The sequence below is a fragment of the Mastigoproctus giganteus genome, chromosome 10, assembly GCF_048544385.1.
Source record: "Mastigoproctus giganteus isolate SK-2022 chromosome 10, ASM4854438v1, whole genome shotgun sequence".
Classification (NCBI taxonomy): Eukaryota; Metazoa; Arthropoda; class Arachnida; order Uropygi; family Thelyphonidae; genus Mastigoproctus; species Mastigoproctus giganteus.
Genome location: NC_143584.1, coordinates 163,686,183 through 163,792,081, shown reverse-complemented (window position 1 = coordinate 163,792,081; position 105,899 = coordinate 163,686,183). Strand labels below are relative to the sequence as shown.

Genomic DNA, 105,899 nt, shown 5'->3' with positions numbered 1-105,899 from the left:
CACAACCACCCCCAATTCCCTTTCATTCTCTACCACTGTCAGTGTAGTACCACAGAGTTGATACGTTGCTCTGGGGTTGCTGTTTCCCATGTGTAGTACTTTACATTTTTCAATGTTAAACTTCATTTGCCACCTCTCAGCCCATCTGCTCAACCTTTCCAGATCCTGTTGCAGTAGCATAGTGTCAGTAGTGTCCTTGACAACCCTGCCAACTTTTGTATCGTCTGCAAACTTGGACATTAAGCCCGATATACCATCATCAATATCATTTATAAATACAGAAAGCAATAATGGACCAAACACTAAGCCCTGAGGGACTCCACTAATAACATCAGTCCACGATGAGCAGTGTCCATTGATTACCACTCTCTGTCTTCTCCCCCTCAACCACCCCTTTATCCATAGCAGCAATTTGCCTCCAATGTCACACTGCTCCAATTTGTGTAGCAGTCTTCCATGTGGAACAGTATCAAAAGCCTTTCTAAGATCCAAGTATACAATATCAAAGTTATTCCCTGCACCCAGTTCTGTTGTGACTGCATCATAGTATCCAATCAAGTTGGTCAGGCAAGACTTCCCCTTAACAAAATCATGCTGTGTCTGAGCTATAACTGAAGTCTTGTCTAAATGATCCTGCAGTGCTTCTTTAACCAGTGCCCCCATTAATTTTCCTGGAACAGAAGTTAAGCTCACAGGTCTATAATTACTTGTGTCAGCCTTTGATACTCCTTTGTGAATTGGGGTCACATTTGCACATTTCCAGTCTATGGGTACCTCCCTTGAGTCCAAGGAAGCTCTCATAATTATGGCTAAGGGTTTGCTTACTTCCTTTGTTGCCTCCTTTAATATAACTGGATAGATCCCATCCACCCCGGGTGCCTTTCTTGTGTTTATCTTCAACAGTTTCTCCTCCACTTTACTCCCAGTTATTTCAAGATTCTGTAGCTTACTGCTAGAGTTCAATACACCACTGGCATTTCCCTCGCTGAATAACTCCTCATGTGTGAATGTCGATGCAAAATATTCATTTAGTTTGTTGGCTACATGAGCAGGATCATCAACACTTGACCCATCAATATCAAGTGGACCAATCTGATTCATCCCTTTCCTTCTAGAGTTTACATAAGTAAAGAACTCTTTGCTGTTTTTCTTTGCATCCCTTGCCAAGGATTTCTCGTAATCTGCCTTCGCCTGCCTAACCACCTTTGTAACTTGGTTGCATATCAACTTGTATCTATCATAGGCTTCTGTGTCATGTGTTAATTTGTATGTATCCCATGCATTTTTCTTCTCTGCCATATGCCTCATTAGTTCATCTGACATCCATTTTGACCTAAACCTTGAACAATATTTCTTAGTTGGTATGTAAAGCCTAGTAGCTTCCAAGATAAGTTCTTTGAATGCTTCCCATTTTGAATTTGCTGTTGGTAACATCATCAGTTGGTCCCACTGTATAGAATTTAAATACTGTCTCAGTCAATCGTAGTCGCCTTTACGGAAGCAATAACCCTTCCCTTTACCCCTAATGGTAGTTACCTCTTTGAGTAAATCCCACTTCAGCACACTGTGATCACTGCCACCTAGTGGTTCATTTATCTGCAGATTCTTAATGCATGAAGAATCACTGCTGATAATCAAATCAAGAGTACTGCTCCCTCTAGTTGCCTCCCGAACATGCTGATGTAGAAAACAATCATCCAATAAATCCACAAAAGCCCTGCTAGTGTGTGAGTAACCAGCCCCCAAATTCCAGTCAACATCTGGGAAATTAAAATCTCCCATTATAAGACACTCTGATTTACTGGCCCACTCTATTTCCCTGTACAGTTCCTTATTATACTCAACAGAGTCATTAGGCCTATAGCACACTAATACTCTCAATTTTGATCTCCCAATGTTTATGTCACACCAAACTGACTCCACACTGCACTGTCCAGCGATGTCGACTGGCTTCACTTCCTCGGTTTTTATGTGTTTCTTAACTAATAGCATAACCCCTCCCCCCTTCCTATCCTGTCTATCCTTTCTGTAGACGTTGTACTCCCCAAATTGCAGTTCTGCATCCCTTATATCTGTGTGACACCACGTCTCTGATATCCCAACAATATCTGCCTTCGATGTTTTGAGCAATACCTCAAATTCATCAAATTTATTTACTAAACTCCTAGCATTGGTGTACACGCAAGTATACATGCACATGTTTCTATTATTAGCCTACCCTAACACAACCCATGTGTTTACTTGTACCGCAATGACTCCCAGCAGTCTCTGAAATATCCTGCATCTTGTTTTTCAGGCTGCTGCTCATTCCAATAGAAGCAGTGCAAGAATCACTTTCACCTCTGCCAGTGGCTACTGTTAATCTATTAGTCCTTGTACCCCCCCCCCCCCCCCAATTTAGCAGTTTTCCGACCCACCTAACACTGCCTCGATAGCATCAGCAAATATTCTTGCACCCTTTCTATTTAAGTGTATCCCATCCCTGTAGAAGCAATCTCTCCTGTTAACAAGTACAGTCCAGGCTGAAAAAAATTCTACCCCTTGAGCCTTGCACAATCTTTCCAGGGCCGAATTGATCGACAAGGCTCTCATCATATACTCCCTCCTATCGTGTCTGGGCAGAATTGCAGACATTCTCTCAGATATGCCAGACAAGCTGTTCTTGCTACCTGGGAGTCTAAAACGCTGATGGAACTGATATTCGGTTGACACTTAAGTCAAGTGGACACAATTTCGGCGAGGTCCGGACGGTCTATGACAGCCAAATCCTCTGCTTGCACCTTCACGATGGTGGAACTGTTAGTAATCCTGGGTATAACCTCCATGCACAAGTACATGGTGGGTGACCACCCAGGTGTGAACCGACGTAAGCAGGGGTCGAGGTGTGGCGCCCACACCACATGGAGGAACGCCGCCCCTCTATGTTACCAGGCAGTACTAGGTGGTAGATGACTCTCATCAACCGGTGAAATACCACTACTTTGCTTATTGGAGGCTTGAATTGGTGGAACCCATGTTTAGTCTCTAGAGCTAAGTTCCGGCCAACCCTTCCCTATCTCTTCCACCATGCAGTATGATTGATGATTTTTGAGGTTATGATGAATGTCGTGGCGAGATCCAATATTCCTTACATTTCGAGGGTACAGCTCTAAAAGTGTTCGCAGGCCGGCTGCTAGATAGTACACCGGGCCAAACCTATTGGTAACTTTCTAGGAGGCTTCCGGATCAGCTAGTGTATAATCTTGCTACCTCTACTCTGCCAGATAGTGACTGGAGGGAGTCCGAGTAGTGTGTACGCGGGGAGCATTGTCGAGGCTACGTTATGTCAAGGATCTGGGTATATTCTTACCACATGTACGCCATATCCAAAAATTTCATTACTTCATACAGCATGTCCCACCCACTTTTTCTTACTATTGAATACACCATGAATTGTCAAAATAATAGAGCAAGCTTATCTGCGAAAAGATCTAAACTTCCCAAGGACTTCCTAATTCATTTCACAAATATACGTGGTCTCAATTCCAATCTCAACGATGTCCATTTCCACTTGCAGTGTTCCAAACCCCATGTACCTTTTCTGACTGAATCTCAGTTATCAGTTGATTCAACTACTGCTCATCTCAGATGTCCAAATTATTTGCTGTATGATTCCTTTCGTCTCAAAGGTGGTACTTGTGCATATATCCGTTCTGATATTCCCTGTCAGAGACTTGGCAATTTGGAATCTCGTCTGACTTAAAATCTCTCTACCTCATTGTGTCAAATTCATCTGTTGTCTCTACGGTTCTCCCAACTCTACTAATCACTTGGAGCTCTTTGACTTCCTCTCTTTGCAACTTGACTTTCTCCAGTCCAACTTTCCAAACAGTGAGGTAATTTTCCTTGGTGATTTTAACGTTCACAACTCCAGCTGGCTTCCATTTTCTAGTTACACCGACCCAGCAGGTCGAGATGCTGAGGCTTTTGCAATTACTAATGACCTAGCACAGATTGTTCATTTACATACAAGAATACCGGACAATCCTAATCATACAGCCAATACGCTTGATCTTTTTCTCACAAACAACCCTTCTAAATACAAAGTCAAAGTGAGAGGTCCTTTAGGCACTTCAGATCACAACTTGGTGATTGTCTCTTCTCCAATGGAACCTTTATCTCATGGCTATTCCCAACCTCGTATAGTTTGGCATTACAAGAATGTTACAAAATGGGATGATTTGCGAGACTTCTTTTCTTCTTTTCTTTGGTCAGATTACTGTTTCAAAACTTCTGATCTCAACGTTTGCTCAGATCGTGTCAGTGAAATTATTCTTGCAGGAATGGAATCCTTTATCCCACACTCCACTTTAAAATCTCGTCCTTTATCTAAACCTTGGTTCTCCAACAAATGTGCTAAGGCTGTCCAAGAGAAGAATGTTGCATATCGTAACTGGCTTGTTTCTAATTCTTCAGTTTCATTTTCTGCCTACACCAAAGCTCGCAACAATTGTAAAGCAGTTATTAATCAGTCCAAACTAGAGTCTGAACAGGCTAAGAGTAGAAAACTTGCCTCTTGCCCTAGTGGTAGCCGAGCATTCTGGTCTCTTGCCAAAGCTATTGGCCGAAACCTTTGCCCATCTCTTCTCCCACCTCTGTCCAAACCAGATGGTTCTGTTGTCACTTCAGCCAAGGATAAAGCTGACCTGCTAGCATCCCATTTTTCTTCCAGCTCATGTATTAATGATCTTGGTAAAACACCTCCCACCATTCCTAACATGCTCCATTCAATGCCTTCTGTGGTCTTCCGTCAAAAGGATGTCAGAAGGATTTTGATGAATCTTGATGCTAAGAAAGCTCCAGGTCCTGATGGTATTTCTAGACTTGTTCTCAAAACCTGTGCTCCTGAACTTACTCCTATTCTTTGCCGCCTTTTTTCACTTTCTTATTCCAAAGGTGTTTTTCCTTCTGCTTGGAAATTTGCTCATATCCAGCCAGTTCCTAAAAAGGTTGACAAATGCCTCCCATCCAATTATCGTCCCATTGCAATTACTTCTACTCTTTCTAAAGTAATGGAGAAATCAATTAACCGGCAACTCTTAAACTACCTAGAAACCTTCCGTCTGATCAACGATCGCCAGTATGGATTCCGTCAGTGTCGATCCACTGGTGATATTCTGGCTTATGTTACCCATTTATGGACTAATTCAATGGAAAGGTTCGGTGAAACACAAGTAGTTGCTCTTGACATCTCAAAGGCTTTTGATCGTGTTTGGCATAAAGGCCTTCTAAACAAGCTTCCATCTTAGGGTTTGCCAACTGTTTTTAGTAATTATTTATCCAGTTTTCTCTCTGATCGCTCTCTGAGGGTGATGGTAGATGACTCTCTGTCTTCTAAATTCTCCACTAATGCCGGTGTCCCCCAAGGTTCAGTTCTTTCCCCCACTCTTTTCCTCTTGTATATCGATGACCTTCTTCCATTGACTGGAAATCCTATCCATAGTTTTGCCGATGATAGCACATTGCATTCAACTTTCCATTTTGAGAAACCTTGTCCTGCTCAATAGATTCAAGTTCTCTAAAATCTGCTGCCAATTCCTTAAATGCCGATCTTCAGGTAATTCTCCAGTGGGGCAAAGACAACTTAGTTGATTTCAACCCTTCTAAAACTCAATCTTGTCTTATATCTCGCAAAAAGGATTCTTCTGCTCCTATGCTTATCTTTAGTGACACTCCGATTTCTTGGCAAAATGATATATCTCTTTTGGGGATTACCCTGACTTCTAATCTCTCTTGGCACAAGCACATTACAAATATTGCTTCCTCTGCATCTAAAAAACTTGGTTTTTCTCTTTCGCTCTCGGCGTTACTTTTCTCCCAAACAGCTGCTCACTCTGTATAAATCGCATATCCGCCCTGCCATGGAATATTGTTCCCACATCTGGGGTGGTGCCCCCAAAACCTCTCTCAGGCTTCTTGATTCCATTCAGAAAAGGGCAGTTAGGTTAATTAATGATTCATCTCTAACAGAGTATCTCCACTCGCTTTCTCATAGACGTACTGTTTCTGCTGAATGCCTCTTCTACAGATACTTCCATGGGCACTGTTCTTCTGAATTGGCTTCTATAATTCCCGCTCTCTCTTTCAAAACAGTCCGAACACGTGCCGAGACCAGCCAACATCCATTTACTGTCCAGCTTCAAACCCACAGAACCAACTTTTCATCTTCCTCATTTATTCATTTAACTGCCGTTTTCTGGAACAACCTTCATTCATACGTATTTCCTGAAATTTACAATCTACAGAAGTTCAAGTCCAATGTCAACAAATATCTTCTTTCGTCTTTTCAACCTCCAACCCAAGCACGGTACTAAGTACTATAGGTTCTAATACCTCTCGTGTTTGGGGTTCTCATAAAAAAAAAAAACAAAAAAAAATTTCAAGAAATATATATTTTTTAATAAAACACCTTCCCACTCTATTCCATTTCTTAACTCCCCCCCCCCGCCAGCTTTAGCTGAAGTGATGTTCTTCGGATTCTGTTTTATTTTTGTTTAATTAGATGAAAAATGTCTTTTCACACAAAAAGGTTGACGACCTCTGCTATATAAACCAGTTTTCCTCCTAGTGATATTTATTCGATCCAACGGGAGAAGAGAGCAAGGCAATTACATCACTGCAATTATTTTTTTTTGTCCTTGCCTTTTCCCCATTATATTGTATATATGACGCAGGTCAGCATTTTTACTATTTTGACATGAAATTTTTACGGCTGGATGCCCTTCCTCACGCCAACTCTCACCCTTTATCAGGGCTGGGGATATGCAGTGGTCATTTCCTGACCTTCCGCATCCTCAGTATTTGGTGGTCACGGCTGCTGCTTTTGCCCACCTGGCTACGAAGACGTCAATACAAATGAATTAATTATTAACAATTGCTTCCATAACGTTCACCAACCTCGTGCTTCACTGTATAACATTTGATGTTCCATTGTAACGTTTTCATATATTAATGAATACTGTGTATTTGTAAATACAGTAAACCCCCGCTATTCGCGGTTTCGCGTATTCGCGATCGCCGATTTAATATAAAATGAAACCTAAAAAAATTTGAATTTTAAAGCGCCGTGAATATTTTCTGCCATAAAAAAGCATGGGCGTGGCTAGAATTATCTTTCACGGTCAAAACAGCGCTCAAAACAGAGAGGGGTGACAAAATCGCGAGCGTGGATGTTTCTGGCTAATCCTTATTCAGTATGTGTTATGCGCTTGTCATGGAAGGTTTCGTCGTTTGCTTTTTTTTTTTTTTTTTTTTTTTTTTATGTGAACCCCAAACACGAGAGGTATTAGAACCTATAGTACTCAGTACCGTGCTTGGGTTGGAGGTTGAGAAGACGAAAGAAGATATTTCTGGACATTGGGCTTGAACTTCTGTAGACTGTAATTTTCAGGAAATACGTATGAAGGAAGGTTGTTCCAGAAAAAGCAGTTGAATGAATAAATGAGGAAGATGAAAAGTTGGTTCTGTGGGTTTGAAGTTGGACAGTAAATGGATGTTGGCTGGTGGCGGCACGTGTTCGGACTGTTTTGAAAGAGAGAGAGAGATTTGGCTGTCACAGACCGTCCGGACTTCGCCGAAATTGGGTCCACTTGACTTGAGTGTCACCCGAATATCAGTTCCATCAGCGTTTTAGACTCCCAGGTAGCAAGTACAGCTTGTCTGGCATATCTGAGAGAATGTCTGTGACAAATGTGCTTATAAATTGAATAAATGTATAAATTTATAAATTGATATGCTTACAAAAATGATAAATCTACCGTTTTTCAGTGTAAAACAGACTTTTTTGAGTGTGTTAAAGGAAGAAAGTGACTTTATTGTGGACAAGTTCTTTCTAACTCGTACAAAAATATGGCTACGAATAACAAGGGAAATGTGAAAATATCAAAGAAGGTGATGACATTAGTGAATAAAATTGAGTTATTAGATAAAATTTCTAATGGTGAAAGTGTCTCCTCAGTGGCAAAACATTATAAAATCAATGAGTCAACGGTACGATCAATCAAAAAATCGGAAGAAAAAATCCGCCGTAGTGTCCGTGAAAACGCGCTAATTGCTTCAAAAATTTGCTCTGTAACTCGTGACGTTAAATTAGAAAAAAATGGAAAAAGCTTTAAATCTGTGGATAGAAGACCGAAAACTCAAAATAAAATTCCGTTAAGTTCACTCATCAATCGTGAAAAGGCAAAATTCCTTTATCAACACTTTAGCGAAACTGGTGATAGCACCGGCGGGATAAGTTTTTTTGCTAGCAAAGGTTTGAAAGATTTGTTTGAAATTTCTAATAAATATTACATTTAATATTAAATTGTTTCTTATTTTCATTTCGATGCCATATGCTTGCATTTCACTATGTACATAGTCATATTATGAAGGTACATATAATACATACATAGACAAAATTTTAGACTAGTTTTTCTTATATATTTCATACTTTGGAACGAAACCCCTTTATTACTATGGGAGGGAGCCATAACTCAGTATTCGCGTTTTCGTTATTCGCGACATTTCTCAGGAACGTAACCCCCGCGAATAGCGGGGGTTTACTGTACAGTAGTTTAGTATTTTGTAACTATTTTAAATATTTGTATAGTTTGTAAATATTTCAGTTAAATATTTTAGTCCTGCTCTTTGGGATGCAACAATATTCCTCATGCATTATGGAACCGGAAGCAAAAGGCCTTTTCCTAAGTGACCTATGTAAACGCAGGTAAATTATTACATAGTGATTGAATACCACACACTACAAATGCACAGGTAAATAATTACACAGATTATTTCCTGATTAGATATCGATCATAGTGACATAGTGTTTTTTTTTTTTATCTGGCGGCACCGGGGTTTCCCCCAACTCCGCGTTTTTACTCTGTGTAGAATACAATACTCTGCATAAGGCGAGGGTGTGTGTTTTGTGAAGTATTAGTGTGGGTGTGTTGTTCCTCTGGTCACTTAGCCTAGGGGCCTGTGGAGAGCCACTAACACCCCCAGTTTCCATCACTGTCCCGGGGAGGTGGGATACATTAGGATAGGTGAAAGCTCTGGAGTGAACCCTGATGTAGCCTAGGTATCCACGGAGAGCCCAGAAAAAAAAGAAAAAATTTTTTATTGGCAAAGAGATAATGGGGAGATAGGAAGAGGGTGGGATAAAAGGGGCAGAGAACAGTGGGAGCAGTAGCTGAGGCACTCGCCTGATTTGAAAGGGGGACAGTAAGGGGCTCCCTGGTACAGGACGCCCATCCTGGTCCAGAGGGTGGGAGTTGAAAGGTGGTGGGGTGAGCCACCAAGCAAAAGGGGGTAGGGGCCGCCCAGGGTGGGGGAAGGAGTTGAGGGAAGAACACTCAACCACCCCAGGTGGTAAGAATAAAAGAACATAGGAAAATATATTCCTATGGTGGAGTGTGCTTTTTGCAGCTCTGTCCCACACTGACCTAGGGGTTACCCTAATGGCCAGTGTCAGCATCCCATACCATGCCAACTAGAAAAAGCGAGAGCATGGTGTCAGCTGCGATAACCATGAGGGCCTGGATAGCCATCAGTCTGTCCAGTGAAGAGGCTAAGATAGAACATGCAATTAATAATAACTTTCATTGATTCAACGTTCACACAATTTTAATTTTTATAGTTTTTTCTTAACTTTCTATTTTCTTTTAAATATTAGATTAAATATCGATCAGTGCGTTTCGGCAGGTGTGTCTTTTACGTAGAAAAGATTTGACTTACTCCGTCATACCTGTACATATTACGTAGAAAAGCATGCGGGGGGTTGGCGAGGAAAGCGAACAGGGAGCGAATCCCCCTAGTTATTATTATTATTATTATTATTATTATTATTATTATTATTATCTACAGAGTGCTAGGAGGCCTGAGGCTTATGCTTCGCCAGCCAAGAAAAAAAATTCCCGAGTTACCCTAAGAGAGAGAGAGAGAGAGAGAGAGAGAGAGAGAGAGAGTAAAAAGTGGAAGGGAGGAATCACCAAGAAAGAGAAGAATGATGATATCCAGCTCAATACCCTGGGTGTGCCAAGCCCATACTCACCAGTTGTGAGCCCCTGGTACCTTACTTCTGGATCACGAGAAATAACTTTTACTCGCGCTTCGCTTTTTGATTACACTTGGCTCATCATGCGTAAATCACATACAGTATTCATTTACTGAATTAAATTTGCTTGGCTATTCGTTCATTGGTCTGAAAGCTTTTATTTTATTATCCTGGAAAGTGCGATTGTCGATTACTCTTTGCCGTCCCTTTGGCTGAAGTTAGATAGAGATATGACGCCGTAGGTCTGAAAAGAATTACTCAAGACCAAGAAATAACTGTTTTGTATTTATCTGAATAAAAGATATTATCCACCTCTACACTGCTCGAAAATATTAACAAAAAACGTGGTGTAACTTGTGCAGCTTGCCATTAAGCTGACAAAATTTGGTATGGCGGTGTACCAGAGAGGATAACGATTAAATGAGGAGACAGAGAAAAACTTCGGAAAAGCATAAGCGACATTTATAGGGTTGTACAAGATTTACCAAAAACGTCATATTACAGAAGTCGATACAAGATGCTCAAAAATATGGTCACATGAGATCACTATGGCTCATGATCCTCTCCAATGGCTAAACAAGCCTAATAACTGTGAAACATGCGCGATATAAAAAACTTTCTTGTATATACTCCGACATGACCATCAGCGGAGTTTATAATAAATCATCAATACAAATGTTAATCCTATTTTGTTGTCATGTGCTTGAACCCCAGGCCCCTCAAAAAGCGCGTGCTACTGCATTCTCGTTCCTGACCACTCTGCATAAATTGACCTAGGTGCTGGCTGTTGGTGTGTGATGCGACGCCCAAGAGTTTTTGTCGATCGAATATACGTCTGAGGACCGTGCTAGCCACGGAAATCGTTGGATATCTTCAATTTCAAGATATTCGGAAAGCACTTGACTTCTATGTGCTGTGGCGTTGTCATGAACGAAAAAAAAAAAAGTTTGACCCAACCGCACACCTAAAAGGTCGCAAGAGGGTTCGAGGATCAGTTCTCGGTACCTCTGCTCAGTAACGGTACTCCAATCAAAAGTATTCAAGAGGAGTGCAATTGACAATTATTCCGCCCGACGATGTAGTAGTAGCAGTAGTTGCATGCGATGCAAGAAAGAAAGTGTATGAGCTTATGCAGCAACAGCTAAAAAAAAAAAATCAAAAAAAAAAAAAATATCACATCATTCCCTCCAAATGCCTGTCCAGTTCCTCCTAAAATTTATTTAACCTACCAACTTCCACAACAACAGATGGAAGTTTGTTCCACCAATTAACCACCGCTGGCTAAAGGAAAATTTCCGCACATCTATTCTACATCTGTCTTTTCTTAATTTGAATTTATGCCCCTTAGGTTCGTAATTTGAACAAGTGGAAGGATCCCATCAGAATTCAGCGTGCTCAACCCATTCAAGGCCTTATACACTTCAGTCAGACCACCTCGCAGGTGCCTAGTTTCCAGCTGCTGCAATTTGCAGAATTTAAGACTCTCTTGGTAAGAGGATCCTTTCATTCCCCTCACCAATCTTGTTGCCCTTCTCTGTACACGCTCAAGCAAATCTACATCCTTCCTAAAATGAGGCCTCCAGACCTGTCGCAGTACTCAAGGCGTGGCCTCACCATTGCCGTATACAGAGGGACAATCGCCTCCTTTTCCCTGCTAGCAATATTCCTATATATCATTGATAAAACCCCATGACCTGTCCTGGCAGCCTGTCTGCATTGCTCAGAAAACTTCATATCTGACTGTACAATTACTCCCAGGTATTTTTCATTTTCTATCACCTTAAGTGTAGTACCACACAGTTGGTATGTTTCTCTTGGGTTACTTCTACCCATATGCATTATGTACTTTGCATTTGTCAAGGTTAAACTTCAGTTGCCACTTCTCAGCCCATCTGCCAAAATTTTCTAGATCCTGTGGCAGTAGCACACTGCCATTAACAACCCTGCCAACCTTTGCATCATCTGCAAACTTCGACACTAAGCCTGATATACCTTCATCAATATCATTGATAAATATACAAAACAGCAGAGGACCAAACACCGAACCCTGTGGGACTCCACTAATAATATTAGTCCACAAAGAGCAGCACCCATCGATTTCCACCCTCTGTCTTCTCCCACTCAACCATCGTTTTATCCATTGTAGCAACTTACCCTTAATACCATTCTGCTCCAATTTGTACAATAGTCTTCCATGCGCAACAGTGTCAAAAGCTTTCCTGAAATCCAAATATATGATATCAAAATTATTTTTTGCATCCAGTTCCTTTGTAACCACATCATAATATCCTATCAAATTTGTCAGACAAGACTTTCCCTTAACAAACCCATGCTGTGTCTGAATTATTGCTGCAGTCTTGTCTAGATGATCCTGCAATGCATCTTTAACCAGTGACTCCATTATTTTATGTAGAGTTCTGAACATGTGGTTAGAAAATGATTGTGTAGACTGCCATAAAACTACTTATGCTGATGATTTATATGATTCCCCTGAATTGCATTCATTAGATGTCACGCATGGGGGACTTTCCAGGTATCTAGAATTGGCTCTTTTGAAATTAATCCAAAAGCCAGGTAAACCAATAACAGATCCTAGAGGCTACAGGAATATTTCTTTGTTGGGTAATTTAGATAAAGTATTTGAAAGGTTATAATTGATGAGATTGAAGGCTTTATTTCTAGATAGGAGGTTAGATTTTCCATTTCAGTTTGGATTTAAAAAGAAGTGCTCTACAGAAGACGTCATTCATAATTTGATTGATTTCAGTTTGCAATCCAGCTCTAAGCATGTTTTGGCCCTGTTTATTGATTTTGAGGGCGCCTTTGATACCGTTTGGCACGAGAGTGTACTTCTATCGTTGAGGGCTTTAAATTGCCCAGACCTGCTGTATAAAACCATCAGAAGTTATTAGAGTCAAAGAATGATAACGGTTAGGTCTCAGCACCTAAAATATGAGAGGGAAATTAATAGGGGGTACTCTCAAGGATCAGTGCTAGGACCAATATTTTGGAATCTAGTTCTGAATATGTGGTTAGAAAAGGATTGTGTAGCCTGCCATAAAACAACTTATGCAGATGATTTAATTTTTTGTGTGCAAGGCAGATCCAGACAAGATATACAAAATAAAATTGGGGTGGCTGTTAACAGTCTGGTAAAATGGGCTTCTAATAACAAACTTAGGATTTTTTCAAGTAAAACTGTAACGATGCTGATTAAGGGAAAGTCTGATTATAACAGGCCTCCCAGATTGGTTATTCATGAAAAACAAATACCTCTGGTTCCTCAAGTCAAATACTTAGGGATCATTTGGACGATAAATTGTCTTTTACTGCGCATTTGGTCTATTTATGTATTAAAATTAGGAAAGTTACGGCCTCAGTTGTTAGGATTACAAAGAAAGACTGGGTAGGCGGGTCCTCAGTCTTTACTATAAGGCCATTTTTTTACCGATAGTGGCTTACAGCATCCGTTTGGTTTAGGAGGGTAAGTGTGATTAAAATTAGGAATAAAGTTAATTCAGTACACAGATCCATGCTGCTTTAAGGGTATGCAAAACAGTATCCACAGATGCGTTGCAAGTCTTTGTCAGTGCCTTATGTAGTAGCACATATAGTCTGGCGAGTAGCACAGTGGTATCGTCGCCGTTCTCCTCACACCGTGTGGAAAAGGCCCGGGTTCAAATCCCGTTGATGATACGAGGAACTTTAATGGTTTTCTTTTCACTCCGTGGCTGAGTTAGTCGGTCTCAGGCGTGGTCAACAAGGTTTTTATCCCCACAGAAACTCGGCTTCTATCCAGTGTTTTGATGAGTTTTAGTATTGCTATTTTTCCGCTATTTATATTGTTGCATAAAACTCATCAAAACACTGGATAGAAACAAAATTCCCAAACAATACAGTAGATATCACATAAAAACTGCCATATACGCAAATATTAGAAAGCACCACCCCAATGTAGACCCATATACATTTATCAAAAACCAGCTAAAAATAAAAATAAAATAGTAATTACTCAGAAGAGTATCCCCTTATTTACTAGGTTTATTGCACTCAGGCGAGGCTCGTCGCCTGACTGCACTACGACCTATTGCCAAAATTGACCCCCCCATAGTAAGAGGCTGTATATATGTACAGGGCTTTGCCTCTGGACAAATAAGTGCTGTTACGCCTTGGAAAAGCGGTACCGGCACTGTCCGAGGTAGGGCATAAAACAAATGTAAAAATAATGTAAATACACAAATAAATAAATAAATTCATCGAATCAACAACAAAATCCACAATAGACATTGGCCTGAAAATCGGGGACCTCGGCCAATACACCATCGGCACACAGTAAAACGTTAATGCGACTGCGCCATAAAAATAGCCATCCTTAAAACAAGTTAAAGGCGGGAAACTTTCCCTTTTCGACTCCTCGACTTCCACTGGAACACATCAAGTAAGTAATAGTATTGCAATACACAAAAAACTTACCCGTAGGGCTTTGTATATTCTATCACAGTTGCTGTAGAGATTATAAAGAATTAATTTAATTCATAATAAATAATAATAATTTAACTAACAACAATTAAGAAGAATAAGATAAACATAAGTCCAAAAAAAATTCAAAAAGAACCTTGGAATTTAGAATTAATTTAATGGCAAAGCTGTGATAGATGCATACAGAAACGGGTAAGTAAAAAATGCATTACATCGAATGGGCCGTCAATCCACTCAAAGCCCCCGATGAAGTAGGGGATTGACGTCCATGTGATGTAATACAAAAATGTATAAAAATGTATAAATTATAGATATAGTTATAAAATAATATTGTTAATTTGCCTATTGCTACAGTTTTTCATCAATAAGTGTTATGAAAATTTCTTTAGTAATGCGCAACAAGTTGCAAAATCCTAAATGTATAGGCCACGGGTAAATAAGATAACCGAGAATAGGCTAGCTTAAAGACCAGTAATGTATTAACTATAATATCTATAGGTAAAAAACACCGGCAAGGACAATGTTTAATTAGCCATCAAGGTTAAAAACAATGACATTAATGATGAACAAAGACGAATTAAACCGCAATAGAATGATAATACAAAAGAATAATAATAGGTACTCTGTCGAACTGAACCATCATAATACAAAAGAATAATTATATATATATATATATATCGCTACTGCAAAAGTATCTAGAAAATTTGGGCAGATGGGCTGAGAAGTGGCAACTGAAGTTTAAACTAGACAAATGCAAAGTACTGCATGTGGATAGAAGATCCCAGAGAAACGTACCAACTGTGTGGTACTACACTTAAAGTGGTAGAAAATGAAAAAGACCTGGGAGTAATTGTGCAGTCAGATATGAAGTTTTCTGAGCAATGCAGCCAGGCAGGTCATGGGGTTTTGTCAATGATATATAGGAATTTTTTTTGCTAGCAGGGATAAGGAGGTGATTGTCGCTCTGTATAAGGCAATGGTCAGGCCACGCCTTGAGTACTGCGTACAGGTCTGGAGGCCTCATTTCAGGAAGGATGTAGATTTGCTTGAGCGTGTACAGAGAAGGGCAACAAGATTGGTGAGGGGAATGAAGGGATCCTCTTACCAAGAGAGGTTCAAGTTCAATAAATTGCAGCGGCGGAAGACTAGGCGACTGCGAGGTGATCTGATTGAGGTGTATAAGGCCTTGAATGAGTTGAACACGCTGAATTCTGATGGGATTCTTCCACTTGTTCAGATTACGAACCTAAGGGGGCATAAATTCAAATTGAGGAAAGACAGATGCAGAATAGATGTGCGGAAATTTTCCTTTAGCCAGCGGGTGGTTAATTGCTGGAACAATCTTCCACCTGTCGTTGTGGAAGTTGGTAGGTTAAATAAATTTAAGGAGGAACTGGACAAACATCTAGAGGGATTTGTTTTGTAAATTTTTTTTTTTTTTTTTTGGCTGATGCTGCATACACTTGCTTTCTTGCATCACATGCTACTACTACTACTTACACTGACACATTTACACTGCAGGCCGATATGTGGAAGTTCCGCTCGAATACACGGGATACAAGGTGGAGATGGGAATTAGCCTGGGTGCCACCGAAGACAAGTTCACATACGATACTAGATGTCACACTTCACTTATATCAGATTCACTTCGCTTTGGAACAATTATGGTGATTCCTCCCAATTTATCTTTTGGGACCCCACTCAATCTGTGGCAAATTTCCCCAGGGGCTCACATCTAGTGAGTATGGTCTTCGCACACCCATTGTCCCGAGCTGGATATCATCATTGTTCTCTTTCTTGGTGATTCCTTTCTACTTCTCTCTTTCTCTCTCTCAATTTTTTTTTTTAATTTTTTTTTGTGGTCAGAGCAGCATAAACCTCAGGCTTCCTTGCACCATATGGATAATAGTAATAATAATAATAACATATCCTTAGGTGTATGTGCTGCCCTGTTTTGTGATCAAAAATCTGGACACTCACCAATATCTAAAGAAATTTGTCATATTATTATTATATTGCAAGGTGACCAATGACTTTTGCTGTACTGGCAAAAAATAAGAAATACAAATTATCCACTTCCCTCTTTATGTAGGTAACTATCTAGTCAACCAGTTAGACAGAAGAAGAGTAGCCAGTTGACTCTTCAATATTTTCAAACTGTCAGCCTCAACCACCCGAGGATGAGGCAACCTGTTCCAGAACACAACAACTAGCTGGAGAAAAGAAAATTTCTATAGAATCTAGTCTAAACCTCTTTCCCTCTGATTTAAATTTATGACCCTAGTACTGGAATTGTTAATAACAATGAAACTTCCGCCTTCCTTCATTTTATTAATCCTTCTCAGATACTTATAAATCGCAATCCGGTTTCCTCGAAAGTGTGTGGTTGTCAAGCGCTGTACCCACATTATCGGGGCCTTTCCTTGTAGGGTGGCCCTTTTGCCGATCACACAAAGTGAGTTGCTCGTCTTTGGACCGATTTAAGAAGCTCAGTAATTTTTTCAGATCAGATCTACATACTTCAACACAGTATTCCAAATGAGGTCTTACAATTGCCATATACAGTGGAATTATGACCGTCCTAACTCTTCATGATAATCTTTGATAAATCATCGATAACATGGGCTTTCCTGGTCCCCTTCTTACACTGCTCAGAAAATTTCATCTCTGCTTGGGCCGTAACTCCCAGATCCTTTTCTTTCTCTACTATTTTTAATTCAACCCCATCATAATTTATTTTGGGGTTGCTATTTACCAGTTTTACACCTGGCATTGCGGTGCATTAACACTTAGCTGACACTTTTCTGACTATTCAAGAAGTCTGTTCAAGTAATCCTGAAGGAGCGCTATTTGGCATTGATCATTAACGATTCTCCTAATGTTGACGTAGTCTACAAAATTTTAACATTATGTCCTTTATACCTTGGTCGATGTTATTTCTGAAAATAAGAAATGACAGTGGACCAAAAACCAATCTCTAGCATTAGCATTAGCATTTGTAGAGGGATATCATGCAAGAAAGCAAGCTAATGGAGCATCAGCCGAAAAAAAAACAAAAAAAAAAAAAAAAAAAAAACAACCCAATCCCATTTCACCCCTCCGTCGTTCGAAATACCTGTTCAGCTGAGCCATAAATTTATTTAGGCTATTAACTTCCACAACAAGGGATGGAAGTCTGTTCCACCAACCAACTACCCGCTGGGTAAAGAAAAATTTCCGCACATCTATCCTACATCTGTCTTTCCTCAATTCGAATGTATGCCCTCTCAGGTGATTATTCTGAGCAAGAGAAAGTATCCCATCCGCATTGAGCATGCTGAAACCATCCAAGGCTTTATACACCTCTATCAGATCACCTCGCTGGTGCTTAGTCTCCAGACACTGTAATTTGCAAAACTTAAGCCTTTCTTCGTAAGAGAAACCCTTTTTTTTTATTCACTAATCTTTCTGCCCTTCTGTGTACTCGTTCCAGCAGCGCTACATCTTTCTTGAAATGAAGCCTCCAGACCTGTACACAGTAATGAAGGCGTGGCCTGACCATTGCCTTATACAAGGGAATAATCACCTCCTTATCCCTGCTAGAAAAATTCCTGTATATCATTGACAAGACAGCATGAGCTACTCTTGCAGCCCGTCTGCACAGCTCAGAAAACTTCATATCTGCCTGCACAATAACCCCCAGTTCCTTTTCATTCTATACCACTGTCAGTGTAGTACCATAGAGTTGAAACGTTGCTCTGGGGTTGCTGTTTCCCATATGTAGTACTTTACATTTGTCAATGTTAAACTTCACTTGCCACCTCTCAGCCCATCTGCTCAACCTTTCCAGATCCTGTTGCAGCAGCATAGCGTCAGTAGTGTCCTTAACAACCCTGCCAACATTTGTATCGTCTGCATATTTGGACATTAAGCTCGATATACCATCATCAATATCATTTATAAATACAGAAAACAACAATGGACCCAACACTGAACCCTGAGGGACTCCACTAATAACATTAGTCCATGATGAGCAGTATCCAATGATTACCACTCTCTGTCTTCTCTCCCTTTATCCATAGCAGGAATTTGCCTCCAATGCCACACTGCTCCAATTTGTGCAGCAGTCTTCCATGTACAACAGTATCAAAAGTCTTTCTAAAATCCAAATATTTAATATCAAAATTATTCCCTCCATCCAGTTCTTTTGTGACTGCATCATAGTATCCAATCAAATTGGTCAGGCAAGACTTTCCCTTAACAAAACCATGATGGGTCCGAGCTTTAACTGAAGTCTTGTCTAGATAATTCTGCAGTGCTTGTTTAACCAGTGCCCCTATTAATTATCCTGGAACAGAAGTTAAACTCAGAGGACCATAATTACTTGTGTCAGCCTTTGATTCTCCTTTGTGAATTGCGGTCACATTTGCACATCTCCAGTCTATGGGTACCTCCCCTGAGTGAAAACAAGCTCTCATAATTATGGCTAAGGGTTTGCTTACTTCTTTTCCTGCCTCCCTTAATATAACTCGGTTGTTCCCATCCACCCCGGGTGACTTTTTTATGTTTATCCTCAACAATTTCTCCTCCACTTTCCTCTCAGTTATTACAAAATCAACTAGCTCACTGTCAGAGTTTACTTCGACTCTGGCATTCCCCTTCGTGAATAACTCCTCGTGTATGAATGTAGATGCAAAAATACTCGTTTAATTTATTAGCCACCTGAGCAGGATCATCAACTGTTGAACCATCAATATCCAGTGGACCAATATGATTCATCCCTTTCCTTCTAGAGTTTATATAGGTAAAGAAGTCTTTTCTGTTTTTCTTTGCATCCTTTGCCAAGGATTTCTCATAATCTGTCTTTGCCTGCCTAATCTCCTTTGTGACTTGGTTACAGACCAGCTTATATCTATCACAGGCTTCCATGTCACCCACCAATTTATACGTATCCCCTGCATTTTTCTATCTGACATATGTCTCATTAGTTCATCTGATATCCATTTAGGCCTAAACCTTGAACAATGTTTCTTAGTATGTAAAGCCTAGTAGCTTCCAAGGTAAGTTCTTTGAATGCATTTTCCCATTTTGAATTTGCTGTTGGTAACATTATCAGTTGGTCCCACTGTATAGAATTTAAATACTGTCTCAGTCCATCGTAGTCGCCTTTACGAAAGCAATAACCCTTCCCTTTACCCCTGATGGTAGTTACCGGTTTGAGTAAATCCCACTTCAGCACAATGTGATCACTGCCACCTAGTGGTTCCTTTAAATGCAGATTCTTAATCCATGAAGAATCACAACTGATAATCAGATCAAGAGTATTACTCCATCTAGATGCCTCACTAACATGCTGATGTAGAAAACAATCATCCAATAAATCCAGAAAAGCCTTGTTAGTTTGTGAGTGACCAACCCACAAATTCCAGTCAATATCTGGGAAATTAAATTCCCCCATTACAAGAACTCTATGGTTTACTGGCCCACTCTATTTCCCAGTACAGTTTATTGTTATACTCCTCAGTCATTACGCCTAAAGCACACCCCTACTCTCAATTTGGATCTCCCAATGCTTATGTCACACCAAACTGACTCGACACTGCACTGTCCAGCGATGTCGACCGGTTTCACTTCCTTGGATTTTATGTGTTTCTTAACTAATAGCATAACCCCTCCTCCCTTCCTATCCTTTCTGTACACATTGTACTCCCCAAATTCCAGTTCTTCATTTCTTATATCTGTGTGACACCACGTCTCTGATATCCCAGTAATATCTGTCTTTGATGTTTAGAGCAAGACCTCAAATTCATGAAATTTATTTACCAAACTCCTAACATTGGTGTATGCGCAAGTATACATGCACATGTTTCTATTCTTAGCCTACCCTAACACAACCCATGTGTTTACTGGTACCGCAATGACTCCCAGCAGTCTCTGAAATATCCTGCATCTTGTTTTCCAGGCTGCTGCTCATTCCAATAGAAGCACTGCAAGAATCTTAGGGGACTCTTCTTCTGATATCACACCAATGTGAAAAAATCCATTGATCACAACTCTCTACCTTTTGCCCTGAAGCCACCCTGCAATCCATCTTAGAATCTTTCCAGTAGCGTCAACGTGTTCTAACTTATACAATAGACTCTCATGAGGGACTCACTGAAATGCTTTCCTTAAATCGAAATAAATTATGTCGAAATTGTTCCCTACATTCAGCTCACGCGTATCGAGTGTCAAAATAGCTTACCAGGATTGTTATATATGATTTTCCATTAACAAAAGTATATTGTCTGTTATTCAGAATGTCATTTCTATCTACACACGGGTTAAAAAGAAAAAACTTTATTCAACATCGGATTTGTCCGCATTTGTTTCGAATAACTGCAAGTGTGCAGCACGGCATGGATTCTTTAAGGTGTTTTAGTTTATTTTGATCTAATTGTAACCATTTTTCCAGCAAAACATTGCGTAGTTGCAACAGAATTGAAAGAAGAGGACTTCATTGCCCAATAGCTCTCTCCAGCATATCCGACCTATGCTCAACAGGATTGAGATCAGGTAAAAGTGGGGACCAGGGAAGACGGTGCAAATCTGTGTCATGGTCTTCGAACCATCTTGCACAATTTTCGTAGGATAAAAATGCAACATTGCAGAGTGCAGTAGATCTGATGTAAAATTCAGGTACTCCTATATGATATTCGACTGATCAACGGATCAAGTCGGTGCCAACAAAACATTCCCTATACCATGATATTGCCTTCAGACAATTGGTGTCTTAACAAAGCAAGCAGGGTCCATCGTTTCTTGAGTTTCTCCTCACTGTCTCTGCCCAACATCAGTGCAAAACAAAGTACAGTTATGCACGATGGTTTTTTTTTTACTTGGGGCCATTACTGGCAATCTAAAGAAACATCATGATTTTGCTCCAGCCGGAGACTTCTTTACTCCCTCTACATCCGGCGTACCTCTACGGGGAATGTGGGTACCACCAGGTGATAAATAGCCAGCGAAGCAGAACAAAACAACAACACAATTACGCTCCCGCAGTTTTAGCTTCAAATTACTGTAGTAGAACAGCCTACACAGTCTTTACGTTAATGAGACCAAACAGGGAAGCTATCGAGGCAGCGTTATGTGGGTCGGAAAACTGCTAGCATGCGGGGATTCACAGACTAATAGGTTAAAAGAAGCCCCAGGCAGAGGTGAAGATAATTCTTGCACTACTTCTATTAGAATGAGCAGCGACCTGGAGGGCGGGGAGCTGGGGATTTAAGGGACTGATGGCAATCATTATGAAACAAATAAATACATGGGCTGTGTTAGGGTAACTAAGATTAAAAATAGGTACATGTATACTTGCATGTACACCAATGCTAGAAGCACAGTAAATAAATTTGATGAATTTGAAGTGCTGATCAACACATCAAAGGCAGATATTGTTGGCATATCAGAGACATGATGTCACCCAGATATAAGAGGTGGAGAATTGGAATTTGGAGAATACCATGTGTACAGAAAGGATAGACAAGGTAGGAAGGGAGGTGGGGTTATGCTGTTAGTAAAGAAACACATAAAATCTAAGGAAGTGCATCCAGCTGATTTCGGTGGGCAGTGCAATGCTGAGTCAGTTTGGTATGATATAAGCACTGGGAAAGAAAAAATGAGAGTAGGAGTGTTATAAACATAATGACTCTGATGAGTACAACGAACAATTATACAGAGAAATAGAATGGGTCAGTAAATCAGATTGTGTTATAATGGGGGATTTTAACTTCCCAGATATTGACTAGAACTTGTGGATTGGTCACTCACACATTAACAAGACTTCTGTGGATTTATTGGAGGATTGTTTTCTGCAGTAGCATGTTCGAGAGGCAACCAGAGAGGGTAATCCTTTTTATCTGGTTATCAGCAGTGATTATTCCTGCATTAAGAATTTGCAGATATAGGAACCACTGGGTGGCATTGCTCACAGTATATTGATGAGGGATTTACTTAAAGATATAATTACCATGAGGGATAAAGTGAAGGGTTTTTTGCTTCTCTAAAGGTGACTACAGTGGCCTCAGACAATTTTTATATTCTGTAAAGTGGGAATATTGTTCAAGGTTTACGATTAAATGGATGTCAGATAAACTAATGAGACTCGTGGCAGAGAAGAAAAATGCATGGGATGCACATAAATTATCAGGCGACACAGAGGTCTAGGGCAGAAATGAACTGGTCTGTAATGAAGTCACAAAGGAGAATAGGCAAAGAAGGCAGAAATCTTACGAGAAATCTTTGGCAAAGGATGCTAAGAAAAACAGCAAAGAGTTCTTTACTCATGTAAACTCTAAAAGGAAGGGGATGAATCAGATTAGTCCATCGGATATCGATGGTTCGACTGTTGATGATCATGCTCAGATAGCTGATAATCTGAATGAGTATTCTGCATCTACATTCATACATGAGGAGTTATTAAGGGAGAAAAATGATAGAAGTTGATCAGACTGTAACAGTGTGCTTAATGATTTTGTAATAACTGAGAGCAAAGTGGAGGAGAGATCGTTGAAATTAAACATAAGAAAGGAACCTGAGGTTGATGGGATCTATGCAGTTATATTAAAGGAGGCAAAGGAACTAAGCAAACCCTTACCCATAATTATGAGAGCATCCTTGGACCCAGGGGGAGTATTCACTGACTGGAGACGTGAAAATGTATCCCCAATTCACAAAGGGGGATCGAAGAGTGACACGAGTAATTAAAGACCAGTTAGTTTACCTTCTGTTCCAGTTAAATAACAGAGTTATTGATTAAAGATGCATTGCAGGATCATCTAGACAAGACTGCAGCAATAATTCAGACACAGCATGGGTTAGTTAAGGGAAAGTCTTTTCTGACAAATTTGATTGGATATAGGTTACAAAGGAACTTGATGCCAAAAAATAATTTTGATATCATACATTTGGATTTCAGGAAAGCTTTTGACACTATTGTGCATGGAAGATTACTGTACAAATGGATCAGTATGGTGTTAAGGGTAAGTTCCTACAATGGATAAAAGATGATTGTGTGGGAGAAGACTGAGAGTGGCAACCAATGGACGCTGCTCTTCGTGGAGTAACGATATTAGTGGAGTTCATGGTACCCTCGATTGAGACCGACTAACTCAGCGACGTTTTGAAAAAAACAAAAATTGCTCTTGTCATCGACGGAATTGGAACTCAGGGCTTTTCCACCCGGGGGTGGGGACGGTATTATACAAACTATGCTACCTACGAGGGCAAGTTATTACATAAAAATGTGCTTTAATATATATATATATATATAGGGTATTTTCAAGTTGAGCAGAACAAATGTAGGAGAACCAAACAAATATAACAAACTGAGAAATCAACATGAATCATATTACTTACTCAGGTGTTAGTAACCAGCGTGACAAATTTCATACTAGTTGTGTGAACATGGCTGTTGCTTGAGCTTTGGACGATTGTGTTGTAGTGTTTTAGGTGCATCGGCGATTTAGACCATGGTGCGCCGTATATACTGTCTGTAAATTGCATGTATTATGCGGCAGAATTTCTGTTTGCTGGACGAAAAAGCCAAGTTTTCAAAAGAACAATTCTACCCTTGTCTTAGATTTACTAACACAGCCACTTTGTGAAAATGGACCATATAAATTCCTCATGACGTTGACGGGATTCAAAATCAGGGCTTTTCCACCCGGTGTGAGGACGACGGTGATTATTCCAACTCTGTACCCACGATGACCTGTGACAGTTGCCTCGTCATTTACAGAGCGGCGTTTGCTATTATGGAAGTCAGAAAATTTGTTAACTTTTGTTTTGTTAGACGGTATGATTTTAATTTACGATGAGATTCATAAACATTCCGTTTCTTCTGTTCGAAGATATGTACAAGTTTTCAATCGACGAGTAGCAAATTCTAAAATATATATGCTGTGAACAGAAAACTTAAAGCAACCAGGTACACAGTAATTATAAGTAAAAGCTGGTGGAGGGAAATTTTGGCGAACTGCAAATGTTGAAGAGCAAATGCTTCGTGTTGTGCAAATAATCACCCCAGGGAACAACATTTGGTGAGTATGGGCTTGGAAAATCCAGGATCCTGAGCTGGATATCATCATCCTTCTCTTTCCTGGTGATTCCCTTCTGCTTCTCTCTCTCTCTCACAGGGTAACTCAAAAATTTTTTTTGGCCGGTGCAGCATAAGCCTCAGGCTTCTTTGCACCATATGGCTAATAATAATAATAATAATAATAATAATCTCCCTACCACATGTACCAGGGGGTTGCCAGTACGCATAAACGTTTCATCTACAAGCATAAAGAGGAATTTACACGAACAGTAATTGCATACATTTTACAATACGCCTGTAAAAGAATGTTATCGGAAGAAATTGGCCATAATTATGTTAGCATCTTTGGATTCAGGAGAAGTTCATATAGACTGGAGAGATGCAGATACGTCTCCTATTCACAAAGGTGGATTAAGGGCGATGTGAGCAATTATAGACCTGTCAGCTTGATTTCTGTTCCAAGGAAAATAAGAGAATTAGTGGTTAAAGTACCGTAGGATCATCTTAACAGGAAGGGTACAGAGTTCACAGCATGGCTTTTGTTTAGGGGAGATCCTGTTTGACCAATCTGATTAGCTATTATGATGTAGAAAAAAAAAAAAGAACTGGATGCAAATAATAATATTTGCTGGCCCATCTATTTCCCTGTACAGGAAAATAGAGTGGGCAGTAAATCATTGAGTCTTATAATGGGAGATTTTAATTTCCCGGACTGGAATTTGTGGGTTGGTCACTCACAAACTAGCAAGGCTTTTGTGGATTTATTGGATGATTGTTTTTTACATCAGCATGTTCGGGAGGCAACTAGAAGGAGTAATACTCTTGATCTGATTATCAGTAGTGATTCTTCATGCATTAAGAATCTGCAGATAAAGGAACCACTAGGTGGCAGCGATCACAGTTTGCTGAAGTGGGATTTACTCAAAGAGGGAACTACCATCAGGGGTAAAGGGAAGGGTTTTTGCTTTCGTAAAGGCAACTACGGAGCTCTGAGACAGTATTTAAATTTTATACAGTGGGACCAACTGATGATGTTACCAACAGCAAATGCAAAATGGGAGGCATTCAAAGAACTTATCTTGGAAGCTACTAGGCTTTACATACCAACTAAGAAATATTGTTCAAGGTTTAGGCCTAAATGAATGTCAGATGAACTAATGAGACATGTGGCAGAGAAGAAAAATGTATGGGATACATAAATTAATGGGTGACATGGAAGCCTACGATAGATATAAGCTAGTTTGTAACCAAGTCACAAAGGATGTTAGGCAAGCAAAGGCAGATTATAAGAAATCTTTGGCAGAGGATGCAAAGAAAAACAGCAAGATCTTCACTTATGTAAACTCTAGAAGGAAGGGGATGAATCAGATTGGTCTCCTGGATATCGATTGTTCAACTGTTGATGATCCTGCTCAGGTGGCTAACAAACTAAATGAGTATTTTGCATCTACATTCACACATGAGGAATTATTCAGGGAGGGGAATGCCAGAGGTGAACTAAACTCTGGCAGTGAGCTAGATGATTTTGTAATAACTGAGAGGAAAGTGGAGAAATTGTTGAAGATAAACATAAGAAAGGCACCTACGGTGGATGTAATCTATCCAGTTATATTAAAGGAGGCAGCAAAGGAAGTAATCAAACCCATAGCTATAATTATGAGAGCTTCCTTGGACTCAGGGGGAGGTACCCATGGACTGGAGATGTGCAAATGTGACCCCAATTCACAAAGGACGACACAAGTAATTATAGACCTGTTCCAGGGAAATTAATGGAGACACTGGTTAAAGAAACACTGCAGAATCATCTAGACAAGACTTCAGTTATAGCACGGGCACAGCATCGATTTGTTAAGGGGAAGTCTTGTCTGACCAATTTTATTGGATACTATTATGTCGTCACAAAGCAACTGGATGCAGGGAATATCTTTGATATCATATATTTGGATCTTAGAAAGGCTTTTGATACTGTTGCACATGGAAGATTGCTGCACAAACTGAAGCATATGGCTTCAATTTGGGGCATTGGAGGCAAATTGCTGCTTTGCATAAAGGGATCGTTGAGTGGGAAAAGACAAAGAGTGGTAATCAATGGACACTGCTCTTCGTGGACTAATGTTATTAGTGGGGTCTCTCAAGGTTCAGTGTTGGGTCCATTGTTGTTTTCTGTATTTATAAATGATATTGATGATGGTATATCAGGCTTAATGTCCAAGTTTGCAGACGATACGAAGGTTGGCAGAGTTGTTAATGACACTAATGACAGTATGCTGCCGCAACAGGATCTAGAAAGGTTGAGCAGATGGGCTGAGAGGTGGCAAATGAAGTTTAACATTGGTAAATGTAAAGTACTACCTATGGGAAACAGTAACACCAGAGTAACGTACCAACTCTGTGGTACTACACTGACAGTTGCAGAGAATGAAAAGGACCTGGGAGTAATAGTGCAGACAAATATGAAGTTGTCTGAGCAGTGAGACGGTCTGCAAGAGTAGCTCATGTTGTCTTGTCAATGATATACAGGAATTTTTCTAGCAGGGATAAAGAGGTGATTATCCCTTTGTATAAGGCAATGGTCAGGCCACACCCTGAGTACTGTATACAGGTCTGGAGGCATCATTTTAAGGATGTGGAGCTGTTGGAACGAGTACAGAAAAGGACAAGACTAGTGAATGGAACAAAGGGTTGCTCTTACAAAGAAAGGCTTAAGTTTTGCAGATTACAAAGTTTGGAGACACCTGCGAGGTGATCTGATTGAGGTGTATAAATCCTTGAATGGTTTCAGCATGCTGAATGCTAATGGGATTCTTCCTCCTGCTCAGAATAATCATCTGAGAGGGCATAAATTCAAATTGAGGAAAGGCAGTTGTAGGATAGATGTGCGGACATTTGCCTTTAGTGAGCTGGCAGTTGATTTGGTGGAACAGACTTCCATCTTTTGTTGTGGAAGTTGATAGCATAAATAAATTTTTAGCTGAACTGGACAGGTATTTGGAACGAATGGAGGGGTGAAATCGGAGCTTTTTTTTGTTTTTTGTTTTTCGTGGCTGATTCTGCATAAGCATGCTTTCTTGCCTTGTGTGCCTCTACTAATGCTAATGATATTGTATATTTCGATTTCAGCATAGCATTTGACACCGCTCCACACGAAAAACTACTGTACAAATTATAGCGGTGTGGTATTAGGGATAAGTTACTGCTATGGAGAAATAGATGGTTAATGGGAAGAAGACACAGAGTGAAAACGATGGATGACTTAATGTAAAACTGCGTGACTTACCTTTGGTGAAGGCGAGAAGTAGTAGTGTCAAGAGTGATTGTCAGAAACAAGACACATCCCCTAAGCTGTTTCTACAGCTAGAAGCAAGCTGGAATCAGAGAAAATGATGGGCTAGCCCACCATTGTAACAATTTTTTTTGGTCCCCACATTTGTGTGCAGCAGCTGCCACACCCCCGAAACTATAAACATTTTTAGTTTTTTTTTCTGTATACGTGAATTTTACTCTAAACTTTCTTGTTGTTCCATAAGGTCTATCACGTTTCCTCCTGACCAAGCTGATCTTTCTACGACATTTGACGAACAGTGATACCGTACACTGAAGTAAGCTGTAATTACAGAAAAATGACGGCTAGTACATAATGTGGCCTTTTTCACCAGAAAGGCGATCAACTTTTTTTTTTTTTTTTTTTGTTCTGGGGGCTACCGCCCCCCAAAATCCTCGCTTTTGTGCCCGTACATTACTAAACGATTTCATGAGCATTAACAATGAGAATTGGTTATGCATGTCAACAGAAATTTTTTTTTGTTTTTGTTGTTCTGGGGGTTACCACCCTTATACCCTCGCCTTTGTGGGGTCTGCTTCCACCACACTCCCGCTATTATTATTATTATTCATATGGTGTAAGGAAGCCTGAGGCGTATGCTGCACCAGCCAAAGGAAAAAAAAATTCCAAGTCATCCTGAGAGAGAAGAATGATGATATCTAGCTGAAGACCCTGGGTGTGCCAAGCCCATACTCACAAGATGTGAGCCCCTGGAGTTTAAAGAACATTGAACTACCGCAAAAAACATCGAATCGTCAAGAAACAACTTAAAAAAAAAAACAACAACAAAACACCTCATCAGTCCTCTCATGCTGGCTGGTGCACTTGCCCTCGTCGGTAGCGCTGTTCGGAGGATTGCTGTCTTCCCCCACACTGGGTGGAAAAAACCTGAGTTCGAAACTCACGATGATGGGAGGAACTTTTATGGGCTTCTTTCACAATCTGGCTGTTAGTCGGTCTTAGGCGAAGGTAGCATGGCTTTTTCTCCCAGGAACTAGGGGTTTTCACCAGGCAAACAGAAAATCGACCAAAGAACACAGGAAATTTACCGACTATACATGGAGGAATATGGTCACTAATGCTCCTAAAACCCTACTACAACAACAAAGCTGGTACACTTCATCAAACATTAACACCAAAAACAGCTGTATTCTAAATCTCTCAAATTCACACTGATACAAAACAAAAAAAATCACCTCATCAGTCCTCACATGCCAGCTGGTGCACTTTATCAAACCACCACACTAAAAATACTTGTATTCCGAAGCTATCAAAGCATGCTACTGCAGCAAGAGTTAGATAAATTAGGCAGATGGGCTAAGAAGTGGCAATTGAGGATTAACCTTGATAAATGCAAGGTACTGCATATGGGCAGAAGTAAGTCCCCAATAACATACCAATTAAGTTGTACTACACTCAAGGAGAACAAAAGTGACGTAGGGATAATTGTACAGTATGACATGAAGTTCTCTGAGCAATGCAAATGGACTGCCAGAATAGCTCATGGGGCTATCAATGATGCACAGTGAGTAGCACAGCTGGTAGAATCGCCATCCTCCCCTGGCTGTAAAAGAATTTAGTTCAAGTCCATCAATGACATGAGAAATTTTCGTGGGTTTTTTCAAGAAGTGGCCGAATTAGCCCATCTCAGGTGAGGGTAGCATGGTTTTATATTCCCAGAAATTCGGATTTTTCATCCATCAAACCGAAAATCCAACACAGAACATGCAATTTACAGTATATACAGAACAATATACAATACATAGACACAAAAAAAAAAAAAAAAAAAAACGTAACTTCTTTGCACATATAAAGGAAATCCAAACCAATTACTTAGAAAAAAATGAACGTTCTTATAGCAATATCTGCCAAAAACTGAGGTGTTGATCACACTAGCCTTCTCAATCTGTCACTAATGCTCCTAAAAACCCTACAGCACAAACTGTCTGTCAACAATACTGGAAATTTGACAGGTGGGATAAAGAGATGATTATCCCATTGTGCACTCGTGGGTAGCACAGCTGGTAAAATCACAATGTAGCCAGATCGGACAATAGCCCCCCCCCAGTCCTTCCAAAACCATACTACATGGACGACTTCCTCCAGTTTCTAACTAGAAAAAGTAGCAGTAGCAAATTCATACATTAACTGTCAGATGCTTCTAGAGTTATCAATAGGCTCAGTCGGCAGAATTATCCAGCGGCCAACTTGCAAAGTTTTAGAGTTGTATCCTTGAAATGTAAGAAAAATTAGATCCTACCATTATATCCATTGATATCACTCATATTGGATATGAGCAATTCTAGTATGGGTGGGGTTTGCTGAAATTTTATTCTGGGGACCAAGCATGGGGTTCACCATTTCAAGCCTATAACAAGCAAAGTGGTGGTGTTGCACGGGATGATGAGAGTTGTCTACCACATAGTATTACCTGTTAACACAGAGGGAGCAGCATTCCTGTGATGTGGCAGCTACAACTCAACCCCCTGCTCATGTATGCACCAACCTGAAGGTGTTGGTTCCATTAATTCATACATGTTTTTCTCTATGTTGCAAAGGCTGACCATCGCGAAGTTGTAAGTAAAGAATTTTGTTATAGAATGACTGGACTTCCCCAAAATTAGACAAAATGAGAGCCGAATTTCAGTTTCATCAGCTTAGGTATCATACCTAGAAGAATATTTGTGGCCAGGCTTAGCGACCCTATGCACAGTAACTCGGGAATGATACAATTTTTCTTGTAAAAAGGTTGTTTATCTGTGTTTCTTGGTATGGATGAATTTGAGTATGATAAATCCAAATTTGACCTTAGTTTTTGAACAGCTTCAATGGTCCCCCCCCCAAGTTGAAAGAAAAGTAAATATGAAATAATACCATATAAGATTATTAACAATGTTTAAATTCTTTACAGGATTGAAAACTAATATTCTTCACAAGAAAACAAGCTAAAAAATCACAAATTTAAATGTAGAAGCCACCTTTGAGTCAATATAAAGATTACTTGAAATATATTCATTTGAATATCATTCTTTTGTGATCAGTTCAATCATCACAAGCCAAGAACCATTGTTCTTTAGCACCTGTTCTCCATTAATTCTCCAAATCTCTCCCCATGTTCTTTATTAATGCTGCCCAGACCTGATCTGAAAAAGTCCCAGTAAGGTTGCAAGTAATGGAACTTAATTCACATTTTCATCTCATTTTTGTGCAATTTTTAATCAGCTTTCAACTACTCCTTGTAATTTTTGCTCATAATTTTACTAAGAAAGCCATTCACTACAAGAAATGACTGCCAGAAACTTTGCACTATCAGTGATTTTGTCTTCCAGTTCTTATGGAGCTAATTTCTGCTTTATTTGTGGACCAATAAATATTCTGCCTTTCACCTTTGTATCACATAATTTTGACAAATTAAATCATATATGCTTGAACATGTCATCTGGCAGATCCACACTTTGTTTGACTAGTACAGCTTGATCCTGAGTGGAGGAAGCAAAACAATCACCTATAGATACAGCAAAAGAGGTTTCACATGCACCACAAAATGTAGTGCCACTGATATTATGCTCTAACTACTTAGGTCCTATATAATATCCATAAACATAGCAGAACAAGTGCTCTTGTGGGTAGTCCAATTGGTATAATCATTGTGCATGTGCATGTCTGTCAAAGATGAACCTTGCTCTGGCCACCCTTCAATATTTTAAATCAATAATTGGCTAAGGTAAAGAAAGCCAACATGAGAACCACGGCAAACTTTGGGTTACCAGACAAACTTGTTTCCTGCTACCACAGTTTCCTCCTGCATTCTTGGTAAACAGATGGTGTTTGTTATTGGTAGTAGAAGTCGATAACAATGTATTTATTAGTTTTTTCTCATTATTAAAAGCAGATTATTGGTGTTCACGAATGGGCTGAAATCTGCTTACATGTAACCCTCCAGACTGCCTCAGTCTTAGGGTGTTTATCCCCCTCTTCCTGCTGTTTTACCTTCACCCAATAATTCAGTCACTTATGTTCATGATCTAATCAGGAGTGATTAATGTTTAACTATCCATGAAGTTGATATTTATGTGGCATATCAATCAATTTTAACACAAGATTTGGGAATGACATGCATCTCAGCCAAGTTTTTGCCTCAAATTCTCACTGATGATCACAGAGAGTGGAGTTCTCCAATATCAGGATCTTCATCAATGTGCTAATGTTGATCCACTGTTTCTTCCATTATTACTGATGCCGAATTGTGGTTTAATGTACATGATTTGGAAACAAAGGTACAGTTCTCTCAATGGAAGACTCTTCCTTCTCCAAGGCCCAAAAAAAAGCAAGGCAATCTCAGTCAAATTTAAAAATCATGATTGTCATTATTTTTTTGACTCACAGGACACTGTTCACTGTGAATTTGTCCCACATGGTCAAACTGTGAACCAGGAATATTACAAATAACTCTATGGTGATTGTGTGATGCTGTTTAGAGAAAATGACTGGGGATGTGAGCTTTAGGGAATTGGCACGTATATCATAACAACCCCCGCACACTCTGTGCTTTCCATTCAAAATTTCTTGTGAATACACATGGAGAACCACACAATGGTTCTCCATCTGCCATACTCACCAGCTTTCGCTGCCTATGGTTTGTTTTCCAAGCTTAAAGCCCACTTGGGAGATTAAGATTTGCAACAACTGAGAAAATTATTCATAATGTGACACTGGAAGCAATAATAATTCCAAAACAGAGTGATCAGGAGTCATCATTTCCTAAATGTGTTGTTTTCAAACTTTTTGATCACACCTTGTAAATGGCATTACAAGCAAAAATTTGCATATTGCATAGTCACAACATCCTGCAATTCTATGGCTTTTGGTAGGGCACTGTATGATTCAGAGGTTAAATTGCTACATTACTAGTCCATGCTATTTTTTTTTTTCTGGTTTAAAAAAAAAAAAACTGGCCAGTTCCAGTTCCTTGTTAATTAAAACTTGGCATCCTTCTCATGATGGTTTACAAGTTATTTCACAACTCACCTGTATTTGTTCTCCCTGTCATGCTCCTCTTCCCTGAAGTTGAAATCATGCATTCCTTAAAACATTTGCTGCAGAGACTTAGCTTATCGTCATCCACCTTAGCATTTCACGATCACTCACTGCTGAAAGTTCCTGTAATAGTAATAAACTCTATAATATCATTTGTATTGTGGATAGGTTCAGAATATTCTTGCTCCTAGTACTTTCCCTCACATACTGATGCAGATATTAACCTAAAAATTTTTCTCCATCATGGCAGACTTCTGTCATGTTTTCTGAAGTTAAAGTTGTTACATGTCTGAGCAATGCAAAGCGATTTTAAAGTGGTGGTACTGGAAATCCAAGAATGAGTGCAAAATTCAAAGCCAGCAGAGATGCAAATTTTGCTACAAAACCACCATCCTGAAGAACAATTTCAAGATTTTATGATTAATTAAGCACATTAATTAAACACAATCAATGAGAGGAAAATTCTGATATGTTGCAGCAATCTGCACAATCACCACAAAAATCTGTAAGGTGAGCTGCTTATGGGACTAGAATGAGCAGAGAAAGTGTTCTCCACATTCTTAGAATAGCCTAAGTGGAAATCTTGTGGGCCAATATTGCTGCACAATACAAATCAACAGGGGAAGATTTAGGTTCTTGGGGCCCAAGGCTAGCATTCTTAGTGGTCCCTTTTAGGTATTAGTATAATGAGCATGCAACAATCAGTTAAATCAATGTGGTAACTTTCTGAATAATATAATCAGTCAATTAAGAGGAGCTATTAGCTCCTCTCTCACTAATATTCCATTTGTTATAGTTAGTAAAGATAACAATCACAGTGTCGATACGTAATATTTTAGGAACATATTTGAGAAAGTTCAAAAGTTGTGAGACTATCAAAAGGGGGAACTTGGTTCTATTAGGGTCATGCCAGAGCAAGTGTGCAGCATCCACTACCATTTGCAGAGGGTTTTGGTTGAAAAACTGCTTCAAGGTTGTAATAACTATTAATCATTTAATGGTTATTACAACCGTTAAATGATTAACGGTTATAACATACACTACCGTTTGCAGAGGGTTTTGGTTGAAAAACTGCTTCAAGGTTGTAATAACCGTTAATCATTTAAAAATTGGAATGTCTAGAGTGTCTGTATGCACTGTAAATAATAAAAAAACGTTTTACAAATTAATAATAATACCCTAACACAAAAAAAAATATATATATAAGGTAAGTATTTGGGGCTCCAGGACTCAAGGGGCCCAAGCCCTTTTAGCCATGCCTGGATCTACCCCATAAAGGAATATGATTACCAAGCTGAGTTTTGTGAATGGTTAAAAGTGAAGATGGATGAGGATGCAGGATTTTTGGATGAGATTGTTTGGTCAGACGGGACAACATTCACGCTAAATGATTCAATGTACAATACACATAACATAATTATGTGTACGGAAATATTCAGTGAACAGTGAAGTTACCAGGAGCTACAGTCTGGTGTTAAATCTCATCCAGGGGAATTATTGGACTATATTTTTTTTGAAGAGACAGTTACCGGTGATATGTATTTCTACATACTTAATGTATCCATTGGGTAAACTATTTATGAGCTGTATAGGGGATGAACCAAACAGGACTGAGCACTCCCACATTATCATTGTGTTAGGGCCTATCTTGATAATCACTTCACAGACCAGTGGATAGGCCAATGAGGAAGTCGTTCCTCCCCACATTGACCTGATTTAACCTAGCTCAACATCTACTTGTTTGACTACCCAAAGGATGTCGTGTATGATAGAAAACCAGCCCCACTTCAACAATTAAAGGATGAATTAAAGAAGCATTAGAGAATACATTAGAGAATTTTTGTCATTCATTTGCTTCCCACTGTGAACAGTGATTTGGTTGGTGGCCAATTTGAACATTGCTACAAACTATTGTTTCTGTACACACCAAATAATAATAGGTTCTGAGATTTGTAATTAATTTTATTTATTTTCTAAAATGTGCACATATTTTTTTTTGAGAGATGCTGTAGAAGCAAGATACTGGGCTTTGGATTTACCATCGTAACATGTTTTAAACACCAAAGGAGTGTGCCCATATGAGGGTGCAAAGTCAAGGGGCACATTTATAAATTTGGAGGACCTAGACAAAAAAAAAATATCCATATACAAACATGTAGAGAGGGCCTGGAGAAATTTTTCAAATAATAATGCTCGAAATGCTAATGTGATACATTATTTGAAAAATTGTGAGAATGAACATAAACACATCCACTTCAATCTAAAGATAATGAAATTAATGAAACAGAACCTGTACTGGGAGTAGTCACAGGCCCTAGATAATTGTCTAACTTGCACTATGCAAGGTGATAAATTCACTCCCCCACCCCCTGCTTTCATAAATTTTGAACTCCTCTTAAATTTTTGACTTTTTGGCCCACTGAAATATACATTGTTATCAGAAGTATTAGTATTGGTCATATAGTGCAAAGAAGTCAGAGGCTTTTGTTGAGCTGGTCAATAAACAAAATGCACTGTATGTTTGCATCTTCCCATGAGGTCACTGAATCAACAGACCTTGGAACTTTTCCAACCTGGCTGCCTCAAATACTCATGAGAGCAACTTAAAAAAAATGCAATACTACTATATCAGATTTATTAACAATGTTTAAATGCTCTACAGAATAGTGTATTAATCTTTGCTAAAGCTAAATGACAAGCTAAAAAAATTACAAATTAAAATGCAGAAACCTTCCTCAGGTTAATAATTTTTTTTTTTAAATGTCTATTTCAAAGTCTTTGCCATTGTATGGTCAGTGATTAAGCTAAAATAATTCAGATTAATTAATTTCCCTTACGTTAATTAATTTGAAAGGAAAAAACAACATTCAACAAACACTTATTAACACTTCAGAACATGGGTTATTAAGATTTCTACATCATTTCTGCATATTTTTATTATTAACATTATGAAGGACCAATAACTGAAACACCACACACTGGGTTAAACCAGTTAGTAATTTTACAATTTGTTATGAGTCATTTTTTTAAAAAAGAAAAGGTGGCTGAAGTAAATCAGTACGTAATATTAGAAAAGCAACTTTCATTTGATTATTCAAGATTAATTTACTGAATTCAAATCATTTTTTAAATAAAAACAACACACAACCAACATGGCAGCTACTTATTAAAAATAAAACCTTACGTAGCATATGCCAGGGCAGCAATCTGCTGCAATGAACTAAAATGATGTGAGGTCATTAATATCTGCAATGACTTGTTCTTTAGTTTTCAGAATAGGAAGAAAATTACCCATTTTGTGTAAGTCTATAGCAAAAGACAATGAATCACTGATATATGAGACAGTATTGGCCGCAGGATCGCAAATAACATAAACAGTGACATTTATTACAAGAAATTAATGATACTTGTTACAAAAAAGGCAATTTTGCATTTATAATTAGCATTAGCAGAGGCATATGATGCAAGAAAACAAGCTTATACAGCATCAGCAAAAAAAAAAAAAAAAAACCCTTCTCATTTCACCCATCTGGTCACTCCAAATGTTTGTCAAAATTCAGCCTTAAATTTACTTAAGCTATCAACTTCCACAACAACAGATGGAAGTCTGTTCCAGCAATCAACTACTTGCTGGCTAAAGATGAACTTCTGCACATTTATTCTACAACTGTCTTTCCTCAATTTCAATCTATGCCCCTTCAGTTTCTTAATCTGAGCAAGCCGAATTATCCCGTCAGCATTGAGCCTGCTCAAATCATTCAAGGCCTTATACACCTCGATCAGGTTACCTCGCAGGTGCCTAGTCTCCAGATACTGCAACTTGCAGAAATTAAACTTTTCTTCATAAGCACACCCATTTGTTCGTCTCACCAATCTTGTTGCCCTTATCTGTAATCGTTATAGCAACTCAACATCCTTCCTAAAATGAGGCCTCCAGCCCTGTATACAGTACTCAAGGTGTAGCCTGACCACTGCCTTATACAAAGGGATCATCACCTCCTTGTCTCTGAGAGTAATATAAATTATGCTAGTAATATATAAATTAGTAATATAATACAAATAATGTAAAACATATAGATACATCTTTATCTCTTTTTCATATAAAATGTATTGATGAATATAATAAGAAACTGTAGAGGGAAATAGAGTGGGCCAGTAAATCAGAGAGTCTTATAAGGGGAGATTTTAATTTCCCAGATATTGCCTGCAATTTGTGGGTTGGCAACTCACACACTAGCAAGGCTTTTGTGGATTTATTGGATGATTGTTTTCTACATCAGCATGTTAGGGAGGCAAATAGAGGGAGTAATACTCTTGATCTGTCTATCAGTAGTGATTTTTCATGCATTAAGATTCTGCAGATAAAGGAACCACTAGGTGGCAGCGATCACAGTGTGCTGAAGTGGGATTTACTCAAAGAGGTTACTACCATCAGGGGTAAAGGGAAGGATTTTTGCTTTCGTAAAGGTGACTACGATGGTCTGAGACAGTATTTAAATTCTATACAGTGGGACAAACTGATGATCTTACCAACAGCAAATTCAAAATGGGAAGCATTCAAAGAACTTACCTTGGAAGCCACTAGGCTTTACATACCAACTAAGAAATATTGTTCAAGGTTTAGGAATAAATGGATGTCATATGAACTAATGAGACATATGGCAGAGAAGAAAAATGCATGGGATACATATAAATTAATGGGTGGCATGGAAACCTATGATAGATATAAGCTGGTCTGTAACCAAGTCACAAAGGAGATTAGGCAGGCAAAGGCAGATTATGAGAAATCCTTGGCAAAGGATGCAAAGAAAAACAGAAAAGAGTTCTTTACCTATGTAAACTCTAGAAGGAAAGGGATGAATCAGATTAGTCCACTGGATATCGATTGTTCAACAGTTGATGATCCTGCTCAGGTGGCTAACAAACTAAATGAGTATTTTGCATCTACATTCACACATGAGGAGTTATTCAGTGAGGGGAATGCCAGAGGTGAAGTAAACTCTGGCAGTGAGCTAGATGATTTTGTAATAACTGAGAGAAAAGTGGAGGAGAAATTGTTAAGGATAAACATAAAAAAGGCACTCAGTGTGGATGGAATCTATCCAGTTATATTAAGGGAGGCAGCAAAGGAAGTAAGCGAACCCTTAGCCATAATTATGAGAGCTTCTTTGGACTCGGGGGAGAAGTGCAAATGAGACCCCAATTCACAAAGGAGGATCAAAGGCTGACACAAGTAATTATTGACCTGTGAGTATAACTTCTGTTCCATGAAAATTAATAGAGGCACTTGTTAAAGAAGCACTGTAGGATCATCTAGACAAGACTTTAGTTATAGCTTGGACACAGCATGGCTTTGTTAATGGAAAGTCTTGCCTGACCAATTTGATTGGATACTATGATGCAGTCACAAAAGAACTGGATGCAGGGAATAACTTTGATATTATATATTTGGATCTTAGAAAGGCTTTTGATACTGTTGCACATAGAAGACTGCTGCACAAATAGGAGCAGTGTGGCATTGGAGGCAAATTGCTGCTATGGATAAATTGATGGTTGAGGGGGAGAAGACAGAGAGTGGTAATCAATGGACACTGCTCATCGTGGGACTAATGTTATTAGTGGAGTTCCTCAGGTGTCAGTGTTGGATCCATTATTGTTTTCGGTATTTATAAATGATATTGACGATGGTATATCAAGCTTAATGTCCAAGTTTGCAGATGATACAAAGGTTGGCAGGGTTGTTAAGGACACTACTTACGCTATGCTGCTGCAACAGGATCTGGAAAGGTTGAGCAGATGGGCTGAGAGGTGGCAAATGAAGTTCAACATTGACAAATGTAAAATACTACATAAGGGAAATAGTAACCCCAGAGCAACGTATCAACTCTGTAGTACTACACTGACAGTGGTAGAGAATGAAAAGGACCTGGGGGTAATTGTGCAGGCAGATATGAAGTTTTCTGAGCAGTGCAGACGGGCTGCAAGAGTAGCTCATGGTGCCTTGTCAATGATATACAGGAATTTTTCTAGCAGGGATAAGGAGGTGATTATTCCCTTGTATAAGGCAATGGTCAGGCCACACCTTGAGTACTGTATACAGGTCTGGAGGCCTCATTTGAAGAAGGATGTAGAGGTGCTGGAACAAGTACAGAGAAGGGAAACAAGATTAGTGAATGGAACGAAGGATTGCTCTTACGAAGAAAGGCTTTAAGTTTTGTAAATTAGTGTCTGGAGACTAGGCACCGGCGAGGTGATCTGATAGAAGTGTATAAAGCATTGAATGGTTTGAGTATGGTCAATGCCGATGGGATTTTTCCTCTTGCTCAGAATAATCACCAGAGAGGGTATAAATTCAAATTGAGGAAAGACAGATGTGCGGAAATTTGCCTTTAGTCAACGGGTAGTTGGCTAGTGGAAGAGACTTCCATCCCTTGTTGTTTAAGTTGATAGCCTAAATAAATTTAAAGCTCAGCTGGACAAGCAATGGGAGTGGTTTTTTTTTTTTTTTTTTGGCTGATGCTGCATAAGCTTACTTTCTTGCATCATATGCCTCTACTGATGCTAATGCATTAACTGCATTATAGATGAAAAATGCATTAATTAGTACCAACTAAGCAATATTCAGATCAACTAAGCAATAATGCATTAATTCATATGAAATAAGAAATACCCTTCAAGATATAGGCCTAAATGGTGTCAGATGAACTGATGAGACTTGTAGCAGAAAAGAAAAACATATAGGATGCATATAAATTATCAGGCAACAGAGAAGACTATGGTAGATATAAACTAGATTATAATCAAGTCACAAAGGAGGTTAGACAAGCAAACGCAGATTATGAGAAATCTTTGGCAAAGGATATAAAGAAAACAGCAAATATTTCTTAAATTATGTAAACACTTGAAGGTAGGGGATGAATCAACTTGGTTCACTTCATATCGATGGTTCGACTGATGATGATCCTGCTCAGGTTGCTGACAAACTGAATGAGTATTTTGCATCTATTTTAACACAAGAGGAATTCTTTAGGGAAGGGGATGCCAGATGTTTATCACACACTAATGGGGAGCTGAATAATTTTGTAATAACTGAGAGGAAAGTGGAAGAGAAATCGTTGAATTTAAACATAAGAAAGGCAGCTGGGGTGGATGGCATCTGCAAGAGCAGGTTATCAATGGCCACTGCTCTTCATGGACTAATGTTATTAGTGGAGTCCCTCAAGGTTTGGTGTTGGGTCCATTGTTCTTTTTAGTATTTATCAATGATATTGATGGATGTATATCAGGGTTAATATCTAAGTTCGCAGATGATACAAAGGTTGGCAGGGTTGTTAACGACAGTAATGATAGTAGGCTACTGCAACAGGATCTGGAAAAGTTAAACAGATGGGCTGAGAGGTGGCAACTGAAGTTTAACATTGACAAATGTAAAGTACTGCATTTGGGTAGTACCCAGTTGATACGTTATTCTGAGCCTACCAAGAGTAACATATCATCTGGGTTGTACTACACTCATGGTAGTGGAGAATGAAAAGGACCTCGGGGTAATCGTGCAGTTAGATATGAAGTTTTCTGAGCAGTGCAAAAAGGCTGCAAGGGTAGCTCATGGTGTCTTGTCAATGATATACAGGAATTTTTCTAGCAGGGATGAAGGAGTGATTGTCCCCTTGTATAAGGCAATAGTCAAGCCACACCTTGAATATTGTATACAGATCTGGAGGCCTCATTTTAGGAAAGATGTAGAACTGCTGGAATGAGTACAGAGAAGGGCAACGAGATTGGTGAGTGGAACAAAGGGTTGGTGTTACCAAGAAAGGCTTCAGTTCTGTAAATTGCAGTTTCTGGAGACTAGGTGCCTGCGAGATGATCTAATTGAGCTGTATAAGGCATTGAATGGATTGAGCAAGCCCAATGCTAATGGGATTCTTCCTCTTGCTCAGATTACTCCCTTGAGGGGGCATAAATTCAAATTGAGGAAAGACAATTGTAGAATAGATGTGTGGAAATTCGCCTTTAGCCAGCAGATGGTTGATAGCTGGAACAACCTTCCATCTGTTAAAGTGGAGGTCATCAACTTAAATAAGTTCAGGGCAAAGTAGACAAACATTTGGAGTGAATGGATGGATATATGGGAAGGGTCTGTTTTTTTTTTTTGGCTGATGCTATATAAGCTTGCTTTCTTGCATCATATGCCATGCTAATGCTAATCTATCGGATTATATTAAGGGAGGCAGCAGAGGAAGTAAGCAAATCCTTAGTCATAATTATGAGAGCACCCTTGGATTTGGGCAAGGTCCATGCAGACTGGAGATGTGTGAATGTATCCACAATTCACAAAGGAGGATCAAAGGGTGACACGAGTAGTTACAGACGTGTCAGTTTAACTTCTGCTCCAAGGAAAATAATGGAGTCAATGGTAAAAGAAGTAATGCAACATTATCTAGACCAGTGGTCTCCAAAGTGGGGTGCGGGAGATGATCCATGGGATGATTTGGTAAGCAGAGCGAGCGATATAATCCTTCTATTTGCATAAACGTACCTATGTGAGGTGACTTTCTCTGCAATAACTATTATTAAACCCACGTTTAGAAATAAACTTAACTTGGAACCAGATCTTTGGGTAGCTGTGTCCCAAAATATGAAACCAAGATATAATGAAAAATATTCAAGTACATTGTTCCTAGTAGAAAATGCTGTTGATTTGATTTATACCAATTTGTACTTTAATTTCAATTTCGTTTTGTATTTTTGTATCAAATCAGATTGTGATTTTATATATGTGATTCTATTTTTAATTACTTATAAATAAAACAAATAGCATTACATTATATTTACTACACTTGTTACATTAATGATTTCAAATAATTTTGTTATTGAACTTCAATTTAATTTTGTTTTTTTTATTTTTTATTCGTGATCTTTTAAAATTATATATGACTTTATAAATGTGATTTTATATATAATGCCTTCCATGTAATTATATGACTTATAAATTTAAAAAAATATATTAAACATGTATTTAATTTTTTATTCCAAGGTGCACGCTAGTCCTTTTAAGTAAAACAAGGGTGCGCCCCAAAAAAGTTTGGAGACCACTGATCTAGACATGGCTGCAATTATAATTTAGACACAGCAAGGGTTTGTTAAGGGGAAATCTTGTCTTACCAATTTGATTGGATATTATGATGTTGTCACAAAGGAACTGGATGCAAAAAATTATTTTGATATCATACATGGATTTCAGGAAAGCTTTTGATACTACTGCACATAAAAGACTGCTGTACAAATTAGAGCTGTGTGACATTTAGGGCAAGTTGTTGCTATAGTTAAAGGTATGGTTGAGTGGGAGAAGATGGAGAGTGGTAATCAGTGGACACGAACCCTGGGGAATTCCACTAATAACTAATGTTATTAGCGGAGTCCCCCATGATTTGGTGTTGGTTATGTTATGTTATGTTATTTGGTTTTTAGGAGCATTAGCAACTAAGGCCATATTGCTCCGGGATATGCGGTGGTCATTCCTTGAACCCCGGCTCGAACCCCGGTCTAATCGAGAAGCGTGTGCTATACACTGCTGCTCCTTCCCACCTGGCTACGGAGGCGCCATTTGGTGTTGGACCCACTGTTGTTTTCTATATTTATCAATGACACTGATGAAGGCATATCAGGCTTAATGTCCAAGTTTGCAGATGATACAAAGGCTGAAAGGGTTATTAATGACAGTATGCTACTGCAAGAGGATCTAGAAAAGTTAGGCGGATGGGCTCTGAGAAATGGCAACTGAAGTTTAACATTGACACATGCAAAGTACTGCATATGGGTAGCAGTAACTCCAGAGTAATGTACAAACTGTGTGGTGTAACAATCAGGGTAGTGGAAAATGAAAAAGACCTGGGGGTATTTGTGCGGTCAGATATGAAGTTCTCTGAGCAATGAAGACAGGGTAGCAGGACAGCTCATGGGGTTTTGTCAATGACATACAGGAATTTTGCTAGCAGGGATAAGGAAGTGATTATCCTATTGTATAAGGCAATAGTCATGCCACATCTTGAGTACTGCATACAGGTCTGGGAGGTCTCATTTTAGGAAGGATGTAGAGCTGCTGGAACTCTACATCCTTCCTAAAATGATACTGCAATTACTAATATAAATTTTATTAAGTCTGAAAATGTATTTAAACTATACTGGACTCCATTAAGGATGCCTCTTTCATGAACATCTACTAATTCTTGAAGAAACTGGTTTACTGTCAAGTCAATTATCCAAAGCCCTGAAAAATAAAACCCATAGAAACTTTATTTGCCATTAAAAATAAGCAACCCATGTTTATAATTGGGGGGGGGGTACCATTTTACTTATTCACAACAAGTTTAATGTTGGTATATTCCAGCAGCTCTACATCCTTAGAGAAGGGCAAGGAGATTGGCAAAGGGAAAAATGGGGTGCTCTTACCAAGAAAGGCTTCAGTTCTGCAAATTGCAGTGTCAGGAGAGTATGCAGCTAGGAGGTGATCTGATTGAGGTGTTTAAGGCTTTGAATTGATTAAGCAAGCTCAATGCTGATGGAATTCTTCCTATTGCTCAGATTGCACGTGAGAGGGCACAAATTCAAACTGAAAAAGGACGGTTGCAGAATAGATGTGCGGGAGTTTGCCTTTAGCCAGCAGGTGGTTGATTGCTGGAACAAACTTCCATCTGATGCTGTGGAAGTTGATAGCTTAAATAAATTCAAGGAAGAACTAGACAAACTATTGGAAGGAATAAATTGGTGAAATGGGAAGTGTCATTATTATTATTATTTTTTTTTGGCTGATGCTGTATAAGCTTGCTTTCTTGCATCATTTGCCACTACTAATGCCAAAACATATTTTCAAAAATCAGCATGAAAATATATTTTGGGACATGCTAGTTTTAAGTTTGGCTGGAGTATACTTACAGTTTCCTGCATGGCAGTAGGCCAATAATATGAAAGATCACAATGCAGGTTTGACATGACAGGTTTACAATATATTCTTTCTAAACAATATCACATTTATGGCAATTCAAATCAGCTCTTGATTAATAAGAATACTGAAATATAAAAATATATTCAAGGATGACTTTCTGTGATTAAAAATGACAAATTCAACAAGAGTAAGTAATTTTTTACTTTACTTACAAATGAGAAATGTTAGGTATTCATACTTAAGGTTTCATAGTTTTTTTGGTAATTTGAAAGTACATTCTCATAAGCTATAAACCAAGATGGTGGAACAGGTTTTTTAGGAATGCTGGAGTCAGTTATACACTGAATAACCCATTCTGGGTGAAACAAATGACCTCTTCTTCTACGTGTAAAGACTGCATAACAAATCCATCCTCCACACACACAAAGAAAGGAAATAATAATTAGGATGCCAAATGTTTCAGTCCATGGAACTGCAATTACTAATATAAATTTTATTAAGTCTGAAAATGTATTTAAACTATACTGGACTCCATTAAGGATGCCTCTTTCATGAACATCTACTAATTCTTGAAGAAACTGGTTTACTGTCAAGTCAATTATCCAAAGCCCTGAAAAATAAAACCCATAGAAACTTTATTTGCCATTAAAAATAAGCAACCCATGTTTATAATTGGGGGGGGGGGGTACCATTTTACTTATTCACAACAAGTTTAATGTTGGACATAAAGAAATAAGCTGCCAATTCCTGGTTTTTAGACAAAGAAGAAAGAAAAGTAATAAGAGTTGATAATACACTTGATTCTCTGTCAGATAAAAATAATATTATTATAATATTATTAATGTAGGCATTTCATGTCCAATTTTTCACCAAGAAATAGCAATTATAAAGTTTAATATAATGTATCGATATATCTTCATTTTCATAATTTTCTGCATTTTCCTTTGTCACTATAGCATTTTAGCAAATTATATGTATGTTATAAATCTAGTAACCTATGGCACTCCTGCACTGGAGTGACGTTATTTAAACTTTTAACAAAAAGAATTGTTTGGAAGTTGCCTAATTATGTAGCTCACAACTGTTTTCACTCAATGTACATTCAGTTGCTAAATAAGACATGATCCTGAGAGAATAAATGCAAAGTTTTACAGCTAAAATTAAATTACTGGAAACAATAGAAAAGTCTTGTTTATCCTTGTGCTAAGTAAAATGAAAGTGAGGAGAAGGTGCATGCTGTTGCCTATCTTATATATATAATTTGTATTAATATAAAATTAAATTGAGTAAGTATAAATGGAAGTGAAAGTTATACAAGATGCCAGTAACTATAAGGGTGAGGAAAGTAGAAAAATAAGAGTAGTAGATTAGTGAAAGATGAAAGAATGTTAATATCCTAAAGGTTATGACGAATTAAGTAAATTATGGGCTGAATTGCCAAGCCAATATAAAGTGGGGGAACTGTAAAGTAAAATTAGTACAACAAAATATTAATAAAATGCAAATAAAAATGAAAAAAAAAATGGTAATAAAAATGAAAATAAAATGAAAATGGTATAGCTGTCATCAGATATGGGGGGACAATTTTAGTAAAAGGTCTAATATAGGTAATGCAAAAATGCTTGATCTGATGTCAGCAGAAATAAATATTGATACACGATCAGGTATTTCATCAGAGGACTACACCTGGCCATGTATCAGGAACTACATTTCTATACTTGTCCATAGTAGCGGAAGAAAAGTGAAAGGCCAAAAAGGAATGGAATGAAATGAAATTAGCACTTTTTACTACAGTATGGATAAGGTAGTCTCAATGCAGTGTAATATATTTAGGTAAAAATTAATTTAGGTAAAAATAAGTATTGAGTTGGGATAAAAAAAGGTTAATATCAATATTTTTAAAATAGTTAATATCATGTTTAACTTATGTTTTTTATATGTTTAAATATATTTTATTAAACATATTGATATTAACTATTTTAAACATATTGATATTAACCTTTTTTTATCCCAACTCAATACTTATTTTTACCTAAATATCATACCTAATTATCATCCAACTATTGTATATTTTCTAGTTCAACTACACAAAATTTCAGCAGAGGTTATGGCCCATCGGCCTATACAATCCAATAGGTTTCCCAATTTTATCAAATTTATGGGTAGGCCAACCCTCTTTCCACCTTAAATCACTGCATTCATATGCTTATCAAGAGCATGTAGAATAAGAACTATATTTATATGTTACTAATTATTTTTTTCAGCATCTCAGTTATTTATTTTTCAGGTTAATAATTTGTGTATTAAAATAATACTGAGAACCCCAACCTGCTGTAAGCATATACCCAAATAGCCTTGTGTGTGTGTGTGGAGGGGGATGAATTGACAACATGAAATGTGTTCCATGAATGAAATTACACATCAAATTTTCTAATGGTAAATATATTTTACAATATCTGCTCAGTGAAAAACCCAACCTGCTACCTGCATAATAAGTTCCATTTTCTAATATAATATTAATTTAATATAAGCTTCCTAATATAATATAAAACTCCTTTTTCATCAACACAGTACCTGAAAAAAATCCTTGGGGGGAATAACTAGGGATGGGAAATATATGCCCTTGTTTAAAAAATCATAAAAGGAATGAATTGTTAATGTGGGTGATCATTTTTGAAAATACCATTAATTCCATTTTTGGGTTATTATCTAACCCAAAATGTTAGAAAAATGTTAGATTTGATCGTGAATGATCAAAAATAGATTTCTGTCCTAATTTAATGGAATATATCATTGAAATACAGGACATTTTCTGACTTTTCTTCTACAATTTCAATTCTATTCTCAGTGTCCACCTCTGACTGTTATGCTCAATATAACAGTTAAAATGACAAATCACATTATTTTTTTATTTATTTATTAATTTTTTTTTTGTTAGTTGTTGATGCATCGGCTTCTGTGGCCATAATGCACCTCCCAAAGTTTTTGCATTTTACTCCGATCCAAGCCCGAGGCGGGATTTGAACCCACAACCTTTGGGTTGCCAGTCAGGCACTTTACCCAACTGGCTAGCCCGGTCGGCAAATCACATTATGGAAAGCATATGTGTGTGTTATGAAATTTTGTAGAATTCCAGAATGTGTTCAACTTTTGTGATGATGACTTCACATAGACCATTACTTTTACTTTGACAGATGCAAGAAAGTTAGTAAAGGGTGGAACACAAAGCCCCAGCTTTGCATTCCAGCCCCACACTTTACATATTGACAAAATTTTGGTGGACTGATAAGTGGCTTGTTATATAGGGTGTTAGCATTAGTAGAGGCATATGATGCAAGAAATCAAGCTTATGCAGCATCAGCCAAAAAAAAAAAAAAAAAACACCCTCCCATTTCACCCCTCCATTTGTTCCAAATGCTTGTCCAGCTCAGCCTTAAATTTATTTAAGCTATCAACTTCCACAACAAAAGATGGAAGTCTGTTCTACCCATCAACTACCTGCTGGCTAAAGGCAAATTTCTGCACATCTATTCTACAACTGTCTTTCTTCAATTTGAATCTGAGCCCCCTGAGATTCTTAATCTGAGCAAGAGGAAGAATCCCATCAGCATTCAGCTTGCTCAACCCATTCAAGGCTTTATACACCTCAATCAGATCACATCGCAGGTGCCTACTCTCCAAGCACTGCAATTTGCAGAACTTATGCCTTTCTTGGCAAGAGAACTCCTTTGTTCCCCTCACCAATCTTGTTGCCCTTCTTTGTACTTGTTCTAGCAACTCTACATTCTTCCTAAAATGAGGCCTCGAGACCTGTATACAGTACTCTAGGTGTGGCCTGACCATTGCCTTGTATAATGGGATAATCACCTCCCTGACCCTGCTAGCAAAATTCCTACATATCATTGACAAGAGTCCATGACCTGCCCTGGTAGCCCCTATGCACTGCTCACTGAACTTCATATTTGACTGCACAATTACACCCAGGTCTTTTTCACTTTCCACTTCCCTGAGTGTAGTACCACACAGTTAGTACGTTTCTCTTTGGTTATTGCTACCCATATGCAGTACTTTGCATTTGTCAATGTTAAACTTCAGTTGCCACTTTCAGCCCATTGGCCCAACTTATCTAGATCCAGTTGGAGTAGCATACTGTCTTTACTGTCATTAACAACCCTGTCAACTTTTGTATCATCTGCAAACTTGGACATTAAACCTGATATACCTTCATCAATATCATTGATAAATATACAAAACAACAATGGGCTCAACACCAACTCTGGGGAACTCCATTAATAACATCAGTCCATGAAGACCAGTGTCCATTGATTACCACTCTCTGTCATCTCCCACTCAACCATCCCTTTATCCATTGTAACAACTTACCCTTAATGCCATACCTCTCCAATTTATACAGCAGTCTTCCATGTACAACAGTATCAAAAGCTTTCCTGAAATCCAAATATATGATATCAAAACTATTTTTGGCATTCAATTCCTTGTTGACCACATCATAGTATCCAATCAAATTGGTCAGACAAGACCTTCCTTTAACAAACACATGCTGTGTCTTAACTATTACTGCAGACTTGTCTAGATGATCCTGCAATGCTTCTTTAACCAGTGATTCCATTATTTTTCCCAGAACACAAGTTAAACTAACAGGTCTATAGTTACCTGTGTCACCTTTAGAACCCCCTTTGTGAATTGGTCATACATTTGCACAACTCCAGTCCATGGGGACTCAGGGGATCTCAGTCCTCTGAGTGTTTCACAAGTACGTGCAAATAATTTAGGATGTATTCTAGGTTTCAAGGTTAGAAAAAAAAAACAAAAAACAGTGGTATAAACATGTATTGGATTTAAAATGATTGGAGAACAATTGATGAATGCTAAAAAAATAATTAATAAAATAAAAATAAATAAATAAGCACACATACCTGGGATGAATAATCATTTTAATAGATGTGTCTGTTTATTAATTTTTTCTTAGCATTTAAAACTCCATATCCATTTTGTAAAATTCAAACAGCCATAATTCCATAACATTCATAATCAGACATGTTTACACGACTCTTGCTTAATTTATGTTCAAGAATACATCTAGCACATCTTTTGTATGTACTTTGAAACACGTATTTACTTCAATAGTAGTAGTAGTGGTATGTGATGCAAGAAAGCAAGTGTATGAGCTTATGCAGCATCAGCCAAAAAAAAAAAAATCACACCATTCCCTCCAAATGCCTGTCCAGTTCCTCCTTAAATTTATTCAACCTATCAACTTCCACAACGACAGATGGAAGTTTGTTCTAGCAATTAACCACCCGTTGGTTAAAAGCAAATTTCCGCACATCTATTCTACATCTGTCTTTTCTTAATTTGAATTTATGCCCCCTTACGTTCGTAATCTGAACAAGTGACACTTGTTCAGATTACGAACTATCAGAATTCAGCGTGCTCAACCCATTCAAGGCCTTATACACCTCAATCAGATCACCGTGCAGGTGCCTAGTCTCCAGCCACTGCAATTTGCAGAACTTAAGCCTCTCTTGGTAAGAGGATCCCTTCATTCCCCTCACCAATCTTGTTGCCCTTCTCTGTACACATTCAAGCAAATCTACATCCTTCCTAAAATAAGACCTTCAGACCTGTACGAAGTACTCAAGGCGTGGCCTGACCATTGCCTTATACAGAGGGACAATCACCTCCTTTTCCCTACTAGCAAAATTCCTATATATCATTGACAAAACCCCATGACCTGCCCTGGCAGTCTGTCTGCATTGCTTAGAAAACTTCATATCTGACTGCACAATTACTCCCAGGTCTTTTTCATTTTCTACCACCTTAAGTGTAGTACCACACAGTTGGTACTTTTCTCTCGGGTTATTTCTGCCCATATGCAGTACTTTGCATTTGTCAAGGTTAAATTTCAGTTGCCACTTCTTAGCCCATCTGCCCAAATTATCTAGATCCTGTTGTTGTTTTGGTTTTTAGGAGCATTAGCAGCTTAGGCCATATTGCTCCGGGATATGCGGTGGTCATTCCCTGACCTTTCCGCATCATCCGTATTTGGTGGTGACGGGCTCAAACTCCGGTCTAATCAAGAAGCATGTGCTACGCACTGCTGCTCCTTCCCACCTGGAGGCGCCTATCTAGATCCTGTTGCAGTAGCACACTGCCATTACTGTCATTAACAACCCTGCCAACCTTTGTATCATTTGCAAACTTCGACATTAAGCCTGATATACCTTCATCAATATCATTGATAAATATAGAAAACAACAGTGGACCCAACACCGAACCCTGTGGGACTCCACTAATAACATTAGTCCACGAAGAGCAGCACCCATTGATTACCACCCTCTGTCTTCTCCCACTTAATCATCCTTTTATCCATTGTAGCAACATACCCTTAATACCATTCTGCTCCAATTTGTACAATAATCTTCCATGCGCAACAGTGTCAAAAGCTTTCCTGAAATCCAAACATATGTTATCAAAATTATTTTTTGCATCCAGTTCCTTTGTAACCACATCATAATAACCAATCAAATTTGTCAGACAAGACTTTCCCTTAACAAACCAATGCTGTGTCTGAATTATTGCTGCATTCTTGTCTAGATGATACTGCAATGCATCTTTAACCAGTGACTCCATTATTTTACCCAGAACAGAAGTTAAACTAACTGGTTTGTAATTACTCTTACTATTATATACTTGGATCTTAGAAAGGCTTTTGATACTGTTGCACATGGAAGACTGCTACACAAATTGGAGCAGTGTGACATTGGAGGCAAATTGCTGCTATGGATAAAGGGGTGGTTGAGGGGGAGAAGACAGAGAGTGGTAATCAATGGACACTGCTCATCGTGGACTGATGTTATTAGTGGAGTCCCTCAGGGCTCAGTGTTGGGTCCATTATTGTTTTCTGTATTTATAAATGATATTAATGATGGTATATCGGGCTTAATGTCCAAGTTTGCAGACGATACAAAGGTTGGCAGGGTTGTCAAGGACACTACTGACACTATGCTGCTGCAACAGGATCTGGAAAGGTTGAGCAGATGGGCTGAGAGGTGGCAAATGAAGTTTAACATTGACAAATGTAAAGTACTACACATGGGAAACAGCAACCCCAGAGCAACGTATCAACTCTGTGGCACAACACTGACAGTGGTAGAGAATGAAAGGGACTTGGGGGTGGTTGTGCAGGCAGATATGAAGTTCTCTGAGCAGTGCAGACGAGCTGCAAGAGTAGCTCATGGTGTCTTGTCAATGATATACAGGAATTTTTCTAGCAGGGACAGGGATGTGATTATTCCCTTGTATAAGGCATTGGTCAGGCCACACCTTGAGTACTGTATACAGGTCTGGAGGCCTCATATCAAGAAGGATGTAGAGCTGCTGGAACGAGTACAGAGAAGGGCAACAAGATTAGTGAATGGAACAAAGGGTTGCTCTTACGAAGAAAGGCTTAAGTTTTGCAAATTACAGAGCCTGGAGACTAGGCATCGCCGAGGTGATCTGATAGAGGTGTACAAGGCTTTGAATGGCTTGAGCATGCTCAATGCCGATGGGATTCTTCCTCTAGCTCAGAATAATCACCTGAGAGGGCATAAATTCAAATTGAGGAAGGACGGATGTCGGATAGATGTGCGGAAATTCGCCTTTAGCCAGCGGGCAGTTGGTTTGTGGAATAGACTTCCATCGCTTGTTGTGGAAGTTGATAGCCTAAACAAATTTAAGGCTCAGCTGGACAGGTATTTCGAACGAATTGAGGGGTGAAATGGGAGTAGTGGTTGTTTTTTTTTTTTTTTTTTGGCTGATGTTGAATAAGCTTGCTTTCTTGCATCATATGCCTCTACTAATGCTAATTACCCTGACTTCTTTCCCTTGGCACAAGCACATTACAAATATTGCTTCCACTGCATCTAAAAAACTTGGTTTTTTCTTTTGCTCTTGGTTATTTTTCTTCCAAACAGCTGTTCACTCTGTACAAATCGCAAATCCGCCCTACCACGGAATATTGTTCCCACAACTGGGGGTGGTGCGCCCAAAACTTCTCTCAGGCTTCTGGATTCCATTCAGAAGAGGGCAGTTAGGTTAATTAATGATTTCTCTTTAACAGAGTCTCTCCACTCTCTGTCTCATAGACGTACTGTTTCTGCTGCATGCCTTTTCTACAGATACTTCCATGGGCACTGTTCTTCTGAATTGGCTTCTATAATTCCCACTCTCTCTCTCTTTCAAAACAGTCCGAACATGTGCCGCCACCTGCCAACATCCATTTACTGTCCAACTTCAAACTCACAGAACCAACTTTTCAATTTCCTCATTTATTCATTCAACTGCCGTTTTCTGGAACAACTTTCCTTCATACGTATTTCCTGAAAATTACAGGCTACAGAAGTTCAAGTCTAATGTCAATAAATATCTTCTTTCATCTTCTCAACCTACAACCCAAGCACAGTACTAAGTACTATAGGTTCTAATACCTCTCATGTTTGGGGTTTTCATAAAAAAAAAAAAAATCTTTTATATAAAATGTTTTAAAAATTTTTGATTTTAATTTCATTTACTTACACATTTATAGGATGCATTCCTGGAAACAATATGACTTTATAACTAGATACATTTAAATTATTAATATGTATACATTACAAGTGAGATTTGATAGCATAATTTTTATTTTTTAGCACATTATTTTCGGTAATGGGGTTCTAGTGCATGAGTCAGCTCATTTATTTATTGTGCATTATGTCTGTACAAGTGTATTCATGGGGTGAGCTGAATATATTGCAGGCTGGAAAAAATCTGGAATATCTAACAAAACCCTAATCCCTCTGCTAACTACACCTTGATCAAAGAAGCCTTTCAGAATTTTTCCAGTCTCCAAAAGGATTCAAACCCAGACAACTGCTATGAGTGACAAAGGGAAAATTCGCTAAACTATTAGAGAAGACTAATAATGTGTTGTTTAAATGTTTGTTTATTATGTCGTGATCTATGGTTTGATTCCAACAATTATTTTATGCTGTTGTGAACTTCTGGCCTTTTGGTCAAGATAGGTTCTCTACTGTTCCTTAATATATAATACCTTTTACTCAGACACAGTGGTAATTACTTCCCAATATCAGTAGCTATTTAGAGTCTTTTGTTTTATCCATCTCATAAGATAGACAGAGACGCACTTGTACAGCCATAACAAACTGAATAAACTAGAACACTATGACCAAAAAACCTTCAAAGAAGCAACCATCAATAAGATGGTTGCTTGTTTGGCAATATCATTTTGGAGAAAACCAGATATGGTATCTGGATTTCTTCAAAATGATATTGCTGGTTTATATATAATACTTTCAAAAATTCTCTTAAATTGTAGTATAACTTAAAAAAAACTCTTACCAAATCGAGAGGCTGTAATTCCAGTCATGAGGAGTATTACAGATGTATAACATGTAATACTAGTTTCTGATGTCTCAGGGACTAAATAATCACTTGAACTTTTCAAAGTGTATAAATCTGAACCTATCACTTCTAAAGTTACATTATGAAAAGGGACAGGTGAAAAAATTTCTTTTAAGGAATCATTCAGTGGAGGAGACTGGACAGTATAGTTATGATGTTCTTTGAAGAAAGGGTTAAAAGGACTTCCTGGTGTCCAGACTGAAGTTACACAAAGAAAAAGACAGCTGGTTTGAAAAAAATATCCAAATAAACCAGTTCGTTCAAGTCCAATTTTAGAGTGCATACATGGGTAAACTAATGTTCCTAAGACTCCCATTAATCCACCAAGTGCATTAATACCACCAACAACATCTTCAGAAATGCCTTGCATATATATGTAACCTACAGAACATAAAAATATAGTAACATTACTAATCTAGAATATTCTATTTATTCTGAGCATTATTTTTCATTTTAATACTACACTGCTTAAATTAGTTGATTTATTTCATTTAGAGAACTATCAAAAGCAAGTAAAACTAACTAACACTCTTAGACTGTTGCACCAACAAGGGCTTTTACTAATGAATACTATACATGTATCACATTGCAATCATGATGGTTGCTATGGTAATAGGCCGGAGTGAATCATGTGTAGAAACTGTGACAAAGCACAATGATAGCTACAGCCTATACTTCACAGAGATTAGTATTAGCTGTGGCAAATGATTCATCAGTCAAAAAACAAACAAACAATTCCCATATCTCCTATCATTCCCTTTAATAGTTTGCCAAGTTCTTCCTTGAATTTTATTCAAACTACCCACATCTACAAAACCAGATATAAGTTTATTCCAACATTAAATTTTATATTTCTTCATCAATATCATTAATAGATGTTGAAAATAACAGCGAGCCCAGCTTTACACTAATAAGATTAGTCCAAGAAGGTTTTCTTTCACTCAACCATCCCTTTATCTGTAGAAATTACTTGCCCATTATGCCACAATGCAGTGTTTTATTTTGAATAGTATCAAAAACCACATGCATGCACGCTACCCAAAATTTTTCCAACTACCAAGGACAAGGCAACATGGATGATGGGCTGGTGTTCTGTTGCTATATGTCAATAATGTATATTTTTAGCAAACTGCACCTGTGCAGCTTACTTTAGCATTATTTTAGTTACTTCCAAGTGAGATAATGTTGAGTATCCTTCATGATTTTTGTGTTTTACTAGGACAATGGATTTGAAAGAATGAGTTTGTGTAAACTGTTATAAACTTAGAAAAGCAGCTTCTAAAACATAAAATAATAAGGATAGTGTCTGTAGAGGGCAAACACTGGGACAAATGCAAACTTTTGAGTAGTTTGTGATATTCAAAATGGGAATAACCTCTATTGAAGCCACAAAAAGTGATCAGAGCATCTTTCCATAACTAATTGAAATAAATACATTGTACAAACTAATGAGTTCATTTACCAAAAACAGGCATGCATCTCAATTCATCATTCATGACTTTGTAGAGCAGCTGGGACTCTCCTAAAGGGGCCTGACAACACATTTCCGCAGAAACTATGAACATACAATTGTAGTAAATCATTATGTGGATACTACTGTACCCTCCCACAAGGATACAGTGGTACAGAAATAAGGCCACTGCTCAGCTATAGTGGCCTTATTTCTGGCTAAGATATGGTCCTGGTTTCCCCCAAATGGCTTCTGCACTCTCCAGACATAGCTCAATGCGATTCATTTTCATTTCCAAAACTAAAATTTAAACTGAATTGGAGGAGATTAATGACATTCTGGAGATCCAACAAAAACTAATCAAGGACTGAACAAGTGGCTTCCGAACAGGCAGGCGACTGCAAATACCCAATTTCTTCAAATCCCTAAGCATGGTACAGGTTGAAATAGGTCAGTTCTACACTTGGGTGAATTCAGATGTTATTTTCTGCACACTGAATATCCTATTTTTTCATACAGTCCTCCTTGGAATATGACAGCTTTGCTCTTGAAGTATTGTTTTATTTCCACATTTATGTCTTTGAGATGTGGAAGAACCATTTGCTTTCCAGTCAGTAAAAAGCTTTGAGATGGATGCTTTTGAGAAACCAGTTATGTCTTTCATCATTTCTTGAATCCTAGCTCCTGCTAAATGTGCACTCATGGTAAGACCTTTTTCAAAGTCTGATAGATCATGCGCTTTCCCCATTCTGGTTTCAGATTACTGCAGTTAAACAGCCTGTGTAGTCTCAATGGGGAAAGCACATTTATTTGTATTTTTTCTGTCTGTGACTGTTTTAATACAAAAGTTCTTATTTTTTTTTTGGTCAGTCTGTGCACTGAGCTGGGTAAGCAAAATTTGCAGAAATTTATACCCAAATGTGAAATGCCTGGCAAGCCCTCATTGAAACTATGGACAATAATGACCCATGGGGATTAGTCCATGAACCCATAAGCAACAAATACAGATTAAGTGAAGTCTTTAACTCCATTGCTGAACCTGGTGGACAAGATTCCCTTTCCTGGATGGAGACCACAGAGAACCTCCTTTCTATTATTATTATTCAGGACACACCAAACACCAATTTGGAAAAAACAGGAGCCTCAGATGGGAAAATCAAGACTGCAATGAGTCTGCTACTGAAGAGCCACTCACTCAAGCTGAAACTGACGCTACTATAAAACTAAATGAACATAGCAAATGCCCTAGAACCAGTGGTGAGCAATAGTGGGCCCACGAGAGTCCATTGTTCTTTTTTTTGAAAATTTGCGAGCCCATTGTTGAGATGATTATTTTTTTTACAAATGAAATTCTGAATGCAATTATTGAGTATCCAGAGCCGAAATTACGGCGGGGCCCCATTCCCAGCATTTTAAAGGCGTAATTGATCGGTTATGTATTTTAAAATTGCTTCATTTTTGATTTAATTACAGTCGGACCTCTGTTTAACGAGCTTCTTTATAGCGAATTTTTTGGATTCCCCTTGGTGATTACATTTAAAATAGTTTCCGCTGAACGAAGAAAATTTCCATGTAACAAACGGACTAGGAGAGACAACTGTGTATGCATTGTTCTCACCTCTGGCCTTTAGGAAATTTAGATAATTAGAAAGTGCAAATTAAGAGATTACAGTTTCACAATGTAAGTGGTGTCTGTAAAACCTATGCAGTCACATACCGAGAAGTCACACTAGTCAATATACTTTCCATAGCCAGTTTGAGAATTAAGAAGATTCTTGACATGGATTATAGCTTCTGGTCAACCTGTGTTGTGGTTCCCCTTTACTCCGACAAATGGGCATATGTTTTTCGGAGAAGTGAGTGATCCATGCCTTCCAGTAAATTTCTCCTGTCTATGTTTACATGGTCACAGTAGCTGAATATCTGTGTGATTCCAACATTTTGCACTGTATTCAAAGAACTAATAACAGTTCAGTTCTATCTATTTCCTTTGCTATCACAGTTATATCTTTGAATATTTTCAACATCAGTACACTATAATCACTGCAACCTAGTGACAATCTTAATGTATCTGATAATCAGATAAAGGATATTGTTCTCTTTTGTTGCCTATCTAATATGATGGTGTAGAAAACAGACATTCAATAAATCCAAAAATGTTCTTAGCTACTGTATCAGTGACTGAACCACAAGTTCCAGTCAATACTGATAAAGTTAAAATCTCCATGAAAAGGAATTCTGATTTACTGGTCCACTCTATTTGTCTGTATAGATTTCATCACTCTCATCACAGTCATTTGGCCTATAACATACTCCTATCATTTTTGTTTTTCTAATGCTTTCACACCAAACTGACTCAACACTGCACTGATCATCCAGTTTGACTGGATGCACCGTCTTAGATTTAATATGCTTCTTAACTAAGATCATAACCCCATCCCCCCCTCCTGCCCTATCTGTTCTTTCAGGACTGAGCAACGTGAGTACGGGGTTAATGCATCCACTGGTTTTGCACTACCTCCAGTGGATGCAATAAAATACAGGAAACAGGTCTGGCTCCATATGCCGAGAATGGGCACTGGACAGCAGTTGTCCAAGTGATGGCTGATTCCTGGGCAAAGAGGCCTGACACTCAACACATACTACAGAACATTCACTAACACTACATATAAATTCATTAACCATAGAGAGTAGCAACGTAAAGGGGGGGGATTGTGCAACTAAGATATTATATAAACTTTACGAAGATGAAATGGTGGCAGATTTTGAAACTTTGTCGAGCCTTTCACTGTGTAGAAAATGTTCTAAAATATAATGGCATACAGGCAATAATTAAAAAAAAAAAAAAAACTGTATCACCAACCTTCAAAAAACTAGCATGAATTAAGGATGATTGCTAAAGAACTTGATGTGGAAACTATAAAGATCGGTTGTGTGTTCAGGCCACGATGAGCAGCTTGTAGCTTGCGGACGGCAATTGTGAGTTGAAGGAATTATCCCACTACGTGCAAACATTTTTAATCAGAAGTTAAATATTCTGGATTATTAAATCGACTTTTAAATTTGGAATTTCTTAACCATTTGGCACTAATGATCGACATCCTGCAGGAGCTTGATGCAATAAAATACAGGAAACAGTGGTAAAAGCATATAAATTAATTATTCGAACTATCAATGCTACTGCTAATTTGAAAAATTCTGAAGGAAATTATGAAGCTAAAATTGAGAGCATGTTGAAGTGGAAAGAATTTGAAGGAATCAAAATCAAAAGTAAAAAAATTACCTCGTGACAAGTTATCAAATGCACTGTTTTATCCTTAAAGGTTAAGTTATTAATACAACAGGGTGATATTAAATTAAATAAAGAAAATAACAATACCATTGAAAGAAATTTTAAACATATGCTACCTGAAATCATGGAATCTGAAAGAACTTTTGTCTCGGTGGCAAAATGGTGAAAACCGAATAAGAAATTTAAGTTTTCTGATAAAATATGAAATGAAAATTAATGATTTTAGAGATTTTGTCGAAGACAGTTTATCTTTAAAATCAAGTGAAATTACCTTTTCAATTAAGAAATCCAGAAAATATCTTTGAAACCATTGCGATTAGCAGTGCTGAAGGTGAGCAAGCTTTCAGCGTAATGAATAATATTGTGACAATTAAACACGTTGCAGATTATGATGACCATACATCTAAATGGAAAACCATTGCTTCAATTTGATCCGGATCGTTACGTCAAATCATTTCTCTGTATTCATTACTCAGCTATTGAACAAAGCAGAAGATCGACAACAAATAATAATAAAGAAGTAAATTCTATATGGCAATTTTTAGAATAAATTTTTCTTGAATATTTGAGAAATAATTTTTTTTCATGTAATCTGTGATTACATGAAAAAATGTGAATGATATTTTATTGATCATTCAGATTTTCATAAAATCTGGAAGACAAGATACAATGGATTTATGATAACTAAAGTAAGAGATGTATAATCGCAAGTGCAACGTATCTAAATATCTCTGTAAAATAGCACCGATTGATGTACCGATCTTGTAGTTGAAGCAGCATATGCAGCTGTTAGGGGAACCTAACAATGGAATGTAACGAAAATGCGAGACGAAAAAAGAAATTGTTGACAAATATTTGTATTGTTGCAATCATATTTACTGCAGTAGTAACTTCGGGAAGCATGATTGTGACGTCATACTATTCAAAAATACTAAAAAGTTAGAACTCCAGACATTGTTGTATCTAGTTATCATCATAAGGCGAGGAATGACGATCAGGTTTTTAAGTTTTTTTTTTTTAGATAGACCTAGGAACGTTTTACACATTCGCTTATATGCACGGTATAAGTGAACGTGCAAAAAATGGCAAAAAATAAGCTGCATCTGTCCACTTCCCTAAATCGGCCCGACTCGAGATATCATACCGGTCATGAAAAATGCATAACGCGCTCTAATCACACTACTAGTAGTGCGAGCATGGGAAGCGACTCTAGTGGGAGCCACAGATGATGTCACTTCCGTGACCGATCAAATTTACTCGTTAGAAAGTTGGAAAAATTGCGAGCCCATTGTTAAAATATTCACAGCTCACCACTGCTTAGAACAAACCTAATAGAAGATGAAGAATCAAGAGAATCTGGTAGATTATACCAAGCAATTTTCTACAACCTGTTTGATACATCCTAAAATTTTCTTAAAGGGTGCAGATAAAAGCTCCAACCAAACTGACATCTTACTGGCCTATCACCCTATTGCCAATCACAGGTAAAGTTCTGGAATGGTTTACTACCAGCAGATTCCCATTCATTTAACATATGTAGAACTTCCGATCTTTAAAGCAATATGGCTCTATTAAGGGCAGAGGTATGGAGGACACTATGGTCATCACGATGGAGGTCGGAAATAACACACAACACATACAAAAAAAAACCTTCTTTGGGATATTTACCAACTTCAATGGAGCCTTTGATTTTCTCTGGTTATAATCTTCAAGGATAAAATCAAAAACTAAGTTGGAAAGATCTCTAGAATCATCTGTAAGAACTGGGGGCTTAAGAGTCGAACACTCAAAATTGTGTTTTTCTGCTTATCATTTGCTATGACATGGGAGTGTGATACCACAGGTCAACAAGAGTTATGAAAACACACACACACACACACACACACACACACACACACACACACACACACACACACACACACACACACACACACACACACACACTGTGTGCGCACGTGCACATAATGTATGTATGCATATTGGCAAGCCAATTTTATAGGGAGCTACAAGCCTCCTTTACAAAATTAAAACATTATCATGTCAATAGGATACAAAATACAAACCTGAAACCAATTCCAGGCGATATAAGATATCTTTAAGTTTTTATTCACAAACTAGAAATTTTGCATGCTACAGTTAGTTAGTTTGTTATTTGGTTTTTAGGAGCATTAGCAACTAAGGCCATATTGCTCCGGGATATGCAGTGGTCATTCCCTGAATGACCTTTCCACATCCTCCGTATTTGGTGGTGATGGGCTCGAATCCCGGTCTAATCAAGAAGCGTGTGCTACACACTGCTGCTCCTTCCCACCTGGCACGCATGCTACAGTAAATGGCAACATATTTGTAAAACTCTAATCATGGTGGAATTCACCAACAAATTTCCATCCTCTTGGTTTTGTGGTTGATGAACAGCTTCTGTATGAGCTGTAACTTGTATGGTTTCACACACCCATAGACAGCAACATAAAAGTTACACACTGCTGATCCTGACATATTAAGTTCACAACTAGCACACTGTACAGGTTATTATTATTATTAGCCATATGGTGTAAGGAAGCCTGAGGCTTATACTGCACCAGCCAAAAAAAAGAGAGAGAGAGAGAGAGAGAGAGAGAGTCAGAAGTAAAAGGGAATCACCAAGAAAGAGAAGAATGATGATATCCAGCTCAGGACCCTGGGTGGGCCAAGCCCATACTCACCAGATGTGAAGCCCTGGATATGTTTATCTTGGGCTTTGTGTAAAACTTCCTCAAAGCAATTCCACTGAATTCTCATCTGGGATGAATGCACTATTGCAGAGCTGTAGGTCTACTTGGTGGCTTCTTTTTAAACTATGTTCAAAATTTAAATGGAACAGCAACTGCAGACTGCAGCTTGTTGAACCAACAAATTCTGCCTGGGTCCACAACATGCATGCATGTTGTGGACCCAGGCAGAATTTGTCGGTGGTTTAAGTAGACACTGGGAAGACCTGAACAATGAAGTGGCAAGATATATCCACAATATGTTATCACTTACTTGAACAAAAAAATTATACAACGTTTCAGCACAACTTTTAACACTAATGTAAGTAACAACTTACCAATACTTATGTTATCATAGCTTAATACTGTCACATAAAGTAATGCAAGTCCAAGTCCTGCAGGAAATATTTCATGTCTGAAATATGATTTCCAACCAGTTATGCTTTTGGCAATTCTTTGTTGTATATGAGAATGGTATCCTCTTTTCAGATTCCTACTATGTGTTTTATGGTTTGGTGCTAGTTCTTCAGCTGTTAAAAAACACATCGGTATAAATAATTAAATTACAAATTTAATAACCAACATTGTAATAATCAAGTAATGTATTTACATATATATTTTTTAATTTTGTTTGCTTTCAGAATTCTCAACTTTTGTTAACTGTCTGATTACAAAACTCAATGACGAACACAAAAAGGAATTTTCACAGGTGTTAAACTGGTAAAATTTAGAAAAAAAACTATTAAAGGGATGATCACACAAATTTTATTCCCTCATTATCCTTTTTACTTTCAATCTGCATCGTTACTTGTGTTAAATTTAGAGAAGAACAACCATAAAAAAAAATCAGCTCTCTCAGTGATTGTATACTGCATACAACAACACAGCTAACTGCACAACTTTTTTTGGCATGACCAACTTTAGAGTAAACTTTTTAAATTAAAAAAATTATAATAACAATGAACAAATAATCTTCTTTATTTGAAATAGTGTTTTCAATATTTTGTTATTTTTAGAAAGATGTATTGAATGGTGTAACGTGCAAACAACATGCATGCTTACATTTTTGATCCTAGAAAGACAAAACTTTAAAGACTTTTCATCCAAAAAAGAGGTCTATCATTGTATTTCTTGCCTTTTTTCCAATAAAACTGAATGATGAACTTTGTACACAACACCTGCCGGTATGATTTTTTTTTAAAATACACAGTTGATCAAGATTCATACACAACTGTTAGGATTATGCTACTTTTTTTCTATCAAAATATATGGTGAGATATAAAATTTTATTTTTACCTTAAAAGGTAAACTGAGAATGAACAGAAAATTTTTATTCTTTATAGTCTCAATAGATGGCAGAACACTGAATCATGGAGAAAATCAGTTTGCACACAAAAATAGCTCCAATTAATCTCTCCCTAAAAGTAGCTCTTAATCAGAAAAGATTTCTGGAAAGGTCTCTTTATCTAAGCTTTAAAAAGTATAATTATTATCAAATTTTAATTTCTTAAGAGAAATTATGATAATCATGACAATAAGAATAGCATAAATTTAAAATATTTTTATGTTGTTATAGTTATTATTTATAATAATAATAGCAGTAATAAAAATGCTACCTTTTTTAACATTTCCTTCTTCTTTGGAAGGCTTAAGGGATAATGCTGGAACAGATGTATATATTTCTTGAAGTAGCCACAACTCTACTGTGCAAGAAACTGCATTCCAGACTGCCAGAACAATTCCGGTATTCACTAAGGAAACAGATATAATTTGGCCTACAACTAAGGGAACAAGCATTGTGGACAGCAAATTGATACTTCTTAGTGTTGCATTTGTTTCTGTAAGGAAAGCAAACTTACTCATAATTATGTAAAATTTTAATAGAAATAAAATTAACCTATTTATGATTATTATTTATTATTATGAATTGTTTTATTATTATCACCTGTTTCAATAATTTCATAAATTATTATAAAAGTAGGATAGCCTCATTTATGTATGTAGCAATGAGCAAATTAGGCTTGGTGCATTGATATCATATTGTGGAGGTTCTTTGCCATGAGTTACCTTGATATTGTACTACACTATATAAAAAGCTTTGCTCCAATGGAGAGGTACATTAATATTTATTTAAAGTAAATGTCACTACCAAAGTTTTTATCAAAATTTTGTCGGTGGTTTAAGTAGGCACTGGGAAGACCTGAACAATGAAGTGGCAAGATATATCCACAATATGTAAGACAGTAGCTTAAAAACACAAGTAAATTTAGGCCATAAGGTCTCGTGCTACTAGAGGTATAAAACCTACTTGTACAATATTTTATAGCTCTCAGCGCACAAGGCTTTATTCTCTGAATTTACTCTGAATTCTCTGAATTAACAATCATTTTGGTATATTAATATAAGATATATTTATTATATCACACAAAGAAAAATGTCTGCCAAGCAATAGTTATATACAATGTTTGAGGATTCCATAATCTACTTAAGTGATGTTTTCCAACCTATGATCTATAGATCCCTTCTGGCCATGGGTGTTTTGTGAGTGGTGGTAGGAATTTTCACAAAGAAAAGTGATTTTATTTTGGAATAAGAGGTGGAATCTATAAAGTTGAAGTGAATTGTAACTGGAGGAGAAGTGGTAAACTAGGATCTGTGATAGTTCTTTTTAAAAGTTGAGTTGTAAAACTTCATATTTCAGTATATGTATAAATTAATCTAATGAACAAAATCTAAACAAAATTTGTTGGGTTTCTTAGGCAATTTGAATTTATAAGTGGTTCTTATTAAAAAAAAAAAAAAAAAATTTGATAACACACTTAATAACTAAGGTGGAGTTTCCCAACTACCAATAACACCATTTTTGTCCCAGTTCATAGGTGGCTGGAAAGTCTAAAAAGAGTAAGAACCACTATACAGTATAGGACCATTTATATGGAATCCCTATATCTGGAATGGTCTAAATTCTAGCAATCTTTTCTGTTTCGGCTAGCATAGCCAACATAATCTAACCTAGCATGTGACTGACTGACTGCAATCTGAGCCTGCATGCTACATTTGCATTTTAGTTTAGCAAACTCTGAGGGGTGCCTTAGAGTTCACTACCATTGTTGTTTTCAATATTTATTAATGATATTGATGAAGACATATCAGCTGAATGTTGTCTATGTTTGTAGATAATAAAAAAAAGTTGCCAGTGTGGTCAATAACAGTAATCAGGGTATGCTATTGCAACGAGATTCAGAAAAATTAGATAGATGGTTTGAGAAGTGACAATGAAGTTTAACATTGACAAATGCAAGGTATTGCATATGGGCAGCAGTAATCCCAGAACATACTAACTGTGTGGTACTACACTCAAGGTAACAGAGAATGAAAAAGACCTGGGGTAATTGTGCAGTCAGATATGGAGTTCTATATGGGAAGTGCAGATGGGCTGCTAGGACAGTTCACAGGTTTTTATCAATGATATACATGAAATTTGCAAGCAGGGATAAGGAGATAATTATTCTGCCATATAAGGCAATGGTCAGGCCACATCTTGAATACTACATACGGGTCTGGAAACCTTGTTTTAGAAAGTATATGGATCTGTTGGAGCAGGTTCAGAGAAAAGCAACAAAATTAGTGTGGGGGAATGGAAATATGATCTCACAAAAAAAAGACTTCAGTTTTGCAAATTGCAGCATATTGAAACTAGGCACCTGTGAGGAGATCTGATTGAATTGTTTAAAACCTTGAATGTATTGAGTAATGATGGCATTATTACTCTTACTCAGACAACACATATAAAGGGGAGATTAAATTAAATTAAGGAAGAATGGCTACAGGACAGATGAGCAGAAATTTGTTTTCAGCCAGAAGGTAGTTGATTGTTGGAACAATCTTCCATCTGGTGTTGTGAAGTGAATAGTATGAATAAATTCAAGGAAGAATTATACAAAGCATTAGGGGGAATGGTCAAGTATTGTGAGAGGTTTTCCCTTTTCCCCCCCTTTTTTGGTTGATGCTGTATACATTTGCTTTCTTACATCATTTACCACTAATAATACTAAATAATACTTATCTTGGAAAAGTAAGCACCTCACCTGCTAGTTTTTCACTGTCTCCTGCACATATTATAACAATCCAATCTTTGTCCATACAAATTGCATTAGCTGTACTTGCTAATGAAGCGATTACTGCTGTAATAATTACCAAGATCTGGAACAGGACCTCCAAGCTTCCATCCCATACTGAAGAGATTTCTTCTTGAAAAGAGAGAACAAGGCAGAGTATCACCGCAGATAAAAGAACCATAACATTTTGGATAATTACTGATGTCCGGGCAGCTATAATATAAGAGAATTAAATTAATATGAAAAAATCATTCTAGGAATCGGTTAAGCAAAATTTTACTGTTTTAACAATCAACATTCAGAGATCGTACACACCATTAAAACTGTTCTTGAATATTATTATTAGCCATATGGTGCAAGGATGGCTGAGGCTTATGCCACACAAGCCAAAAAAAAAAAAAAAAACCCGAGTTACCCTGAGAGAGAGAGATGTTATTTTGTTGTTATTTGGTTTTTAGGAGCATTAGCAACTAAGGCCATATTGCTCCGGTGCGGTGGTCATTCCCTGACCTTTCCGCATGCTCCGTATTTGGTGGTGACGGGCTCGAACCCCGGTCTAATCAAGAAGCATATGCTACGCACTGCTGCTCCTTCCCACCTGGCTACGGAGGCGCCTAGAGAGAGAGAGAGAGAGAGAGAGAGAGAAGGGAATCACCAAGAAAGAGAAGAATGATGATTCTGAATGATGAAAAGAGAAGAACCATACTCATCAGATGCGAGTCCCTGGGGATAATACGAGTATATTTGTTCACAATTTTATCCTTCAGTTTTGCATCAAGAAAGGCATATCATATATTATTAATATGCGTCTCAATGAGGACTGAGTTTATATTAATCAGAATCATGTAAATTTTTAATTATGAATTTATATAAGCTGTTTTTGTCGCCAAGCTGTATGCAATTTAGCAGTTTCACTATCAACAAATAATTTAGCAATGAACAGTGTAGTGGTGTAGTGCATAAATGACTTTTTAATAACTACTGTTTTTTGGCACATGTAATCAAATCCAACTCTGGATATTAAGATTTCCCCCCCCCCCCATTTTTTTAAAAATATTTCACAAAAAAAAATTGATAACTGATAGATATAAACGAGAAATCTTATCACTGAGAATAGAGTTTATATATTAGAGATTAAGTAAAGATTACAAATTAAGTTTATAGATTAAGTAAATGCCAAATCAATACACTGTGTTCACTGCCACCTAATGAGATAACATAAAAGTTAAAGTCCTCATTATGAGATATTTTGATTAACCTGCCCATTCTATATATCTGTTTTCCCATTTTTGTTTTCCCAGTGCTATATGTTATTGTTATTTGGTTTTTAGGAGCATTAGCAACTAAGGCCATATTGCTCCGGGGATATGCGGTGGTCATTCCCTGACCTTTCCATATCCTCCATATTTGGTAGTCACGGGCTCGAACCCCGGTCTAATCAAGAAGTGTGCTACACACTGCTGCTCCTGCCAACCTGGCTACGGAGGCACCCCGTTTTCCCAGTGCTCTCAATAACTTGGATCATATATAGACCCTTATAAAGATATATTAATCATAATTTCAGTTTCTGTCACTCTGTAATGGGAAAGCATAACAAATTTTGCATGTGAAAAACAAAGCAAAATTTATTAAAAAAAAAAAAAATAGAAAGAAAGAAAGAAAGAAACCTCTTGAAAAATTATAAAAGATATTTTTCTAAAATTTTATGAAAAAAAATTGAAAAAGCTGGCAGGTGTGCAAGGCCTTTGAAATTTGATACCATGAGTGCTGGAATCAGGATGGTCAAACTGCTTACTGTGGGTTATTTAGATGAATTATAGATTAATTAAAGATATATTGGGATATTTGCCCGGAATACAATTCTAGTTTCCATTTTATATAAACAGTAGTCTCTCCCTTATCTGCAGGAGATACGTTCCAAGACCCCCAGTGGATGTTTGAAACCGTAGATAGTACCAAACCCTACATATACTATGGTTTTCCCTATACATACATACCTATGATAAAGTTTAATTTATAAATTAGGCACAGTAAGAGATTAACAACGATAACTAATAATAAAATAGAACAATTATAACAATATACTGTAATAAAAGTTATGTGAATGTGGTCTCTCTCTCTCAAAATATCTTATTATACTGTACTCATCCTTCTTCTTGTGATGATGATACAATGGCTATGTAATGAGATGAAGTGAGGTGAATGATGTAGGCATTGTGACATAGCATTAGGCTACAACTGACTTTCTGACTATACGTCAGCAGGACGATCAGGTGATGTTGTTCCAAAAAGCTTCGGCATCACTCGAAGCTTTTTGGAAGAACATTGTAATTGGAAGTTGCCGTCTCTTTCTTTTTAACACATCAAACATTTTAACACACATTGCTGTAGAGGTTGTAATCCTTCGGTGATCATATGGATGACTTCTGGGTTCCATCCGAGGATCGTATCCCATAATTTTGCCCTTTAATGTCGTGCAATTCCAAACACTTTGGCAAATTTTGGTAATGTCCATATTGCTGGTTCTGCTTCAGTTTATTCTTCTTTATCTTCCTCTTCCTCTGTAGATGACTCAACAAGTTCTTCCAATTTCTCATTTGTTAACACTTCTTGATGGCCTTCAATATGTTCTTCCACTTCTTCATCAAGCATTTCGGTAAATCTTTCTCCACCAACTTGTCTTTCTGGATGAATGATTTTCCTAACTTCTCCATTGATTCCTGGAAAGCCTTTAAAATCATTCATGACTTCACTCCATAAGTTCTTCCAGCAGCCATTTAGTTTCTGGTTTTAATTCATCCATTGCAGCTTTGATGAATGTTATTGCTTCAGCAATAGTGAATTACTCCCCAGGGACTCACATCTGGTGAGTATGGGCTTGGTACACCCAGGGTCCTGAGCTGGATATCATTATTCTTCTCTTTCTTGGTGATTCCCTTTTGACCCCCTCTCTCTCTCTCTCTCTCTCTTAGGGTAACTCGGGATTTTTTTTTTTTTTTTTTTTTTGGCTGGTGCAGCATAAGCTTCAGGCTTCCTTGCACCATATAGCTAATAATAATAAAAATAAAATAATAAATTAAAATTTCCAGCAATGCATTATGTCCAGATTAGGGTCTGCATCAATTGCTGATCAAATGTGATCAAATATCAGGCAGGTGTGTATGGCCTTGACAAGCCAAATGATGCCCTGGTCAAGGGGCTGAAGCAATAAGGTTGTATTTGGAGGTATAAATACAACCTCGACATTTTCATTTTCATAGCAAACAGATTCAGGATGGCCAGGTGCATTGTCTATTATTAATAGGGCTTTAAATTCCAACCCTTCCTCTTCCAAGTATTTTTTGTCTTCTGGGATAAAGCATTGGTGGAACCATTCCATAAACAAGATGGCTGTCACCCACACTTTCTGATTATGTTGCCAGAACACGGGCAGATAATTTTTGTTTTTGAGAGCTTGTGGGTTCTTCGCTCCGTACACTATGTCTGGCTTTATCACATGCTCTGCAGCGGTGCCACAAATATACCAGAATTAATCTGTCTTCCCATGTTTTATGCCCTACCTCCTTTGCACTTTTATGAATGTAGGTTCTATTGGGCATCTTCTTCCAGAGGAGTCCGGTTTCATCACAATTGAAGACTTGCTTTGGATGGTATCCTTTCCCTTTAATCAACTTCTTTAACTCTGCCGGAAATGTGGCAGCAGCTTCTTCATCAGCAGACGCAGCCTCTCCAGTAATTTTTATATTTTTCAGTCCAAAACCTATTCCTGAATCTGTGTAACCATCCCTTACTTGCAGTAAATGGCTTGGGGTCATTTGTTTCAGGGGATCCCTTGCTGAAGTCTTTGTATAGGCTCAATGCTTTCTGGTGCAACATGTTGCTGTCAATCGGAACATGTATTCTGTTCATGTCTTCCACACAAATTTAATGCCTTTTCCATCTTAACTAAGCACTTACCATGCACTGTGGTCATAACTTTTACAGTGAGGTTCAACAGCAAAACTAGCATGAATTTCTTTTTCCTTCTTCACAATTTCATGAATAGAAGATTCGTTCATACCGGAGAACCCCCAGGGGCTCACATCTGGTGAGTATGGGCTTGGCACACCTAGGATCCTGAGCTGGATATCATCATTTTTCTCTTCTTGGTGATTCCCATCTACTTTTGTCTCTCTCTCTCTCTCTCTCTCTCTCAGGGTAACTCAGGAATTTTTTTTTGGCTGGTGCAGCATAAGCCTCAGGCTTCCTTGCACCATATAACTAATAATAATAATAATCTTAGCAACCTCAGCATACAATTTTTTTTTTCCTTATTAAGTTGAGAACTTTCACCTTTTCACTTAAAGGAAGCACTTTACGGCTTCTCTTTGGTATATCCGAATTGCCAGCATCACTCTGGTGCATTATGGTCTCAGTCACCAATGTGCCATTAAACACTAAACCAACCAGCCAGCCAGCAGCACTACTCTTGCACTTTGGGGCCATTATTAAGTAAAATAAGGGTTACTTGAACACAAGCACTGCGGTACTGTGACAGTTGATCTGATAACCGAGACAGCTACTAAGTGACTAACGGGCAAGTAGCATATACAGCATGGATAAACTGGACAAAGGGATGATTCATGTCTCGGGTGGGACAGCATGAGATTTCATCATGCCACTCAGAATGGTGCGCAATTTAAAAGTTATGAATTGTTTATTTCTGGAATTTTCCATTTAATATTTTTGGACGGCGGTTGACTGTGGGTCACTGAAATCGCAGATAAGCGGGGACTACTGTACTGTATAAAAAAATTATAAAATGTAAATAACCTTATAGTACATCAGTATTCCTTAATAATTATAATAATAATAATAATAAAAAGCTTCTTTGACTCCTGCAATATTTGTAATTTTTGGAAATTTGATGTTTGTAATTTCAAATTCTAATTTCCACTTATAACATTAGCCACTTAGTAATACTGATTAACTAATAAAATTAATCTTAATGATACGGGTTAAAAAAAAACCCCACAAACTATCTTCTATACATATCAGCAAAAAAAAAAATAAATAAATAAATCCCACCTCATCTTTTCATCCTCTCTAATAATTTGCCTGAGACTTCCTTAAATTCACTCAATCTACCCACTTCCCACAACAGCAAATGGAAATTTGTTTCAACAGTTTATAGCACAGGCTGAAAGCATCTATCCCACCATGCACCTACGAGGTGCCATTGTACAGCCTTATTGGCATCCCTCTCACAAAAACAATAACACATAATCAAAGACAGTTATTTAAATATATTTCATAATGATCAACAAACACAAAACAAAATACACTTTGGAATTTAAAAAAAAAAAAAAAAAACTATGTTCTAATAATTACAAAAAACAAACAAACAAAAAAAAAGTTCAATGGCAAAAAAAGAAGAAAAATATTTTATTGTTAGTTGATAACTGTCCTGCACATCCCCAGATTCAAAATTTGTCCACCATTAAATAAATAAATAAATAAGTAAATAAGATCTTTATTGTACAGTTCACCGGTACACGCAGGTACCACGACCATACAATACCCTTCACGGCACCATGCCAGGGGTTAACAAACGGCAGAGATAAAGGAATTGTAAAGATTAATTATAAGCAAATTATATAATAAAAAAAAAAAAAAAAGTACTCATAGCAGATAACATTGACTTGAAAGGAAAACTAATACAAAATAACAAAAATAACAAATTGTGATAACAAAAGCTTTTCCTCAAGTCCAGTTTTCTGAGAGTCTTTTGCCCCGCCATAACGATCTGAGATCAGTTGGTAGTTCTGGAGACCATGTGCAGATCTAGGATGATCCGTCTATACTTTTTATCATCTATGATTTTAAATAAGTCAGCATCCAGGGATTGAACCAGGTGGAGCTTCTGATAAGGGAGGAACCGATCTTTCAAATGTAGTCTCAATGCAACATCAATTTTACAACCAATGGATGTAGGTGTAATCAAGAGTTTGAAAGGATTTTATAAAATATTTCTAGTTCAACATCTGATCAGTCAAAGAGAACAGAAACTTGCCGAGTCTATATCGACATTGGATGCTATAAATTTATTGAATGATGTATGGAACAACATTACTTTGACAATCACATCGGATTTCTTCAAGAAATCAAAATTAAATTCAAATGAAATTTCAATCATAGATGAAGATGATGGAAATGAAGAAAGCAACTTACCATTATCTGAATGGTTGCTACGTAACAACATTTTAGGTTGTAATAGAGATAACATCGATGAATTTGTATGAGTCAATGGTAACTTATTTACTAGTGGTCTTCCTACAGAGAGTGACATTGTAGATGCTGTGCTCAACAAAGACGATAATGATGATGATCATAAGATGACAAGTGAAAGTGAATCAAAATCAGTGCCGACAATCTCACAAGCTCAAGGTGCAATGGACACATTAGTCAATTTTTTGGAGGAACCAAGGCAAGTAATGAGACTTTTAATGCATTCAGTGTTTTAAGGGGAAACTTAAGAAATATCAAAGTGAAATGTTTAAAACAAACATAAATTTTAAGATTCATAAATAAAGACTAATTGAAATCGTGTTTATTATTAAATAGTATTGTTTTTAATTACAGAGAAATGCATTGAGAGAAATAAAATAAATGTATTTTCTGGTGTTTAGTATTAAGTGTATTGTAGTTTATACAAGCATATTACTACAAATAATATGCAGGTATATACTTATATTATTTTTTCTCTCTAATATTTCTTTTGTTTTTTGAATCTACCTTAACTCATCACTGATATAAAGTGTTGATTGTCTAACAGCCCCAGGGGTTTCCCCATCTCCGCTATTACTGATATAGCGAGTAACTGTTATAACGAAGAAATTTTGTCAGTCCCTTGATGCTCGTTATAACCAAGTTCGACTTTATATATATTTTTTAAAATTCAGTCTCATTACTTTTTTGCTGCACCATGTACCTAGTTTTTCACCTTCTTTAACCTCTCTTCTTCTTTTCTTATTTCTTCTTACTGCCCATTACTTAACCCCAGGGGCTCACATCTGGTGAGTATGGGCTTGGCACAACCAGAGTCCTGGGCTGGATATCATCATTCTTCTCTTTCTTGGTGATTCCTTTCTACTTCCTTCTCTCTCTCTCTCTCTCTGTCTGTCAGGGTAACTCAATTTTGTTTTGGCTAGTGCAGCATAAGCCTCAGGCTTTCCTGCACCATATGGCTAATAATAACTTCTCATGGGACTGGCAATCAATACATTGGCCATTACCCCTATCTATCTATTTTTCATATTTCATTCATTTTTAATTGTATATGTGTGCACTATCAAACTTGGATACAGAGTCACTGAGGGGACAGAAATGTTCTTCACATTATAATTGCTAGCCACAATGATTTATGTTTCTATCAATGGGATTATTTTTAGTTCAGAAGAGAAGTTACAGTATAATGGGAGTGTTCTATTCTTAGTGAAGAAAAACATGCTGGGAAGCAGCTATAAGATCAACCAAAAAAAAATTGTAATGGATAGTTAGACAAATTAGTAGAACTGCATTCGGTGAGACTGCATGTTCATGAAATCATTAAATTAAAGGCTGAATTTTCTGGTGTATTAAGAGCTTTGTGCAGTATAGTAATACTTTTCAAGATCAAGATCATCATGAAAAAAAAAAGTACAGTGTCTGAGACACTATACAATAGATTACTATTTGAAATACAACACCAATGAATACCAAGTGAATGCTTTATACATTTTAAATATATACTGCTGCTTAGTTTACTGGAAAGATTGATGCTACAATATAGATATTGTGCATTTTACCTTGTAAACAAAGTAAAATGGCAGAAATTTTTTATATGGAGATTTTTTAACCGATGATTAATTGTAATTAACTGTCAGTTAATTGTAATGCTATAACCAAGTTTTTCTTATTTCCAAGGCCAGTATAACCGAGTTTGATTGCATCATTAAAGCTGGCTGTGAACATGTTTATGTTCTTATTCTTAAGTTTTCTCACCTACAAGGACATATTATATGAGGGTAGTTCACAGTTGACCCTTACTTTTATTTTTTTTTACAAAAAGCACATACAGCCATATTCGCCAAGACACATTCTTGCCAGCTGAAGGGTATATCTTAAAATTTTTGGGTGGCAGGAATTCTTTGTGGCACCTTTCCATATTGGGCTATTCAATTCTATAGAGTAAGGCAGTGCACCCATGACTCATCACATGACTATTCACTACAAAAGTGCATTTTCATCTAGTTCAAACTTATTGTGCTTTCTGATCAAATGTGCATCTTTAGGACCCACCAACCCACTATATAAACACTTTCTTGAATGATAAGTGTCCATGCATAATTGTCTCTACACGTCAAAAGCTTATGCACACTTCTGATACAATATCACACACTGTAATTTAGCTGCTTCCCAAATCAGCTCTTCAGTGCACTATAATTCAGCTGCTACCTAAATCAGCTCCTCAATGCAATGAATGTTAACACCATGGCAGATTTTAGCTACATGCAACAATGTAGCAGGTGAGCAACTTCTTCACAGCCTTCAGAAAACTTGTTGCACCAGTAATACACATTTGTACATCACAGGACCTCTAACCCATATTGTGCATTTCATTTGCATTAAAATTTAGCCAATTCCACCTCTTTTAATAGGAATTTCATGATACAATATTCTATTCTTAGAATGACAGAATCTGATAAAAAATCTTGTACTGCTTTGTGCTTGCAAAGGGCACAACTAAGATTCACCGTTAGCAGTGCCCTCACCATTTGCCACTAACAATTTTTTAATCACACCATTTGTAGTAAAAAAAAACAAATGTCCAGGTCAATCTTGAACTGCCTTTATATATTACTCAAGATTTTGGCAAAGGATCAAGTTACAATATTAATGAGAATTAATTCATTTTTAACTACAAAACTGTGTAATAAAATAATTGCTTCTGTTGCCAAGTCTGTAATTCGGTATTTCACTATCATGGCATAGCAGAAAATTTCAATATGGGTATTACAAACAGTTTAGCAAAGAGTAGTCAAGTGTGGCTTGGTAGATAAATGATCATTGAGTGTTGGCATTATTCCTTGCTATATGTAGCTAAATTCAGCTGTGGACATTTAGTGCCATCTCAGCCCCTACTTTTTTTTTTTATTCTTCAACAACAACAATAAAAAATATGCAGTAAGTAACAAAAATAACAGATATAAATGAGAAAGCTTATCACTGGGAATACAATTAATGGATTAAATAAATTAACCACTAAAAATTATACAGTACTTGTATATTGCTTGCACTGTAATATCAACATCCCTGGCAAAAAATTAAAGTCAAAGAATTTTCAGCTCCAGGAAATGATATGTTTTTGAAAAATTTTTGCTGTTTTACTGACCTGACTGTTACATTAAATCATATACTATAAGTAGCTTTACAGTCCTAGTCATGCTCGTAGTTTACTTTTTAATATAGCTAGAGATTTTGTAGGTTACTACTTAATATATGTAATAGAACATTTGTATCATTCGAATCTTGCCACCATTGTTTGAATACAGAATACAGAGTGAGTGGCAGGGGAATTCTAATTTTTTCAATTGTGGTAAAGAGGTAGCTCTAAAGTTCAAACCACTTAGGTCAGCATTAGTCGGATAATTCTGTTGTATTAGTAATGGCCATATGGTGCAAGGAAGCCTAAGGCTTATGCTGCACCAGCCAAAAAAGTAAGTAAAATAGTATATAAAATAAATGATTAATAAATTATAAAAGAAAAGGAAATAGACAACCTCTACATTTCTCTCTTCCCATAGGTAACCATCCAGCTGACCTTTGAATTTCCCCAAACTGTCAGCCTCAACCACCCATGTAGATAACTTATTCCAGTAATTTATAACCCGCTGGCTAAAATAAAACTTCCTGCAATCCAGTCTGAACTTCTCCCCCATAACTTGAATTCATGGCCCCTAGTTCTAGAATCATTTATAACAATGAAAATTTCATCCTCTTCATGTCATTTTACTTTTCCTGCTCAGAGCCTTAAACACCTCAATCAAGTCTCCTCTAAGGTGCTCAATTTCCAAGCTGTGCAACCCACATATTCAAAGTCTTTCCTCATATGGATGCCCTTTTGCTGATCTCACCAAGTGAGTTACCCGTCTTTGGACCCTTTCAAGAAGCTTGATGTCTTTTTTAGGTGCAGTCTCCATACTTGAACACAGTACTCAAAGTGTGGTCTAACAATAGCCTTATATAACAGGATTATGACGTCCTTATCGCTACTAGCAAATGTTTGATAAATCATCGATAGGATACCATGGGCCTTCCTTGCAACTTGTCTACAATGCTTGGAGAACTTCATGTCTGACCGTATCGTAACTCCCAAGTTCCTTTCTTCCAGTGCTAACTTAATTTCGACTCCACCAAGTGTATAAGTTATTTTGAGATTACTGTTTCCCAGGTGTAAAACCTTGCATTTTGCTGAATTAAAGCATAACTGCACTTTTCTGACCATCCCTGAAATCTATCTAGGTCACTCTGAAGAAGCTCTGCTTGGCAGTGATCATTAACTATTTTTTTTTTTTTGGTAGTTGTTGGCACATAGGCTTCTGTGGCCATAATGCACCTCCCAAGGTTTTTGCAGTACTTTGATCCAAACCCTAGACGGGAATCGAACTCCGCGACCTTTAGATTGCCAGACAGGCACTTTACCCACCCAGCTAGCCCGGCCGGCTCATTAACTATTCTACCCAATCTTTACATCTGCAAAATTTAGACATCCCACCCTATATCCCTTCATCAATCTTATTTAAGAAAATCAAAAACAACAGTGGTCCCAATACTGATCCTTGGGGAACTCCACTTCTTACATTAACCCAATCTGAGGAATAATCATTTATCACAACCCTCTGCCTTCTTCCCTGAAGCCACCCTGCTATCCATCTAAGGATTTTCTCTGTGATTCCAACATGTTCCAGCTTATAAAGTAACTGCTCATGTGGGACTGAGTCAAATGCTTTGCTGAAATCTAAATAAACAATGTCAAAATTATTTTCCCTAAGTCCAGCTCGTGAGTAACCCTGTCAAATTAGCAAACTAGTTTTGTTAAACATGATTTCCCTTTACTATACTGTGTATCTCTCAGAATTCCATTTCTAAATGATCCTGAATTCCACCCTTGATCATTGCTTTCATGATTTTTTCTTCTAGTGAAGTAAGATTGGCTGGTCAGTAATTTCCCACTACACTCTTAGAACCACCTTTATGTATTGGCGATACATTTCCACTCTTTCAATCCAACAGAATCTCTCCTGAGTCCAGTAATTCTCTCATAATTAGCCTCAATAGTTCAATGGACTGCCTTAAAATTATAGGATATGCCATCAACCCCAGGAACCTTAATTTAATGAAAAAACTTTCAAGCCTGTAGGCTCGAAAGTTTTTTCATTAAATAATCATGTGAAATTTCAATATCATTAATTATATATTTTCCAACTTCACTCCCATAATTTCTCATTGACATAAAGTATGTTTCTTCTGTAGATAACAATGCAAAGTAACTGTTGAGTTCTTCTGCAACATTAGCTGGGGTATCTAATACTATCCCACGTCCATTACATAAGGGTCCAATCTGATTTGTCCTTCTCTTCTTTGCATTTATATATGTGAAGAATTCCTTATCCCCACTCTTTGCTCTCTTTGCCATCCTAACCTTTTCTGTGGCACTATTATTAGCATTAGCATTAGTAGAGGCATATGATACAAGAAAGCAAGCTTATTCAGCATCAGCCAAAAAAAAAAAAAAACACACACACCACTCCCATTTCACCCCTCTGTTCGTTCGAAATACCTGTCCAGTTGAGCTTTAAATTTGTTTAGGCTATCAACTTCAACAACAAGTGATGGAAGTCGGTTCCACCAACCAACCACCTGCTGGCCAAAGGCAAATTTCCACACATCTATCCGACATCCGTCCTTCCTCAAATTGAATTTATGCCCTCTGAGGTGATTATTCTGAGCAAGATGAAGAATCCCATTGGCATTGAGCATGCTCAAACCATTCAAAGCCTTATACACCTCTATCAGATCACCCGCCGGTGCCTAGTCTCCAGACTCTGTAATTTGCAAAACTTAAGCCTTTCTTCGTAAGAGCAACCCTTTGTTCCATTCACTAATCTTGTTGCCCTTCTCTGTACCCGTTCCAGCAGCTCTACATCCTTCTTGAAATGAGGCCTCCAGACCTGTATACAGTACTCAAGATGTGGCCTAACCATTGCCTTATACAAGGGAATAATCACCTCCTTATCCCTGCTAGAAAAATTCCTGTATATCATTGACAAGACACCATGAGCTACTCTTGCAGCTCGTCTGCACTGCTCAGAGAACTTCATATCTGCCTGCACAATTACCCCCAGGTCCTTTTCATTCTCTACCACTGTCAGTGTAGTACTGCAGAGTTGATACGTTGCTCTGTGGTTACTGTTTCCCATATGTAGTACTTTACATTTGTCAATGTTAAACTTCATTTGCCACCTCTCAGCCCATCTGTTCAACCTTTCCAGATCCTGTTGCAGCAGCATAGCGTCAGTAGTGTCCTTAACAACCCTGCCAACCTTTGTATCATCTGCAAACTTGGACATTAAACTTGATATCCCATCATCAATATCATTCATAAACACCGAAAACAACAACGGACCCAACACTGAACCCTGAGGAACTCCACTAATAACATTAGTCCACGTTGAGCAGTGTCCATTGATTACCACTCTCTGTCTTCTGCCACTCAACCATCCCCTTATCCATAGCAGCAATTTGCCTCCAATGCCACACTGCTCCAATTTGTGCAGCAGTCATTCATGTGCAACAGTATCAAAAGCCTTTCTAAGATCCAAATATATAATATCAAAGTTATTCCCTGCATCCAGTTCTTTTGTGACTACATCATAGTATCCAATCAAATTGGTCAGGCAAGACCTGCCCTTAATAAAACCATGCTGCATCTGAGCTATAACTGAATTCTTGTCTAGATGATCCTGCAGTGCTTCTTTAACCAGTGCCTCCATTAATTTACCTGGAACAGAAGTTAAACTAACAGGTCTATAATTACTTGTGTCAGCCTTTGATCCTCCTTTGTGAATTGGGGTTACATTTGCACATCTCCAGTCTATGGGTACCTCCCCTGAGTCCAAAGAAGCTCTCATAATTATGGCTAGGGGTTTGCTTACTTCCTTTGCTGCCTCCTTTAATATAACTGGATAGATCCCATCCACCCCAGGTGCCTTTTTTATGTTTATCCTCAACAATCTCTCCACCACTTTACTCTCAGTTATTACAAAATCATCCAGCTCACTGCCAATGTTTACTTTACCTACATCATTCTCCTTCCTGAATAACTCCTCATGCGTAAATGTAGATGCAAAATACTCGTTTAGATTGTTAGCCACCTGAGCAGGATCCTCAACTGTTGAACCATCAATATCCAGTGGACCAATCTGATTCATCCCTTTCCTTCTTGAGTTTAAATATGTAAAGAACTCTTTTCTGTTTTTCTTTGCATCCTTTGCCAAGGATTTTTCGTAGTCTGCCTTTGCCTGCCTAATCTCCTTTGTGACTTGGTTACAGACCAACTTACATCTATCATAGGCTTCCATGTCACCCATTAATTTGTATGTATCCCATGCATTTTTCTTCTCTGCCACATGTCTCATTAGTTCATCTGACAACCATTTAGGCCTAAACCTTGAACAATATTTCTTAGTTGGTATGTAAAGCCTGGTAGCCTCCAAGATTAGTTCCTTGAATGCTTCCCATTTTGAGTTTGCTGTTGGTAACATCATCAGTTGGTCCCACTGTGTAGAATTTAAATACTGTCTCAGACCATCATAGTCGCCTTTACGAAAACAAAAACCCTTCCCTTTACCTCTGATGGTAGTTACCTCCTTGAGTAAATCCCACTTCAACACACTGTGATCACTGCCACCTAGTGGTTCATTTATCTGCAGATTCTTAATGCATGAAGAATCACTACTGATAATCAGATCAAGAGTATTGCTCCCTCTTGTTGCCTCACGAACATGCTGATGTAGAAAACAATCATCCAATAAATCCACAAAAGCCTTGCTAGTGTGCGAGTGACCAACCCACAAATTCCAAATCAATATGTAGCTGTTATAGGCTTCAGTACTTTTTATTGCTCTGCAACTTTTCCATGCTGTCTTTTTCTGATCAAGTAATGTGGCTACTTCATTATTCACCCAACTTGGAATCCTCCTCATGGAGTATTTTTTTAAAGGGTATATATGCATTGAAGGCTTCTGTAATTAAGGTTTTAAAGGTATACCATAATTCAATTGTATTCGCTCTCTGTGAGATATCTACCCAGTTAATAGAGGCCATGTAGCACCTTAAGCTGTTGTAGTTTCCTTTCCTGAAATTATAACCCTTTCCTTTGCCTTTAACTATTGCTCTCTCTCTCTCTCTCTCTCTCTCTCTCTCTCTCTCTCTCTCTCTCTCTCTCTCTCTCCATCCATCATCCACCATAGAACTCTGTATCACTTCCTTCTACTGGTTCCTGTATTCCCAGCCCTATTATGTCATCTGGTTCATTCTTTTTCCTAGTACTTTCCCTGACATGTTGATACAAATAACAATCATCTAGTTGATTTATAAATTTTGTCCCCATGTCAAGTTTCCTTCCCATTTACTCAGATCAATTAGAGAACAAATTAAAATCCCTCATAATAAGACATTCACACTTACCTCCCCATTCCATTTGCATGTAGAGGCTCTCATCATAATCTTCACAATCACCTGGCCTGTAGATTACTCCCACTCTCATTATACCTTTGCTTCCAACTAATCAGATCATAAAATTCCATACTAGCATGCAAAACTTCTGAATCCGGGAAAGCTTTTGTCACATTCAGGCTGCTTTTGATAAGAATCATGACCCCACCACCTCTTCTATCTGAATTATCCTTCCTAAATACATTGTACATACCATACTGAAAGTCATCATCCCCTATTTCTGGGTGGCACCACATTTCTGTAAGCCCTATTATGTCAGGGTTTGTTTGAGAATTTTTTAGGTGCATGGGCATCTATGGCCATAGTGCACCATATGTCAGGTTTACTTATCCTAATTAGCAGTTCAAATTCACTCATTTTATTGACAACACTTCTGACATTACTGTATAAACAATTAAAACTTAGCGTTCTTGTTTAGTTAATTACCCTGACACACCCCTTGAAATTATTTAAGCTTGCTTCCCTGGCATTAGCTACCTGCTGATTTGAAACGTTTCTGCCCTCAGAACATCTTGCTAGTATGATCTGTTGCAGTAACAAACAAGAACAACTTAAGGTATATGCAAGCTTTACTTTGACCAATATCATTAGATAAATGCATATCTATATTACCCTTGTCCGCCCCCCGCCCCCCAAACTAGCAGTTTCCCTGAACATTTAAGGTATCCTCAATGATACTGGCAAAAACCTTTGCACTACCTTTGTTTAAATGTATCCCATCTCTGCAAAACAGATTCCTTCTACCTACATAATATATTACAATTATATATAATATAATATATTAAAATTATATATAATATAATATATTAAAATTATATATAATATAATATATTAAAATTATATATAATATAATATATTATAATTATATACTTATATATTATATAATATAATATAATATATAAGTATATAATTCTTATATACTGGTATAATCTAATACATAGAACACAAACCTGGTAGTTTGGTAGTATTATTGCTGCATAAATGGCGAATTGGAGTAGGATTACTCCAACTTTAACTTAACTTTATTTAACTTTTCATTTAGAATTAGAAGTGTAGTTATGATTTATGATTCTCTGATTACATTGGTGAATTTGTTTGTGACATCACTTATAATGGCTTAAGAAACCACATTCTACTTTTGCCGCCATTTTTTTGTATTGATAAGAACATCTGAATTTGAATTATATATAATTAATAACATAAACTTCATAGCATAACCAGTGCATAGTGTTATTACTGCATTAGGTACAATTGTTTAGTGTAGTATTTTTAATTATATTGAATTTGAATTAAATCATGACCCAGACCAGAGCAGCAAAGCAAAAGGCTCAATATATGGGAGTGCCGTGGCTCTGGGGAGAACTGAGGGGAGGCAGTTATCCTCTGAATCATGGCCTTATGAAATGTACAGCTTGTTTAATGTTTGCAGGGCTCTCAGGAATGGATAATGATATTACAAAGGGGGATATCCTTGTGTGTGCTTGATGTAAAATGCACACAAAATTAACAATTACTCAATATTGGCACACTGACCAAACTCAAGTCCATAAACAAAAACCAAGTATTGCAGCAACACTTGGTTTTTTGTTTGTAGACTTGGAACAGTTTTTTGGTTCTTTGCTTGTGTTCAGGTTGGTTTATGTACATGGAATAAACTTTACATAAAATTTTGAAGTTTGTTCTGATTTAGCAGTGAATTCCAGATTTTTACTTTGCAACCATTATTTACAAATTTTCAGAATGTTGTTGTTTCTTAAAATTCCAAAAAATATGGCACAATAGATGCACTCTCTCAAATATAGGTGGAAGTAAACATGTTAATCTGTTTTAACATCTTGCATACTGTAACGTATCTCGTCATTGGGTTGCTCAGGTCTTTACAGTGCCTACTTATCCACTGACAATACAATACAAGAAACCATGAAACCACAGTAGCAGACCTACCACATTTAGAGGCAAACTGACATTAACAGGTCAGTTTGCATTTTCATTTTCTCATCCTCATGTCTATCTTCTCTTTCCTATCCTTAAACTGTTTGCTTTCATCTACTATCTATCAGATTCCTTTTTTAATATTTGGAGTTCTTTATCATCCCAAAGTTAACACCATGGTCTGGATAATGGCATACACTTTAAAAAAAACATTGTCCCTCCTCCACTTTAAAGTTTTCCAATACTAAGGCAACTTGTGACAGGGGCTACAAGATTATGAGATTGAAGACTCATTAACATTAGAAGAGGCATATGATGCGATAAAGCCAACTTATGCAGCATCAGCCAAAAAAAAAAAAAAAAAAAAACCCACTCCCATTTCACCCCTCCATTTGTTTGAAATACCTGTCCAGCTGAGCCTTAAATTTATTTAGGCTATCAACTTCCGCAACAAGGGATGGAAGACTTCCACCAACCAACTACCCGCTGGCTAAATGCAAATTTCCGCACATCTATCCTACATCTGTCTTTCCTCAATTAAAATTTATGCCCTCTCAGGTGATTATTCTGAGCAAGAGGAAGAATCCCATCGGCACTGAGCATACTCAAACCATTCAAGGCTTTATACACCTCAATCAGATCACCTTGCCGGTGCCTAGTCTCCAGACACTGTAATTTGCAAAACTTAAGCTTTTCTTCGTAAGAGCAACCCTTTGTTCCATTCACTAATCTTGTTTCCCTTCTCTGTACGCGTTCCAGCACCTCTACATCCTTCTTGAAATGAGGCTTCCGGACCTGTATACAGTACTCAAGGTGTGGCCTGACCATTGCCTTATGCAAGGGAATAATCACCTCCTTATCCCTGCTAGAAAAATTCCTGTATATCATTGACAAGACACCATGAGCTGCTCTTGCAGCCCATTTGCACTGATCAGAGAACTTCATATATGCCTGCACAATTACCCCCAGGCCCTTTTCATTCTCTACCACTGTCAGTGCACAGAGTTGATACGTTGCTCTGGGGTTGCTGTTTCCCATATGTAGTACTTTACATTTGTCAATGTTAAACTTCATTTGCCACCTCTCAGCATATCTGCTCAACCTTTCCAGATCCTGTTGCAGCAGCATAGCATCAGTAGTGTCCTTAACAACCCTGCCAACCTTTGTATCGTCTGCAAACTTGGACATTAAGCTTGATATACCATCATCAATATTATTTATAAATACAGAAAACAATAATGGTCCCAACACTGAACCCTGAGGGACTCCACTAATAACATTAAGTCCACGATGAGCAGTGTCCATTAATTACCACTCTCTGTCTTCTCCCCCTCAACCATCCCTTTATCAATAGCAGCAATTTGCCTCCAGTGCCATACTGCTCCAATTTGTGGAGCAGTCTTCCATGTGCAACAGTATCAAAAGCCTTTCTAAGATCCAAGTATATAATATCAAAGTTATTCCCTGCATCCAGCTCTTTTGTGACTGCATCATAGTATCCAATCAAATTGGTCAGGCAAGACTTTCCCTTAACAAAACCATGCTGTGTCCGAGCTATAACTGAAGTCTTGTGTAGATGATCCTGCAGTGCTTCTTTAACCAGTGCCTCCATTACGGTAATTTTCCTGGAACAGAAGTTAAACTCACAGGTCTATAATTACTTGTGTCAGCCTTTGATCCTCCTTTGTGAATTGGGGTCACATTTGCACATCTCCAGTCTATGGGTACCCCCCTGAGTCCAAGGAAGCTCTCATAATTATGGTTAAGGGTTTGCTTACTTCCTTTGCTGCCTCCTTTAATATAACTGGATAGATCCCATCCAATCCGGGTGCCTTTTTTATGTTTTTAACCTCAACAATTTCTCCTTCACTTTCCTCTCAGTTATTACAAAATCATCTAACTCACTGTCAGAGTTTACTTCACCTCTGGCATTCCCCTTCCTGAATAACTCCTCATGTGTAAATGTAGATGTAAAATACTCATTTAGTTTGTTAGCCACCTGAGCAGGATCCTCAACTGTTGAACCATCAATATCCAGTGGACCAATCTGATTCATCCCTTTCCTTCTAGAGTTTACATAGGTAAAGAACTCTTTTCTGTTTTTCTTTGCATCCTTTGACAAGGATTTCTCATAATCTGCCTTTGCCTACCTAATCTCCTTTGTGACTTGGTTACAGACCAGCTTATATCTATCATAGGCTTCCATGTCACCCATTAATTTATATGTTTCCCGTGCATTTTTCTTCTCTGCCATATGTCTCATTAGTTCATCTGACATCCATTTAGGCCTAAACCTTGAGCAATATTTTTTAGTTGGTATGTAAAGCCTAGTACCTTCCAAGATAAGTTCTTTGAATGCTTCCCGTTTTGAATTTGCTGTTGGTAACATCATTAGTTTGTCCCACTGTATAGAATTTAAATACAGTCTCAGACCATCGTAGTCGCCTCTACGAAAGCAAAAACCCTTCCCTTTACCCCTGATGGTAGTTACCTCTTTGAGTAAATCCAACTTCAACACATTGTGATCACTGCCACCTAGTGGTTCCTTTATCTGCAGATTCTTAATGCATGAAGAATCACTACTGATAATCAGATCAAGAGTATTACTCCCTCTAGTTGCCTCCCAAACATGCTGATGTAGAAAACAATCATCCAATAAATCCACAAAAGCCTTGCTAGTGTGTGAGTGACCAACCCACAAATTCCAGTCAATATCTGGGAAATTGAAATCCCTCATTATAAGACTCTCTGATTTACTGGCCCACTCTATTTCCCTGTACAGTTTCTTATTATACTCATCAGATTCATTAGGCCTATAACACACACCTACTCTCATTTTTCTTTTCCTAGTGCTTATGTCACACCACACTGACTCAACGTTGCATTGTTCACCAATGTCAACTGGATGCACTTTCTTAGATTTTATGTGTTTCTTAACTAACAGCAGAACCTCTCCGTACTTCCTATCCTGTCTGTCCTTTCTGTACACATTGTACTCCCCAGATTCTAGTTCTGCATTCCTTAAATCTTTGTGACACTAGTCTCTGATATCCCAACAATATCTGCCTTTGATGTTTTGAGCAATACCTCAAATTCATCAAATTTATTTACCAAACTCCTAGCATTGGTGTATACGCAAGTATACATGCACCTGTTCCTATTCTTAACTACCCTAACACAACCCATGTGTTTACTGGGAGTCATTACTTATACTGCAATGACTCCCAGAAGTCTCTGAAATACCCTGCATCTTGTTTTCCAGGCTGCTGCTCATTCCAATAGAAGCATTGCAAGAATCACTTTCATCTCTGCCAGTGGATACTGTTAATCTATTAGTCCTTGTATCTCCCCCAAGCTAGCAGTTTTCCGACCCACCTGACACTGCCCGGATAGCATCAGCAAATATTCTTGCACCCTTTCTATTTAAGTGTATCCCATCCCTGTAGAAGCAGTCTCTTCTGTTAACAAGTAGAAACTAGGCTGAAAAAAATTCTACTCCTTTTTCAACAGTGACCTGTACTTGTTAAGTAATTCTGCCAGTTTCCTACTCTTAATTTTCAGTAGTGCCAAAGTGTACGATTATATCACCTTTTGTGCCCTTAAAAGATGATATCTGCTCTACGAAGTCATCAACCTTTGCCCCTGGCAGAGCAAACCAGTTTGCTCATTGTTAGGTACATAAATAGGCAATGCCCTACTTGTACAATAATGTCCATTTTAGAATAACAAAAGTAAGAACTGCTCTAGTCATGGGTTGAAAAACTAACCTTTAAGACGATGAGTATTGTCTATCCAGTCACCAATAACAGAGCCTAATGTGGTAACAGCAATATTTGAAACCAGACCATAAATAGCTGACAGCTGCAGGTTATCAGGATACAGCTTGACAAAATATATTCCTACAGCAAAGTGCCACATATTATCCCCCTAACAGAGGAAAAAAAAAAAGATTAAATAATGGAGGTAGAGATAGTTTTATTTATTTAACTATACACTGTGTATAGTTGTGTAAAGGTTACAGCTAAACTTAAACAGTCCGAGTCCAAGAGAAGGGCTGACAATAGCAGTAACTAGAGAAACCCTTGAATTAGTAGAAACAATATGCCAGTTGGTTACTGGGAGGAGGGAGGGATCTTGAGGAGAATAGACTAATGAAATCATTATTCCAATTTATTTGAAATGCATTTTTTATGAAAAAATACTTTACGTAGCTACTTATTATAGATGTTATACATGAGTTGTTGTTATAGGATTTTAAAGTGCATCGGTGATTTAGACCATATTGCACCATTATGTATTATGTGTATATTCCTGGGCCAATTTGCATGTTGTGCAGGCTAAAAAATCTGGAATAATTCAAAAGAAAAAAAAAAAAACCCTACTCCCTCCACCTGAAGCTGTCTAACTACAGCCTTAATTGAAGAAGATTACAGAAATTTCTCCAGTCATAGATGAGAATCAAATCTAGACTTCTCCAAGCAAGTAATAAGTGGCAAAACGACTATACCACCACAGAGGAATTCTTTTCTGCTTCTCTTATCTTTATATCAAGTGGTATTTACACTGTTGTTGTTGTATAAAAATATTCAATAGATGCTTTATTTTTATAAATATTGTTTACTTATATCTATTATTATTTTAATATTTTAAAATAATTTTTAATTAAAAATATAAAAGATTTTCAATTTTGTTTGGTAAGATAATGGTTTGTTGAGGTATTATTAAAACCTGGTCCATTAGTAAAATTACCTGGTAATATTTTCTTTTCCAATCCACCTTGGTTCTGGATTTATCAGCTATTAATTCACTAAAAACCTTTTTACAACTTTCACAAAATTTCTTCCTAACAATAACAATAGCAATTAACCAATACCTTGAGGATTTTTAAATAGATCTCACTTACCCATGATGCTAAAATTCTGCTTAAATAAAGTTTTATCATGTAGTTCTCAAAGCACCTCCAGCATCTGCCTATAATAAAAAAAAATGAATATGATATTAACAGTATTCATAATATAATAAGCCAATGAATTATCATAACAGGGAAAAAATCATTAAAAATTTCCATTTTTAAAACCTGCACAGCAATCAGGAAAATAAAAGAGGCAATAGTAAGAAGTAGAAGCAGCAAGATAATTTTCACAGGACTGGAGCTAATAAGCAATCATGAGAAATCCTGAATTCCCCTTTAACTAACCGATCTTTTTTTTTTTTTTTTTTTTTGGCTGATGCTGTATAGGTTTGCTTTCTTGCATCATATGCCTCTATTAATGCCAATGCCAACCTATTATTAACTATGAGATTATAAAGGAATTAGATTTAATGAATAATTTTGACATATATACTCAGATGTATAAATTAAAACAATGTTACTAATATGAATAAAGGGATGATTAAGTAGTAGGAGATGAAGTGTGATTATATATAGCCACTTTTTTAATGAACTAATGTGATGAGTGGGTACTACATTGTTGGTGTTGGACCCCTTGCTGTTTTTAATATTGACATAGAAATTGCAAATTTGATGTCTGTTTGCTGATGACACATAGGTGGGCAGGGTGGTTAATGACTGTAATCAGAGTGTGCTACTTCAAGATCTAGATAAAGTAGGCAGATGTGATGAAAAATGTCAACTGAGAATCTCAAAATGTCAAATGAAAAATGTCAAACGTCAACTTGAATATAGGTATTGCAATAATCCTGGAATAACATGGCATTTGAGTAGCATCAAACTCAAGGTAGTTTATAATGGGAAAAACCTAGGGATAACTGTAAAGTACAAAAGGAAGTCCTCCAGGTGATGCAGACAGGTTGCTAGAACAGCTCATAGGGTTCTGTGTGGAATGCATATATACCATTAAGAAAATGTACAAGGCAGATGACAAGGTAGATGAATACAGAGCTAGCCAGTTTAATAGAACAGAAAAAAAAAATACCTAGGAAAGTTACAAACCAATGAAAAGTACTGAAGTCTATAAAAGCTATAAACTGATCTGTAATAGTACCACAGAAAAGGTTAGGTTGGAAAAACCTGATTATGAGGAATCGCTCGCTGAGAGAGCAAAGAACAGGGACAAAGAGTTTTTAATTTTCCTGAAATTACAGAAGATTGTTTATTAGAAAAACTTTCAAGCATAAAGGTGAGTAAAGTTTATGGAAGGTATATATGATAGCTTATACCCACTGTTGAGGGAGATGGCAAAAGTGCACTTAACTATTAACGTTAATTATAAGAGCATTACTGGACTTTAAAATGATTCCACTGAACTAGAGAAGTGCCACCATACCACCCACACACAGAGGTGGTTCTAAGAGTAAAGTGGGTAACTATAGACCAGTCACTCTGACTTCAGTAGTAGGATTGATTGGTTAGTTGGTGTTTAATGGTGCACTGACAACTAAAGCCATAATGTGTCAGGTCAACATAAAGAAAAACACATTAAAAATATATTTGGTAACCTCTAAATAGGTTACTACATTAAAGGAAGCAAATATATATCAAAATATAAAAGAATAAATTCAAATATGTGTGTATAAATTAACAGACGGTAAAAAGTTAAAAACATCAGACACCACAAAGTTGTCTCTGTCATCTAAAATCTGGCTGACTGTAAATGGTTCAGCCAGATTGTTATTTGTTGTTTGTTATTTGGTTTTTAGGAGCATTAGCAACTAAGGCCATATTGCTCCGGGATATGCGGTGGTCATTCCCTGACCTTTCCGCATCCTCCGTATTTGGTGGTGACGGGCTCGAACCCCCGTATAATCAAGAAGCGTGTGCTACGCACTGTTGCTCCTTCCCACCTGGCTACGGAGGCGCCCCAGCCAGATCAATAAAATCTGTAAAACATAAATGATGTGCAGTGATAAAAAGCAGACATTCCATAAAAATATGAATAACAGTTAAAACAATTTCACAGTTCTCATACATAGACGGGTTTCCTGCCCTCAGCAGAAATGACTGTGACCTATGCAGAACCAAGCAAGGACAACTTCCTCTCTTTGGATCCTGTGTAGAATGGACTGCCATTGCTTGAATATAGGCTTAATTTGGTGTAGTTTATTTGTGGCCAGTCTATGCCACAAATCTTGCCATTGGGAATACAGTTTGATACATATTATTTGCCTGTAGTCTGTATGGTGAACCAACAGGCAATGGTTATCCAGGAAAATTGCTGATTTTGAGGCAGTATCAGCTAATTTTTCTCTGATTCTAATGTGGCTTGGGATCCAGCAGAAGGGGATGTCAAAATCTGATTCCATGAGAGAAAAAAAGCATCTGCTGATTCCAGCACAGGACTAGGGTTATACCTCACTGACAACAGACCCTATAACATCTTGATGAATCAGTATATATCATATACTTTTGGTAATTGCTTTCTTTAAAGTGATCAAGGGCTACTTCAATTGTGTGCAACTCTGCATGCAACTGAAATGCTAACTTCTTGTGGAATCTTGTTGGATACTGTTTTGTGTGAGAGTACAATAGCTGATCCCACATATGATTCTGACTTCAAGCCATCTGTATAGACTGGCAGGATCTCAGAATACTGTGCACAATGCAAAGAGCTGCTGGTAGACAGGTGGTCATGTGTTAACCTTTTGCCAGATCTCGAGGGAGAAGTCACAAGTTGGCAATATTGTCTACCATTACATTTAGTTCCCTTAACAGCCCTTCAATTTAAATACCAAAAGGTCAGCTGAAAGTCCAATGGGTGTTGCAGAGATTTTCCCATTGTGGCTCAAAGACTGATATCCAAATAGGATGAACAGCAGGGATATTAATTTGAAAGCATACTGCAAGGACCAACTGCCTACGTCAAAGAGAAAGGAATGGCTCCTTGTAGCTTCAAAGTAGAGGTTTTGGACTGGCGATGTACTGAATGCTCCAGTGGCAGTGCAGAAAGCGTGGTGGTGGTCTGAATCTAACCATCAAAGTGCCCTATCTCTAGCAGAAGAATAAACCTGGGAACCATAATCCAGTTTAGGACAGAAAAGAGCCTGATAAAGTGGATGTAGGATACAGAAATATGCACCCCCACAAAGTTGATGAAAGGACATTAGCATTAGTAGGGCATATAATGCAAGAAAGCAAGCTTATATAGCATCAGCCTAAAAAAAAAAAAAAAAACACCCTTCCCATTTCACCCAACCATTCACTCCAAATGTTTGTCTAGTTCTGCCTTGAACTTAAGTTGCTGATCTCCACTACAACAGATGGAAGTTTGTTCCAACTATCAACCATCTGCTGGCTAAAGGTGAATTTCTGCACATCTATTCTAAAATTGTCTTTCCTCAGTTTGACTCTATGCCCCCTTAGGTTTGTAATCTCAGCAAGAGAAAGAATTCCATCAGAATTGAGCCTGCTCAATCCATTCAAGGCCTTATACACCTCAATCAGATCGCCTCGCAGGTGCCTAGTCTCTAGAAGCTGCAATTTGCAAAACTTAAGCCTTTCTTCATAAGAGCACCCCTTTGTTCCCTTCACCAGTCTTGTGGCCCTTCTCTGTACTCGTTCTGGCAACTCTACATCCTTCCTAAAATGAGGCTTCCAGACCTGTATGCAGTACTCAAGGTATGGCCTGAACATTGCCTTATACAAGGGGATAATCACCTCCTTATCCCTGCCAGAAAAATTCCTGTATATCACTGACAAGACACTATGAGCTACACTTGCAGACCGTCTGCACTGCTTCATATCTGACTGCACAATTACCCTCAGGTCTCTTTCATTCTCCACTACCATGAGTGTAACACCACCCAGGTGGTACATTTCTCTGGGGTTACAGCTACCCATATACAGTACTTTACATTTGTCAACGTTAAACTTCAGTTGCCACTTCTCAGCCCATCTACCCAACTTTTCCAGATCCTGTTGCAGCAGCATACTGTCATTACTGTTATTAACAACCCTGCCAACCTTTGTATCATCTGCAAACTTTGACATTAAGCTTAATATACCTTCATCAATATCATTGATAAATACTGAAAACAACAATGGGCCCCACGCCGAACCCTGGGCGGCTCCACAAATAACATTAGACCATGAAGAGCAGTGTCCATTGATAACCACTCTCTGTCTTCTCCCACTTAACCAATCTTTTATCCATTGTAGCAACTTTCCCTTAATGCCATACTGTTCCAATTTGTAAAGTAGTCTTCCCTGTGCCACAGTATCAAAAGCTTTCCTAAAATCCAAGTATATGATATCAAAATTATTCTTTGCATCCAATTCTTAGTGACCACATCATAGCATCCAATCAAATTAGTCAGACAAGAATACCCTTTAACAAATGCATGCTGTGTCTGAACTATAACTGCAGTCTTGTCTAGATGATCCTGCATCACTTCCTTAACCAGTGAATCCATTATTTTCCCTGGAACTGAAGTCAGACTAACAGGTCTGTAATTACCCGTGTCATCCTTTGCTCGCCCTTTGTGAATTGGAGACACATTTGCACTTCTCCAATCTATGGGGGTCCTCCCCTGAGTCCAAGGAAGCTTTCATAATTATCGCAAAGGATTTGCTTACTTCCTTTGCTGCATCCTTTAATATAACTGGATAGATCCCATCCACCCCAGGTGCCTTCCTTATGTTTAACTTCAACAATTTCTCCCAGTTATTACAAAATCACTTAGCTCCCTGTTAGAGTTTGATAAACATCTGGCCCTCTCTGCTTGAATAACTCCTCATGTGTGAATGTAGATGCAAAATACTCATTTAGTTTGGCAGCTATCTGAGAATGATCATCTACAGTCAAACCATTGATATCAAGTGGACCAATGTGATTCATTTGCTTCTTTTAGAATTTATATAACTAAAGAAGTCTTTGCTGTTTTTCTTTGCCAAAGATTTATCGTAATCTGCCTAACCTCCTTTGTGACTTGATTACAGACTAGCTTATATCTGCCATAGGCTTCTGTGTCGCCTGATAATTTATATGCATCCCATGCATTTTTCTTCTCTGCCACAAGCCACATTAATTCATCTGATATCCATTTAGGCCTAAACCTTGAACAGTATTTCTTAGTTTGTATGAAAAGCCTAGTAGCCTCAAAGATTAAGTCCCTGATGGCTTCCCATTTAGAATTCAACGTTGGTAACTTCATCAGTTTATCACACTGTACAGAATTTAAAAACTCTCTGAGACCACTGTAGTCACCTTGTGAAAGAAAAAAACCCTTCCCCTTACCTCTGATGGTAGTTACATCAGTACACTGCGATCACTGCCATATAGTGGTTCTTTTATCTGCAGATTCTTAACACATGAAGAATCACTGCTGATAATCAGATCAAGAGTATTACTCCCTCTGGTTGCCTCTCGAACGTGTTGCTGTAGAAAACAGACATCCAATAAATCCGCAGTCTTGCTAGCGTGTGAGTGACCAATTCGAAAGTTCCAGTCAATATCTGGAAATTGACTGGAATTATAAGGCATTCTGATTTACTGGCCCACTCTATTTCTCTGCACAACTGCTCATTATACTCATCAGATTCGTTAGGCCTACAACACACACCTACTCTCATTTTCCCTTTCTCAGTGCTTATGTCACACCACACTAACTCAACGTTGCATTGTTCACCAATGTCAATTGGATGCACTTCCTTAGATTTTGTGTGTTTCTTAACTAACAGCATAACCCCTTCTCCCTTCCTGTCCTGTCTATCCTTTATGTACACATTGTACTCCCCAAATTCCAATTCTGCACTGCTTATATCTGTGTGGCACCACATCTCTGATATCCCAATAATATTCACTTTTCATGTGACATGAAGGATGTTAAGCCCTTTTGCACACCTTGTCCTTAACTGACTAACATGTTCTAGAAATGTCAGCTTCTTGTGAAAAATAAGTCCCAGGAATTTGACTTCTGCTACCATTGGGGTGTTGTTTTGCCTTAATTCTGGGACAGGATGAAGATAATGTTTGCAACAAAAGTGTACACAATCACTTTTGTTCGCAAGGTTTTGTTTTGTCAGATTTTCTGTGAATAAAATCTGAATGCCTTAGCCGATGACCAAGATGTGATGTGATCAATTGCTTTTTGGAGATGCCTTTTAATAACCTCATATTGCACGAATGGCAAAATATCATAAAATCATAAACATAGATTGGATTGTTGACCTGGTGGAGGTTATTTAATGTTGAAGTTTATAGTTTATTCTGATGGCAAAAAAAGTGTGACACTTAGAACGGATCCTTGTGGGACTCCCTCCCCGTGGCAAAACACTTGAGAGAGTGTGGATCCCAAATGAACTTGAAATTGGTGATTACAAAAGAAAGTTTTTAATAAACAGGGAGCTTACCCCCCCCCCAAGGCCAAAGTAATGGAGGTCTTGCAATATGCCAAATCTCCAGGCTGTGTCTTTGTCATGAGCTTTTCTATAAATATATAGATATTCAAATTTAGGCTCTGTTTCTTTGGAAACACACTGTGTCCTGGAAAGCAGATCATTTCTTTCCAAATACCATGAGGCAAGCATTAACCATTCTTTCCAGGATCTTGTACAATTAGCTTGTCAGAGCGATGGGATGATAGTTACTTGGATTTCTAGGATCCTTATCTGGGTTTAGGAAGGTAATTATAATTTCCTTCCTCCAAGAATCTAGAAATTCTTTGCCAAGAAAGATGTTGTTAAATAAAGCTAGATGATCCTTGGATTGTCTTGAAAGGTGGTTTATCATTTCATAGTGGATGTCATCTGACCCCACAGCACTTTCTCACAAGAGAATGAGTGCTGCACTTAACTCTTCCTGTGTAAAGCCCTTGTTATATGGTTAAAGCCCTTTTGAAGAGAAGTTTAGTGAATATCAATTGCTTTTCTCTTTCAGGGTTGAGAACTCTGGTGGGAAAGATGTTATTGCAGAGATTTTTGCAAACGTTTACCCTAGAGTATTTACAACTGCAAGTGGATCTACAATTGGACATCAGTTGTGCTCTAGAATCACTGAAGGGCATTGTGGATATTTATCCTTCATTTTCTGGATCTTATTCCAGACTACTTTTAAGCTAGTTGTCTGGGTTATGGAGGAGGTAAAACAGATCCAAGATTCCCTTTGGCTCCAATGTCAGATATAGCATGCTTTTTCAGGTGAACTTTTAAAGGATATTAAATTCTCTGTGGTGGGATATCAACAGAATATCCACCATGCCTTGTTTTGGGCTTTGTAGCTGCCATGTATTCTGAATTCCACCAAGGTTTTGGAAATGGCAGAAATTGTGTCGATGTTTTTGGAATTGCAACTGCTGCTGCCTGGACAATAACTTCTGTAATGTATGAAACTGCACCATTGATGGACTGCTCACTGACTTTTGATGTCAGACTATACCAGATGTTTGAAGGCATTCCATTCAGCCTTATCACACTTCCACTAAGATACCCTTGACGGCTGACATGGTCATTTTGCAATCAGAAGAGATATCACAGGGAAGTGATCACTCTCATAGGGATTTTCTTCAACCTCCCATGGGAACAAAGGGAGGAGAGAAGGGGAGCAGATAGAGAGATCAATAGCAGTAAACATACAGGTAAGCATATGGGAAAAGATGTTTATTCCCACATTTAGGAGAGAGAGTTTATTTTTGAGCATGCACCCTATTTTTTCCCCCTCATATTAGTGTCTGCACTACCCCAGAGATATTATGTCCATTATGATCCCCTAATAAAAGAACAGTAGCAGGCAGTTGCATGATGAGATCTTCGAGGTATCTGGGAGATAATGATCCCAGGTGGAAAATATACTGAGCAATCGTTAGCTGAAACCTTATAAAGAGGCTAATGGCAACTGTCTCTATGGTGGCTGTAAGAGGCATTACATGGAAAGTGATTACATGTATGGTTGCCCACTACGATGGAGACTCCACCATGAGCAGGTCCATCTCGTATTTAGTTTTTACTTATGCTGACATTATGCTGACCTGTGTTATTTCTCACAAAAGAGTCTACTGCTTCCATGTTCATCTTTGATAATGCTGAAATTTCTAAGTAAAAATCACATTCCTTCACTGGGGACACCCATCTTTTAATCTTTCTTGATGTAAACACACAAATATTGTTTCCTCTGCATCAAAAAAAAAAAAAAAAAAGTTTTTTTTTGCTCCTAGTGTTACTTTTCTTCTAAATATCTACTGACACTGTACAAATCTCAAATTCATCCTACCATGGGATATAGTGTTACCCCCCCCCCAAAAAAAACCTCAGTTAAGAGCTTACTCTCTTACAAGCTCTCTCCACTCTCTGCCAAACAGACATTTAGTTTCTGTTGTGTGTCTTTTTTATAGATATTTCTATGGACATTGTTCTGCAATTCCTCCTCTCTGTTCCAAACCATTTTGAATGTGTGCCTCAATTAGTTAACATCTGTTCAGTATTCAACTCCAAAAACTCACAGAATAAACTTTCCTATTCTTCATTTATCCCTTCCACTTCTGTTTTTGAGAAAACCTTTCTTCACCTACATTTCCTAAAAATCATAATCTACAGAAATTCAAGTCCAATGTCAACAAGTATCTTCTGCTTTCTTAACCCTCAACCTACACACACAGAGGTATAAGAATCTATGGTACAAAAGCACCATGGATTCTTATACTTTTCATGTTTGGGATCAAAAAAAAAAAAAAAAAGAAAAGAAAAGATTAATACAACATGCTTGACATACAAAGAGTGTTTCTTACGTATTTATGTTTTATGAATAACAAAGAGAATTAGTGACTGGTAAATTTATTTATTAAAACTTAAGTGTCTATCATATTAATTCTAATAGTTATGAACCTCTACGTAATATTTCTACAAACTTATTTACTGTAAACTCCATTTATGCGGTTGAGAAGCTACAGCTGGGCACATCAGACTTATGCCACTTTTTAAAAATTTTTCTGTTATTTTTTTTAAATTTGTAAATGAAATGAAATCCTCCTGTGTGAAATCCACCCAACAATAGTCTCCAACTAGCTATACAGTACTTTATGTTTTCATTTTGACATACTATGAATTATGAGACAATTTTTTCTTTGGAATTTCACAGACAAGCAAAAGTCTTTTTGCTTGCCTGATGTCTTTCTTTTTATAGGAAATCTTTTTATTGTTGTTGTTGTTTGGTTTTTAGAAGCATTAGCAACTAAGGCCATATTGCTCCGGGAATATGCGGTGGTCATTCCCTGACCTTTCCGCATCCTCCATATTTGGTGGTGACGAAATCTTTTTATAGGAAATTTTCATTCCCACATGGTTTCTGCAAGACTCAAGTTACACGTCTGTAATCTAGCTGTACAGAGCTTTGGTTTCAACAGCTAAATGCAAACAGCTGACAAAAATACAGGTGTTCATGTTCCATCTGCCAAATGCCATGCAAGTGTTCGTGTTTCAATTCAGGGGTTGAGTGATATTAACCCATTAACAGCCACATGAAGAATTGTTACTCTTCTAGGTGCAGGGATCTAAGTGACCCCCATGCACTTGCATTTTAAAAAATCAGCAAGGAATAACTTAAAACTGCTTGCTTTCTGATGCCACCTTTATTAGCATTAGTAGGGCATATGATGAAAGAAAGCAAGCGTATATAGCATCAGCCAAAAAAAAAAAAAAAAAACACCCTTCCCATTTCACCCATCCATTAACTCCAAACATTTGTCTAGTTCTGCCTTGAACTTATTTAAATTTAAGTTGTTGACCTCCACTACAACAGATGGAAGTTTGTTCCAGCTATCAACCACCTGCTGGCTAAAGGTGAATTTCTGCACATCTATTCTACAATTGTCTTTCCTCAGTTTGAATTTATATCCCCTCAGGTGAGTAATCTGAGCAAGAGGAAGAATAACAATAGAACTGAGCTAGTTCAAACCATTCAAGGCATTATACACCTCAATTAGATCACCTCACAGGTGCCTAGTCTCCAAACACTGCAATTTGCAGAACTTAAGCCTTTCTTGGTAACAGCAACCCTTTGTTCTACTCGCCAATCTCATTGTCCTTCTCTGTACTTGTTCCAGCAGCTCTACATCCTTCCTAAAATGAAGCCTCTATACCTGTATGCAGTACTGAAGGTGTGGCCTAGTCATTGCCTTATACAAAGGGACAATCACCTCCTTATCCCTGCTAGCAAAATTCCTGTATGTCATTGACAAGACACCATGAGCTATTCTAGCAGTCTGTCTGCACTTCTCAGAAAACTTCATATCTGACTGCATAATTACCCACAGATCCTCTTCATTCTCCACTGCCCTGAGTGTAGTAGCACCCAGTTGGTACGTTACTCTGGAGTTAGTTACCCATATGCAGTACTTTACATTTGTCAATTTTAAACTTCAGTTGCCACCTCTCAGTCCATCTACTCAACTTTTCTAGATACTGCTGCAGTAGTGTACTATCATTAACAACCATACCAAGCTTTGTATCTTCTGCAAACTTAGACATTAACCTTATATACCTTCATCAATACACTGATAAATATTGTGATCCCCAAATATAACGTGCATTTTTTTTACTTGATTTTAAAAAAAATTGCCGTTTTTTTTTTCTTTATTTTCAGCTCCACATATTGTTTTGTCACGTGCAGTCGAGGAAAAAGGGGGGAATGCTGTGTGGGCGGAGTCACAACCCATCAATTACTGCTTTCCCCCTCTTCTCCTCGCCGCCATTTTGTAAGGGGTACTGTAAACTGGAATATTACTCAGAAGGGTAGCTATCCTTTCTAATGCATTGGTGATAGGGAATGTGCAATCATCCCACAATCAAATTAGACATCAATATCTGGTGCAGACATCTGCATTGATGTACCAGTCACAATTAATTAAGGTGGTGGATAAGATGAACATCACCCCAAACCTTTGACAAAAATGTTTCCGCCACATCACACATGTGGGAACCTCACAATTTCGGCACACACTTGGAACTATCACAGCCATGGAGATTAAACCTCAAACTTCTCTGAAAAAAACCACGTCACGTCGACTACTAAAAACGCGCTCTTATCGTCAATAGAGCATTTTTCTCACTGAGGCGACACAAATTTTCCTCCGTTATCATCGTCAAAGCACAGGATTATCTGGAGTTGAACGGAATGTTACTTTTTTTTTTTTTTTTTTTTTAATTCAACGCGTTCCGATTGTTAATCCAATTAAAATAATAAAAAATATCAATCCAAATTTTAAGAAGTTAATTATTGCCGATTACAAGCCCGAACACATTCGTACTCCGTGACGAACGTTGCAAGCGCAAATTACTGTGGCTGCGAAAGAATTAATATTAATAATAGCTGGTGCATAACATTTCCTTGTTATCTAAACGTTTGATGAAATATTTATCCAACACATATAAACTGTTTAGAGTTATCAACCGAGGAAATGGGGAGGATGGCTTAGTCAAAGAGCTGGTGTGCTGAATGGTTAAAAAAAAAAAAAAAAAAAAAAAAAAAAAACACGAACATTGGGAAAGATGTAATGAAATCGCTATAAAAGAAAAGAAATCAAAGTGTAATATTTTGATATAGTTTATTCTACGCTCATTGATAAGAAATATTATGTTAATCAAGTATGTAGGGGACATTATCGATGCGCATGGCAGTAGGTGCTGGTGGGTATTCGGTGGAGAGGGGTGTTCACGCAGATCTCTTTAAAAAATTAATAAAATTATTTTGATAAAATTTAACACACTATGTGACTGGGATGAACCTCAGCCGAAGTGCCTCTCGAGCGCCTCTCTTATTAACAAATTGGCAACACACCCCTACACGTGACGAATTAGAACGGCGTTTCGGTCCATCCCGATTTTGATTTCCTCTGTTTTATAGTTATTTATTATAGGAGCTCAGTGAAGATTTATAGCTCGGCCTCCTTTAGGCAGGTGAACATCCCTTCCGTCTGCCCCACAAACCGCACGGCTGGGAAACAGTGGCTGCTGTTCTCTTGCACTGGTTGGTATGCTGCCTGTGTTTAGTTCCTGTCACTGAGCGAAGTTGAGATGTGCTTTATGCTGAAACGGGCGGAATTTGAATGGACTTTCACTTATAACCAGTGCTGAGACGAAGATGTGGTGACCAACATTTGGAAGGGGAACAAGAGTTAAAAGGATTTGGAAGGGGAACAAGAGTTAAAAGGATTTGGAAGGGGAACAAGAGTTAAAAGGATTTAATAGTTAGTGAATTACAGCCTACGGAGGACACCTCTAGTGTCATTATCACAATTAAATCTTTAGAAGGAGCTTCTTTCATTAGGATTTAATAGTGTACGTTCTAATGATAAAGTTAGGGGAGCGAAGGGAGATGCATCATGCACTTCTGAATAATTGTAATTCAAGTGATTATAGTTAGTTGCGGGAGGGAGGTAGATGAAGGGTGCACTTCTGAACAGTATAGACTTACTTCATCCCGCCACTACCGTTGCCGATTTAGTCGGCCACAGGACAGGCCACTGCACAACTCACACGGGTTTTCCATTCCACAAAACAGAGATACTGGCCATAAAATGCAAGTTCACAGACACGGTGTTCTGATACCTCATCGCTTTAGTTTCCTTTGCACTAACTCTAAACAGCCCAATCCAACTTCTTAATAAGATATTCGAAAATATGGACTGTTGTTCCAGTGTTCCGCTCAGACATCAGTGTAATCGTCATGTTCACTTAAACATTTTTATCCTATTATTGGAGATTAAGGTTATTCTCGTGATGTGATTGATTATCAAGATACTAATTCACTGCACTGGAAAAGTCTGTGTCCTACAGTTAAAGAACCGCTAATTTAATGCAAGACACGCTGATAACAAATTTCTTTCATTACTTTGGTATTTTTTTATTATTATTATTTTTTTTTATTTTGTTTGGTAAGCGATCTTTTAGTTTTAAGTCCTAAAATGTAAAGGAGCAGAATTTTTTTAAGAATTTCGTGCCTTCCATTGGCTTCTGAGCTGAGTTGATATTGCCTTACGGTTTTTTAAAAAAGCCTATATAAATAAAAGAACCTACTAAGAATGTATTTTTTTATATGTTATTATTATTTCTTTATTTTATTTTACTTTAATATTGCCGACTTTCCCTGAAGCACTACCGATTTATCAAAACATAGTTACTGAACCGTAAAATGATGGAACTATATTTTTGTTGCGATTTCAGAACATTACCGATTAACCTACGAACAGCAAACAGACCTGTCACTGCCTCAAAAAATTGTTTCAAAATACACACACTGGCCATAAAATTTGAAACCTTTATTCAATATCTAGTAGGGCCATCTTTTGCTCGAATTACAACCTGTACATGTTTTGGCATGGATTCTAGGTGTCTGATGGAGTGTATCTTCAGATTTGACCATTCTTCCATCAGAATATTTGTCTGCTGCTGATTTGTGATCGGTAGAGATCCTCAAAGGCTAACTGCCATTTCCAATGTACCCCAGACATTCTCAATTGGATTCAGATATTGAGAATTAGGCGCTAGCGTAGCTATTATAAATCTTGGGAATGTTCCTCAGACTATTCGGATACAATTTTTGTACTGTGGATAGTTGCGTTGGCGTCATGAAAGAATCCAACGCAATCCGGTAAAAATGAAGCACTGAACGGAGGATTCGGTCCAGTATGACAGAAAAATATTCAATGGAAGTGGCAAGACCTTCTAACACTATGAATGGACCCATCCTGTACTAGCAGAACATATCACATGATATTATCTCCAACCGCTTGAGCGGTGGACACGAAACAGTCTATGTACTTGGCTTCGTGAGGTTTACGCAACACTTTTACCATACCATTGGTGCAAAAAAGTGTAAAGCGAGAGACTCGTCAGACCACGTATTCTTTTACCAGTGTTCCACAATCGTGTCTTGGTGTTGGCATGTGTGTGTGTGTATACTGGTTCAGGGTGGTTCCCAGGCAAATGCCCATCTCCACCTAAATCATTTAAAACAGAAAATCTGTAAAGTGGACTTGATAAATAAAAAGATAGCTAAGAAATAAGAAGACAAAACTTATTTTTGAAAAGAGAAGTAAAGTAAAAAAAATAAATAAATAAATTTTAAGTTAAGTTAAGTTCATAATCTAAGCTAAGTTAAGTGTATAAACAAGAAATTTTGAATAGGAAAGAATAAAAGTAAATATAAGAGAGATGTTTGTGAGTGTAGTATGTTGTTTATGTCAGGTCACTTTGCCATCAGAAAGCAGTTGAACTCTTCAACTGCAATCTGATGCCCGTCCCTGGCACGTGGAGCCGGACCTGGTTCTGTCTTTAAAAGCTGAAGCGCCAAAGCGCAATTAAACACTCAACAGAGAGAGTGCTAGACTGTTGAGTGCCAGCTGTCCAGCCTTGGGACGCCCAAACCCAAGAACTGAACAACAGCCGAACAAAAAAAAAAAAAAAAAACCCACTTAAGTGGTCCATGCCCGGAAGCCCCAGACCGAAAGCTTCCAGGTCTGAAGCTCCCAAGCCCTGATGCAATCAATGAAGATTCTGGTTGTAGACGGCCAATTCAATGTCCGTGAGGTTTCGTATGATAGATCGTTTAGGGAACACAGCATTTGCATACTCTTGTAAGGCCTGAAAGTTGTTAACTCCTTGCACCAATCTATGTACGTTATCTTCATTAAAATTAGCTATCTGTTTTCCCAAAAGACACCGTTCAGCATTATAATAAGGACAAGAGAACAAAATATGCTGCCAAGTCTCTGCCGCTCAACAAGAACACCATGGATCCGGCTCCAACCCTCGAGAATACAGTTTATCTCTGATCGACTCATGACCTGTTAGCAAAAAACTGGTATACATAGACAGACAGAACCACGACGACACCGGTTTAGTAATGGCAAAATCTGCTACAGGAATGATCTTCCTGGTTATCTCTCCCACCTCTGAAGAACTCCACCGTGCTCTCCATATTCCGACCAACCCAGTCCAAATTCGAAGTTTCTCCTCCTTAACTGTAGCTGTAAGATTCAATGACATCCCTAGATATTGTGCAGGAATACCTTTCCGCATCGCATACATCATTCCTCTATAGACCACATATAAATCCAGAGGTAACAATCCAGCAATCACCTGAAGTGCCACCGCAGACACAGTCCGTGGTGCATACAAATAAGTCAGTATCATAGAACGTTGCAACGACATTAACTTACGTTGGATTCTGGCCTTGAACACATCCGCAATCCATACACCGGCAGCATAAGCAATAATTGGTAAAAAGATCGTCTTGTAATATAAACTCATAGTTTTTTTACTAAGACCCCATTCTCTTCTTGAAATTCGTACAACTGAGTAAATAAACTTCTTTATTTTGTCATTCAAATGTGCAACATGTAAATGGAACCTCATCCTATCATCCAGTATCACCCCCAAGTACTTAATGTTGGACACAAAAGGAATTTGCCTTCCGTTTAACACTACTCTAGGTGGGCGGTTATAACTAAAATGATTTTTAAATACCATGAATTTAGTTTTTATGGATGAAATTTTCAACTTGTTCAAGGCAGCCCAATCAGCAAGGTCCAACAAAACTTCCTGTATTCTATGCTCCAACACAATTCTAGATCCACCCGGAACCCCCACAATCAAATCATCCGCGTACGCCACACGGAAACAACTTATAGCTAGAGACTTCTGCAACCACTGATCCAGTACGGCATTCCAAAAAATTGGACCCAGCACTGATCCCTGAGGACATCCTCGGCCTACATAATAGCTATACATTAGGTGCTTCGCACATACCTTTATCAATCTATCTCTAAAATATGAACGTATTACTCCATATAAATACCGGTCACAGCCAGACCTCCTCAAAACACTCAGAACACTCTCCCACCACACGGAGTCAAAAGCACCTTCAAAATTTACAAACACAACCAAAACATATTTCTCGGAAGAGGACTTCACATGATTAATTAATGTCAATATTGCCTCCTCGGTCGAATGACCCTTCTTGAAGCCAAACTGAAAATTCGATATAGCATTACCAACAGTCAGGACGTCAACTATTATAGGAAGCAATAACCTTTCAAACAGCTTACCGAGGTTTGATAAAAGCGAAATTGGCCTATAAGCTCGAGGGTCGTCACGAGGCTTACTGGGCTTGTGTAGAATCTTGAGAAGAGCTACTTTCCACGATCTCGGGAACACTCGCTCCAACAAACATTTATTATACATTTTGAGCAATACATCTGGGCAGACCTCAAAAAACTTCAACACAATTTTATTTTCTAACAGATCCAACCCTGGACATTTTTTAGTGTTCAACCTCGCGGTGGCTATCCCCAGCTCAAACAACGAAAACAAACTTATCTCCGATGAACCATCATACACCAGATTACTCAGACGTATTCTGGCCTGATCAACTGTATCCGACTCCAACACATCCTCAGGAAAAAGTTCCCCAACTATCCGTTGAACAGTACTAAACCAATCATTAGTTTCCACCCCTTCGGTCACCACAGTATTGTAAATTTCACCTCGTACCAACTTATCCCGTGATATTCTGTAAATCAGACCCCAAGGGTCCGAATTTCCCACTTCCTTGACCAATTTCTGCCAGCATTCCTGCTTGGCTCGAGCAATTTCTTTGTGATATTGTCGTCTTAAAGATCGATAATTACCAGCGAGCAACTCCACATCCCGCCCAGACAGGTGTCTGCCTCGTTGTAACTCTCTTCTAGCCCTCATCACCCTAGACCTCAAAACAGTCAGTTCGACTGACCACCATGGTATTGGGACTACTTTAGATTGTTTTCTTTTAGCACAATGCAACGTGGCTTGAAACAAATGGTACTCAACGTAAGCTACCAACTCTTCCGCATTCAAATTATTCAGGGATAATACAAATTCATCATTGTACACTGATTTCAAATAACTACCAAATTTATCCCATTTAACTCTTTCCATAGAAAATCTTCTCAAAGTACCAGTTCCAAAATCCCTCCGCATATTATCAGGAGCAACACAGAAGGAAATAGCTCTATGATCACTTTTCAACAAATCAGAATGCACATCCCAATTCAGTATTCTCTCCGCGTACCCGAAACAACAGTCACGTCAATATTTGACTGGCCGTGACAAGTAGAAAAAGTAAAAGGCTTATCTGGTAAATTCTGTACACTTAAATTGTGTGTTAAAATCAAGTCTTCCAACAGAGATCCACGAGAATCAACAACACCACTATGCCAAAAATGAGATTTAGCGTTCAAATCCGCAGCCAGTATCAGTCCACTCCCAACAAACCTCGAACAAATCCTATCCAGATGATGCAAACAAACCAGAAAATCTGCCAAAGGAGAACAATATGCAGAAACCAAACAAAAGGAAAGATCCCTCAGCGCCACCATACTATATCTGCAGAACATTCATTAGTAATGGCCGTCAATACAATATCCCGATTCAAAACCACCATAGCTGACTTTGGAGGAACATCTGTAGCAGCAAGAACTCGGCATGACGACGGGTATCCCATAACCTTGTATGCATGTCCTCCCACTTGGGCCGTATAGTATGGCTCCTGAATACAAACCAAATCAAACTCACCCTCAAAAGCTGCAACACGAATTTCATCAGCTACAGCACGAGACCGTTCTCCGTTTATCTGCAAAACTTTTAAACCTGTGAAGTGATTTAAGTTCTCTGTGGTAGATTGAAAATAATTGTCGTTACTCATTATATGTTCTCCTGTCTGTCATCTCAACAACTCTGATATATTCTGGACACTTATTGTCTCGGACTGAGTGATCGTGGTCGCGACCTCTCCTCTTACAGTTGATACATTTAGGGGAACTCTCTTTGCTGGGACACTCAGCATAAATATGACCACTATTTGCACAGTGGCCACATGACACCGTTTTATGTGAACAGTTCAACGAAGAATGGCCATAGCCAAGGCAACGAAAACACTTGCTGACCACAGTAAATTTTCTAAAACGGTGTGATCCAAATCCCAAAAAGATTCTGTTGTTCTTAAACAAGCATTTATAGAGACGAGGGCTAAATTCTATAATCCAGTTTGTAACATTTGGTCCCGAACCTGAATTAAACCTAAAGGAAACCTCTTGATTAACCTCCTCCTGAGTAACATTAAAATCCTGAAGGTTTTTACAATACAAATCCTCAAGTATATCCTGTTTTGTGAGATCCTTGGGAACACCATAAATTAACACAGTTGGATTGGAAAACTTAGGTTTCTCAACCGACAAACCCGCTTGTTTAAATGTTAAATTCTCGGTTATCTTGCTTACGTCATCTTGGCAAGTTGTCTCCATCAGAACTGCTTTGTTTCGCAATAGACGAATATTTTTAATTTTCATGTTCTTGTACTCTTTTTTAAACGCCTCAGTCACTGTCGATTTGACGCTCAGACTAGAGTCAATCTCAGAGCCTTCTGATGGACGAAAAATAACGATGTTATTAGGGTCAGACTGGGATTCAGGAGCCCCGCGAACAGAACCGCGAGCACTCTCACGATTCCCGACTGACTTCGATAAAACTGGTTCATCCTCTCCAATCAAACCACTTCCAACAACCTTTGCAAATGTTTTATATCTAGGATTCAAACTTACTGACTCGGTCTGCGTCTTCAACAAATTACTAAAAAGTTCCGCGCGAGTCTTAAGCTCAGCTGAGCGTACCTTTAAGCGCTCATTGTCCACTAGTAGAGTCGTATTCACTGCTTCCACATCTGCCCAGAAGCCCAAGACGCGACTAGCAGCAACAGCAGTAACCCCGCAGGATTCGGAAAACAAAAAATCTGTGAGGGCTTTTTTAATCCTTGAAACCGCAGAACATATTCCAGAGACCTCCTGGACCCGTCCAGAAACGGAATCATCGTCAAGTGGGGAACTCAATATCGATTCCCATCTCTGAGTCACTTCTTCTCCCCGATTCTTATCTGATACAGATGAACTGGAAGGATCAAACACTTCTACTCCCTCAGGCTCCACTAACGTGGATGATTCCACAATTAACTTAGGGGGGCAAACTACATTATCTTTGTCTATATTACTGATTATGTCCCTGTCTCCATGAGGCACAACCCTAGGGGTCAAAGGAACCTTACCACCTTTTAATGTTTTAAAAACCTCAGGAGATCTTAACGCTGATGACTCCGAGTCAGTAGAGGTACCTCCCTCAGAATCTTGTTTACCTTGTTCTATGTCAATAGGAACAGATTTTTTCCGTTTATTTTTACTTTTATCACCC

General features: G+C 37.9%; 1 protein-coding gene across 1 annotated transcript; it reads right to left on the bottom strand.

Annotated features, from left to right (window-relative positions):
- Positions 1-33,279: 33,279 nt before the first annotated feature.
- Positions 33,280-86,711, bottom strand: LOC150079444 (ferroportin-like). Its single transcript, XM_090383074.1, has 7 exons — positions 86,640-86,711; positions 64,958-65,200; positions 62,486-62,707; positions 61,208-61,399; positions 53,318-53,761; positions 44,398-44,525; positions 33,280-33,363 (listed from the first exon to the last, which is right to left on the bottom strand). The coding sequence occupies exons 1-7, from the start codon at positions 86,641-86,643 to the stop codon at positions 33,280-33,282; spliced, it is 1,317 nt and encodes a 438-aa protein (XP_090239200.1). The 5' UTR covers positions 86,644-86,711.
- Positions 86,712-105,899: the final 19,188 nt, after the last annotated feature.

What these genes read in the sequence shown, in the direction of transcription:
- LOC150079444 (XM_090383074.1), bottom strand. An exon ending in CTATGATAACATAAGTATTG is followed by an intron (nt 53,762 to 61,207) that starts GTAAGTTGTTAC and finishes TATGTTCTGTAG; the next exon opens with GTTACATATATATGCAAGGC. An exon ending in AATTACAGCCTCTCGATTTG is followed by an intron (nt 44,526 to 53,317) that starts GTAAGAGTTTTT and finishes TTTATTTTTCAG; the next exon opens with GGCTTTGGATAATTGACTTG.